The sequence below is a fragment of the Lepus europaeus genome, chromosome 1 (assembly GCF_033115175.1).
Source record: "Lepus europaeus isolate LE1 chromosome 1, mLepTim1.pri, whole genome shotgun sequence".
NCBI lineage: Eukaryota > Metazoa > Chordata > Mammalia > Lagomorpha > Leporidae > Lepus > Lepus europaeus.
In genome coordinates this window covers 66,393,683-66,514,466 of record NC_084827.1, presented here as the reverse complement: position 1 = coordinate 66,514,466, position 120,784 = coordinate 66,393,683, and the positions used below count along the sequence as shown (strand labels likewise).

General features: G+C 47.8%; 2 protein-coding genes across 4 annotated transcripts; one reads left to right on the top strand and one right to left on the bottom strand.

The window, feature by feature from the left end:
* Positions 1-7,780: 7,780 nt before the first annotated feature.
* On the bottom strand, positions 7,781-92,748 carry C1H2orf76 (chromosome 1 C2orf76 homolog). Of its 3 annotated transcripts, none has more exons than XR_009865217.1 (8): positions 92,693-92,748; positions 66,516-66,585; positions 63,086-63,230; positions 43,518-43,568; positions 37,898-37,935; positions 31,614-31,695; positions 23,771-23,902; positions 7,781-7,799 (listed from the first exon to the last, which is right to left on the bottom strand). XR_009865217.1 is itself a non-coding variant. In XM_062184745.1 (7 exons), exons 3-7 carry the CDS (start codon positions 63,216-63,218, stop codon positions 23,826-23,828), a joined length of 381 nt encoding a protein of 126 aa, XP_062040729.1. In that variant the 5' UTR covers positions 63,219-63,230; positions 66,516-66,585; positions 92,693-92,748; the 3' UTR covers positions 23,738-23,825. The 3 variants fall into 3 exon arrangements, 1 of the variants encoding a protein (XP_062040729.1); XR_009865201.1 differs by lacking the exon at positions 7,781-7,799 and adding an exon at positions 22,577-22,805; XM_062184745.1 differs by lacking the exon at positions 7,781-7,799 and having other exon boundaries at positions 23,738-23,902.
* Positions 92,749-92,832: 84 nt separating this feature from the next.
* DBI (diazepam binding inhibitor, acyl-CoA binding protein) lies at positions 92,833-97,716 on the top strand. The gene is made up of 4 exons (XM_062184876.1): positions 92,833-92,946; positions 93,887-94,004; positions 95,798-95,860; positions 97,422-97,716. The coding sequence occupies exons 1-4, from the start codon at positions 92,938-92,940 to the stop codon at positions 97,493-97,495; spliced, it is 264 nt and encodes an 87-aa protein (XP_062040860.1). The 5' UTR covers positions 92,833-92,937; the 3' UTR covers positions 97,496-97,716.
* Positions 97,717-120,784: the final 23,068 nt, after the last annotated feature.

The following is a 120,784-nucleotide window of genomic DNA, read 5'->3' as shown; positions in this document are numbered from 1 at the left end:
CTGGGAGACCAGCGTCACTCCCTTCTCAAGGGCAGTCAGGAGCCGGTCGCTTCCTGTTAGGACTCGCCTCTGAAAGTCCCTGCCCACCGCCTACACTGCCGCACTGGGGAGCAAGCTTCCGGCACGTGAGCCTTTGGGGGACAAACGCCATTGAAACTATAGCGGCTTGCTTTGCTTCTGCTTTGCCGTTGCCTACCCCCTGTGAACCAGTGCCCTGCTAACTTGCCCATAACTCTGCTTGCCCTGGCATGATGTCCAGGCCGCCCATGCTGTTACAACCTCTGTTCTTTTATTATTTTTAAAGATTTATTTATTTATTTGAAAGGCAGAGTTACAGAGAGAGAAGGGGAGACATAGAAAGGTCTTTCCTCCACTGGTTCACTCCCCAAATGGCCACAGTGGCTGTGACTAAGCCTGGCTGAAGCCAGGAGCCAGATGCTTCTTCTGGGTCTCCCATAAGGGTGCAGGGCCCCAAACTCTTGGGCCATCTTCCGCTGCTTCTCCCAGGCACATTAGCAGGGAGCTGGATCGGAAGAGGAGCAGCCAGGATGTTGGTGCTGCAGGCAGTGGCTTTACCCTCTGTTCCCCCTCTTTGTCCTTTTTAAAGGTAGGGGATGAGGCCAGTGCTGTGGCAGAGCGGGTAAAGCGGGTAGAGACTTCTGCAAAGAAATAACTATGGCCAGGAAATAGCTTCACTACGAAATCTTTCAAGGTAAAGAAAAGCTTGTGCTTACAGGTTGGCTTTGCTACCCTGTGTCCCCTGTACTTAGTGCTGGCGGAGTCAGGTTGGCAAGGAAGTCAGGAGACGAGGGGGAGATGCCCCCTGGGAAGGTGGATCATGCAAGAACCGAGCAGCACCCAGAACAGCTCGGAGCGGTGGAAGACAGGAAGCTACCGCTCAGCTCCTTGGTAAGTTGAGCCTTTCCCAAAGCAGTGATGCTGACCTGTGGGAACAGAAGGTTTTGTGCCCTGGGTCGCTTCTCTGCCCTCAATACACAGAGAACCCTGGCACCACTAGAATAGAAATGCTTAATACCATCAGACCTACACCGACTTCTTAACAAAGGTTTTTGCTCACTGAGATAAAATTTGGAGATAATACAGTCTATCCATGCATATAATTTTGTAGAATCAATTTAAGGCCTTAACTGAAACATAGAGTAGGAATAAAGATGAAGAAACTTATACTAAAATATGGCTAGGAATATAATAGTAATAATAAAGATAATATTAATAATCTTAAACAAATAAGGTTTTTTAAAAAGATTTAGTTATTTATTTATTTGGAAGGCAGAGTTACAGAGAGGCAGAGAGAGAGAGAAGTCTTCTATCCGCTGGCTCACTCCCCAAATGACCACAATGGCCAGAGCTGCGCTGATCAGAAGCCAGGAGTCAGGAGTTTTTCCCAGGTCTCCCACGTGGGTGCAGGGGCCCAAGCACTTGGGCCATCTTCTTCTGCCTTCCTAGGCCATAGCAGAGAGCTGGATGGGAAGTAGATCATCCAGGACTCGAACTGGCACCTATATGGGATGCCTGCACTGCAGGCGGCGGCTTTACCCACTACGCCATAGCACCAGCCCCAGTAAGTTGGTTTTAAGATAAATACAATGACATTGAGCTAAACATTGTTAACTCTTTTGCTTTTAACTGGCATTTTTAAGATAAAGGCTAAGAGAGAGTATGTGTATGGTATGTGTGTATATGAATGTATGTGTGTGGATGTATATATGTGAGTGAATGTGTATGTGTGTGTATCTGTGCATGTGTGTATGTGTGTGTGTACACATGCTTAACTGTTGAGTGCTGTGGAGAAATCAAGTCGGGTGAAAACTAATAAATGGCAACTAGATTTGGAAGCACGGGCACTTCTGGTGAAATTTTCAGTGGAGCGCTGGGAGAAGAAACCGAGTTGGGAAGGAATTGGGGGCTGGAGTTCTGTGATTCTTTGGAGACTTTGGCTGTCACAAAAGGCCTGGTAGCTAGAGAGGCATGGGTGGTGGGGTTGAAGGAGGGTTGGTGGTTTTTCCCAAGCTCCTGGACTTTGAATGTTTCTGGAAAAGAACAAGTTAAAAGGAGTTGGGGAGAGAAAGAGAGAGAGAGACTCAAAATCCCAAGGCCATGGGAAAAGCCAAAGTGCAGTGAGGTGCCTTTAGAGAGGAGGAATAGCTTTGTCCTTTGCCCTTTGCCCTTGTCCTGTATTCTTGGAGGTCCCTCCTGACGGTGCCCGTGTCCTTTCTGGACGACCGGTCCATCTGTTAAGAGGGGAAGGGTGCAGAGGGGATTTAGCTCTGCGGGTTGGAGGGAGACGAAAAGGTGAAAACTAACTGTTGGAGCAAATGAGAAGGGAGCTGACCAGAGAAACACGATAGAGCTTTAAAAATTTGATGATATATGGGCGCCGGTTCTAGTCCCGGTTGCTCCACTTCCAGTCCAGCTCTCTGCTGTGGCCTGGGAGAGCAGTAGAGGATGGCCCAAGTGCTTGGGCCCCTACACCCGCGTGAGAGACCAGGAAGAGGCACCTGGCTCCTGGCTTCAGCTCGGCACAGTTCCAGCCATTGCGGCCATTTGGAGAGTGAACCAATGGAAGGAAGACCTCTCTCTGTCTCTTTGTCTCTCTCTCTCTCTCTCTCTCTCTCTTTCTCTCTGTCTCTCCCTCTCACTGTCTGTAGCTCTACCTCTCAAATAAAATAAATAAAATCTTTTTTAAAAAATTGATGACAGGCCGGCGCCGTGGCTCAACAGGCTAATCCTCTGCCTTGCGGCGCCGGCACACCGGGTTCTAGTCCCGGTCGGGGCGCTGGATTCTGTCCGGGTTGCCCCTCTTCCAGGCCAGCTCTCTGCTATGGCCAGGGAGTGCAGTGGAGGATGGCCCAAGTGCTTGGGCCCTGCACCCCATGGGAGACCAGGAGAAGCACCTGGCTCCTGCCTTACGATCAGCACGGTGTGCTGGCCGCAGCGCACCAGCCGCGGAGGCCATTGAAAGGTGACCCAATGGCAAAGGAAGATCTTTCTCTCTCTCTCTCTCACTGTCCACTCTGCCTGTCCAAAAAAAAAAATTTTGATAACTTTTTTTTTTTCTGTCGAAAGAGAAATGAACCTAATTGCATTTCCTGGGAAGCATACAGAGTAGACTTTTGTCCAGTTCAATTCTGTGCCACACCTGCCAATTTCTGAAACACTTCCAGATAGATCATATCACCTTAGTTCACACTGAGAAATGCTTTGGCTTCCTCTTTGTTCCCTCTGCTCAGAAATGAAGGCTCCCAGATGCAACCAGCAGCCAGCAAGCCCTTCTGGGCCAGTCCTCCCAGAAAGGCGAGAGTCAGCCCCTTTCCACCCAGTGCGGTTCCATCCATCGATCAGGCCAGACACCCAGCTTGCTTCTGGCATGCCCCCCACGCGCAGAGCCTACACTTGAAAATCCGATTTGAGCCAAAAGCTGAAAACTTTTCCCCAACCAGAGAATTCCTGAGGCTCTCACTCCCTGCAGCGCCCTCCTGCCGCAAAGCAGGCGGCTCCCAGACAAAAGGTTTCCTCTTTAGGTACTTTTGAACTCTCTAGGTGGTACGGGAAATCACCAGGACTGAGAATAAATGGGAACACACACCCAAACAAACACGCACAACAAAGCTCTCCTTGTCTCCTGGCAGAAGCAAACGCAAGTCCTGTCCAGAGCAAAGCTGCTTCTGCTCAGATCAACCAAACAGGAGCTCCGGATCCAAGATCTACAAACCATAGGTGAGGACCCACGAAGACAGAACCTCCAGGGCTTCAGACAACAGGTGTCCCGAGCACAGAATGCCCCTGTGTTAAATATCAAGAGAATGAGAAAGCAGTAAGACACTATGAAAGACACGCAGGGTGCAAAAGGAACCTTCAGAAAGGAAAAATCCTTGGCCACCTACTCTGGTGGGTTTAACAGCAGATTGGAGAAAATTAGTTAACTCTGAAGTGGAGCTAAAGAATTGATCCAGAAGGCAAACTGAGAAAGAAATAAACAGATAGAACACACCAAAGAGAGATTAAAAGAGTCAGCGACTAAAATGAAAAAGTCTAACGTACAAATAATTGGAGTTTCAGAAGGAAAGAATGGTGGATGGGCAAATTTGAAAGAGATAAAGACTAGGGATTTTTCCAAACTCTTGAAACCCTGGAATCCAATAAAGCAGAAAGCATTATGTATACAACCCAGCTAATTCAAAGGCAAAGCCACTTAGATACACTAGGAAGCTCTATCTAAAAAGCAGCCAGCACACATGCTCGCTCTCTCTCTCTCTCTCTCTCTCTCTCTCTCTCATACACACACACACACACACACCTACAACTGTGAAATCATACCAGACTTCTTTTTTTGGTTAAAGATTTATTTATTTATATGAAAGGCAGAGCTACACACACAGAGAGGAAGAGACAGAGCAAGAAATCATCCCATCCTCTGGTTCACTCCCCAAACAGCCACAACAGCCAGGGCTAGACCAGGCCTAAGCCAGGAACCAGGAGCTTCATCCAGGTCTCCCATGGGTGTACAGGGGCCTAAGCACTTGGGCCATCCTCCACTGCTTTCCCAGGCACTTTAACTGGGAGCTGGATGGGAAGTGGAGCAGCCGGGACTCAAACCAGTGTCCATATGGGTTGCTGGCATCACAGGCGGCACTTTAACCCACTGTGCCGCAATGCAGGTCGCCAGATTTCTTAACAATATCAGTAAAACAGTGGACTGGTATCTTGAAAGTACAGAGAGGCAATAATTGCCAACTTGGAATTTTAAATCCAGAAAAACTGATTTGCAAGAAGACAAAATGAGGATATTCCAGGAAAACACAAATCAAGCAAGTTTACCAAGAGTTGTCATGTAAAGAACTTATAAAAAAAAAAAAAAAATGTGGTCCCAGAGCGGCTTGCTCACTCTGCCTTCACAGTATATAAAACAAATTAATAAAATTTAAAAATTGTATGCATTGAAAATATAGCCTCAAAGTACATAAAGGAAAAAATGAAAAAAGTGGATAGACCCATAGAAAGTTACAGCAAATGAAAAAGGAGTATGTATGTGTGTATGTGAATACACACTTGTAGAACAAGGGAAGTTTCTAATCGTGACCTGCAGTTGGGTGGATTAATGGGCGGGTAAGTAAGGTCCACACAAGGTGAAAGACAAAACACTCGCTTTTTCCCAAGGCTGCCTTGAGCCGCCCTTGGTTTCATCCTGAGGAACAGGGTCTTCATCGAAGATATCGCAGACATGTTCCCGTTACCCCTGCGGTAAGCGATGAGACCCGTCGCTGGCTGATTGGACGATAGTTTTTATTCCTGCCTTCCTGATTGGCTGCTATCCTCTACCTAAGTGTAAACGCCCACAGCCCTCCCTTTCTGCCCAGCCAATGGGACCATTTCCATCCTCTACACTGGCCAATCAAAGGACAAGACACGCGGGCACCACTTTGCGTGATAAAGGGTCCTCGCTGCCCCTCGGAGCGCCTTTCCCCACCCCTGCGGAATGAGGCTCCTTGCCTTCGGTACAGCCTGTGCTTTGCTCCCTCCTTGTCTGCACGGAAATTCTTCTCCCCTCCCCTTCCTGCTGTAACAGTAACAAACAGGGAAGTTATATTCTTATCAAGAAAACAGACTACAAAGCAAATTTCAGAGTATCCTATAGCTGAATTCTCTCAACTCAATAAAAAAAAAAAAAGAAAAGAAATCAAGAACAAATGGCTAGATTTAAATGCCCATACATTTTGAAATTTAAAACACACATTTCTTTTTTTTTTTTTTTGTAGCTTTTATTTAATAAATACAAATTTCATAAGCACAGCTTTAGGAATAGAGCAATTCTCCCCCCCCCCGCCATAGTCACCCTCCCACCCCCACTCCCATCCCACCTCCTACTTCCTCTCCCATCCCATTCTTCATTAAGATTCATTTTTAATTATCTTTAATACAGAAGACCAACTCTATACTAAGTAAAGATTTCAACAGTTTGCACCCACACAGACACACAAAGTATAAAGTTCTGTTTGAAGACAAGTTTTACCGTTAATTCTCATAGTACAACTCATTAAGGGCAGAGGTCCTACATGGGGAGCAAGTGCGCAGTGACTCCTGTTGTTGATTTAACAATTTACACTCTTACTTATGATGTCAGTGATTGCCTGAGTCTCTTGTCATGAGCTGCCAAGGCTATGGAAGCCTCTTGAGTTCACAAACTCCGACCTTATTTAGACAAGGCCATAATCAAAGTGGGAGTTCTCTCCTCCCTTCAGAGAAAGGTACATCCTTCTTTGATGGCCCCTTCTTTCCACTGGGGTCTCACTCACAGAGATCCTTTATGTAGATCATTTTTGCCACAGTAAAACACACATTTTTTAAAGAAAAATATTTATTTATTTATTTGAAAGTCAGAGTTACACAGAGAGAGGAGAGGCGGTGGTGGGGGGTGTGTGTGTGGTATCTTCCATTGGATGGTTCATTTTTCAATTGGCCGCAATGGCCGGAGCTGCGCCCATCCGAAGCCAGGAGCCAGGAGCTTCTTCCAGGTCTCCCATGCGGGTGCAGGGGCCCAAGAACTTGGGCCAACTTCTACTGCTTTCCCAGGCCATAGCAGAGAGCTGGATGGGAAGTGGAGCAGCCGGATCTCCAACCGGCGTCCATAAGGGATGCCAGCTCTTCAGGGCAGGGCATTTACCCGCTGCACCACAGCTTCGGCTCCTAAAACACACATTTCTAAGTAAGTAATACTTACATTTCTAAGTAAGTAAATAATTCAATGAGAAAATTATAATGGAAATTTTTCAAGAATTTAAAATTGAGTGATATTAAATGTCTCTACATCCAGTACTTGGGGATGCCACCAAAGTATTTCATAGAAGGAAATTAAAAGCCTTTTATTACTAATTAATAGAAGGAATTAGTGCACAAAAGAATCCAACCCAGAGACAGCAAATGGAAAGATACTCTAAATGAGGTAGCTGAAATCAGTGACCTAGGAAAGAAACACACACTAAAGAGGACCAACAAAGCCAAAGACTCGTCTTGGGGATAAAAGAATTCACTGGATGAATCTTTGATATGGCAACCATGAAAAAAATAAAGAGAGAAAAGACTGAAATAAATCATGTGAGGTATAAAAAGGCATAAAATTGGCCAGCGTGCTCATCTGTCCATTTCATGAACCTTTCATTTTGTGTTATGCTATATGTATACAAAAGTTCATGAAGAAAATGGGATTGAAAGTTTCCGAGGGAGAAGGCGGACTGAGTGTGGTGTTAGGGTGTGAGCGGCCTTTTACAACATTGCAGAAAGAGCCAGCGCAACGCGGAATCAGAACCTGCCGTCTCGGGATAGCCAGGGACACCGACGTCACTCGGAGGAGGCAGGTCTTAAAATGAAGCTAGTTAAGGCGCCAACAGGAAACAGGACAGGCAGCTCCAAGCCCGTGGCTTCCAAACCCTACTGGTTCTGTGTCACACAGAAGAGTTAATTTGTCTAAGCAAAATGATACACATACTCATCCATATACACGCACATACATACAAGTACACACAAATACATACTCGCACTGACACACATACACACACATGCACACTCACACACACCCATAATACTCATAGATACATACACACACTCACACATGCGTACTCATACACAGATCACACATGCACACTCACACACATACACACCCCCAAGCCAGACACTTACCTGGCCACTCTGCCCACCACTCCAGGAACTTTTTGTAATGCCCCATCTCGAACATACGTGGAACACCAGTGTTACTTGCTCTAAGATCTTCAAGCAAATACAACCTCAAATAAACATGTTTAAATGATGTTATTAGATTCTAGCTGGGTATCTGCCTGCTAAAACACTTGGGGATGCATGTTCATGCTTTTTTTTAAAAGATGTATTTATTTAAAAGTCAGAGTTACATAGAGAGAGGGAGACACACACACACACACACAGAGAGAGAGAGAGACAGAGAGAGGTCTTCCATCTGATGGTTCACTCCCCATGTGGCCTCAATGGCTGGGGCTGGGCCAGGCCAAAGCCAGGAGCCAGGGGCTTGTTTCAGGTCTCCCATGTGGGCACAGGGGCCCACTGCTTTTCTCAAGCGCATTTGCAGGGAGCTGGATTGGAAGTGGAGCAGCCAGGACTCGCACTTGTGCCTATATGGGATGCTGGCATTGCAGGAGGTGGCTTTACCCACTACACCACAGAACCAGCCCCACGTGTGCACTTTAAAAACAGAGAATAGAGAGAAAGCAACTAGGAAGGACTTAAGGACATGCCAGGACCGGGCTGAGACCGCCTCTCCCCTCATGCAGAAGATCTGTATGAGAACTGAACCAGAGCCATTCCTCACTGTGCTACCCCCTGCAATCATCCCCAGATCCAGTAGGAGTAGCTTACTCATGCTCTGGAAAGTTCTGGAAAGGCCGTTAAGATGTGAGCAGTTGGGGAAGGGAGAGGGAGAGGTGTCCTGAGCAGCCCCTGTAAATGATGACAAGCATCCCGGGTAGAGAGTGAAATAGCTCACCCTGACAGGCTGGCTCCCATGCACAGAATCTTTCTCTTTGAGGGCAAGCTCTGCTCTCCGAGGCACCAGGGAGGGGCACTGCCACTCAGCGGGCCTCCTCTCTGTCCTTGGTCTGGGGTGACTCAGCGCTTCCCAGTAGGTGATCCTGGTGACAGCCTACAGCCACCTTGCTTTCTGTTTGCTTCACAGTCAGAGCTGGCTCTTCATTGTCATGCATTTATTCTCCAACCACCCCAGACCTGGCTGCAGGGCCCAGTAACAGATTCGGGATCTGAGGGCCTCTGAAGCTTCTGCCAGGGCATGGCCCAGGTCCCAGGCACCTGTGAAGTGTCAGTCTCGGCGGGGCCCTGACAGACGGGGTGAGCACCTGGGCGCACCCTCCCTCCCTACGAGGACTTTAGGGGAGGTGTTTAGAAAACAGAGCTCTATCCCCTGGAGGGAAGGGGCCGTGGGGCCACCATCACAGAGCTCTGCATCAATTCAGCACCAGAAAAAACAAAACTGGGAAGCAAAGATTAAAAAATAATCCAAATTTCATAGCAGTGAGGCATGGTGTGATGAGCTGGGGAACTGGGTTAGTGTTAAGCTCAGAATCACAAAGCATCCTCACCTCTCTCCTTTACAGCTTCAGGGCTAAAGCAGGCAACAGCACATTTGCCCCCAGGAAAATTCTTCTTCCCAAGGGCCCAAGCCCTTGGGCCATCTTCCTCTGCTTTCCCAGGCACATTAGCAGGGCACCAGATTGGACGCAGAGCAGCCAGGACTCGAACCGGTACTCCTATGGGATGCTGGCATTGCAGGCAGTGGCTTTACCTGCTGCACCACGGCACTGGCCCCAGGATAGAAAATATTCCTAAGAAGGTTTCCAGCAACCTGGGCCTCTGCCCTTAATGACTGCATCACTGGGTCTCTGTGCTCACGGAGCCCCTGGGAGGCCTCGGTGTGTCACAGGACTTGTATGATTCCAATAGACAGACATCGCCAACTTCCCTCCATCCCAAAACACTGGCCAGGTTTTCTCCTGCTGTTACTATAAGGAAATACCAGTGTAAATCTGCCTATGTTCATGTGGATACTATCTTTTTTTTTTTTTTTTTTTTTTTTTTTTGCAATCTAACAGCTAAAATATTTTTCACACTTAAAACTGAAATGCATGTGAATGCATAAGATTTTTTAAAATAAATGTGTCATAGATATTTGCCAACAAAATCTTCTGGTTGACAATTTTCTAAAGGATGCAACCCGTGGCTTCATTTGGATGAATTGCGATTTGAATATCTGTAAGTAGCATAATGAATGTAGACGCAACTCTGCAATATTGGCTGTACCGGGGCCCAGCGTTGTGCTATAGTGGGTAAAGCTAACACCTGCAGTGCCAGCATCCTATATGGGCTCTGGTTCCAGTCTTGGTTGTTCCATTTCTGATCCAGCTCCCTGGTGATGCACCTGGGAAAGCAATGGAAGATGGCCCCAGTTGTTGGGCCCCTGCACCCATGTGGGAGACCCGGATGAAGCTCCAGGCTTAGGTCCAGCCTGCTTGTCCATTTGGGGAGTGAACTAATGGATACAAGTGCTCCCTCTCTCTCTCTCTCTCTCGCTCTCGCTCTCGCTCTTTCTCTCCCTCCTTCTATCCCTCCCTCCCTCTCTTTGGCCCTCCCTCTTTCTGTAACTCTATCTCTCAAATAAATAAATAAATCTTTAAAAAAATTCCTTAAAAAAATCTACTGGCTGCCAGGGACCTTAGGTGAATTAGCCTGTCTGAGCTTTGGTTTTCTTACAGGCAAGAAGAGGGTGTAGATTCTGTGAAGGTGCTTCAAAAACATTTACAGGAGATTGGAATTAAAAAATAATTAGCATTTTACATGAACTTTTGGAAGATCCCTCGCCTGCACCTGGGGGCCCGGGTGGGGGGCAGGTCAAGGGCAGGTACACAAAGCCCACCCCAGTCCACCCTAAATGCCATGCCTCTCACCGTTTCCTGCTCAGGTCTCCTCAAACAGGGACGCGGATTTACTTACGTGTTCTTACTGCATTCTTAAAACAGGATGGTGTCGCTCAAATCATATATATATATATATATATATATATATATATATAATAGGAAATAAAATTATCTGCGGTGCATAAAGCCATTTGAGAAGAACGACACCGTAAGTACCCACTGACGTTTTATTGAACATGATGGAGTGCTACAGTCTCCGTGCAAAGTGCCCTTCGCTGCTTCCAGCTCCCTGCCTTAGTTTTACTGCAACAAATCACGTGGTAAAGAAAGACCTTCCTCAGGGTCACACGATTCAGAAGGCATCTTGGGGACGGGTGCCAGCCCCCTGGAGACTTGGGAGGCAAGTCCTAGAAACTGGGATCCGTCCTCTCTCTCTTTTTATGTCGGGCCCTCGGTAGCTGGGACCATGTTTTCTCCATCTTTCGCATCCCATCCCCCACTACCCAGCCAACCGGGATCAACAAGTCAGTTGCAAACAGGTAGTGCACGCCCAACATTGTGCCAAGAAGCAGGAACCACAGTCCTAGCTGGGAGGCACAGATCACTCCATCAGGCAACTCTGGCGGAGGCTGAGTTATCTGGGTGCTGCTGCTGGTATCGGGATTTCTTTATAAATATTTTTTATTTATTTGAGAGGTAGAGTTACAGACAGTGAGAGGGAGAGACAGAGAAAGGTCTTCCATCCATAGGTTCACTCCTAAGATGGCTACAACTGCTGGAGCTGGGCCAATCCAAAGCCAGGAGCCAGATGGGTGCAGGGGCCCAAGTCCTTGGACCATCTTCCACTGCTTTCCCAGGCCATTAGCAGAGAGCTGGATCAGAAGAGGAACAGCCAGGACTAGAACCGGCACCTATATGGGATGCTGGCACCACAGGTGGAGGATTAACCTACAGCACCAGCCCCATGGATTTCTTAATGTCATTTCCAGAAATCCCAGGAACTTTTAGAAGGGGAAGTGCTGCCACGGGGAAAGCCAATACATTCACTGATACATAAAGAAATAGATGTGTGCATTTATTAACTCCCACTGTGTGCCAGGCAGTGGAGACCAACAGCGAGTAAGAACTGACACCCCAACTCAAGCAGGGAGAGCCCCGTCAGTAGAGAAAAAGCAAGGCCACGGGGCCAATGCTGTGCAGCGCGTAAAGCCACCTCCTGCAACACCAGCATCCCCTATGGGCACCGGTTCGAGTCCCCACTGCTCCACTTCTAACCCAGCTCCCTGCTAATGCACTTGAGCAGCCAGCAGAAAATGGCCCAAGTGCTTGGGTGTCTGCCACCCACATGGGAGACCCAGAAGAAGCTCCTGGCTCCTGGCTCCTGGCTTTGGCCTGGCCCAGCCCTGCCCATTGCAGTCATTTGGAGAGTGAACCAGCAAATAGAAAAAAAAATATATATATATATATATATGTATGTACATATATATATATATATATATATATATATATATTTAACTCTCCCTTTCAAAGAAATAAATAAACCATAAACAAAACAAAAAAGGCAAGGCACAGCATGTTTTCAGAACTGGAACAGACTGCCCAGGACTTGGTGACGACACAAGGGGGTAGAGTCCAGTCTCCCAGCTGTGAGCTGGTGGGACGGGTCGGGCAGAAGAGACCTCGGAAAGAGGTGGTTTTGTGGAAATGGCTTCCCAGATGCACGCCAATCTGGTGGACCACTGCGGAGCATTCCAAAGACCAGAGGAGGAGAGACCGAGGGGTGTGGACAGATGGCCTGTCCAAGGGGAACAGGCAGAGGGGACAGCGGAGGGGGCTGTGAGAGACAGGAGGGGTGCTGACCGCAAGGTGGAGAAAACCCTGGAGATGATACTAGGGATGAAATCCGGGGCGCGCCAGCGACACCGGAGCACGCACTCTCTCCCGAAGGGAGCGGGCACCATCGGTTGCTTATAAGCAGGAGGGCCAGAGTCAGACTGCGCTTCTGAAAGTTCACCGTGGCAGCGAGTATGACGGATGGACTGGCTGCCCGGGGAGTCTGCAGGGAAGGACACGAGAGGAGAGAGGCATCGCCGTGGTCAGGATGAGAAATGAGGAGGCGCCAGCCGGGGCAGGGGCCAAGACAGGGAGGGGAGGGACAGTCGTGGTGGGCAGGTGGGAGCCAGGAGGCAGCTGGCCCCACTGCAGCTGCAGCTAGTGCCCTGGGTGAGCCTAAGGGACTCTCCCTCTAGCCCTGACGCCTCTCCCAATGGCTGGTCAGGAGCAGCCGAGTGACCTTGGGCAGCTCACCCCTCCCTCCCCACCTGTGGGATGGAGCTAATGTAGGACAACGCCTGCCGCAGGTGGCGCTGAGCATCTGTGGGTGAACGCAGCGGCACAGTGGGCCCCCTGTGTCCTCAGGTTCAGCCAACTTGAGAAGGGAAATATTCAGGCGTAAAAATGCATCAGGCCTGAGCATGAACAGACTGTCTGCTCCGCATTGTCCCCTCAACAATACAGTCTAACAACCACTTTCACAGCGCTTCCATGGCATTAGCCATGAGACACAGTCTAGAGGATGGCGAAGGCTGGGTGCAAATACTGTGCCATTTTATATAAGCGACTTCGGCATCTGTGGAGTTTGGTATCCTCGGGAGCCCTGGACCCAAGCCCTTGCACACGCAGAGGGACGAGTGTCCGTGTAGGTGTTTTGGGAAGGTCTGGCAGGCAGAGCGAGTGCTTGATAAAGGCTTGTCTGTGATTCATTCCTCGGTCGCTCTCCGGAGGCTTAGCCTGTCCTGCAGGGCTCGATCAAGCTTGCTGTAGGAAAGACACTGGGGATTTTGAAACACGGCTTTGGGGGCACAGCGGGTTAAAGCCCTGGCCTGCAGCGCCGGCATCCCATAAAGACGTTGATTTGAGTCCTAGCTGCTCCACTTCTGATCCAGCTCTCTGCCGTGGCCTGAGAAAGCAGCGAAGGATGGTCCAGGTCCTTGGGCCTCTGCACCTACGTGGGAGACCCAGAAGAGGCTCCTGGCTCCTGGCTTTGGATCAGCTCAGCTCCAACTGTTAAGGCCTTTTAGGAAGTGAACCAGTGGATGGAGGACCTCTCTCTCTCTCTCTGTCTCTACCTCTCTCTGTAACTCAAATAAATAAAATAAATCTTAAAAAACAATAAACATGCTTTCGTCACTTAGGGAAGGTGTATACAACAGGAGTGGGCAGCAGGCAGAAACCAGTGACTGGCACGCCCCCGTCCTGACGTCAGCTTGACAGCTTGACATCTTTTGTACATACAGCACCGCCCGGATCCACCCACCACGTCCCACCAGCCCTGACGCTAGGGCTTGTGCCCACAGCCACTCACTTCAGAAGGCTGTCAGAAACAGGAGCCAATAACGTGTTTTTTGTAAGAGGTCAGATATACGTTTAGAAAAAAATCTCAGTGTTTGTCCAGAAGGGAATAGCATGGGATAGCATGAAAGATCTGTGAGAGACAGACGCTTCTTTAGACATCCAGAGTCTTCTTTGATTACTGGAGTTTCTCACTGAATAAGGTATTTGTTTAAAAAAAGATTTATGTGTTTATTTATTTCAAAGGCTGATTGACAGAAAGAGAGAGAGAGAGGTCTTCCACCTGCAGGTTCACTCCCCAGGTGGCCCAATGGCTGGAGCTGGGCTGACCCAAAGCCAGGACAGACCCAGGAGCTCCATTCAGGTCTCCCATGCAGGTGCAGGGGCCCATGGACTTGAGCTGTCTTCTGCTGCTTTCCCTGGCGCATCAGCAGGGAGCTGAATCTGAAGCAGAGCAGCTGGGACTTGAATCGGCGCTGCGATGCTGGATGCTGGCGTCCCACGCAGCAGCCAACCCCGCTTCGCCACTGCGCCAGCCCCTCACTTAGCTTGCAGGCGACGCGGAGCTCTGTAGGCACTGAAGGCCGTGGCTCTCCTCACGAGCCTTTGTCGGAGGCAATGAACCTCCTGTCTCTCTCCTGGAGGAGGAGGTTAGATTTGGACAAAATTCCATGGGTTTTTGTCTTTCATAAAATTGTACTGTTCTTAGTTAAATTCCAACTTCCTGTTATCATTGGGTGGCTCCCTAGTTACTTAAGTTGGGAGTGTTTCTGAGGCCGTGGACATAATTACTCTCAAACTTGGGTGCCCAGACACTATCCAAAGAGCTCAAGGCATTGCCTGATCCTGCATGAGGACTTCCAGCCCTCGGAAGGGTCAGGGACATCCTGGCCGGCCGAGTCTCCCCTGGCCTCCACAGCACTGGGCCCTGGCTGAAGTCTCGCCTTTGCACCTGCCAAGTGCGTCCACCGAGCTGGACAGAATCCCTCTGGAACCGGCCTGGGAAGGAATTGGCTCCAGCATCACCCCCACCCCCACCCCGGGTCAAACAGAGGAGACTGCAGGTAATGCAATGTACTCAGAGGCGTTTAACAAAGGCTCTGCTAAAGCCTGCTGGAATCAATTTTCTACTTTTAAAAGTAATCCTCCACCAACAAGCAGGGGTGTTTTCCAAAGTGTTAACACGCCGTTGGTATTCTTTTAGAAATCAGTGAAAAAAAAGAACCAGGGGCCAGCGCATTGGCACAGCAGGCTAAGCCGACACTTGTGATGCTGGCATCCCATATTGGAGCGTGGGTTCGAGTCCCAGCTCCTCCGCTTCCCATCCAGCTCCCTGCTAATGTGCCTGGGAAGGCAATGCAAGGTGGACCAAGTGCTTTGGCCCCTGCCACCCAAGTGGGAGCCTGGGATGGAGCTCCTGGATCCTGGCTTCAGCCTGGCCCAGCCCTGGCCATTGCAGCCACTTGGGGGAGTGAACCAGAGGATGGAAGATCTCTCTGCATGTATGTGTCTCTCTATATATAACTTTGCCTTTCAAATAAGTAAATAAATTAATAAATAAGTTGTTTCTCAAAACAAGAAAGAAGTAAAATGAAGGAGATATAACTGAATCAAGGTTAAGTGTTGGCTTTGAAATCATTAGTCACTTTTTTTTTATTTTTATTTTTTATTTTTATTTTTTTGACAGGCAGAGTGGGCAGTGAGAGAGAGAGAGAGAAAGGTCTTCCTTTGCCGTTGGTTCACCCTCCAATTGGTTCACCCTCCAATGGCCGCCGCGGGTGGCGCGCTGCAGCCGGCGCACCGCGCTGATCCGATGGCAGGAGCCAGGTGCTTCTCCTGGTCTCCCATGGGGTGCAGGGCCCAAGCACTTGGGCCATCCTCCACTGCACTCCCTGGCCACAGCAGAGAGCTGGCCTGGAAGAGGGGCAACCGGGACAGAATCTGGTGCCCCGACCGGGACTAGAACCCGGTGTGCCGGCGCCGCAAGGCAGAGGATTAGCCTAGTGAGCCGCGGCGCCGGCCCACTTTTTTTTTTTAAATAAGATCTATTTTATCTTTGGAATTCAGAGTTACAGATAGATAGAGAGAGAGAGAGAGAGAGAGAGGTCTTCCATCGGTGGTTCACTCCCCAAATGGCAGCAACAGTCTGCAAGCTGGGCCAATCCAAAGCCAAGAGCCAGGAGCTTCTTCTGGGTCTCCCACGTGGATGCAGGTGTCCAAGCAGTTGGGCCATCCTCTGCTGTTTTCCCAGACCCTCAGCAGGAAGCTGGATCAGAAGTGGAGCAGCTGGAACTCCAACTGGCATCCATATGGGATGCTGGCTTCACAGGTGGCAACTTTACCTGCAACGCCACAGTGCCAGCCCCTAGGCATTGATTTTTAAAATAAATCAAAGTTTTAGGAAGTAGCAATCCCAGACTGCTTTTGAGCAGTAGTGCAAGAAAAAGCCTTTGACTCTCAGAAAAGGACCCCGGGGCTGACTTACAGATGGAGGAACCCACCCCCCAGGCACAGTCACAGACAGGGAGTCAAACCCGTCCTCCTCACCATCCTCCAGGCTATGCAGGCTCTGCTGCCACCTGGTGGCTGAACGTAGGCAGGCGCAGGTGAGAGCAGAGCCCACTTCCTGGAAGGCTGGGACATTTATAGGCTGGGGCACTGGTGCATTGCGCAGGCATGTAGAACTTTCCAGCTGCAACACCAGCCTTTGCAAGGCTTTCCTTCTCAAAGATTTTATGAGAGACTCCCAAAATGTGTGTAAAATGGAATTTAAAAAAGTAGGTTTCTTTGGGTGTATAAAATTGTGAAATCTATAGGCACAGGAGGGAGCCTTGGAAATATCCAGGGCAGACAAATACTACGCAAAAGCTGCGGTGCATCTCTCGCGCTTTCAGCTCCCAGGTAGACTTCTGTTTCAGTTCCCTTTCTCAGTCGGCGTTCTGAAGTCCCCTGGGGTTCCATTCGTCCTGCGCCACCCCTCCCTGTGCACAGAGGGGCGGCTTTCTGCTGGTGTCATGGATGAGCCCTTTGTCCTAACTGGGACAGACGCCAGCCGGGGGAATGGACGCATGTACGTACACGGTACCTTAGACAGGCAGGCAACACGTTCAGGAGGAGCTGCCTCCCAGGACCAGGAGTCCCAGGAAGAGAACCGGGAGAGGAAGGGCCCTTGGGAAACAAAGAGGAGCTCTGGCAGGTGTCCTGAGAACTCTGCCAGGAGGGTTCCACCCGCTCAGCACTCCATGGGGAATTCAACCTCATGTCCACGTCCATAGCTTCTAGCAGATGGGGTTGCTGTTCTTAGTGAAACAGCAAAGTGATAGAAAACTCTTCCCCCAAATAGAATGTAGAGTACTTTGTAAGTTTCATGGAAAATGAAGTTAAAAGGCTAGTTTATCTTGGTGCACAAAAATTTTGGAATTTTCCTATCAGAGGTCTTCCAAAAGTTTGTGGAAATGCAAATCATGGAAAAATTATGCGTGGATTTCAAAACTTTTGCGCCACAATAAACATCTTTTAATTCCATTTTCCACAAACTTTTTGATGTATCCTTTTTTTAAAAACATGCATCTATTTACTTGAGAGGCAGAGTCACAGAGAAAGAGACACAAAGAGAGAGATTTTTCCATTTAGTGGTTCACTCCCCAAATGGCTGCAATGGTAGGGCCTGGGCCATACTGAAGCCAGGAGCTGGAACTCCATCTGGGTTTTCCATGTGGGTGACAGAGGCCCAAGCACGTGGGCCATCTACCACTACCTTCCCAGGTACATTAGCAGGGAGCAAGATCAGAAGTGGAGCAGTGGGACTTGAACCAGCCATGAGAGAGGCTGCCAGCATTGCGGGTGGTCTCTTAACCAGCTGCATCACAACGCTGGCCCTAACCTCTACTTTTTATGCTAGGCACTGAGCTGGTTCATTTTACTGAAGCCTCAGAGCACGTCTGTGGGGTCAGTGTTATTCCCATTTCACAGAGCGAGACGCTGAGACCCATGGAAGGCTGAGCAGCTTGCCCAAGGTCAGCCCTCTGGGCCAGTGACTGTGCGTTCTTCCAACTCCGCGCCGTCTGCCTCTTCCCCCCTCATCACGCTTGGCTAGAGCAAACACAGAAAGGCAAATACTTCCAATTCAGGCAGAAGTGCACCATGTGCCTTTTCTAATTTGTGTAATTCTAAATGTCACCACAAGTTCAGTTCTAGGTCACTTTTAAAACGAGCAACTTTTGCTTTAAGGCAAGTAGGGAGAGAAAAGTGCGGCTGCAATTGGCACCGTTGTACAAGCCCCTGCTCGGTTCTCTGCTTAGCTTTCCAGGGACGGTTCAAACAGAAATGAGTGACAAAATGGGACGCGTCTCTTGGCTGCTGTGAGTCGCCACCATGGCAGCTTTTCCCAGTAGGCAGGAAGGCCCTGGCTGGAGACGCGAGACTGCCTCCGGGCGTACACGGGAACTGCGCTGCAGAGGACTGGCGGCCGCCGAGGCGGCAGGTGCACCGCAACAGCACGCACACCAAGGCAAACCGACCGACTCCACACAGCTTTCTTCGGCTTTATCTTTCCCCTCCTGAGATACCTAGGAGAGTTTTGTTCTCAGACAGCTTGTTCCACAGTGAAATATTTCCATAGTGTTAGGACATTTGAAAGTGTACCCTGATCTTTTTTGTTTGTTTGTTTGTTTATGTATTTGAAAGGCAGAGAGAGAGAGGGGGGTGGGGAGAAATCTTCCATACACTGATTCACTCCCCATACACTGGTTCACTCCCCAAATGGCTGCAATAGTCAGAGCTGGACCAGGCCAGGAGTCTGGATCTCCATCTGGGTCTCCCACGCGGGTGGCAGGAACCGAAGCATTTGAGCCATTTTCTGCTGCATTCCGGGCAGGTGAGGGAGCTGGGTGAGAAGCAGGTATCCAGAACTCAGTCAAGACTCTGATCTAGGCACATCCCAAGAAGTGCCCTAACCATTGCACCAAGCACCCCAACACGGCCTTTGATCGCATTTCTTCAACTCCATTTGGAACATACATGTACTGGGGTCTGCTGACCAATTATGCCAGGGCCCAGTCTCCATCAGTTTACAAAAATGGCTGGCGCTAAGTTCACCATCCAGCCTACGTGGATCCCCTCAGCTGTGAGATGAGCGTCAAGAATCTGTAAGGTTTGTAAGGTTGGCGCTGGGTGCTAAACAGAATCGGACACTGAAGGCACAGGAGAGGTCAGGTGTCTGTCTCCCCACCCTTCTCAGCCCCGCCACCTGACTCGGTCCTGTCTGTTGGGGGTCAGAGCCTCCAGGGGACTCTGGTCACTGCTTCGGTCGACCAGGCTGGGCTGATCACGAGACTATGGGGTGGCGGCACCCTCCCTGTGCACTGCACTTTGTGGGAGCGAGGTGAGCATTCCCTGAAGAGTCCAGCCTTTCCTTAGTCCCCAAGAGTCACGTGGCACCCCTGGGGCCTGAGCTGGATTTCTCCTGCCTGGGATCTCGCCTCATGGGAGTGATGCGATGTGGGAAAGTCGCCCAGCGAGGCCAACAGCGTGGGCGAGAGAAGGGCAGCGGCTGTCGGCAAACCCGCACTGTGCATGACACACATCAACTCATTACACAGCCCACGAGCCTTTCTGACTGATGACCAAGACGTGAGTCTCCAGAGCCCATCATCCAAACCCTGATGCTCATAACCGAACCCAGAATGCTTTCTGGGGCTGGGGGAACGGGGCTCAGGGCTGAATCACTGAACAGCCTCTTGTGACAGAGAGAAATGACGTGCTGGGCCTGTGTCGCCCCCCACTGCTCCCCAATGTGCAGGGGAGTAGCCGTGGGGTACTGTGACATACGGGGGCTCTCCAGGCCTGCCGAGACCTGATGCTGGAGTTCAGAGTACTAACCTTGAACCCATGAAGCAAAGATGCCACTTCGTTCAATTACTGTTGCTAATCTGATGGCTCATGAGACTTTCTGAGAGTAAAATGAATTGAAACTGCCTGTAACCAAGACTCAAAGCCCTTCTCCAATACACTTGCAGCACACACATATGCACACGTGTACACACGGGCACAGCCCGATGAGAAAAAAGAGGACATGTGGTTCCTCCTGCACTGCCACATGTGGACTTCCATGCTCACCGGAGAAGTGCTCCAACCATGTCAGACACCCCCTACATCTGCACACACATATACGTGTGCATGAGCGCACACACACACATACACACACACACGTGTGGCATTAGCAGAAATGGGAAGCCCTGCTTTTCCCTCCTGCTCCCGTCCCTAGCAATCAAAGTGTCTCTTGGAGGGGCCCAGGCCAGGCCACTTCTCCAGGGTCGCAGAAACGCAGGAACAACATCACCTCTCCTGCATGTCTGCATGACCCCCGTGAGCAGCTGACGCGTGTGGATGGGGCACTGCCTCCTGGCCTGCGGCTGACCACCTGTCTGCTACGTTTCCCCACGTGCCAGGTGCACCTTGCTTTCCAAGGGCCACAGAAATGGGCTTTGAAGTCCGAGGAAAGCTGCTCTTGACCACCACATTGCAGGCCCTGGGCGAGCGGCTTCTGGTCTCTGAGGGCACGCTGTCACAGACGGGGAGGCCTGGGATCCCCAGAGCTCCCGCCCAGGCCCACTGTGAGGATTAAGTGACATCATACACAGAACACAGAGAGGTCTGCAGAGTTCATGGGAAATACATTCTGTGAAAAAACTGTACTTGGGTTTCGAAATTTTTTTAAAAGATTGATTTATTTGAAAGGCAGTGAGTTACAGAGAGGCAGAGAGAGAGAGTGAGTGAGTCTTCCATTCACTGGTTCACTCCCCAAATGGCCACAATGGCCAGGGCTGGACCAGGCCAAAGCCAGGAGCCAAGAGCTTCTTCGGATTTCCCACATGGGTGCAGGGGCCCAAGCCCTTGGGCCTTCTTCTGCTGCTTTCCCAGGCCATTAGCAGAGAGCTGGTTTGGAAGTGGAGCAGCTGGGACTCAAACTGGTACCCATATGCGATGCTGGCACAGAGGCCTAACCTGCTGAGCCACAGTGCCAGCCCCCATGAACGTTTTGAAGCACCCTTGTAGAGGGCCTGACACACAGTGGTAACTGCAAATAAGTGAGGCCTCTCGTCCATATTTCAGAGACTGATACTGCTTTAAAATGCACACCTATGTGCTTAAGTAATGATGTATGTGCAGAAAAACATTTGAAAGTGTGCACCCCAAGCGATGTGAAGGCATGACCTTTCGCAGGAGTTTTACTTCTTTTAATCTCAGAGTTGCTTGTTTTTCACAATATTTTATGGGGGTAAAACACATAAAAAGAAACACTAAACAGTATACACGGAAAAACTAACCCTGGGGCCGGCGTTAAGGTACAGAGGGCACAGCCGCTGCCTGACTGCACCAATGTTCCTTTCCGGAGCTCCAGCTCAAGTCCCAGCTGCACACCTTCTGACCCAGCTCTCTGCTGATGTGTCTGGGAAGGCAGCGGAAGATGGCCCGGGTACCTGGACCCCTCTACCCATGTGGGAGACCCAGATGGAGCTCCTGGCTCTGGCCTGGCTCAGCCCTGGCTATTGCAGGCATTTGGGGAGTGAACCAGTGGATGGAAGACCTCTCTTTTTCTGTCACTCTGCCTTTTCAATAAAAGGAGGGAGGGAGGGAGGGAGGAAGGAAGGAAAGGAGGGAGGGAGGGAGGGAGGGAGGGAATGAGAGAGAGGGGGGGGGGGAGAGGGAGAGGGAGGAAAGGAGAGAAAGGAAGGAAAAAGGAAAGGAAAGAAAAATTAACCCTGATGGAAACAAGCCAAAATGTTTGGGGCAATTGCCCAATGGAGTTTTTCCTGTTTTTTTTGTTGTTGTTGTTGTTTTTTTTTTTTAAATTGCTTTGCTTGTATTAATTTCGTTTCTTGGAATTCTTAGCACAAACACAGTCTCCTTGTAAAGTTCACACACTACAGACCCGGGTTCTTCCCACTTCACCTCCCACAGGTCATCTGTGTCACCGCTCTGGAGTCTGCCCCTCTGTGTCATGGATGTGCATGTGGCTGCTATATACATTCACACACATAAGGTCTTACTCCATTCTAGCTGCTGCCGCAGGATCCACAGACCGAGTGGCTTACTAACAACAGGCACCTGCTTCTCGTCACCACTGAGCTGACAGTATGAGACCAAGGCACCGGCAGACTCCGAGATGACTGCCGAGCTGGGTCCTCGCAGCCGCCATCCTCCCTCCCAGAGGGACCTTGCGTGGGGTCTCTCTGGGATTTGTTTAATCAGGGTACTGATCCCACCCATGGGGGCTCTGCTGCCGTGTCCTGCCTGCCTCCCACCAGCACCCCGAGGGTGAGGATTTGGGCACGGGAATTTGCGGTGTGCATAAACATTCACACTACAGCAACATGACACAGACATGACCCTCGCGTCCGGAATTACTGAGAGAGATGTATATGAAATCATTTGTGCTTTTTAAACAGATGCCAACACATTTTGATTCCCTTGATAATTCCATCTACCAAAATGTCTCAAAGCCCATTCCATGTCAGCAAACAATAAGGTGTCCCTCAGAGTTCTAGGTTAAGGAGGAATCCAGAAATGAAGGGACTTCAAAAATTCCATGAGAAATGGAATTAAAACACAGGTTCCGGCCATTGCGGTCATTTGGGGAGTGAACCAGCAGATGGAAGACCTCTCTTTCTCTCTCTCTCTCTCTCTGCCTCTCTGTAACTTTGCCTTTCAAATAAATAAATAAATCTTGTAAAAAAAATAAACACAGAATCAACAATGTTTAAAAAACTTTAGTTTATCGTGGTGCAAAAAACATTAAAGCCCATGCATATAAGGAGTTAAAAAAAAAAACTCGTCAAAAATGTATAGCATGAAAAAAATTATCCGTGAACTTTTTGCCCCGAAGTAAATCTATCTTCTCAGTCTATTTTTCCACAAACTGCATCTCTTTCTCTTCTGCGTTCACTAGGTCATCTGTGTATTCAGCACTTAGCTTAATGACTGAAACAACGAATAAAATCAATAGAATTCCTGACTTTGAGGCGACTCTATTAAATGTTGCAACAAAGCAAAACATCTTTTGCTCAGGGTGATCAGACTTTCCAGCTTGATTTAAAAAAAAAAAATGGATCTCTTAAGTCAGACTCCACCACGACGAAGCTGCTTTGCCCTCCTGGCAGCTGGCAGGGATGGGGGGAGCAGTTTTGGAGCCACCCAACACCTCCAGTTCTGATGGACGCTGGTGTCAGCATCAGCCCCGCTATGTAAAGACCCTCTCAGCCCAGATGTACACCTGCTTTCCACGAACAACTTTCTTCTCTATGTACAAACATCCTGCTACCTTGCCTCCAAAACAATGAGTCTGGTTTTATTAGTTTGCTCCTGAAGTCGGGAACACAGCTTGGGGGGTAGTGGGAGAGAGGGAGAGAGGGACGGGGGAAAGGAGAGGAGAGAGTTGGGGGGGGGGGCACCGGCAAGCCTATTTGTATAGGCTGAGATGCCAGAAAAAGAAACCCTCTTCTATCAGAAAACCTCCCTAAGTGTCACGTCCAGTGGTGCGTACTGCATGTTCCCTGAGCTAAAAGATGGCCCCACAGCTGTCCAAGATGTAAAGAAAGTCATAACTGTCCCAATCAGAAGCTATAGGAAAAATACAGAATGAACAGTCTGACCTTAGGCTTACATTCTTTTTAAAGAGCCCAACAGGCAAGTCATCAAGACAATTCCTAATTATAGAAAACTGCATTTTCAAAATCAATATTCCATGATGGCTTTTGAATAACAATTTCTTCCACTTTGAGGAAATCAGATTGGTTTTTTCTCATAATATGTTGTTGTTTTACAAGAGGAAATAAAGGTGGAGGGGGGAGGAAAGATGAGATCTGCAGAGAGAAATCATCAGATTTTAGCTCAAATGGCAGAGCCTAAGATTAATGTTTTAAGATTTGTCAATTTCCAAAACTCACTGGTGAAATAAGGAGCTTAATACACGTTTGCAAAAAAGGAGGCCCGGAGATGTCTTCACCAGGCTGAAACGGGATTAGCTTTGTACTTCTCATAATCTTCTCCACAGAAGAATGCGACTTCAGTCTCACTGGCTGAAAAAGAAAAAGCGAAAATGGGAAAAGGGTTTTTATGTAAAATTAAATTTTAAACAAGTCTGGAGATCCGCAAACACGCTGGCTCCATGTTTGAGAAGAGTTCCAGATGCCTACAGTGGAAAACATGAATTCTTTCTTTTATCAGATCAGCAGGAAGTAAGGGGGCAGTCTTAAGAATCTCAAACTCAAGCGCTGTGGCGCAGTAGGCTAAGCCTCCATCTGCAGCACCAGCATCCCATCTGGGCACTGGTTCATGTCCTGGCTGCTCCTCTTCCCATCCAGCTCTCTGCTATGGCCTGGGAAAGCAGTGGAAGATGGCCCAAGCACTTGGGCCCCTGCACCCACGTGGGAGACACGGAAGAAGCTCCTGGCTCCTGGCTTTGGATCGGCCCAGCTCCAGCCATTGTGGCCATTTGGGGAGTGAATCAGTGGATGGAAGACCTCTCTCTCTCTCTGTTTCTCCCTTTCTTCTCTCTCTCTCTCTGTGTGTAATTCTGCCTCTCAAATAAATAGAATCTTAAAAAAAATTTTCAAACTTGAAAGTTCATGGAAAATGGAATTAAAAGAATGTGACTTGTCCTGGAATGGTCTGAAGCCCCCTAGTAGAACAGTCTGGGTCAGAAGGATTTCCCAGGGACAAACTCCCTTCTCACACAGCAAAGTGGTCTTCAGATGGAAGTGATTTCTTGAAAGAAACATTTTCAATAAAAGAGCATTTCCCTGGCTTTTGCTTAGCAAAACAACAACAAAATTAACCAAATCTTGTAACATTATTTGAAATTTTCTTCTTGTAAATTATTTGTCAGTTAAGTGGAACACCTGTAAGACGCACACACAACAACGGCTGCCATTTTTGTATATAGCCGTCTGCATTAGGAGACAGAACTAAGCACCCAGAAGGGAGGAGCGGTGCTACCATGTGCGCTACGTCGGGTTTTGCTTCACTGAGAGTCATTTTCCGGGATTATTTTCAAAAGTTACAGTAACTGTACATCTTAAAATTTATAATCAGCTCCAAACAGTGTGTCACAATGAGCAGCTAGACAACCACGTGTGAGGTCAGTCATTTTGCAAGACGGATGTGATCCAAAAGGCTGAAGTGTCTGCTTGCTGATAAAGAATGTTTTCACAGAAAAAAAAAAAAAAAAACCTCAGACTCAACTCATTTAAAAGGCAAGAGGACGCGCCACCACCCCCAAATTAAATTCAAGAGTGAACAGAGAACCTGGTTTTCAGGAAATCATCAAATTGCCCCTTTATTGTCCAGAAAAATAACAAATCTTGATTTTGTTTTTCTTTTGAAATCTGTTATTCAGTTACTAAAGGAGGTGGCTGCTCCCCTCACCCTGAGAAATTAGCCTGTAGGTATAATAATTTAATACTTAGAGGATCAGTGGAATATTTTACAGATCACTTTACATTCTCCCTCGTGACCCATCAAAATATGTGTCTGAAGAAGTTAATTTTTTGCTCTGCTGATGACTAATTCATGAGGCTTCGGCAATATGCAAAGTGAAAGATACAAATTGGCTTCCACCTCAGCACCTTCAAATACCTCTAATTATCCACAGGGGACGCGGCCCGGCGAGGGGACCCGCAAAGGTTCAGAGCAGTCACAATTCTTTCAACCTAGCAGGTCAAGGACTCCGTCTTCTAAAACAGTAAGTCAGCGCCATTATTAATTCAGGCTGGGGACGGATCTGATGGAGAGCCTTCCAATTATTAAACATGCAGTTCTTTAAGGTGTTGTGCCAACAAGTTCCACACTGGTTTCTTAAATTAAACCAGAAGTTAATACAGTCTGCTTGGCTTTTACAGAAAGAGCAAAGGGGCCTGCAGAGTCTCGGCGAGAAAACAGACAAGATTATTTGTAATGCATACTGAGTGCCCGATTAACATAGACTCTAGGAGCGGACCAGTGGAACTCTTCAAGCCCAGTAAGTAGGATAAGGGAAAGGGGGCCCAGGCTTACCAGAGGTTTGCTCCTTTGCCACTATCATCTCACCATTAGAACTCAGCACAGAGGAGCGAAATTAAGGAGATTAGCAGGATATTTCATTAGAAGTGGTTTTTGCTGTTTTGGGGGAATATGAAATGTAGTATCACTCCGGCATAAGCCACCCGTGCTCATTACAGAAAATAAACAAACGCTGAGAGAAGAAAATACAATTAACCGGCGTCTCAGAGCCTCATCCCAACTCCACTACATCGGTGAGATTAAATTTAATCACAGTCGATGAAAATCGGATTGCTAACTCTCATCAGCACAAGCCTGGGGGCACCGGGGGGAGGGGCTGTGCACACTGCACTGGGCAAGCAGTTACTGTATCGCTCTCTGCTCCGCGAAAACAGCATCTCAAAGAACAGCCAGGAGGCATCCCGCTTGGAATCAGTAACACGAGAAGGAGAAGGAAGGGGCTTTGGCAAATTCCACATTCAAAGATAAGATCCTTGGCCACGTAGCCTTTCTACAAAACCTCCCGCGGTTTTCCTTTGGAGAAGGGAAGCCCACCCAGGGACAGACCTCGATAATCAAACTTCTCATGGCCAAGGAGCAAAAGGCACCCACTTGTTCATCGGTGCGGAGCCAGGCTCCGGCGGCCAGGTGCTATTTACACACTGCCCATCACACACCGTGGCTGCCCACGCAGCACAGCGCGGGGCCGCGCCAGGCGCGATTAGGCTGTTCGCTTACTGCACTTGACATTTGCGCGCTTCCCTTTGGAGAAACTGAGCAGCTTCCCGGGCCGGGGAGGCGCAGGCTCAGGATGTGGCGATGGCAAGCAAGCACTGACAAGGCAGCTTTGTTTTGACGCCGACATCCTCTTGGGTCTCGTTTACTTACAGAGCCGTCCGTTCTATGTATCAAGTATTTATGCCGTCTCTCATAATACAGGCTCAGAATGAGATCATCTAGGGCCCAGATATTATCGTTAGACGATAGCAATTTTTTTTTTTTTTGCAGGAAAACTAGACTGACAAATGGGTTAAACACGAATATTTCTGGTTGGTGAAAATAGTTCTCACCCTAAACAAATTGAAAATCATGCAAATTAAAAGTTGCTATGGACATCCAAAAGTGAAACATACAATGGATTTCAAACTTTGGTGCTGCCGGCCAAGAGAGGTAGAATCTCATGTTTGTAAAAACCTGTAAGACTGTCGAAAACATCTGAGAGAAGGATTTCGTGGACTTTCATGTTGCAAATTGATTTGCTGATTTTTAAAGATTTTATTTTTAGTTGACACATAACTGTCCAAATTTATGGCGCACAAGGTGATATTTCAATACATGAATACAATGCACAATTATCACATGGGGTAATCGGCATATCCATCACCTCAAGTATTTATCATTGCTGTATATTGAGAACATTCAAAATCCTCTCTACAAGCTTTTATTGATTTGCCAATTTGAGTGAAAACAAATTGCAAATGATTTTCCAGACCTCTACATAATCATTCTTTCCACTATTAGTCCTTAAATGCCTGCTTTCCAAATTCTATTTAAAATGGTTCCTTTAAAAATGGCTCAGGAAGAACCCCGAGGAAGTCTACAGTGTGCTGGTCCCCTAGGGCACCTGATTTTAAATTAAATGTGCTGCAGGCGGCCGTGCAGTCAGGTGCAGAGTGCCTTGGCATGGGAATCGGAAATGAATGTGCAATCTAAAATCCAATAAATGCATTGCCACTTCATCCCTTCGTCTTCCTATCAAATGGAATCAAGTTAAGAACCCTCCAAATACATTTGTGGATCATTTTAATATTGATGCTCAAGATAAATGAAATGAACATGAGCCAGGACATCCGAACTTTGGATATAAAACTGTGCAATGCTACCAAACGGGATGGACACGCACACACCTTTAACCAGAAAATAATTATGACGCCTTTAAATAAAACATGAGAAATCAATTTTAAGTGTGAAATCCCAAGAAATAAATAAAGGCAACATGTTTAAATCCCTCAGCTGACCCATCTGAATAAACTCATCCGTCCATGAGGGCTTGTGTGCATTTCCTCAGCTCCCAGCATCCTGCTGGTGGGAATCAAGCCAGGACAAGGCGCAGGCCCTGAGGACAGGGACACAGCACAGAGGCTGTGGCACAGGTCATCCACCATCAGGGGACACGGCAGTGACAGGTGCAGACTGCTGACAAACAACAGACACCAAGGGCCCGGAAGGGATTTATGTGACAACCACAGACCAACAGCACAAAATCGCACCCTTTCCCCTGCTCCGGGAATACATCCTGTCCTTCCAAGTTTCACAAAATCCCAATCTATGCATCTTTCAGAGCTGTGCTCACGACTGTGCTGTGCTTCCAAGAGTTCAACACGGGAGGCCCGCCCGCAGTCCAGGAAGAGCACCCCACCATGGAGCTAGCTTCCCAGGGCACGAAGCTTCGCCCATCTGCTTTGGATCAGCTGGCAGGGTCTGAGGAACACAAATCCTAAGAAAAGGTGACCTCTGATAGACTAGGCACGTGCCTGTGACTTCCACAATGATGGGGGGAGGGCAGAAAGGGAAGGAGCATCTTTAGGGGTGCACCCTGACACCCTGTTCTGGAATTACTGCGTTTCCCGGCACACCACCCCCACTGCTGGGTACCAGACTGTGTCTGTGTTATAATGGTACTGTGAAGAGCAGCCGCAGTACGCGCGAAGGAAGAACACATGTGCCCTCCAGATCTTACTACCCAACAGCAGCATGGGAATGGAACACAAATAACACAAGACCCCTGGGAGGAAGCGGGAGCCCAAAGAACCCTACACTATTGGCTGTGCCGATGAGACAGGCAGAAGGCGCGAGGCGCTCGATGGGGTTCTGGCTGGGGGCAGATGACAGAAGCAACACACAAACTGAAAACAAACCCCACGGGAGCTGGGGGATTATTACAGGGCCCGGCTACAGGGGCACGCAGCCTTGCCCACTGTACCTTGTTTGCAAACAGATCCCGTCAAACGCAGCCAGCTGCAAGAGACTTCCTCTGCCACTATTTCTTTCTGAGGATGGAAGATGCATCAGATAATAGCAGAGGGATGTAGGACAAGGAAAAGATAAAATATCACTTAAAAAAAAAAAAAAAGACCCCCACCTTACATGCAAATCTAGTACTTCAGAAAATTAGTTCATAAAACTACAATAGTTAAGAACAAGGCTTTGGGGCTGGCGCTGTGGCATAGCGGGTTAACCTGCTGCCTACAGTGCCGGCATCCCATATGGGTGCTGGTTCAAGACCCGGCTGCTCCACTTCCAATCCAGCTCTCTGCTATGGCCTGGGAAAGCCGGAGAAGATGGCCCAAGTCCTTGGGCTCCAGCACCCACGTGGGAGACCTGGAAGAAGCCCCTGGCTCCTGGCTTCAGATCAGTGCTTCTCCAGCTGTTGTGGCCAATTGGGGAGTGAACCATTGGATGGAAGACTTTTCTCTGCCTCTCCTCTCTCTGTGTAACTCTGAATTTCAAATTAATTAATTAATTAAAAAAACAAGGTTTTTTTAAAATAAAAAAAAATCTTTGGATTATAAATGATTCTAGGTAAAATCCTCTTTTTTTCTTTCCAAAAAGCAAATATATATATATATATATATATATATATATATATTTTTTTTTTTTTTAACTTTGTGTAGTTAGTACTAAGTGCACAAGCACACACTTCCATGGTTCCCCTGAGGTCGGGTGTGGAATATACAAGAAGAACCTGGAGGGCGCATAGAAGGCCAGAGTTGGAAGTGGGGGCATTTCTCCAGGAGACCCTCCAGGAGAATCTTCAAATCGGCTCTTTCCCCTCAGCTCCACCTCTCGCCCCGACAGCCCGTCCCTTCTTTCACCACGCCTGCGGAGGGAAAGTCAGCATGATGAATGTGTTGCGTTATTCCCATGGCAACTGGCCGTGACAGCAGAGTGAGAGAGCTCTACCCGCAAGATCAAGTGGTAAAAGGGAGAGAGCAAGGCCTTCCCTCTTTACATCTCCTAAAAACCTACCCAGACCCCACGCTGGGCGAGAGCACATTCCCTAGAAAAACCACACACTTCAAGTGCCACTTCTGCGCTGGACTCCGCCGAGAATGTTCTGTGGCTCTCATCTGCTTCCCAAGGAACAACCTGGGCTTGTGCTGCCCTCAAGTGTTCTGATGCTGATCAAAGTCCTGGGGCCTTCAAACAAGGATGACAAAAGGAGGGATTTGATTTTCCCCTCTATAGACCTTCTGTTATCTAAGTCAGCCTGAAATGAATGACAAGGAGACCAACAGGTCAAGGTTTAAAAAATTCAGAACGTTTTCCTAGGGGCAGGCATTTGGCACAGTAGTAAAGATACCGCTTGGGATGCCCACATACCATATCAGAGAGCCTGGGTTCAGCTCCATGCCCAATTCCAATAACAATAATCTTAGGTATTCATAATATGGAAAGACACTAAGTCTAGCATCAGTGTATACTCATACACAGGAAACAAGTCGTAAGATCTCATGTTATTTGAAATCCTATTTCAATGGGAAGATCCATGCCAATAATTCATGTTAGTCACATGAGTCATTTGAAGGCAAATTCCTGACATGTGTGAATAAAGAACTCAATGGGGGCTGGCGTTGTGGTGCAGCAGCTTAAGCCACAGCCTTGCAATGTCGGCATCCCATATCAGAGAGCCAGTTTGAGTCTTGGCTGCTCTGTTTCCAATCCAGCTCCCTGCTAACACACCTGGGAAAGCAGTGGAAAATGGCCCAAGCACTTGGGTCCCTGCTACCCACTTGGGAGCCCTGGATGGAACTCTTGCTTCCTGGCTTTGGCCTGCTCCAGATCTGGCTGTTGTGTCCATTTGGGGAATGAACCCGTAGATGGAGCATCTGTGTGTGTGTGTGTGTGTGTATCCCACTCCTACTATTACTCTTTCAAATAAATAAGTAATAATAAAAAAATTTTTTTTTAAGGAACTCAACAGAACATCTGCCAGAAAACATTAAGGCTCTCCAATGTGGCCCGCACTTTTTAAGAGTCCCTCAACTGGTGCACATGAATACTTTGCTGGGTGTGAGATCTGTGAATCTCCATTCTGGTCACAGGCACAGGGCTTCAGCTGCTCAGCCCTCTCCGCTCATGCCCACCTCTGTTGCTGGATCAGCTTTAGGTGTGCCTGCCTGTAAGTAGAATAACAGTGACATCTAATGGTCACAAGATATGTCACACAGCATTTCTTTAAAACACATGTTCGGGGCTGAAAGGCATTTGTCACCTACACACACCAGGCCCTGCGTTTAAATTCCCTGCCACGGTTGGCCCTGAGTGACCCGGATCACCGTCAGGAACCACACCACGTGTTCTACAAACAACACTCGTTTCATTACTCCACGTGGGTTCTACTATATCCATTTCTCACAAACCATCGGCTCAAGTGACGCTGGTGAGCCGAAGCGGACACAGCACTAACCACCTGCCAATCACTGAAAATGACCCCAGCAGAACTCTGAGCCAGCCTTCTGGAGTGTGTGACTTGCATTCTGCACATGTGCAGAACAGGTGTCTGCTGCCCTGGGTCAAGTGACCACAATCGGCAGCACTGTCCTCCTGCTCTGAAAGGTGAGGGGGCAGTCAAAAGTGCCCCGCACGGACAGCACTGACGGCGGGGAGTTGTCCGGGTATCGCCAGCCAGGCCTCGCGGCACGGGCTGGGAGGGCAACAGCCCCTCCCGCAGCAGGGCCCCTGGCTCACCGATGCCAGCTGCTTTCAGAGTGCTGCCTTCTTCCAGCAGGAGTCTGTCATCGTCTTCCAAGCTCAGCACGAGATCGTTTGTCTGAAAAGCAAGAAGAGCCATGTCTGTCAGCACATCTGTGGGTTTCAAACGAGAGTATATATAAAAAGATTGTTGGGAAATGGAATGAAAAATAAACCGGGTGCAAAAAGTTTTCAAAGTCCATGTGTAACGTTTTCATAACAGGTATTTCCTGCAAACATTTTGGAGACCCTCTCCTATGTGTGGATTTCCCTATTTTTGGCACCAAAATAAACTAATAAACTAGTACCATTTTCTGTGCATGTTTTGAAGTGTTCTCAGATTTGGGAAGACTCTGCAAAGGCGTAGAGCTGTTACTTTGAGTCACGGCAATAAACAAAGTCACACTGTAGTTTCATTAAGGAGCAGACACACAGTGCACACCTACTAAGTGGACACCCAAGTGAGAGTGGGCTCGGGAGTTAAGACTGGGACTCAAATTCAGGCTCCCTCAGGACCCAGCTGTGCGTTCTCAACAAGCAACAGCACCCCAGTAGACCTACTTTCCTCATTTCTAGAAAAGCATGGTGACGATGACATGAGACACAGTGTTGGTCACACAGTATGTCTCTCTGGTTAGTGGTCACTGAGCCATCATCCTCACCATAATCCAGGAGGACTCAGAAAGGACCAGGCACAGGCACAGGGTCCGTGGCTACCCAGCAATGGAGCTGAGGTTCAAGTGCTGCTGTTTGACTTCTCAGAGAACCAAGTTTCCCTCAAAGGGTCAAATGTCCACGTCTCTAAAATTGTACCCAAGCTAATAAGCACTTGGTCCACTGTCATACTACCTGGTTAGTTGTCTATGTGATTGGGCGTGGGGTGGCTGAGTTTTTTCTCCAGTGACACCTACAAATGCAATTAGACATCCTAAGTACAGGAGAACATTTGGAACTGCTCTCTGCCCTGTAATAGCACACAGCGGTCACCACCAGGGCATACAGTATCACCTGTCAACCAGAACGCAGCTGTTTAGCGACATATTCTATTTCTAGAACGTGGCTCAAACAATCAACAGAGAGGGCTCCTGGCAGCCAGACAGAAGTGCCGGAAGCTGGCAGCCATGCTCCAGGGCCCACAGAACGCATTCACCAGGGAACATGTGGACCTGAGCACCATGGCACACAGATGGAACAAAAAAAGTCTTTATTAAAAATCATAATGAATCATGATAATAATTCTCTAAGCACACAGGAGGGCACTCCAACAAGTTCATGAAGAAATGAAATTGAAAGATGGGTCTGTTTTGGTGGAAAGCCTTTTTAAAATTGTGCACACAAGGGGATTTCAAAAAGTCCTGCAAAAAGGAAAATGTCTATTATGAAAACATTAAGCATGGATTTCTTTTTCACTGAAACACACCTTTTTTTTTTAAAGATTTATTTATTTATTTGAAAGTCAAAGTTACACATCGAGAGAAGGAGAGGCAGAGAAAGAGAGAGAGGTCTTCCATGAGCTGGTTCACTCCCCAAATGACCGCAACAGCCAGAGCTGTGTTGATCTGAAGCCAGGAGCTGGAAACTTCCTTCAGGTCTCCCATGTGGGTGCAGGGGCCCAAAGACTGGGGTCATCTTGTACTTTCCCAGGCCATAGCAGAGAGCTGGATCGGAAGTGGAGCAGCTGGGACTCAAACCAGTGCCGATATGGGATGCCAGCACTGCAGGTGACGGCTCTACCAGCTACACCACAGCGCTGGCCCCAACACATCTATTTTAAATTCCACTGTTTGCAGACTTTCTGTAGTTCCCAGGCATGGCTAGACGAGGAAAACCCCATTCCTGTGCAGCCTCCCGGAGACTGTGTGTGTGTAACACAGGCAGGGATATGACTGCAAATTTTTTCACACAAATAGTAGCAGGTCATATGCTCCGTCCTTGTCTTACTTTGCTCTCTTAAAACTATAGCTGGGGGCTGGCACTGTGGTGTAGTGGGTAAAGCTACCACCTGCAGTGCCAGCATCCCATATGGGCACTTGTTCCAGTCCTGGCTGCTCCACTTCCCATCCAGCTCTCTACTAATGTGCCTGGGAAAGCAATGGAAGATGTCCCAAGTCCTTGGACCCCTGCATCCGTGTAGGAGACCCAGGAAGAAGCTCCTGGCTCCAGCTTTGGATTGGCCCAGCTTCAGCCATTGCAGCCAATTGGGGAGTGAACCAGTGGATGGAAGACTTCTCTCTCTGTCTCTCCCTCTCTCTGTGCCTCTGCCTCTCTGTAACTATGCCTTTCAAATAGATACATAAATCTTTAAAAATAATTATAGCTGAAAATCACTGTACATCAATAAGAGCTGTCCCGTGGTTTATCGAGCCTGGAGCGCATTTCACGGAGGAGATACGCACGCACTCAGCCCTTCCTGATGGACACTCAGGTTGCTTCCAGGCTCTGACCACTGTAAATAATGCTGCAGTAAACATCCCTGTGCAGTCATCCCATTGCACATGTACCGGCTATAACCGCAAGGTGAATTTCTACAAGCAGAATTCTACAAGTAGTATGCAACTTCTAACTTTGGCGGATGTTGCCAAATCACTCTCCAGCGAAGCAGCACCAATTCACTACCATGCTGCCAGTCACTGGAATGCCTGTGCCTGCTTCCCATACCCGTGCCAGAGGGGCGAGCTACCAAAGCCTTCCAATCTCTGCCAGTGTGGCCGAGGCAGAGTACAGGTCGTGTTGACGTGCATGTATTTTCTTATGACTACAGCTGTGAAGGTTTTCTGGCTTTCAATGGAGTTGTAGGATAATGGTATCTACTGGAGTTACAGATTATATTTACGTACTAAAGAAATTAAGCCTGTTCTGTAAGTCCAAGAAATATCCCCATTTTTCATTTGTTCCTTGATTTCTCTTATGGTGGTTTTGTTTTTTGCTTTTAAATAGATGATGCTAAGTGAATTTCTGTTGAGTAAATAGGTTAATAAATTAGGCAAAAACACATCAATATTTGGAGGTTTCTTAGTTTGCTATCACACTTAGAAAGATATTCTCCACTCTAGATTGTTTTGTAATTCTGTGTTTTCTTCAAATATTTTTATGAGTTTTAAGTTTTTGAGGGAGGATTTCCCACCTACAATCTGTATGAATAGGGTAACGAACTCCTCCCCCTGTGCCTATGCCCTGATTTGAACAAGTTATCAACTCTTGCCCAAATCTGTTTCATCTCTATCTTCACCTCTGGGTTTGATTTTTACATTTAACCACTAATGCAATGGGGATTTATTATGGCATAATTGAAAAGGCATGGACCCGTCTTAACCATTCTCTAGAAATCTACCCAGTTGTTTCAACACCATCTCAACACCACTTGTTGAATTTTCACCTTTTCTCTAGAGACTTGAAATTCTCTATTTTCTACACACGAGATGCCTGGACCGTTACAGCCATGAGTCTGTCTCTGGACTTGTCATTCTGCGCCACTGAACCACCAGCCCAGGCGACACTGTCACTCTGTTTAACTGCTGTAATTTGATGATGCAGTGAGACACATATTAAGGCTAATCACCCTCATTTTACTTCAAAGAATTCTCCTATTTTTGGTTATTTTTTACACCTTAAATTTATTTTTTAAAACTTAATTTATTTGAAAGGCAGAGTTACAGCTAGAGAGGAAGAGACAGAGAGATCTTCCAACTACTGGTTCATTCCCCAAATGGCCACAAGGGTCAGGACTGGACCAGGCCGAAGCCAGGAGCCTGGACTCCATCTGGGTCTCCCACGTGAGTGAGCAGGGGCCCAAGCACTTGGACCATCTTCCACTGCCTTCCCAGGCACATTATCAGGGAGTTGGATAGGAAGTAAAGCAGCCAAGACTTGAGTTGGTGCTCATATAAGATGCTGGCATCATAAGCGATGGTTTAACCCACTGCACCACAACACCATCCCCACATCTTAATTTTATAATCTACTTCTTTGGTCTACATATACATGAAGGCACTTTAAAAAGTTTCGGGTGGGCAATGAGGTGCAACAGGTTAAGTTGCCACTTGGGATGCCTACATCCCATATCAGAGTGCCTGGTTCAAGTCCTGGATACCCTGCTTCCCATCCAGTTTCTTGCTAATGCACCCAGGAAGGCAGCAGCAGATGGCCAAGGACTTGGGTCCCCATTGTCCACAGAGGGAACCAGGATGGAGTTCCAGGTTGTTGACTTTGACCTGATCTAGCCTTGGCTGTTGCAGGCACTTGGGGGAGTGAGCCAGCAGATGGAAGATCTTTCCTTCTCTCTATGCAAGGTAGGAAAGAAGAGAACAAGGGAGGGAGATAATAAAAAAGAATGCAACGTTGAATGGCCAAAAACAAACACACTTTGTTTTAGAAGCTTTTGAAAGAGCTTATTGTCTTATTTTAACTTCATTATATATTTAGTATACTGTATATATATATATATATTTATATATATAGTACACTGTAAAATATCACAGTTCCTATTCTCTACAGTTTAGGAACTACAGTAAAAACATTCATTGCTCAAAGAAGAGAAAAATGGATGAATTCTGTGACCACACGCAGGAGCGGCACATTCTTGTACCCACAGAAAGGACAGACTCCACAACACAGCCCCAGACATGTGTGAGCTCGACGTTGTGAGCATTTGTCAAGGTTGCATCTACCAAAAGACGCAAAGTCACTAATCCACAGGCCACAGCCAGCCTCTCACGGGCTCTTTGTAATCTGTGGCATACAGGCATTTGAAAGCTGATCAAGCTTGTGGAGGGCACCTAGGACTCGAGAACAGAATGAAACAAAAAGAATTCATAAGTGAATACTTCATTCAAAGCGTGTTATGGAAAGACGCCTCTAAGCCGGGCACTGTGACGGGCATCCGGGACAGGAGGACGCACATGCTGTCCTTGAGTGGTTTATGTGACAGAGCAGGCTTGCTGCACTGAGTCTACAGCCACATGAGCCAAGGCCACTGAGAGCCACGAGAAGCGATCAGCCTTCCTGACAAGAAGCACACCTTTGAGTGTGGCTTCATAGAAACATTTCTCCAACAAAGCAAGAAACAGAACGGCGAACACAGGGTACACATGAAAATAAACAGCTCTGTTTGGGGACGGCACTGAGGATGACAGGCCCTGCCCTCTGTGGAACTGGGAGGTTTGCTCCCCAGAGCCACCACCCTGGCCTTCCCTTCCACACGCAGAGTCCGTTCAGAACTCACAGACCCTCAGTACCTGCTGTTGGTTTTTCCATTACTGCAGAATTAAGACAATCAAAGAGACTCAGCTGCCATTAATAAGTGGTTTCCTTTACATGAAACCTGAATTTACTAAGTTGTACACTTGTTTTATGGTAAATATTTGCTTGATAAACAACATATGGTATGCTTTTCTTTTTAAAAATTAACACTTTTTAGGGGCTGCTGTTATGGCACAGTAGGTTAAGTCACTACCTGCAACACCAGCATCCCATATGAGTTCAAGTTTCAGCTACTCCACTTACAATCCGGCTCCCTGCTAATGCACCTGGGAAAGGAGTGGAGGATGGCCCAAGTACTTGGCCCTGCCACGCATTTGGGAGACGTGGATGGAGTTTCCAGCTCCTGGCTTTGGCCTGGCCCAGCCCTGGCAGTCAGGGCCATTTAGGGAGTGAAACAGCTGATGAAAGATCTCTCTCTCTTTCTCTGACTAGCTCTCTCTCTCGCTCTGTAAGTCTGCTTTTCAGGTAAATAAAATAAGTCTTTAAAAAATAAATTAAGACTTTTTAAAAGCAGGGATATGACTTAGCTTAAAAGTAAGGCAGAATGGGGCTGGCGCTGTGGCACAGCGGGTTAAAGCCCCAGCCTGCAGCGCTGGCATCCCACGTGGGCGCCAGTTCAAGTCCTGGATGCTCCTCTTCCAATCCAGCTCTCTGCTATGGCCTGGGAGAGCAGAAGAAGATGACCCAATTCCTTGGGCCCCTGCACCTGCATGGGAGACCTGGAAGAAGCTCCTGGCTTCTGGCTTCAGATCATATCAGCTCAGCTTTGGCCATTTTGGTCATTTGGGGAATGAACCAGCAGAATGGAAGAGCTCTCGCTCTTGCTCTCACTCTCACGCTACTTCTTTCTGTAACTCCTCTGTCTTTCAAAATAAAGAAAATAATTCTTTTTTTAAAAAAATAAGGCAGTAAAAGGGTGCCTACAAAATAGAAAACACTATCATAATGGAAACTATTTTAGACATACATATGTTCATTCACTAATTCACCAATTCGATCTACAATGGACATCGGGAACTTACCTTTGACTTATGTGCTTGATGAATAATCTTTAGTTTATCTGGAAGAAAAAAGCAGAGTGTCTTTACACAGATAATTCTTAAAATTTCATTTCCAATTATTAAAGTGAGACAGAGGGCAGCTGTGAAATTGAGAAATTTCAGTCTCTGCCTTAGGACCAGAGTGACTTAGAAATCTGGTATGCGGTAAAAGAAAAATCACTTCTGCAAGTCGCTAAAATTGAAGGTGAAAGGACAAAGGTGGTTAAAGCCTTGGGTTCTTGGTACAACTGTCTGTGCCTCAACCCGAAGTCAACACAGCGTACCTCCCCTCAGCCTAGAAGACAAGCAAGTCACAGCCCTCTCTCTTCACTAAAGGAGGAATAAATAATGTAAAAAAAAGGTCTTAAATTAAGGCAGACGCTAGCAAAAATAGTTTAAAAACATCTAAGCTAATCTCTCAGAATAGATATGGTGACAGAAGGGCAAATAATCATAATGAAAAAGGTGTTACCTCTCTCAAATCCAAACATCATCTTGGATCACTGGTAATCCTAGCAAGGCAGCTAAAGCCTTGAGAATACTAACATATCTGCCTCCTGGTTTTCAAATATTGCACCGGCTCACAGCCACTAATCTCCTTTACTCAAACCAACTCCACTCCCTAATCTGTTTATCTTGGAGTCAGGCACACTGTGCTTCTCCAACAGGTAATTTTGCTGCACTTTTGTAAAATTCTAATTCTGCAATAACCAGCCCTTAATTACATAAGAGATGAAGCCATTCAACAGGTTTAAATTCAGCAAGGTTCCAGTTCTTAATTAGATTTTATTGAACCATTCAATTAGTGTGTTATGATTACAGTGTATTATATCTGAATAAATGCTCAACCGTAAGCTAAAATTCATTTCCAGCAATCACACTATAACAACGAATTCCAACATTAATATGGTATGAAAACAGACCTTACAGGCTCTTTTCTTTTTCTCTCTCTCTTTTTTTTTTTTTTTTTTTACTGCACAGTAGGGAGACTTCATGCCTCATGAGGATATAAAATAACATTCTGTATAAAGAATTGGAAGCAATGAGCTGGTATACCCCAAACACAAAGAAAAGATAAGGAAAAGCTGAATTAGACCCCCTAAAAATATACAAGTGTTACATGTTTACCCATTAAAAATTTTAAAATTACAATTCCTAAAAGCAAAAAAATAAATAAATAAATAAAATAAAAGGCAGTAACAGATCTATACTGCATGTTTTCACAATATAAATGGGGTACCAGTCCAGTTAAGAGCTAGTATTCCAAGGGCCAGTGCTGTGGTGTAGCAGGTAAAGCTGCCGCCTGAAACGTCGGCATCCCATAAGGGTATTGGTTCATGTTCTGGCTGCTCCACTTCCAATCCAGCTCTCTGTTATGGCCTGGGCAAAGAGAAGATGACCCAAGTCCTTGGGCTCCTGCACCCGCATGGGAGACACGGAAGAAGCTCCTGGCTCCTGCCTTCAGATAGGCACAGCTCCAGCTGTTGCAACCATTTGGGGTGTAAACCAGTGGATGGAAGACTTCTATTTCTCTCTCTCTCTTTCTCTTTCTCTCTCTGCCTCTGCCTCTGCCTCTGCCTCTCTGTAATTCTGCCTTTCAAATATAAATAACACAATCCTAAAAAAAAAATTAGTATTCTGAATTATCCATCCTTTTAAATTGTCAGCTTTCAAAAACCTATTTCAATTTTTAATAAAAGGTCAACACAACTGTAACACTATAACCCTTAATTCTTAAAAAATAAAACAAACCTAAGCAAAATACACAAACTGGACTGCAAATATGATGCAACTGCTCAAAATAAACTTACAGTGTACATAAGAAAACAAATGTGACTCTTGGGTTATCTGTTAAATGGAGTTATCTACTGTACTCTTACCTTCACTAAAAAAATAGGCATCAGCTTATTATCTGAGACAACTTACAGAAGCCAACAGGCCATTTTTTTAATAAAAGGAGGCTAGTCTGTTATAATCCACCTGCAAAACTGCAGTTTGACCTTATTAAATATTAATCATGTTCTATATGTTTTGATAATAAGCCTTTAAATTAGAAATAGCTGTGCTTTAACAGGCTTGGCGAATTCACAAATAACAAGGTTACATTTTTAGCAGAAAAAAAATGGCTTGAATAAAAATTTCCACTGGGTTTTTTTTTTTTCCTTGACTATAATTGGTGAGACCTGAGAAGAGAGAAGAGAGGAGAAATGACAAGCCCAGCAAAAGATACTGTTAATGTCCCTGTCTCCCTCACTTGGTTTTACTTCTTCAAAAAAGAAAATCCTGGTTATTAACAAAGACATCAGTGGACAATGTTTCCTTCACGCAAATTCCCCATGGGAAGCAACCTTATAAAAATAAAAACAATATATTTGGCAACATTTAATGAGCTGGCGCATGCATTGTTTAATCTGATTCCACACGCTTTAGGAAACACCCAGGAATTAGCAGCCCCACACTGTACAGCCATCAGCATCTGTGTGCATTTGCAATAAGGATTTAAAGAAAAGTAGCACACGTGGCAAATCAGTAATAGATATGGATCCCAATTATACCAGAGGAAGGGGCTCTGAGAACTCCCAGGCTCTGGGTGGCCAAGAGAACCAAGCCCTTGCCCCAGGGCAGTAACTATGGAAACTGAAATTTGACCCTGTACCCTTCCCACTCCCTGACACCCTGACTATGGAGCAATACTGGGTGACAAGGGCAGGTGAAAAAGGCAACACTTTGGCTTTTCTCACTGGACACAAAGCAGCAAAGAGGCCAAGAGCCAAACTCAGACAAAGAGCTACTTGAAGTCCAGTGGCTGGATAACATCTTCATAGACAAATGTACTCACTTTTTCTGCCAATTCATCTGAATAGCACAGAAACACTAGGACAGAAGGATGTTACTAAGATGGAATCAACTAAAAGGTACATTATCAGGGGTGGCATTGTGGTGTAACTGGTAAACCTGCCGCCTGTAGCACCAGCATCCCATATGGGTGCCAGCTGCCCCACTTCCCAGCCAGCTCCCTGCTAATGCACCTGGGAAAGCAGCAGAAAATGGCCCAGGTCCCTGGGCTCCTGCACCCACATGGAAGACCCGAAAGAGGTTCCTGGCTCCTGGTTTCAGCCTGGCCTAGCCTTGTGGCCATTGGGGGAATGAACCAGTGGATGAAAGAGAGATCTTTCTCTTTTTCTCTCTCTGTAACTCTGCCTTTCAAATAAATAAAATAAATCTTTAAGAAAGCAAATAAACAATAAAGGGTATACTATCTACCATGATGATGCTTCACAACACAAACACTCTCTTGTGCCTTCATTAGCTAAAGTTCAGTTCATCTTTATATATATATTTAGGCAGAGTTAGAGAGAGAGAGAGAGAGAGAGAGAGAGAGAGAGAGAGAGAAAGATCTTCCTTTTTCTGTTGGTTCACCCCCCAAATGGCTGCTACGGCCGGCGCACTGCACCGATCCGAAGCCAGGAGCCAGGTGCTTCCTCCTGGTCTCCCATGCGGGTGCAGGGCCCAAGGACTTGGGCCATCCTCCACTGCCTTCCCGGGCCACAGCAGAGAGCTGGACTGGAAGAGGAGCAACCGAGACAGAATCTGAAGCCCCAACTGGGACTAGAACCTAGGGTGCCAATGCCACAGGAGGAGGATTAGCCAAGAGAGCCGCAGTGCCAGCCTTAAAGTTCATCTTTCAAAAACACTTACATGGAACACGAAGTGGCTTACAGACACACATGCACACACCATGCCAAAGGGAAACCATGGGGGCGGTGCTGGGGTTCACTGGCTAACCCTCTGCCTGTGGTGCCAGCATCTCATAGCGGCACCAGTTCGTGTCCCGGCTGTTCCTCTTCCCATCTAGCTCTCTGCATAGGGCCCAGGAGGGCAGTGGAGAATGGCCCAAGTGCTTGGGCCCCTGCACCTGCATGGGAGATCCGGAGGAAGCTCCTGGGTCCTGGCTTCGGATCTACCCAACTCCAGCTATTGCTGTCATTTGGGAAGTGAACCAGCAAATGGAAGACCTTTATCCCTGTCTCTCCCTCTCTCTGTCTGTAGCTCCACCTCTCAAGTAAACAAATAAAAACCTTAAGAAAAAAAAAAAAAGGAAACCACATGGAACTACTCTAATCTGAAATGGAATGGAATGTGTAGTTTGATTCAGGTTTAAAGCTGTATTTCAGGGCATTCTACTTTAAAAGTCATCATAACCACAACTGAGAAGTTTCGTATTTGCCTTAACTGGGCATTGCTTAGTCCTTTCTCTTACTCAGTATTGTGTAGGTAAATTCTTTAAGTCCAGTAAACCAAAGTGCTTTACACTCAGCGCCTTCAACTTCTGCTTGCCTACCTCTCATGACCTCACAATTAGTCTCTGGTCATTTTTTTAAGATTTACTTATTTCATTTGAAAAGCAAAGTTACAGAGAGAGAGAAGGAGACAGATAGAGATGGATCTTCCAACCACTAGTTCATTCAACAACTGGCCGCAATGTTGGGGCAGGGCTGGGCTGGGCCGAAGCCAGGAGCCAGGAGCTTCATCTGGGCCTCCCACTGGGTGGCTTTCCCAGGCCATTAGCAGGGAGCTAGATGGGAAGTGGAGCAGCAGGGATTCAAACCAGCACTCATAGGGGATGCCAGCATCTTAGGTAGAGGCTTAACCTGCTATGCCACAATGACAGTCCCAGTCTCTGGTTATTAAAATGCATATATTTGGGGCCGGCACTGTGGTGCACTAGCTTAATCCTCTGCCTGCGGTGCCAGCATCCCATATGGGCACCGGTTCTAGTCCCGGTTGCTCCTCTTCCATGGGAGTGCAGGACCCAGGAGGAAGCATCTGGCTCCTGGCTTCGGATTGGCATAACTCCGGCCGTGGCAGTCATTTGGGGAGTAAACCTACGGAAAGAAGACCTTTCTCTCTGTCTCTCTCACTGTCTAACTCTGCCTGTCAAATAAATAAAATCTTTTTTTTTAATGTATATACTTGTTCAAGATTGTGTCTTCAAAGGGTTTTAAGTCATAAGATGCTCTCTATCAAATGAAAACAGAAAGAATAGTTACTCCAAAAAGTGATCCAATATGAAAAAAAAAAAATCTTACACTTTAAATTAACTGCACTGATTAACAGAAATATTTATTAGGTGCATTGTAACTTTAAGTGAAGTCTGGTGAGTGTCACTGCCCTGAGGGTTAGAAACCATACTGTCTTTATCCCAGGAAATGGCACCTAGCTTCTGGCCTTATTACTGCATTTTTAAATCACTGGTCACAACATGCAAAACTGCTATTGAACATGCTCAAGTCATTGGCATTTCAATTATTAAGCCTATTCTTTTAAGTCTTCATCTTTAACCACTTTTCCTTCTCTGATTACCTGGCAAATAAACCCATTTTAGACCGTTTTGCCAAACATACCACTTCTCACCAATATGTTGCTATTAGAGTTGTCTTTGACAACAGAAAATGTCTAATTCCTACATAAAGTTCCAAGTCAGTTTTTAGGTGTAGCTAGTCAGTTCATTTTTAAAAGCCAAATTAGAAGTCATAGCAACAAAAAAATAATGCGAAATTATATTAATATACATTTTAAAAGAAAACAAAAGACTGGTTACCATATTTATAATTTCTGAATGGTGGTGGCAGGCTGGTCCTTAAAGGGACATCTAAAAAAGAAAGACTATGGTTACTATAAGATATTTTAATAGATATTCATAGGCTATACATAATCTTTTAGCTTTGTTTTTCTAAATATGCAGATTATGCTGCTTTGACAATACTGATTGAAAACAAAATGAAGTTACCCCACCATGAAAATCTAAGGGTCACCTAAAACAACAGACCGTCAGTAACGTGTTGAGTTGTCAGTAACTGAAGGAAGAATTCAGTAACACTACCAAAGAACTGGTATTGTACTAAATACAGCAGGATCTCTGTACATGTGAAATATATTTTACACATGTGTGAGATAGTACTTGTTTTCTATATAGCGGATGTTCAGTTTATGAGAACATCTTGAGGATCTTTGGCTATTAATGAGAACCAATGGTCTAGAAAAAAACCTTACTACTATTATCAGAATTCAGATAACCTACAAAATAACTCCTCTGACTCAACAACAAAGACAAGGCAAATATTCTATTTAAAATATATTTCAAGTACTAATATTAATTTTTGTTTTGCTGTTACAAATGGGGTCTTCTCTTCCATTATATATTTTTTATTTTTTTTTTTTTTTTGGTTTATTTTTTTTTTTAACTTTTATTTAATGAATATAAATTTCCAGTGTACAGCTTATGGATTACAGTGGCTTTCCCCTCCCATAACTTCCCTCCCACCCGCAACCCTCCCCTCTCCCGCTCCCTCTCCCCTTCCATTTGCATCAAGATTCATTTTCAATTCTCTTTATATACAGAAGATCAATTTAGTATAAAGGTTTCAACAGTTTGCACCCACATAGACACACAAAGTGAAACATACTGTTTGAGTACTAGTTATAGCATTAAATCACAATGTACAGCATATTAAGGACAGAGATCCCACATGAGGAGCAAGTGCACAGTGGCTCCTGTTGTTGACCTAACAAATTGACACTCTAGTTTATGGTGCCAGTAACCACCCTAGGCTGTCGTCATGAGTTGCCAAGGCTATGGAAGCCTTCCAAGTTTGCCGACTCTGATCATATTTAGACAAGGTCATAAAAGACAGAGTGAGAATAGTAACCAATGATCCTAAGAGTGGCATTAACCAGGTTTGAACAATTATACAGCATTAAGTGGGGAAGAGGACCATCAGTACACACATGTTGGGAGTAGAGCCATTGGTGGTAGAGTAGAGGTTATGATTACAAAGGAATGAGGCCCAAGTACGCTAGACAGGGTCTAGAACAAAGGACAGAGTCATTCTTAGAGGAGCTAAGAAAGGTGCTGTCTAAGCTACAATTAAGTTTTCTGATTGAGAGGCAAATAGAACCTGATAGAAGGGGCTTGATAATAATCTGGTGGGCTTTAGGCCTTGTAAGTTAAGAGGCCCAGACCTATCTATCTCTTCACATGGGATATATCCTAAGGGAGGTGTGAACCTCCTAGGGGAAGGCACTCTGTTGACTTTCATTACTTGGTTGGCCTGGGAGGAGAGCTGGCCAGGTAAAGGCAGGTGGCAACTCTAACAAGAAATTTACAGTTCTGCCTGCAATGTTGCTGACCCTACTTGACCTCACCCTCAGCTGCAGTGGTCCCTTTGGAAGTTGGGCTGAGTGAAGGGCTTTTCAGCTTAGAGCCAATAAGATCTGTGGCTCTGACCTGGGCATCCTTCGACTCCAGGGCAGGTCCATTTCCAGTGATCCAACTCTTGGCAGAGCTGCCAGGGCTCTTCACAAGCTGACTTCTGCTGAAGCCCAGGCTTACCTCATTGAAAGCCACTGCAGTGGACTGGCCTGTTGGGTCTCCTTGAGGGCAGATCACTGTATAGATCAGCCATTAATAGGCCTGCCACCCATTGCTTCTGATGCCTAGCTTTCTTTTCCTCCTGGTTTGTGTTAAAGCAGACCAGAGGATGCAAGTCAAGGGAGTGCCCGTGTCCCATCTCTAATCTTCGGTGGCCTGAACTACAAGTCTATAGTCACAGGCATGTTCTGTAGTAGTTTTTCTAAGGTAGACAATGCCCATGAGGAAAATTATATTCTCACTTTAAAACTTTCTTTCCCTTTGGTCTGAAAGGGAGGTTTTTTCTACTTACTGTATACTTCGCTGATGGCGAAGTGAATCTAGCTATGAGATTATTATTTAAGTTCTTATTTTGGCTATGCTATTACAGAAAAATGTTAGCCATCTCTTTTATAAGGTCTAAAGATTAAATTGTGCGTCCTACAGATTCCTTCATAATAGATTTAGTTTCCTATCTTGAAGAGAATAGAGAAATGAAAGAACAAGTTGGGCTTAGAATAGAGAAATGAGGGAGCAAGTCCTAGATCGCTTGCTGACAATAGCAATATCACATGAATACTTAGCAAACAGTTTCAACCATTAGATAACAACTTAAGAAAACATTTACCAGAAGGTCCAATGCCTTCTATAAATTTTAAGAATCATGTATTTGAAAATACCTCTTAAATATCTAACATGGTGTAGTTTGTTTAACCAGCAAACTTAAGCACAACCATATAAAATGTTTTTAGTTTCTTTCTACCTACAAGTTTAAAACATATGATACATAGATTCAGGTCACTCAAATTAAAATGTATCTTTGATTGATTTTAGCAGCTTAAATTTATGGACAATCTTATCTATAAGCCATTTAAAATAAGACTCTTAATAAAATTTCCCCATGTGGACATACAATATGTACACACATTTAACATAGCATAATAGACCAATATAGCGTTTTTAATAATAGCTTTTAAAATCTTTAACTCTTTTTGTAGATTGCCAATTGATTTGAATTGCTTTTTTAGTAACCTCAGTTAACCATACTTTCTCTCAGTTGGTACTGTTAATACATTATTGGCTTCATCTGTTTACAGAGCCATCCCAAAGTACTGAATACAATGGAAGTGGCTGGAAAAAGTCCATAGGAACCCATAGGAGGACAGCTACACACAGAACCAACAACGCTTTAGTTTTATGAGCAGCAAATCATATATAACTGTGGATGACAAAAGACTTTAAGTCGCCATGTTTAAAATTATAAACTCATAGACCAAATTTGATCTTGTTACAAGGTGATTATTCAAATCTTTGAAGATAAGCACATATTTACATAACCCATAGCTCTTAATAAAAATTCAGCTGTTTTTGAACAATTAGAATTTAACAGACATCAAGAGAACACAATAGATTACTTTAACACATTGCTTTAACAGAGCATTAGAGTTTAATTCTATGTCAAAGATAAATTGAGCTTCCTGTGATCTTTTGCTGTGAGGTTTCCTTCCTTTACCTTCTTTCATATTGGTGACCATGTTTCTGTGTTTCTGTGTGTAACACATCTTTAAGCATCTTTTGCAGGGCAGGATGAGTGGCAACAAATTCTTTCAGTTTCTGTTTGCTATGAAAAGTCTTAATTTCACCTTCATTCACAAATGAGAGCTTTGCAGGATATAGTATTCTGGGCTGGCAGTTTTTCTCTCTTAGTACCTGGGCTATGTCTCGCCATTCCCTTCTAGCTTGTAGGGTTTCTGATGAGAAGTCTGCTGTGAGTCTAATTGGAGATCCTCTAAGAGTAATCTGACGTTTCTCTCTTGCACATTTTAGGATCTTTTCTTTGTGTTTCACTGTGGTGAGTTTGATTACAACATGTCGTGGTGAGGATCTCTTTTGGTCATGTTTATTAGGGGTTCTATAAGCTTCCTGTACTAAGATGCCTCTGTCCTTCTCCAAACCTGGGAAATTTTCTGCTAGTATCTCACTGAAAATGCCTTCTAATCCTTTCTCCCTCTCCATGCCTTCAGGAACTCCTAGAACTCGAATGTTGGGTTTTTTAATAGTATCCTGTAGATTCTCGACAATATTTTTTAGATTTCTGATTTCTTCTTCTTTTCTTTGGTTTGCCTGTTTCCTTTCCTGTTCTCTGTCTTCTAAGTCCGATATTCTCTCTTCTGCTTCGCCCATTCTGTTTTTAAGGCTCTCTAATGTGTTTGTCATTTGATCTATTGAATTCTTCATTTCATTATGATTTCTCGTCACTATCAGAGTTTCTTGTTCCACTAGTTGTTTCATTTCATTTTGATTCCTCCTTAATATTTCATTTTCATGAGAGAGATTTTCTATCTTGTCCATGAAGGATTTCTGTGGTTCAAGAATTTGTTTTTGAGAAGTTCTTAATGTTCTTAGCAATTTTTTGAGATCCGCTTCTTGCATTTCTTCGATCTCATCATCTTCATAATCTTGAATTGGGGTGTCTTTTTCATTTGGGGGCGTCATAGTGTCTTCCTTGTTCTTGTTAGCTTGGTTTTTGCGTTTGTTGTTTGGCATGTTGGAGATATTTGGTTTCTTCACTGTGGTGTTTTTTCTTGTTACACTATGGCTCCTTATTAAGTGGACTGTCTGCTTTCGGTGGAGCCTTAGAGGCTTGAGATGAGTGTGGACTGAGAGCTGTGTTTGGTTCCTCAGGGCTGAGGGTGTGTCAAAGATGACACTCCCAGGTTAGGCGTGGTAAATCTCTCTTTTTTTGATTCAAAAGGGAAGTAATTCCGCACAGCTGAACGTAATTGGAGGTAGTAATTAGCAGGCAAATGATATACCCACAGGAGCCAGAGATTGGAAGCTCTTTCCCAAGGACCACACAGGGAATCTCTGCTGCCCTCAGTGTGGGCTCCAATTCTCCTGCAGTCTCCCACTGGGTTGCCAAGTTAGATGCTAATCTCTAGTTATTTCACCCCTCCCCCCAGAGTCAGGTTTTTCTGCTAGGCTCAGGGCCGGTGCAGACCTGAGGTCGCCCTGCTTATGACGTATGTCCAAAATGGCGCCTGCTCTTTGTCTTGCTCGCCTTTGAGAGGTGAGCGGAGAGAGAGAGACTCGTGTCCGTATCGGTCACTTTTTTTTTTCCTCTCTCTCTTCTAGTTAGCCTGGTGAACTTTTCCCCACGGAGTTTCAAGCCTCGTTCCCTCTAGCCTCCTCTTTCCGCTTGCCCGCTGGTGTCTCGGGCTATGGAGGTTCGGCTCACCTCGCGTTCCAGCGCTGGTGCGTTGAGTCTGCCGCTGCTGTCCCGAACTTGGGCTCCCACGCTCTCCACGCAGGTCCACTGTGAATCACTAGTTCCGGAAGAGTTTCCTCTGCTGTTTCTTCCCCTACTCTTCCTTGACCCTGCAGTATCTCCACTTATATTAACGTGTGTCTTGACGAACTATCAATGTGCTTCCTTCCTATTCCGCCATCTTGCCGCTCTCCCCATTATATATTTTTTAAAAAGATGTATTTTTGTGGGGCTGACACTGTGGTGTAGTGGGTAAAGCCTCCACCTGCAGTGCCAGCATTCCATATAGGCACTGGTTTGTTTCCCAAATCCAGTCTTTTCTATGGCCTGGGAAAGCAGTAGAAGATGGCTCAAATCCTTGGGCCCCTGCACCCACGTGGGAGACCCAGAAGCTCCTGGCTCCTGGCTTCAGATTGGCACAGCTCCGGCCACTGCGACCAATTGGAGAGTGAACCAGTGGACGGAAGACTCTGTCTCTCTCTGCCTCTCCTCTCTCTGTGTAACTCTGACTTTCAAATAAATAAATAAATAAATAAATCTTTTAAAAAAAAAGATATATTTATGTATTTAACTGAAAGGCAGTGGAGAGAGAGAGAGAGAGAGAGAGAGAGAGAATGAGAGAGATCGTCTATCTGCTGGTTGATTCTCCCAAAGAGTCATAACAGCCAAGTCTGGGCCAGGCCAAAGCCAGGAGTCAGGAACTCCACCCTGGGCTCCTGTATGGGTGGCAGGGGCCCAAGCACTTGGACCACACCATGCATTGCTTTCCCAGGCATGTTAGCAGGGAGCTGGATAGAAACAGAGCAGCCAGGACTCAAACCGGCGCCCATGTGGAATGTAAGCATCACAAGCAGTGGCTTAACCCACTGTGCCATACACAGGTCCCCACAAGTATTTAATTAATTAATTAATAACATTTGATAGCATAAGCCCTACAGTGGGCAACTTGACTATATATCAAAATTACATAAGCATATACCTCTTGATTGAGCCATTTCACCTTGGGAATTCATCAAAGAGAAGTATGGAGCACGCACACATGTGTTTGAAACGACACACACACAAGGGTACTAACAGCAGCACTGTACACAGAAGTGAACGCTCAGACAAACCCCAGTGGCCTACACTGAAGTGCTTGTTGAGTAACTTATAATATGCCCAAACAATGAAATGAATATTTCAAGTGGTAAAAAAAGGGGGGGAAGCTCTCCACTTAATAGATGATCTTCCAGTATGTCAAGGGGAAGGAGTGTCAGAAGGACGCAATTGTTCAGAAGCGCTCCTTTGAGTAACAAGGGTGTGATAAGAACATGAGTACGTGTTTGCAATTGCTTGTACCTGCGTGAGGAGGTGGGCACGGGCACCGGTTAGAAAGAAAAAAAGAGGCTTTCCAATGTTATTGTATATTTTGATCTTAAACCCACATTAATGTGTTAGCTATTAAAAAAACTAAACAAATAAATTTACACATCTGAATTAATTTATTTAGTTACTATAGAGACAGAGAAGAGAGAAAGATGGGGGCAGATGGGGGAAAGAGAGAGAGACTGATTCCTATCTGATGGTTCACTCCCCAGATATTTATAGTGGTCAAGGTTCAAGCTTTAAGCTTGGAACCCGATCCAGGTCTCCCATACAAGTGCTAGGAACCCAGTTACTTTAGCCATTACCTCTGCCTCCCAAGGTCTGCAATGGACAGAGCAGGGAACAGAATCCAGGTACTCCGATGCAGGATATGGGCAACCTAACCAGCAACTTGCCTGCTAGGCCAAAGACCGACCCCGGGAAATGTGCTTTTTACGTACATTTACCTTGAAGAGGTCAAACGTCCACCAAAAACGAAAACATAATTTATCCACTTACATTACAAGCATGTGAGTGCCTACTAGCAGGTATTCCAAGCACAGGCAAACACCCAGTCACTAAGAGAAGTACACTCATCACAGCGCATACTCTGGTGGTGATTTCCGAAACAGAGGTTGTTTGCAGCCAGTGCTGGGGTCTGACGAGGGTGGACCATTCCCTGGGTGCCCTTTTGGACTCATCCAGCTCAGCACAAGCTGTCATACTTGCTGCAGGCAGGCCCCAGGCACACATAATGCACTCCTCTCCCCATCAAAACCCCAGTGATATTCTTCACAGAAATGGGAAACAATCCCCGAATAGCAAAAGCCTTCTTGAGCAAAAAGAACAAAGCTATAAGCATCGTAATACTGCAAAAATATACTATAAAGCTACAGAAATCAAAACTGCATGGTATGGGCAAACCAAAAGAGACACGTAGCCCAATGGAACAATCTGGAAAACCCAGAAATGGAATCACATATGTACAGCCAATGTACCTTCAGTAAAAGTGTCAAGAACACACATCAGGAAAAAGACGATCTCCTTAATAACCAGTGTCAGGGAAAATGGAGATCTATATGAAAAAAAATATTAAAACATAAAACAAAGACCACTTACAGTGATTCTTTCTTTATATATAATATATATATGTGTGTATATATATATATATATGTATATATTTGAAAGGCAGAGTTAGAGGCAGAGGCAGAGGCAGAGGCAGAGGCAGAGAGAGAGAGAGAGAGAGAGAGAGAGAGGTCTTCCATCTGCTGGTTCCTTCTCAGATGGCCACAATGGTTGGAGCTACACTGATCCAAAGCCAGGAACCAGGAGCTTCCTCTGGGTCTCCCATGTGGGTACAGGGGCCCAAGGACTTGGTGGCCATCCTCTGCTACTTTACCAGGCCAGAGAAAAGAGCTGGGTCAGAAGTGGAGCAGCAGGGACCCGAACCAGAGCCCATATGGGATGCCGGCACTGCAGACCAGGCTTTAACCTGCTATGCCACAGCACCAGCCCTATGGTGATTCTTAATCAAACAAATTGACATGTGGCCAGAGAGGTAACACCAGGTGAGAGAAGCAGGCCAACCAGAGGGAGCTGTGGGGTCCAAGCGTATGCCCCCCACAAGAGGGGCTCCAGCACTCAGTTCTGATGGAGCACAGGGCTCTAAGGAATGCCAGCCTGGAATGGGCATACCTAAAGATAGAAATGGAAATGCCAAAAGCAGGGGGGGTCTAGGTGGAATTTTCTGATGTGGACCAAAAGAAACTCCGGAGGCGGGGCTGGCCGGCCAGACACCACCCTGAACCCTCCGCCTTAGGCGTCCAGGACTCACACACTTCTCCACTTCCTGCTCATCTCTAACTCACTAAGGAACTAGGGGTCAAGGAAGCACTCATCAAACCACAGACAGGAGCATTAACCCACTTACTGCACTGCCACTTACATCTCCTAGACTAGCACAAGGACATTCCCTCAATAGAGGCGGTGGGGGAGAACAAAGAGATGGGTCCAGGAAGCCGTTATCATCTAGAGGTGCTTGCAGTGAGAGAAATCAAGCCAGTGTTTGGCTCCACCTAGACTGCGGAGACAGAGGGCAATGCCCTAGAGAGAGCACCTTTCCTCTCTCTCGCTTTAGATCTCAGCCAGGCTGTCCCGCTCACGGAGAGGCCTCTGCTGATAAGCCGGCCTAAAGGAGGGGTCTTCTCTGATACGGTTTCCTTCCTAACATTTTTTCCCCACAACTTCAGTTTTTCTGTTTACTTATTTTTGTCTCTTCCCCACTAACTCATAAACTTCTTGAGACTAATATACTATGAGCCATCTCCTCAAAACCCAGGACAAGGTCTAATACATAGCAGGTTAACGAATTCTAGTTCCGTGAGGGCAGGGAACACAGCTCATTTTCTTCAACATGTGGCCGGTGCATAAGATAGTCACCGGTGGGCGGGCCTTGGTAAATACCTTGGGCTTCGGGATGGTGCTCTGAAACACTGAACCAGCTCTTTTAGGAAATGAGGCCCAGCTTCAGACCCTTTCACTTCCTGATCGTGTTAAAGATCTTGACTGGATGTCCCATTTTCCTAGCCACATCTCAGAAGCAAAGCAAAATCCATTTTGGAAAAACCTCAAATTATTTTCACGATTTTTTAATGCAAAATGCCTAGTATGCAATCAAAAATAGCCAAACATCTGTGATGACGTGACAGTAAAAACTAAAAGGCATAAGAGACCGTACAAGCAAGTCCACAGAAGATCCAGAAAATGGAGTTGTCAAATCTGGATTAAAAAATAACTTTGCAAAAAATATTTAAGGGGAAGAAAAATGTCAAGATTGATAATTTTGGCAGAGAATTGGAAACTAAGGACTGAATGACAATTATAAAACTAAAAAAAATAAGATAGTCACTGGGTATAGCATGCACTTAAAAAGATTCACGAATGAACGAATGAAGCTGAAGCTCTTCCACAGCAGTGGAGAACAGTGAGGAACATAACTGGTCTGTCCACTGCAGGTGTCGAGAGCTGGAACTGGAATCCAACCCTCCTGACAGCCACTCTTCTGCACTGAGAAGGCTGGGAACCAAGCCAGTTATCTTCTGCAGGTGCAGACAGACAGACAGAGGAGTCATTAAACACATTACAGTGTGGTAAGAGCTTTAGCAGAAATACACTCCAAAATGCCTGATCCAGCTCTCTGCTAAGGGTCTGGGTGAAGTTGTCCAGAGGGGCTGGGGGCCTGTGGGCCCCTCCGATGTAGGTAGAATGTGTTTCACAAGCAGGCTGCAGGCTGCCAGCTGTGGCTGGAAAGCCTGTCTCCAGACTGACTGGCATCTCCCCCACTCATAGCTTCTTGTGCTTCATGTGCGACCTTGCGTCTTTAAATCACACCTTCAGGGTGGGGGCAGTCTCACTCGGAGCTGGCAGGGGAAGGGGCTGAGCCCCTGGGGAGAGTCAGACTGGTTCCAGGAGATCCAGGCTATCTTGTGTGACCTTATGGCTTTAAATCACACATCCAGGGTTGTTGCAATCTTTCACCCAGAGCTAGCAGAGGAGGGAGCTGAGTCCCTAAGGAGACGGACTGTCTCCAGGAGACCCAAGCCAATCAGCAAATGTATGTGAAATCCCCTGTCCAATGCGCACCCCCAGTAGGATATCCCAACAAACAGATAGCAATGCCTTAAAAACTCGGGACACTTTCTCAAAGCCAGTGTCCCGCTCAGGCACTCCTGGGCTCCTCTCAGTATTTGAGGGCAAGCTTTGCCTCACTGTCCCCTTCCTCTTCCTGGCTCCCCATGTGGTCGTGCCTCCGTGCCTCTGCACCTGCCACGTGCAGCCCCTGTCCCCCACGAGATGCTGGACTGCGGGGCTGGCGGATTCTGTGAGCTGAAAGGAAGCTTTTCTTCCCTAATGAAGCTTCTCGAATATTTTAGTTAAAATAATGAAAAATAGACTAATACATTTGTACAAATATGTTCTATTACTAAATAAAGACTTTTTAAAAAATATTATTCTAGAAAAATGTTCCTTAGTAGATATACAAGGGGCTTTTGAAAAGTTTATGCAAAATGTACAGAATTTGGGAAAAAAAGAAAACAGGTACCAGTGCTGTGGCTTTGCAGCCAACTGGGAAATGAACCAGCAGATGGAAGACCTCTCTGTCTACATCTGCCTCTCTGTAACTGCCTTTCAAATACAAAAGCAAATCTTAAGAAAAAAAAAAAAAGAGAGAGAGACCAGAAGCCATGCTTATCACTAAAAAAAAAAAGAAAAAACTAGGCATAGATTTTAAAATTTTTGCAACAAAAAAAACTACATTTTAGTTCAGGTTTCCATGAACTTTTTGAAGTCCACTTGTATATTTTTTCTTTCTTTTTATTTTTTTAAAGATTTTATTTATTTACTTGAAAGGCAGAGTTGCAGAGAGAGGGAGAGACAAAGAGAAAGGTCTTCCATCTGCTGGTTCACTCCCCAAATGGCCTCAATGGCTGCAGCTGAGCCAATCCGAAGCCAGAAGCCAAGAGCTTCCTCTGGGTCTCCCAAGCAGGTGCGAGGGCCCAAGCATTTGAGCCATCTTCAAATGCTTTCCCAGGCCACAGCACAGCTGGATAGGAAGAGGAGCAGCCAGGACTTGAACCAGTGCCTATATGGGATGCCAGCGCAGGTGGAGGTTTAGCCTTCTACACCACAGCACCACCCCTACTTGTATATCTTTATAAATATTTTTCTCAAGTATGTGTTTTGTCTTTTCATGTTCTCTCTTTTTTTTTAAGATTTATTATTTATTTGAAACTCGGAGTGACACAGAGAGAGGAGAGGGAGGGAGAGATGGAGGGAGGGAGGGAGAGAGAGAGGTCTTCCATCTGCTGGTATAGTCCCCAGATGGCCGGAACAGCCGGAGCTGCACCAACCTGAAGCCAGGAGCCAGGAACCCCTTCCTGGTCTCCTATGCGGGTGCAGGGGCCTAAGGACTTGGGCCATCCTCCAATGCCCCCTCAGGCCACACCAGAGAGCCAGATCAGAAATGGGGCAGCCGGGACTCGAACCAGGGCATATATGGGATACTTGCACTGCAGGCAGCGGCCTCACCCGCCACGCCACAGTGCCAGCCCCAATGTTCTTCTCTTTTTCTTAAGATTTATTTTTATTTATTTGAAAGGCAGAGTTACAGAGAGAGAGAGAGAAGAGAGAGAGAGAGAGAGGTCTTCCATCTGCTGGCACGCCTCAAATGGCTGCAACAGTTGAGGTGAGGGCAGGCTGAATTGAGGAACCTAGAATTCCATCCAGATCTCCCATGTGGGTGGTGGAGGCTCAAGCACTTGGGCCATCTTCTGCTGCTTTCCCAGGCACCTTAGCAGGGAGCTGGATAAGAAGTAGAGCAGCTGGGACTTGAGTGCAGGTGGCAGCTTAACCTATTGGACCACAAAGCCTGCCCCTTTTCATTTTCTTTACTATGTGTTTTTTTGGTTTTTGTTTTTTTGTTTTTTGTTTTTTTGTTGTTTTTGGGTTTTTTTTGTTTTTTTTTTTTTTGTTTTTTTACAGGCAGAGTGGATAGTGAGAGAGAGAGACAGAGAGAAAGGTCTTCCTTTTTGCCGTTGGTTCACCCTCCAATGGCCGCTCCGGCCAGCTCATCACGCTAATCTGAAGCCAGGAGCCAGGTGCTTCTCCCGGTCTCCCATGCCGGTGCAGGGCCCAAGCACTTAGGCCATCCTCCACTGCCTTCCCGGGCCATAGCAGAGAGCTGGCCTGGAAGAGGAGCAACCGGGACAGAATCCGGCACCCCAACCGGAACTAGAACCCGGTGTGCCAGCGCCGCAAGGCGGAGGATTAGCCTGTTAAGCCACGGCGCCGGCCACTATGTGTTTTGAAAGCACTTAGTTTCTTAATTTTTAATTCTTAATTTCTTAATTTTGCTGAATTCTGATTTTTTCTTTTATAGTTTGAGCTTACTATACTATATTTAAGAAATTTTCACTAAAATCAAAGTAAAATTTTTTTCTTACATTTTCTTCAAGATGTTTTATAGCTTCAGCTTTCATTTACACCTTAGCCAATTTTGAGTTATTTCTGTATATAGCAGGAGGTAAGAGTTGGGCTCCATTTATTTGCATATGCCTATCCAATTGTCCCAGTACCTTTTTGGAAAGATGACCCCTTTCCCTAAATGCCTTGGGCAAAAATCATTGAACACATGTGTGTCTATTTCTGGACCTTGTTTTCCAATGATACATATGTCCACCTTGACTCTCCTGGTTTTACAATGTGGCCATGAAATCAAGTAGTGCCATTGCTTCAACTATTTTCTTTCTTTCTGCAAGTCATTTTGACCATTCTAAATCTTTTATCTTCACTTATAAATTTTAGAATAAAAATTACCACATTACCTGAAAGGGGAAAAAAGCCTGCTGAGCTGCTGATGGGAATTGGAATGTATATCATTTTGAGGAGACACAGCATCTCAACAGTATTGAGTTTTCTGGCCTATGAACAAAACAACAGTATGTCTCCTCCACTTATTTAAGTGCTGTAAAATCTCTCTCAGTGCTGTCCAGGGTCTTCACTGTAAATGTCTCACATCTCTCTCAAATAGATCCTGAAGTATCCCGTGGGTTTTGATAGTTGGAAATTTTGTTTTCAGTTTCTGACCATACAAGTATATTGCCAGTAATCAGAAATGCAATTGATTTTCGTAAATTCTGTAAGACACTAGCTTAGATTTTTCCTTTAAAATAGCAATACAGTGTGAGACTAAAGAAGGGGGAGACTGTGCACACCAAAGGAGATTAGAGGTCTCAGGGAAAGACACAGAGGACTGTGCACGTGTGTTTCTTAGTTCTATGCGTAGTTCTATGCGAAAGAAGCCAGTCGGAAAAGACCGTGTGCTCTATGTTTCCACTTATGCAGCGTGCTGGAAAAGGTAAAACTACAGAGATAGGGGGAAAAATCAGTGGCTGCCAAGGGTGCAGGGAAGGGAGGAGGAGGACAAAGAGGTGCAGCCCAGATATCCTGGGTGACACCACAGGGTGGCCATGGAGCATGGTACAGTTGTCCAAAACCCAGAGAGCTTTACAGCACAAAGAACAAACGCGAATGTGTGCGAAGTAAAAACCAAAAAAAGGAAGTCAGGGGTCTCAGATAAGAGTGCAGGTATGACAAGAGAATCCAGCTGAGATACAGATGCATGAAATGACCTACTCCAAGAGGATGGAAGGTGCTGATCTAAAAACACTGGGAATGCACAGGTTCTGTAAGACCAAGGAGCAAACAACTGCACACAGGCACTGTAGTCTAGTCAACACCAAGTTGCTTCCCAAGGGGATACACTCCTCTAGGCACACACCGGAATTAAACAAGTAAAGAGACGGCAGGTGGAGAGTCATGTGTCTCCCTGTTGGTGTGGGAACTAATAATGAACAAGAAAATCTTGGGGCAGACTGATGGCCTAGTGGTTAGGACACCAGTTGCGATACCTATGTCTGGTAGTGTAGTACCAGGGTTCAAGTCCCACCTCTTTTCCTGATTCCAACTTCTGGTAACACACCCTCAGAGGCAGCAGGTGATGGCTCAAGGAGTTGGGTCCCTGCCACCCACCAGGGAGGCCTGGATTGGGCTCTTACTCCCAGCTTCAGCCTGGCCCAGAGACATTTGGGAGTGAACCAGCAGAGGGGATCTCTCTCTTAACTCTCAAACAAATAGACACAAATTTCATTTAATAAAACAGAAAAAAGAAAATCCTTCTAACCATACAGCATTCCCCAACATAAAAGACTGCTTTACAAAGTAACATGTCACCAGGAGTGGCAGGTTCTGAAGAAGGAACTCTGACCTGGGAGGCTGGGCAAAGATCTCCTCAGAGATTTCCTTCTGAGGACGGGGTAATTTCACATCCAGGAGTCTTACCAAGTACTGAAATGCTCCCAAATCAGTGAGTCAGTAAAACATATAGATAACTGATTTGTGGACTACTCTGGATCTACAAAATCAGTTGTCTATTGAAGGTAATTTATTATGGGACCTCTGTGATCACAGTATCTGGTTACCATCAACTGCCCAGATTTTAACAACTGTTTTGCTATATTATGAGTATTTGTTATACTTACCTATAAATACATCCCATGTAGTTACATTTTTTTAATGTACACATTTGGACACATTACATTTATGACTTCATGTTTTAATGGCTGAATGCCCTCGTACAATGATTCTCAGTGAAGAGTGAATCAAATTGCACCAAAGTTTCTTGGCAGAGGGAAAAGTCAGACAACTGTGGCAGGTGACAATGGATGGCAAGAAAGCGATGACGATCAGAACAGTTCGAAAGGGAATAAGGCCTCTAAAATAACCCCAAGAGATCTTTCGTCACAATGACCATTCCTGTCTGGACAAAACGCACTCTGCCACAATGTCATGCCAACCTTCCAGCTCTCGGTGTTCAAAACACTGGAGCAGAATGAAGCCAAAGGCTCTTTTGATGCGGAGTGAATCTGCTCATTGCAGAGATCCTACGTAAGCAAGCCAGCCAGTGAAGAGAATAAACGGGCAATTTAGTGCAGCGTATGTTTCAGTCAGACTGCCTGGCCTGATCTGCAGTCTTGCCTTGTATTAGCCACGGGACAGTGTCTTCCATCTTTCTGTCCCTTCGTTTCTTCCCCTGTAAAATGGGGACAGGAACAGTTGCTAATTTGGAAGGGTGCGGTGAGGATGAAATGAGATCAGCTGGACATCTAAACACACTCCCTCTAGCATTGTTATTACTCTCTCAGAAACCCCTCACTATCAAACGAGCCTGTCCCTGCTATGGACACGGGTCCTAAAAGGCAAGCATGCGGCCCACTGATCTTTCCGAGTGCCATAGGACCACAAATCAGATGACAAAGAGAGGTTTGGACACACAGCCCACAACTCAAAAGAAATCTGTTCCCCAAGAGTTACCCTTTGAGTGGGTGGAACACATGGCCCCACAGGCACAAATGGAGCAAGCCTGGGGATGCCATTACTAATGTGGGCGAGGGATGTGTTCAGGCCTGAGGCTGGAGCCACTGCTGTGCTGCAGCGGGCAGCCTGTGGAACCTGGCAAGAGAAGAACACGGTGACCCTGGAAAGACCTCGCCCGCTGGCCTGCAGCAGCTGAGGTTACATGCTACTCTCAAGGCTTCCAGAAGACAGTCAGAGCCCTGGCTGGACGGACACAGAGAAGTGCTGTCACCCATCACACACAGAAAGAAAGATAAAAACATGTGGACACTGCTTTCTATTTTGCAGCCTGAATATGCTTCGAGTAAGCAAGAACATTCTCTAACTGATATTGTGGGGACCAGAAAATGTCACCCTAAAATATGCCTCTTTGGCATAAGGACTGTTTGGGGGCAGAAGGGAATTAAGACGCACATGCAGGGGAATTCTCTGCCCTCCTCCCTCTATTTGCTGAAAAGTAGGCTGCAGGTTCCACAGACAAAAGCTGTCCTACCTCCCTTCTCTTCCAGGGAGAACAGAGAGCAACTGCTGAAGATAATCGCAGACCCCTGGGCCCGAAATTCGCTTTACTCATGAGCACTTATCAGTCCTCTGCTTTCTCTCAGGTTGTTGCCACAAGACACTCAAAGTCCTTTTTCTTTATCTTTTTCTCTGAAAAGTCATTATTGTTTGTTGGAGATGCTTTATGAGCAGGAATTCAAAGCCACCTCTCAGAGAGCTACTCATTCTCTGGGTGTCCCCCTTGTATATATGAAATATGCATGCTAATGAACCTGTTTATTTTTCTCTTGATATGTATTAAATATGCATGGTGACAAGCTTGTTCCTTTCTCCTGCTAAATCTTTTGGTATAGGATCCTTTCCAAATAAGAATTTATAAAGGTTGAGAAAAAATAATTTTTCTTCTCCAACAAGATTATCTCAGTACTTTCAATTTGCCCCCAGTAAAGAAGAATACAGCCATAAAACTTCACACTCCGGGCTAGCATTGTAGTGCACTGGGTTAGGCTGCTGCCAACAAAGCCAGCACCCCATATTGGAGCACTGGTTTGAGTCCTGGCTGCTCCACTTCCAATCCAACTCCCTGCTAATGGGCCTGATAAAGCAGCAGAAGATGGTCCAAGCATGTGGGTCCCTGCCACCCGTGTGGGAGACCTGGATCGAGTTCCTGGCTCCTGGCTTCAGCCTGACCCAGCTTTGGCTGTTGTGGCCATTTGGGGAGTGAAGGAAAAGATGGAAGATCTTTCTCTCTCTCTCTTCCCCTCTCTCTGTCACTCCACAGAGTTTGAAACAGAGGAAGGGCCCTCTCACTCCACCTTTCCTACATCCTGGACACCCCCCGTCCTTGCTGTAAAAGCCCTGTGGCTTAGCGGGTGAAGCTGCTGCCTGCAGCGCCAGCATCCCATATGGGCACTGGTTCAAGACCCAGCTGCTCCACCTCTGATCCCGCTCTCTGCTGTGGCCCAGGAAAGCAGTAGAAGATGGTCCAAGTCCTTGGGCTCCTGCACCCACGTGGGAGACCTGGAAGAAGCTCCTGGCTCCTGGCTTTGGATCACCTCAGCTCCGGCCATTGCGGCCAATTTGAGAGTGGACCAATGGATGGAAGACCTCCCCCCCCCCCCCCCCCGCCGCCTCTCCTTCTCTCTGTGTAACTCTGACTTTCAAGTAAATAAATAAATAAATCTTTAAAAAAAATAAATCCCTGGAAAGTGCTTCTCTGGGGAGCTCCACTTCCCACTGTCTCCTTTACTTGTCACACACACAAAGCCTTCCTCTGTGCAACTCCACTTGACACTGATTATTAAGCAACACCCTCAAAGGACGGAGCCCTCACATCTGCTGACGCTACATCCTCCCGATGAAACCCTATGAACAGTCACCACCAGGTACAGTGACTGGCCCCGGTCTTCTCCATGGCAGAGTATGTACTGTGTACTCAAACAAGGCGGGAGGGCAAACCACCCAAGACTACAAACACAAGAGAGATGAGTTGAGAAAACTGACCATGTCCATCAGGAAGTCAATGCTGAGGATTCACTATGTTCTACAAAGTTAGCTACCCACACCTGCACTGCACACACAAGCAAACCAACTCCTGGTTTCCAAACACCATTCTCTAGTCATGTATCAGCAGCTCCCCAGAGAGCTGGCTGGTCCAAGGCTGGGCCAAGTGAAGACCAGAAGTCTAGAACATCTTGTACCAAAGAGTAAGGAGGCACTCAAAAATGGATGTGGACATGTTGAAAGGACACAGGAGTTAGGCTGAAGGGGATCCCAAGATGGAGATATTGGGGCAGCAAAATAAATAAAGTAATAAAGAATGATAAAGTCGGAATTCAGGAGACCACAGAGATACAAACAAGGAATCACATTAATGGGAAGGGGCTGGTAGAAAGCTCTTCCTTACTATAGAAAGGCAACTAAAATATGTGGAAGGAGTGGCAGAAATAGAAAAACCACGTGCCAATCTGCATAATAACTGATTCAGGCATAAACTATCAAAGAAAGCTGTGATAGTAGATGGAAATTTGAGAACGGGATAATCGTGCATTCTCAGACAATACCCCTAACAAGGTACTTTTGAATTATAATGAAGTTTATGATGAGGAAAGCTGGCAGACACCTGAATCAATGGGACTCGTCCTGCTGGGAGGCACCGGGTTGACGTCAGCATCCCTTCTACAAGTTTCCCGCCAAAAGGCACAGCTGAAATCTAACCCAAGAGAAAACATCAGACCAGACCAGTTGAGGAGGATTCTGAAAACATAACTACCTGTTCTATGCAAAATTATCAATATGGGGCCAGCACTGTACACGGTGCGTTAAATTACTGCTTGTGACGCCAGCATTCCGTATCGGAGTGTCACCTGCAGTCCCACGACCCTGCTTCCAATCCAGCTTCCTCCTAATGCACCTGGGAAGGCAGCAGAGAACAGCTCAAGTACTTGGGTCCCTGCCACCCACGTGTAGGACCCAGATAGAGTCCCAGGCTCCTGGCTTTGGCCTGGTCCAGATCTGGCAGTTGTTGACATTTGGGAAGGGAACAGTGGATGGAAGGTTCTCATAGTGTCTCTTTCTCTTTCAAATAAATATATATTTTAGAAGTCATCAACGTGATGAAATAAACAGAAGACTCCAAAATCTTTCAGATTAAAGGAACTGAATGCAACATATGACGTACTTTTCTTTTGTTATGAAAGACCTTATTGGGACAATTAAAACCTCAGTGAGGTCTCTAAATCAAACAACAGCATTGTTTCAATGCCAAGTTTTTGATTTTGATCTTTGTACAGCGGTTACAAAAGAGAATGAGAATTCCATGTGTTTAGGAAATACACACTGAAATGTGCGGATTCAGTCACATATTTCTAAATGGTTCGGAAAGAAAAAACTAAGGGACTAAGGTGGGTAAGGAGAGAGAGAGGAGCAGGAAAGAGAAGGGGAGAGAGACAGAGGGGAAGAGAAACTTCAGATTGTGTTAGCTTTTGGGGAACTGTGTGAAGAGCATCAGGGACACGGTCCTGTCCTTGCAACTGCCTGTCGTCAGTCTAAAATTATGTCCAAGCCAAGCCAAATATATATATATATATATATATATATATATATATATATATATATATACATATATATATATATATATATACACACACACACACAAACAAAATTGTCAGATATGTAGGATGCATTTGCCCAAACCCCTGAAGGAGTACATGGTGATCTGTGCATTGCACCCCACAAAAATGACACTCCAATTAAAATAAGAAAAGCTTACCCTAGATGTTTTATCAAATGTGAATGAGCGAAACACGTCAGTTATTAAAATCAGAGGTGGGAACAGGCATTTGACATAGCATTTAAGGCTCACATTGGGATGCTCACATCCCACATTGGAGTGCCTGGGGTCAAGTCCCAGCTCTGCTCTCGATTCCAGCTTCCAGACAACGCAGACCCTGGGAGGAAGCTCACGTAATTGGGTCCCCACCATGCATTGGGAGGAGTTTGACTGAGTCCCCAGCTCCTGGTTTTGGTGTGCAGGCATTTAAGGAGTAAAGCATCACACAGGAATACTCACCCTCTCTTGCTCTGTCTCTCAAATATTTTTTAAAATTGGTCATGATTAGTGTCACAGTCAACTACTTTTAATACTAATAAACCCAAATGTAATATTGCCTACCTTGTTTTAGGAATACTATAAATTCCTTTACGGTTTGGTCCAAGTTAATCCCATGATACACTATGGGTTTGAAGTTGCGGTGTTCAAATGAACGAATGAGGCGAACTGTGATGGTCACTTCTTCAGGAGCCATATGAAGAAATTCCTGTGGCCAGAGACACAAGAATGGTCTAAACAAGATCAACTCACAATTATCTACAGGATCCCAGCCCACATTCCACCCCAGCTCTCTGCACCCAGCCCATCCCTCCATGCTGTGCGGTCACTGACAGAGTTCCCCAATGGAAGCTGGAGTCCAGGGCACCCAGAAGAGGCCCAATATTAAGTCCACCTATGCAGGGATCCTGGACAGCTCTGTCAGTCACAGAGGCTTGAGGGGTAGGAGATTGACAGGGCACAGAAGATAAACAGCAATGCCATGAGGGCACGTGTGTGTGTGTGTGTGTGTATGGCCAAATGCAGGGTACGTGGCAGACACATGACACCTTTGGATGTTCTGTGCCAGTGGATCCTGAGACAGAAATACATTAATATTAGAGTCAACAGTCCATGGAGGGCATTTCAATCTCAGAAATACTTTTGGCTTTCAGGACTGATTATGTAACTATAGGCCATGTTCCTACTCCTTTTTCACAATCTTGAAGTTGAGTATGCACAGTCCATCCTCAAAGCTATGTACTAGTCCTAGGTGCCAGGTGTTAACATTATCTCATTTAATTTTTTCACCAAAGCATTTTTTTAAAGCTTTACTTATTTATTTATTTTATTTGAAAGTCAGAGTTACACAGAGAGAGGAGAAGCAGAGAGAGAGAGAGAGAGAGAGAGGTCCTCCATCTGATGGTTCACTCCCCAATTGGCTGCAATGGCTGGAGCTGTGCCAATCTGAAGCCAGGAGCCAGGAGCTTCTTTCCAGGTCTGCCACGCAAGTACAGGGGCCCAAGGACTTGGGCCATCTTCTACTGATTTCCTAGGCCATAGCAGAGAGCTGGATGGGAAGTGGAGCAGCCGAGTCTTGAACCAGCACCCATATGGGATGCCAGCACTGCAGGCCAGGGTGTTAACCTGCTGCGCCACAGTGCCGGCCCTACCAAAGCATTTTTTTGAAAATGAGGAGACAGATTCAAAAAGACTGCATAAATGACCCAAGGTCATATAGTTGGTAAGTAATGGAGCCAGGAATCGAGCATAAACTTAATTCAACATCCACACTTTCTATTGTGCTTTAAAAAAAATCAAAGTTATTATCTCCAGAACAATCTGCAAAGTTTCTAGTGTTTTAAGGATATCAGCTTGACAAACTTCTCTTTAGTAGTAGCTACTCCATGCTATTTTCAACTTTGCATGTAACTTTTAACCAGGATGTACAGTAACAGTCACTCTTCGTTATCCTTGGGGGAATGATGGTAGAATTTCCCATAGATACCAAAATCCATGATGCTCAAGTCCCTTTATAAAATGTCACAGTATTTATATGGAACCTATCTAATCCTCCCATAGGCTGAATTGCTTCCTTTGATACAGCACATCAAAATTTCCTTTTATTGCAATACAAACATTTGAAAGCCAGAATATCTAATTATCTGCCCTGATTACTATGCTGTAGCCAAAATACCCAATGCTTTCTTTACATTCCTTTCCCACAGAGTACTCTGCATGTAAGTTCTTGGTGCTGGGTCTCATCTCATTGACTTCAGTCTTCTAAAACACTTGGGAATACTTGAAATGTATTGGTGCTGCTTCTCTGGGTCAAATCAAAAAGAACTAAAGGCCGGCGCCGTGGCTTAATAGGCTAATCCTCCGCCTGCGGCGCCGGCACACCAGGTTCTAATCCCAGTTGGGGCGCCAGATTCTGTCCCGGTTGCCTCTCTTCCAGGCCAGCTCTCTGCTGTGGTCCGGGAGTGCAGTGGAGGATGGCCCAAGTCCTTGGGCCCTGCACCCCATGGGAGACCAGGAGAAGCACCTGGCTCCTGGCTTCGGATCAGCGTGGTGTGCTGGCTGCGGCGCACCAGCCACGGAGGCCATTGGAGGGTGAACCAATGGCAAAGGAAGACCTTTCTCTCTGTCTCTCTCTCTCTCTCACTGTCCACTCTGCCTGTCCAAAAAAAAACCTAAAGTATACTGGAAGTCATTCAAATACACTCCAACTATGGAGTCCATATAAATTACTGCTATCAAGGAAGGAAGAGAAACATACCACAACTCATATCCTAGGCTTTCAAAAGTATGGGTATACAAGTCTATTTCAGCATAGAATCGGTTTTTCTATCTACTACATGAAATTACTAGCAAGAACAGTATAAGAACAAGGCTTATGCCTAAATTGACTTAGTCATAATCCATTCCTGTCGTAGCACTCTCTGAAGGGTTCTATCCATGATACAGGCAGCGGCATCTGAATGCCTCACTTCCTGATTCACTCTGAACTCCCTTAGGAACAGTGCTCCTGTGATCTTTTTTAAGCTGAGAATATCTGTTCATTAAGAGGTACCCCAGGTGTACCAGTCTTTCTCTCCATTCAGATAACAATGTTCTTACTTCTGCCTCCTTTGGGGCACCTGGAACATCATCTTCTCACCTCTGTCAGGCCGTAGAGGGGGGTCTCCTGGTACAGGGGAAGGGAATGTGGTGGTAGGGTTGAGAGTCAGGTTACTAAGGTCCTTTGTCAACATTTCTGGACAGACGGTGTGACAGGCTGAATCCTGAGAATTTTTTTCAGTGGATATCCAAAAAGACGCCGAGGTCAAGGTTGGGTTAAGCTTTTGAGGTGGGTCCACAGCAGTCTAGTTACAGCTCTTAGGTGCTTGGATCTCAGAGAAAGGAGTACTGGACTCTCTTGTCACTCTAAGGGAGCCTGAAAAAAACCTAACAGCCAGGAAGACCCTGAAAACCCAGCCTCAGAACAGAGGTGAAATGAGCCAGTCTAAAGATAAGGTCTGGTTTCCTTTTACACTCCTCCCCTAGGCTTTAAATCACCTCTAGATCACTTACATCTAACATAGCGTGAATGCTCTGTAAGTAGTTGTTAAAGTGTATCGTTTAGGGAATAATGACAGGGGGAAAAGTCTGCACACGCTCAGTACAGATGCAGATTATATTTTAATATTTTCAATCCCTGTTTGGTTGAAGCCATGGATGCAGAACCCACATATGTGGAACTCATAGATACAGAGGACTGACCATAATAAGGAAAAACCATCTGTAATGCTAACAAATGTAAGAAGAGATAATTGCCCTCACTAGTAATCACAGAAATTCAATATAACAATGGGATCTATTCCTCATCACACTGACAAATGGAAGTCTAACAATATCTGATGTCGACAAAGGTGCAGAAAAATGAGAACCCAACCAGTGAAGGTGGGTGTCCAAATGGGCACCCTACTTTCAGAGATAATCTGGCGATATTTGGCAAAGCTGAAGACACACATACCTTTCAATCCAGTAGTTACGTTCATCAGGAGGCACCCCTGGGGATCTCTCACATCTATGTTCAAGGACAACTGAAAAAGAACATTCACATCAACAGGTTTTACTAGTCACAAAAACTGGAAACAACTAACTGCTCACCAACAAGAAAAGGGGACATAAATGATGGCATCTTAACTCCTAGGCCAAACACCTGCCCCTTCAACTTGCTTTTCCCACTTGGCATTCTTTTTCTGAGGTTCATCCGTGGTGATGCCGCATAGGGCACTGACACTCCAAACCACGGTGTCTAAGTTCAACCCCAGCTCCGACTCGATTTCAGCTTCCTGCTAATGCAGACCTTGGGTGGCAATGGCAATGACTCCACTGGCTGGGTTCCTGCCAGCCAAGGGGGAGACCCAGATTGAGAGCCCAGCCATTGCAGGCCTTCGGGGAATGAACTAGAAAATGTGAGCTAATGCACACACTCTCTATGCCTCTCTCTGCTTCTCAGATCCTTAAAAAATTTTTAAAAAGCAAGTTGTAGTACAGAGTATACTATCATTTATACAAAATTCAGGAACACAGACTTTATTATGTTTGAAATGAGATGATTAATTGCTCTCTGAGGCAGAGGTATAATTATGCAGTTGGGAAGGGGCACCCAGAGGCTCAATAATGCTGGTAACATTTCATGTTCTAAGCAAGATGTTAAGTGCATGGATAGTCTGAGGATGTTACTCTCTATGCCTTCAGTATGTCTTACATGCTTAATAACGTACACAAGCCACATTAATTTGGCCTGGAAAGTTGCATCATCAAGGAATTCTTATACAACTATTTTACTAGGTTTGAGAGAATATACAACCTATTATCTATAAAAAGCAAAGGGCCCAGCTGCATTAATGCTATTGTAATTAAAACTAGCATACTGTTTATGATTAAGTGTGTGCTTTTAAAGGACCCAAAGACAGATTATCCCCTTAAAACAAGGTGAGGATTCTCCTTATAATCTTGTTTAGTGTTTAAGGAGCTTAACAAATCTTCTGATAATCCAGTATTGGTTATTACATTATTTCTTATTAAGTCTGGTCTAAAATGCTCCCCAGAAAATCTGATCCTAGACTCCACAAAATAGCGGTTGAGCAAGCACCTACAAAATAAAAATTGAAAACATACTGAAATGCTTAATAAAGGATAACTCTTGAGAGACAGATATTTTAGAAGCCTTCTGCATTTTAGAAAGAGTATTGGCAGGTTTGTTAAAGCTGTGGCCGCTTCTCCCACTTCTCAGACTTAACACAAAGACACTTAGTGGCAGCATCTGAAACCTCACACCCACCTACCACCCACCTTCACCCACCTACACCCACACACACCTTAGAGCCCATAGCTCAGACCAAGGCTGCAAAGAGCAGAGAGCTAAACAGACTTAATTTAAATAAATCTCCAGTCTGCCTCTTATCTGCAACTGGCTGATATGTAAAATGAGAATTCCTTGGAGAGTTGTTCAGCACGGGGTGGAGGTTTAGTGTAGGGGTTAAAAGGCCACCTGGGAGTCCCACATCCCACAGCAGAGTGCCAGGGTTCAGGTCCAGCTCTGGGATGTTGGGCATTGCCTAAAATTTCCATTACAATATGGCGCCTGGTGGATGTTCAAGGGGCGTGTCTACGGCAGCTGCGGTTAAGATCAGACCACTGGCAGGGATAGGTCCGCTTTAGTTCCAGACACGTGGACAGTGCATGATCCCTATACTTTGCTTAAGATGCCCCTGTGCGTGCTCCACCCACGCCTGCATGACCTTTTCGATGATTGGCTCCCCTACCGCGCATGTCTTTTGTAAGCTTTATAAGCCTGCATACTTCTTCAATAAAGCAGTCCCTGCTTCGACAGAACTCACGGGTGCTTGTGGTGTGTTCATGACCCGTTGACCTTAGCTCTCCCGTTCGCCTTGTTGGGGAGTGCTTGTGCTGCCCCTGCTGGTCAGGGGCTAGCATCGGGCTTGAGACCCTGACACTGGGAGGCAGCAAGTGATGCCCAAATCCTTGGGTCCCTGACACTCATGTCGGAGACACTGATTAAACACCAGGCTCCTATCTCTGACCTGGTCCAGTTTTGGCTGTAAGGGCATTTGAGGAGTAAATAGCAGAGGAAAGCTCGCTCTCTCTCTCTCTCCAGAATAAATAACTTCTTATAAAATGTTGTTCAGTGAATTTATGAAATTACCATTTGTTAAACACTTAGGACATAGCACATAGAAGGGGCTCAATAAATAGTAGCTGCTTTAACCATTATTAATAACCATTGCCCTTCTACATGGAGAAAAATAGGTCTGAGCATAAACAAAGGTCAAATAAGCAGCAGACAAAAATCATAATCCCCAGGAGCAATGGTCCAACCTAAAAGGCCAAGCAGGCTGGCACAAGCATGCTTTATAAAACTCTTTTATAATTGTAGGTCTGAGGGTTTTTTTTCCACTTAATAAAATATTGCCTAAATGCTGTACTTAAACAGTTGACGTTTTCAATTTAAAACTCCCAATCTGTGTTAACATCTAATTTTGGTCAACAACGTATGGTCATCTTCAGGAACTGGTTGTAATTTATAGCCAGTGACTACACATCAGCTCCTATCAGATGGAACCATCACCCGATTTTCCTGAAGCGCAGTGGGTAATGCAGGTCATTAGCTTAGGGAACTGACTCTCTCTGAAAGCCTCTCGTACAGATTACAAAATCTGACATTTGCCCAGAAGGTTTGACCTACTTAAAAAAAAAAAGAATCTGATCAAATTTAAAGGCATTCCTCAAAGGAAGGAACTGAGAAACCAACAAGAATCAACTTAGGGATAAATTAATTGAAAATATCCCAGAATATAAAAGATTGAAATAAATGGAAATAAATGAAATGGGGGCCGGCGCTGTGGCACAACAGGTAAAGCTGTCACCTGCAGTGCCGGCATCCCATATGGGCACCAGTTCGAGTCCTGGCTGCTCCACTTCCGATCCAGCTCTCTGCTATGGCCTGGGAAAGCAGTAGAAGATTGCCCATGTCCTTGGGCCCCTGTACCCACATGGGAGACCTAGAAGAAGCTCCAGGCTCCTGGCTTTGGATCGGCACAGCTCCAGCCATTGCAGCCAATTGGGGAGTAAACCAGTGGATGAAAGACCCCTTTCTCTCTCTCTCTCTCTCTCTCTCTCTGCCTCTCCTTCTCTGTGTAACTCTGACTTCCAGATAAATAAATCTTTAAAAGAGAGAGAGAGAGAGAGAGATAAATGAAATGAAAGATCCTGTTCTTGAGTGTGAAGACTCAAAGTTATTAACCCATAAACAATAAAAGACTCAAAGTTGATTAATCCATAAACAATAAAATCCCAAGCAAAACACAGAAGAGTTGTTTGAGGAACTTGACACAAATGTTTCTAAAATCTATCTGGAAGAATTTGTAAGCTGTCAGAAAGAAGAAAAAAAGAAGAGGCTGGCAACACTAATTATTAAAATATGTTGCAAAGCAAGTCATAGGTACATATGATTTTCAAAACTTTATGAAATGTAGTAACAAAAATGCTCATGGAAAATCAAGTTATAGTAACAGAAACTGTCCTGCTGACACAGAAATAGACAGACAAATCCATGGAGCATAACAAAATACTCAGATTCAAGATTACCAAAGCACTCATAAAGGCGGCATTTCGAATAATGGGGGAAGATAGTTAATTAAAAGGCATTGGGAAAACTGATCAGCACTTGGGGTCAAGGCGTGCTGGATTCTTAATTAATTAATTATTATTGTTAATTAATTATTTAATTAATTAATAATTAATTAATTATTATTATTATTCTTAATTAATTAAAGGCAGGCGTTTGGCCTAAAGGCTAAGGTGCCCACATCCTAAGTCAGAGTGCCTGGGTTCAATACCTGGCTCTACTTCCTGACTCCAGCCGCCTGCTAATGCAGACCCTGGAGAGCACTGGTGATGGCCCACGTAATTGGGTTCCTGCCATCCACATGACAGACCTGGACTGAGTCCCTGGTTCCTAGCTTCAGCTTGGCCCACTCCTGGTCACTGTGGGCATTTGGGGAGCGAACAAAAGGACAGGAGCTTGCTTTCTCTCTCTCTCTTCCCCTGCTCCTACCATTTCTATGCATCTCTTCTTCTCTACCTCATTCTCAAATAAATCATTAATACAACTAATTAGGTTCTGTAAAAATTGGCTTACCAAGGCAAAGATGGAAATGAGAACAACACTCAAATATTTATCCTTCCTCTCTTGTTCAGACGACCCATGTGGGGCTCAGCTTTGGGTGTTGAATGTCCCCCTAAAGAATCACATGTGAAAGACTTAGTCTGTTGGGGGCTGGTGCTGTGGCATAGAGGGTAAAGTCGCCTCCTGCAGTGCCAGCACCCGATATAGATGCCAGTTAAGAGTCCCGGCTGCTCTGCTTCCAATCCAGCTCTCTGTTATGGCCTGGGAAAGCAGTACAAGATGGCCCAAGTCCTTGGGCCCCCGCACCCATGTGGGAGACCTGGAGGAAGCTCCTGGCTCCTGGCTTTGGATCGGTCCAGCTCTGGCCGTTGCAGTCATTTGGGGAGTTAGCCAGCAGATGGAAGATCTCTCTCTCTACCTCTATCTCTGGCTCTCTGTAACTCTGCCTTTCAAGTAAATAAATAAATATTAAAAAAAAAAAAAAGAAAGGCTTGGTCCCCAAAATTCTATGTTAATGGCATTAAGAGGATGGAAACTTACTTCATGTATGGTGTCTGTTGGTGGGATCTCTGGGAAGTGATTCGTTTAGATTGGCTCATTAGGGGGTAGTCAGGATTAACTCCTGATAGTTGTATTGGACACCACCTGGAATTAGACATACATGTGATACTCTGTGCCACCTCAGGACTCTGCCAGAGGACAAGCCAACGGACCTGAACAACGGACAGTGAACTTCCAGAACCACGAGCCAAGATAAAGCATGTCCCTTTTTTTTTTTTTTTAAGAATTATTTTATTTATTTGAAAGAGTTAGAGAGAGAGGCAGAGGCAGAGAGAGAGGTCTTCCATCTGCTGGTTCACTCCCCAAATGTCTGCAGCAGCCGGCACCGAACTGATCTGAAGTCAGGAGTCAGGAGCTTCTTCTGGGTCTCCCACACGGGTGCAGGGGCCCAAGGACTTGGGCCATCTTCTATTGCTTTCCCAGGCCACAGCAGAGAGCTGGATTAGAAGTGGAGCAGCCGGGATTTGAACTGGTGCCTATATGGGATGTTGGCACCGCAGGCGGAGGATTAACCTACTGCGCAACAGCACCGACCCCAAAGCATGTTCTTTTTAAGTAGCTTCTCTCAAGTATTTTTAAAAGACTGGTTTTATTTATTTACTCATGTCGTCATTAACTCAGTCATTCATCTATCTGTCAGTCTGTCTGTCTGTCTATCTATCTATCTATCTCTGACGTGGGTGACAGGGGTCCAGGTACTTGAGCAATTAGCCACTGCCTTCCCAGGAGGATTAGCAGAAAGCTAAATGGGAAGCTGAGCAGCTGAGACCTGAACTGGCACTCCAATATCAAATGCCAGTGTCACAAGCAGTGGCTTAACCCACTGCACCACCACACCAGCCCCTGTATCAGAGTATTTTGTTTTAGTACCAAAAAGCTGACTACTACAGACTGCATTGTAGGATTATTAAACCAGCAGGAAGAAAAGTTCTTTATAGAAGAGCTCAGCTAAAAAGTACTGACAGAATGACTGGATTTAAAAACTGGCATTGTCAGTCTCTGTCTCGCTGCCTCTCAGATTAAACCAATAATTGTCATTTGCATAGCTATCAGAATGGCTAGAATAAAGCATAATGAAAACCCTAACTGTTGGGGAGAATGCAGAGAAATTAGATCACTCATTCATTGCTGGTGGGAATATAAAATGGTACAGCCACTCTGGAAATGAAAATGATAAACATGTTTACCACACAGCCCAGAAACTGCATTCTTGGACATTTATGCCAGAAAAACAATAACTTATGTTTGCTCACAGCATAGCCATTGCACAATGAGAAGCAACACAAATGTCCGCCCAAACATGAATGGTCAAACAAACTGTGGTATATTCATACCATTAGATACTATTCAGTAACAAAGAGGAATGAACTGCTGATGCTCAAACACTCAGGATGGATCTCAAGGGAATTAAGCTGAATGGAAAAAGCCAATCTCAAAAGATTGTATACTGTATAATTCCATTGATAAGTCATTCTTGTAATGACAAAATTATAAAAATGGGGGCTTCATTGGGTGCGGTTGGTTGGGACTTGGAAACATTACCATATGTTTGGGGCCCGCCTTGTGCTGCTATTGGTTAAGCTGCCATTTGCAACATCAGCATCCCATATTGGAGCTCTGGTTCAAGTCCCAGCTATTCTGCTTCTGATGGAGCTTTTTCTCTCTCTCTTTTTTTTAATATTTATTTTATTTATTTGTAAGACAGAGTTACAGAGAGAAGCAGAGCCAGAGAGAGAGAGAGATGTTTCCATTCGCTGGTTCACTCCCCAAATGACAGCAACAGCCGGAGCTGAGCTGATCCAAAGCCAGGAGCTTCTTCCAGGTCTCCCATGTGGATGCAGGGGCCCAAGAACTTGGACCATCTTCTACTACCTTCCCAGGCCATAGCGGAGAGCTGGATTGGAAGTGAAGCAGCTGGGACTGGAACCGGCAGCCATATGAGATACTGGCACTGCAGGCCAGGGCTTTAACCTGCTATGCCACAGTGCCGGCCCTTGGAGCTTTTTCTCTCGATGTGCCTCGGGAGGCAGAGGAAGATGGACCAAGTTCTTGGGCTCCTGCCACCCATGTGAGAGCCCCAGATAGAATTCCCAGCTTCTGGCCTCAGCCTGGCACAGTCCTGGCTGTTGCAGCCATTAGGGGAGTGAACCAGTAGGTGGAGGATCTCTTCCTCTGTCTCTCCATCACTCTGCCTCTCAAATAAATAAATGTTTTTAAAAAGCATTATCCCAAAACATATAAACAGAACTAACATTGATTCCAGAAACCTCTGCTATTATGCAAATCAGGATGCATATGAGGTCTAAATGCTCATAGTTATACCTGTTAAGCCTTTTTACATGTGAGACCTTCCTTCATTCTTGTGTTACTTACTTACTGAAGAAATCCCATCTTTTCTGCAGTTTTCCATCATTTGAACTTGGCTGAAGGTCTCCTCGTGCTGTCCTTTCACATGCTCCTCCACACCCCATTCAGTGCCACTAAACCAGGGGTTCCATGTGGTTGTTTCATTGGTTAAGATTGAGTAGTGTGCGGGGGAGTAGTGTGGCGTAACGGGTAAAGCCACTGCCTGCAGTGCCGGCATCCTATATGGGCACCGGTTTGAGCCCCAGTTGCTCAACTTCCTATCCAACTCTCTGCTGATGGCCTGGGAAAGCAGTGGAAGATGGCTCAAGTTCTTGGACCCCCACACCTGCGTGGGAGACCCAGAAGAAGCTCCTGGCTCCTGACTTCGGATCGGCGCAGCTCCAGCCATTGCAGTCATCTAGGGAGTGAACCAGCAGATGGAAGATCTCTCTCTCTTTCTCTCTCTCTCTCTCTCTCTCTGTGTGTGTGTGTGTGTGTGTGTGTAGCTCTTTCAAATAAACAAACAAACAAAGATTGAGTAGTGTGTTCAGGTGTTGCCAGTCCGTGATGTGTCCATTCCAAAGCTCCCCATCCATCAATCTCCTACCTGACGGCTTTAACACTCTTCTAAGGGTCATTGCCTACTTTTGTTAATCATCAGAATTTTCAGAACGATGATTTTTAGAAACGTTTCATTCTGAGATAACTGCAGACTTGTGTGCAGTTATGTGAAATTCTAGAGAGAGAGAGAGCTCTTATGCCTTTCAGCCATTTTCCCCCAATGGCAATATCCTGAGTATAATCCACTATCACAACCAGGGAATTAACATTGATACAATCCATTAACTTTAATCAGATTTCACTGGTTTTACATTTGTGTGTGTATCAATTTTTTAAAATTTGTTCATTTTTATTTTTATATGAAAAACAGGGAGACAGAGAGAGAGAGAGATGGAGAGAGAGCCTCCATCTGTTGGGTCACACCCCAAATGCCTGCAAAAGCCAGAGCTCCCCCAGCCTGAAGTCAGGAGCCCAGAATTCCATCCAGGTCTCCCACAGCCACCCCCTGCTGCCTCCAAGAGTATGTGTTAGCAGGACACTGGGTCAGAAGTAGAATAGCCAGGACTTGAACCAGGCGTTCCTCTATGGGAAGCAAGCGGGTCAAGTAGTTACTTAGCTGCTACAACAAATACCCACGCCTGTGTGTGTGTGTGTCTGTGTGCCTGTGTGTGCATTCATTTAGTTCTATGCAATTCTATCATGTGCAGATAAATATGGGTAACTCCTTAGTTGAGAATCAGAACATTTCTATCACAAGGATCGCTCGTGCTACACTTTTATAGCCATGGCTGCCTCCTTTCTTCCCCTTCTCTAACTCTTGGCAAGTTCTCCATTTCTATACTTTTTAAAAAAAAAAAGAAATCTGTTTATTTTACAATGAGGCGGGGGAGGGAGAAAATGAATCTTCCATCCATCTTCACTCCCCAAATGGCCATAACGGCCGGATCTGAGCCAGGCCAAGAACTCCATCCTGGTCTCCCAGTTCTTGGGCTATCACCTGCTGCCTCCTCAGATACATTCACAGGAAGCTGGATCAGAAGCAGAGGTGGAACCTGATCCTAAGCACTCCAACATGGGATACAGACATCCCAAGTGGAGGCTTAACCCACTGCACCCCAACAGTCACCCCCTAAGTCCTTATCTTAAAAGCCTAAGGAACATGAATACATGAAAAAAAATTATAAGATGATGGGTTTTTGCTTTCAACTACCCTGGAAGAGGAAAAACAATTATGTAGGAAAGTACAGATGAAAAAAAGAATTGTAGAATACTACTATTAACTGTTCAACTGGGTGTATGTGAAACCTCATTATTCTGTTTTCATACATCTCAAAATTTTTCATCATGAACACATTTTATAATAATAAGTGCACGAAGAATATATTAAAGGAAGATCTTCTTTAAGTATTTCATTTTAAAAGAAACTAATTATTTATTATTTGAAAGGCAGAATGAGCGAGAGACACACACACAGAGAAAGAGATCTTTCATCTGCTGATTCACTCCCCAAATGGCCACAAAAGCCAGGGCTGGGGCAGGCTGAAGCCAGGAGCCTGGAACTCCATCCAGGTCTTCCATATGGATGGTAGAGGCCCAAGCACTAAAACCATCCACCACTGCTGCCCAGGCGCATTAGTAGGGAGCTGGAATGGAAGCAGCGTAGTGCTTCAGCACAGGATATAAGTGCTGGGCATTCCAAGAGGCGGCTTAACCTGCTGCACCACAACACCCACGCCTCATTGAAGTGCTGCTTAATTAATAAAGTTAGAATCCATCTAAATGTCTATCAATGAAGAACTGGCTATGTAAATTATATTACAACATAAAATAAATTATCCCACAGCCACAAAAGCGCGATGTGGATCTACGGATGCCAAATTTGAAAGATGGCCATGACGTACTAGTGGATGGAGAAACAAGGAGAAAGCCACAGGTGCGCTTTTGTAATGCAGGCATTTCATTGAGAACATACGCACAGGGAGACATCGCAGTGTTCATCACAATGGCACGCACGGGGCTGTCACGGAGTGATGGGAATCCAAGAGGCTGTCACTTGTCTTACACTTTTTAACACTCTTGGAAGCACTAACGTTGACCATGTGTTTTTGGGTTAAGCTATTTCTTAGCATACTTATATCTGCACTTTTCTGATGTAAATGTCTTACACATCAACAAAACTCAGCTATTCCCATTTAAGAAAGAGAGAATTGAAACAGCAAACAAGAGAGAACTTACTGAACACTGGGACGGAAAGGGGAGTAAGCCTACTAGTTACAGGGCTGGTGAGGACTGAGGGTACCAATACATCCATAAAGCAGTCAGCAGTTGCAGGCATCGGAAGCAGGCCACAGCGCAGAAGGAGTGTGAACTTGCCTAAGTGGCACAAGAGGCCTTCCCCAATCCACGCCTCGCTGCTTCTCAGGGGTGTTTATCACCACCACAATCCGCCTGTCACAAACCCCTCCCAGCCCTGCAGTGCCAGCTCCTGGCTCCCACACCTTTCCCTCCCCAGCTTCCCTGCAAAGCCCTTCAGCAGCCACTGTGCCTTCCCACAGAGGCTTCCATCTGCAGGACTCCTCCCAGGGCACCTCTCCAGTCCGGTCCCCCATGGCCAAGCCTTAGGCCCCTCTGTCTGCCCCAACACACACTCAAGGAAGTGGCTCCCCGAGGGGCAGAACGCTTTAGGCCTTTTTTCATACTCCAGCACCTCACCCAACACAAGGCTCATCAGAGGCCCCCTAAACATCTCTAGAACCCATGAGCAGCTGAAGGAGAACCCAAATTCTTCCTTTTCCTAAGGATACACTGTCAGCAATCCCACATCAACACAGGGGCCAAGACCATGTCTGAGACCCAGGAAAAGACCGTATAGCTTCAGAGTACAAAAATGCTTTAAAAAATCACAATTAACACACAGCTGAATACCTATTCAACAGAACGTTTCAACTGCAGCGCCATTCTATCTGCAATTCTATATGAGTGAGAGTTAGCATGGGAGACAGGCATAGGTTCCTGAGTTCCAGCTGACACAGGGTGGGGCTTTGGGAAGGAAGAATGCCTTGGGTGTAGGAAGGTCTCCAAACCTCCCTGCCTAAAAAACCCCTTCTTCCTGGAACCTGACCCAGCTGGTTTGGGACAAGGAAAAAAAACAGTATCAACACAAAATAGAACTTTTACAAAGAAACAAATATAGATCCACACAGGAACTCTCAATCCCTGGCTAGGCAGTGCAGGGGCCTGATCCTACAGATCAGGGCACTTTGTTTGGAGAGGGAAGCAGGCATGAGAATGTCCAGTCCTGCCGCTGAGAAGGACCTCCAGCCTCAGTCTCCCAAGCCTGCGGTGGAAATCCAGCAGCCAGAGGACGCCCTAAGCCGCCCCCGCTGCTCCCCAAGCTGGCTCCTGTCCCGGCGCAGGGATCCAAGCTGCCGATGGATGTAAGCCAGCCAGGGCGGGGGCGGCACAGCACAGGAAATCCCAGAGCCCAGCCTGACTGTGAGCAAACGACCTTCCCAAATACTTGCCTGCTATCTTCACACTGATCTCTGTCGGCTCAGAAAGGACCTGTCACTACAGTCGATTCTGGTTACTCAGGTAGTTGCTGTCTAACAAGCTGGCTGATCACTGAACAAGGCCGATCTAGAGTCACTGCCCCTGGGTTAAAGATGGGGTTAGGCTAGGCTCTCCTGTGAGCTGCTCAGGTCATGGCATTTTCATGCAACTGTCAATACATAACCTCTTTTATGCATCTTTCTGTCTAAGGACACCTGATTTAATATATACTGGTGATTCGCAGTCACTGACCTCACCGCTGGATTAAGTACTATCACTCAAGCCTGAACAAAGCTGATCAGAGACACGCATTTTCCCAGGCAGGCACACCGCAGCCTCTCCATGCACAGAAACCAGGCAGCACTTCAGCACTACACTTGGGGGACGCTTTCTAATTTGCTTTTATCTATCTGAAGACTTATTTATTTGAAAGGTGGAGTTATAAAGAAATGGGGGAGAAGAAGGGGGAGGGAGGGAGGGAGGGAGGGAGAGAGAGAGAGAGAGAGAGAGAGAGAGAGTGTTATCTTGCAACTGCTGACTGACTTCCCAAACAGCTGCCATGGTTGGGTGGGGATGGTCCGGGCTGGTCCAGGCCAAAGCCAGGAGCTTGGAACTCCGTACCAGTCTTCTTTTAAAACAATTAAGTCCATAAAAAGAAGATATAAAACACAGTTTATTGTTATTTTATGTGAAGAAACTAAATCAGCACAGATGACCAGGGATAAAAATTTTAAAAAGCAGAGTTCAGATAAGAGGGAAATCACACGATAAACAATGACTTTGGAGTTAATAATCCTGAAATACTACTAAATATCTTCAAATATGTGATTTTACACACACACACACACACACAAACTGTTGTTTAAGGCTGGGAACTACAAGAAAAACCTATGTTGTTTTTACTATCTTCTTCAAAAATATTCAGCAGTTAGCACACTGCTAGTAGGTAGAATATAAACATCTACCTTTTATCTATTATTTCGAAATTCAGAGTTACAGAGAGCGAGCAAGAAATCTTCCATCTGCTGGTTCACTCCCCAAATGACCACAACTGCCATGGCTGGTCCAAGCCAAAACCAGGAGCCAGGAACTTCACCAGGTCTCCCACGTGGGTGCAGGGGGCCAAGCACTTGGGCCATCTTCTGCTGCTTTCCTGGGTGCATTAGCAGCGAGATGGACAGGAAATGGAATAGCTGTGATTCAAACTAGCACCCCATGTGGGATGCCAGTACTGCAAATGGTGGCTTAACCCACTCTGCCACACCATCGGACCCAAACATCTACCTTTTAAAGAGTACTTAACCTCAGCAAATTAATAACTTTACATAAAACGTTAGCTTCTAGTTCATAAGAATGAAAAACTTTTAATCATATCCCATTTTTTTTTTTTTTTTCGGCAGGCAGAGTGGACAGTGACAGAGAGAGACAGAGAGAAAGGTCTTCCTTTGCCGTTGGTTCACCCTCCAATGGCCTCCGCGGCAGGCGCGCTGCGGCCGGCGCTCCACGCTGAGCCGAAGGCAGGAGCCAGGTGCTTCTCCTGGTCTCCCATGCGGGTGCAGGGCCCAAGCACTTGGGCCATCCTCCACTGCACTCCCGGGCCATAGCAGAGAGCTGGCCTGGAAGAGGGGCAACCGGGACAGAATCTGGTGCCCTGACCAGGACTAGAACCCGGTGTGCCGGCACCGCAAGGTGGAGGATTAGCCTGTTGAGCCGCGGCGCTGGCCTAATCCTATCCCATTTAAGACTGACAAAAAGATGTTAATTCCATTTTAATGCATTCCAGTTTACTTCAAAAGTGCAACTTTTTAAAATTTCTGGATGAAGAATGAAATTTTATTCTAAAAATGTAGCTCAATAATAATGAAATATCAAAAACCACTCATTATAATAAAATGAGGGGGGGGAAGTGGCAAAAATCCACTTTAAATTTCTTAAAAAGTATATTCTTGAAATAAGAAACTAGAGCCGGCATTGTGGCACAGCAGGTTAAGGCGCTGCCTGTAGTACTGGCATCCCAGATGAGTGCCGGTTCAAGCCCTGGCTCCTTCACTTCCAATCCAGCTCCCTGCTAATGGTCTGAGAAAGCAACAGAAGATGGCCCAAGTGCTTGGGCTCCTCCCACTGACATGGGAGCCTCGGATGGAGTTCCAGGCTCTGGGCCCAGCCCTGCTGTTGCAGCTATTTGGAAAGTGAACCACTGGATAGAAGAACACTCTTTCTCTCTCTTACTCCCTCTCTTCCTGTAACTCTACCTTTCACATAAATACATAAATCTTTTAAAAAATAAGAAGAAACTAAGCATACAATTATAGACCACACATATGAGGATTAAATAAATATCTGAAACATCCTGGGCTTTTCATTTGATTGCATAATGCAAATAACAGTGTCAAGATTTTAGAAAAATCAGTTTAATCATGTTTCACTGACATTAAACTGTTAAGATGTCTTTCAACATTTTTTTTTCAATATTTATTTTCACTTTATTTTAAAGGCAGAGAGTTCTTCTAAGTGCTGGATCACTCCCCAAATGTCTGCAACAGCCAGGTCTGAGCCAGGCCAAAGCCAGGAGCCTGGAACTCAATCTGGGTGTCCCACATGGGTGGTAGGAACCTAAATCCTTGAGCCGTCACCTGCTGCTTCCCACGATGCGGATCAGCAGGAAGCTGGGTCAGAAGCAGAGAAACCAGAACTCACAGCAGGTTCTGCAATATGGGATGCTGGCACCCAAAGCGGCAACCTAACAAATGCTGACCCCAACATTTTAACTTATGGATGATTACAAAGTATGTCAACTATTTTTCATGTAGCTTAATAAAATAAAGCATTCCATCTCTACAGGTTTAGGTAATGCAACAGGTACAAACTCACTATTTGCTACAGCTGATGGCTGTGGGCTGGGTCTGCATTGCTGTGTGAAGACACCAGCAGCTGGCCTTTTCTGAGGAAGAGCCTGGAGCAATTCTAAATGCATCAACCCTTGATTGTTGTTCACACCTAGCTTACGATACCCACTGACAATCAACACCCGAAATTCCCTTGACATGCTGCTCTGGGGTAAATGCGCAGAAACACAGCTTGTCTTCTCTGCTTATGGTATGTAAGACTCTCAGGAAGCCATTCAGGACAGCTGGATTTTCCAAAGGGTCAGAGACTTAACTTAACCCTTTGAAATGAATATTGCATACACTTTCCTTCTGAAAGAAGGCACACTGAATATAAATCCCATTTTTCTTGATTCAAAATATCCGTGAGAACACAGATGTTTGTCTTTTGTGTTGGGAGAGAGCTCACACTCCACACGCTCTAAGAGAGTCTGGACCACCTTCCCAAGGATGTGTACTTACCCACTAGCCTGGGAGGCATGTTGGATGGCAGATTGTTTCTACTGTCCAGTAAGAGGAAGATAATGATCTCACGCCAGGGTTAGGTTGGCCATGTTTCCTTGCAATCTTTTATAAAGAATTGGGTTCTATAGCTGTTCTATAGATCAATCCCCTGCCTATGCCGCAGCCTCCCAGGTCACTCTACACCGCCCTGTGGAACTAATGGAGTCAGAAGAATGGACACAGACGTGAAACTCATCTGTTGGCTGTGCTAGGCCACAGTCCTTGGTCTCTGACCCAGCAGTCTCACGTCTTCTGCCAACACCAAGATTTAGATTACCTAAACATGGGGTACTATGACTGTAACACAAACCCCTGCATTGTCCCTGTGGGATCATCAACAGATGTCAACAACGAGATCACAGAGATGTTAGAATAACGGGACAAACATTTTAAAGTTAATGAGCAACTACAAATATGCCTGAAACAAATGAAAAATTAAAAGATATCATCAAATAAATGAAAGATGAAAATTTTTAAATTAAAAAAATAACCAAAATGAAAAGCTCAATGGATGGGATCAACAGTAGATGGAGGGGAACAGAAGAAAGAACAAGTTGCCTGGAGGATAAAACAACAGAAGTTACCCAATTTGAACACAGACTTTCAATTTCTAAAAAATAAAACTGTGGGGCGGTAACACTCTTCGTCATCAGAGATCTAAAAAAGTGGGGTAAAAAATGTTGGGGCTCCAAAAATAATGGCTGAAAACTTCCCAAATTTGGTAAAAGATAGAAACCTGCATACTTAACAACAACCCCAAACTGGAAAATCCCCCCAAAAAAATTCCAAACCAAAACACATCAGACGCAAACTTCAACACTAAAGACAAAGACACACTTTGAAAGCAGCTGGGGGATGCAGCGGGGAGACAGCGGGGAGACACACATTACTTATAGGGAAAAGCAATTCAAACACCGGTGAGTTCTTCTTCCTCAGTTATGAAAGCCCAGACGAAGTGGTAAAACATTTTCTACGGCTAAAAGAGAAAAACTGCCAGTTCAGAATTCTAGGCTTAGTGACAATTTCTCAGAAATGAAAAGAGAACTCAGAAGAAGAAAAAAAGAGAATCCCACAAGATGTATCATCCTATCTCCCCTGCATGGATGGATATAGGAAGTTTAAACAGAAAAAAAAAGTGGTAAAGATAAGATACTTCAGAACAACAGGCTGGAGGAACACTAAGCAAAAATATAGGTTGGTACAACAGATATTCTTTCTCCTCTTGAGTTTTCTAAATTGTAACAAAAGTAGCCACAATTATATGTATATAAAGAAAGAAAAATTATGACACTGGTAAGATTCTTAATGTATATAAAGGAAATATTTATAGCTATTAACGAAAGGTAAGGCTTCTATACTTCATGCAAGCTGTAAAATGGTAAGATGATGACACTAGTAGACTGGACAGATATCTCAAGAGAACCATATCTCAACAGAACCACTAGAAAAAGCTAGAAAAAGAAATACACACAGGGGCCAGCGCTGTGACATAGAAGCTTAAGCCTCTGCCTGCAGTGCCGGCATCCCATATCGTCTCCAGTTCAAGTCCCAGCTGCTCCACTACTGATCCAGCTTCCTGCTGATGTCCCTGAGAAAGCAGCCGAGGATGGCTCGAGTGCTTAGGCCCCGGTACCTACAAGGGAGACCCTGGAGAAGCTTCTGGCTCCTGGCTTTGGTCTGGCTCAGCCCTGGCCATTGTGGCTATTTGGGGAACAAATCAGCAGATAGAATCTCTCTCTCTTTTTCTCTCTGTATTTCTGTCTTTCAAATAAATAATCTCAAAAAAATACACACAAAAATACTATAAACCAAAAATAAATTCTAAAATATGTTCACAGACCACCAAAACAGAAATGGCAGCAGGGAGAACACAGAGAAGGAACAAAAATTTAAATGGCAGGCTCAAGCCTTAAAATAACAATAATTATATTAAATCTAAATGATTTAACACAATTAAGAGACAGAAGGATTGGCAGACTGGATTTAAAAACACGACCCAACTATATATGAGCACTCCCAAAAATTAAAAGATAAGTTTATTTTGGTGCAAAAATATTTTTTGAAAATCATGCATAGTTCTTCCACAATATACACTTTTCATGATTTAATCTTTTATGCCAAAATAAACTTTTCTTTCAATTTCATTTCCCACAAACTTTTTAAAGTAGGGTCACATTCATATGCTATATACTAGAAACTCACTTCAAAGAACAATATAGGCAAGTTGAAAGTAAAAGTGATTAAGGCTTCCTGGTCCAGCTGAAAGGCCTGCGAGAGCATTTCAGGCATGGAAAGCCAAGACTGTGACAAAAAAATATCCTACACAGAGGACCTCTGTGAGACCTCAGAGGAATGAACGGGTCACGAAAAGAGGATACAAACACTGATGGAGTCTATGGTCACAAAAGGCTTCCATAGCCTTGGCAGCCCATGGCTAGAGCCTCGGATGATCACTGACGTCATAAAAAAAGAGTGTTAATTGTTAAAGGAACAACAGTAATCACTGTGCACTTGCTCCCCATGTAGAACCTCTGTCCCTAATGAACTGTAATATGAGAATCGACTGCAAATTTTCTCACCAAACTGTACTCTATATGTTGTGTGTGTGCGTGGGTGCAAATTGTTGAAGTCTATGCTTAGCACAGAGTTGTTCCTCTGTATATAAAGTCATACTAAAAATAAACCGTAATTAAGAAGGAGATGGGAGAGGGAGAGGGAGGTTGTATGGGAGCTGGGGGGGGGGGGTAAATGGAGGAAAAAAACCACTATATTCCAAAATTTGTATTTATGAAAAAATACATTACATTCATTAAATAAAAACAAAAAAAAAAAAGATTACATAGAAGAGAGGGACTTGTGAAGAAGATGGAGCTGGTGCTGTGGTGCAGGGGGTTAGGATGCCACCTGCAACCCCAGCATCCCATATGGGTACCAGTTCAAGTCCTAGCTGCTCCACTTCAGATCCAGCTCCCTGCTAATGCACCTGGGAAAGCAACAGAGGGTGATCCAAGTGCTTGGGCCCCTGCACCTACATGGGAGACCCGGAAGAAGCTCTTGGCTCCTGGCTTTGGCCTGGCCCAGCCCTGGCTGTTGTAGCCATTTGGGGAGTAAACCAGTAAATAGAAGATCTTTCTCTCTGTCTCTTCCTCTCTCTCTGTAACTCTGCCTTTCAAATAAACAAAATAAATCTTATTTTTTAAATGAAAAAAAAAAAAAAGAATCTAAAAGTGATACAGGATAGCTAGATTAGGGTCATGAGCTAGAAGCCACACCTCCCCCATCCCATGTAATCCCAACCACTCTCCTGTCAAGCAGATGACCCCTTCCCAAGGATGTACCTCCCATTACCGGGACCTGAGGGCAATATTATATAACCACTCCCCTTTCCTAAGTTCTTTTTTTTTTAAAGATTTATTTATTTATTTGAAAGTCAGAATTACACAGAGAGAGAAGGAGAGGCAGAGAGAGAGAGGTCTTTCATCCGCTGGTTCACTCCCCAATTGGCCGCAACAGCTGGTGCTGAGCTGATCTAAAGCTGGGAGCCAGGAGCTTCCTCTGGGTCTCCCGGGAGGGTGCAGGGGCCCAAAGACTTGGGCCATCTTGTACTGCTTTCCCAGGCCATAGCAGAGAGCGGGATCAGAAGTGGAGCAGCCCGGACTCGAACCAGCACCCATATGGGATGCTAGCACTGCTGGCGGTGACTTTACCCACTATGCCACAACGCTGACCCCTCTAAGTTCTTAAAAAGGCTGGCTAAAGGGGAGGGCTGGCTTGCTCACTCACTCACTCCCTCCCTCTTCTCTCTCTCTCCCCACGTGGACCTACGGCGAGCAGGGTAGGAAAATCTCTTTTTCTTTCCTGGCCTACTCTCCCTGAACAATGCCCACGTGTGGGTGTGTGATTTCCTCACTTTGTAAATAAACTTTACCACTTTGCATCGTGTGTTTAATGCCTGTACTTAGAATGCTTCTCTAAGGAAGAGACAAGAGCCTGGAATTGGGATTTAGGCCCAACCTAGCTCACAACAAGAGGACTGGGAAAAGATGTATTTCAAAAGAAAGCAAGAGAATCAGAAACAGGTATCCAAACAAACAGATTATACATGGGTGCACAGCAGCAGTACTATTCACAGTGACCAAAAGGAGGAAAGAACGGAAACATCCCTAGGTTGAGATAGCAACAAGATGCAGTTCGTCCCTACACTGGAACAGCAGGTCAGCACCAGAAACGGTATGCAACACTGACATGTGCTACCGCATGAACAACCCTCAAAGGCGTTCTGCTAAGCGGAAGAAGTCACACACGAAAGGTCACACATTATATGATTCTACTTATATGAAGCTTCTGGAATAGGTGAACCCATAGAGACAGAAAGAAATGGGTGGTTGCCAGGGCTGAAGGGAGGGGCAATGGGGACTAACCGCCCAATGAACACAGGGTTTCCTTTTGGAGGATAAAAATGTGTAGAATGAGACACAAGTGATGGCTGCAAACACTGTGAATGTACTAAATGCCACAAAATCAGCCACAGGCTTAGAAATGGTTAATGGCTAATTTCGTGATACATGTATTTTACCTCATTAAAAAGCAAAAAAGGAATGCAAGAGTAGTTATATGAGTTTCAGATAGACCAAGGAAATGACCAAAGTCAGGGAGACGTTCTATATTGATAAGAGTTCATGTACAAGACATAGCAATCGTAACGTGGACACATGCAACAGAAATAGACAAATGCACAAATGCAGCTGGAGAGTTCAACAACTGACAGAGGAACCAGGGAGAACAGCAGTAAGGCTACGAAAGAACTAACCACCACCATTCCTCCTGGAAGCTGTAATGGACATTCATAGAACACCCCACTAACAGCAGCAGAATGCACATTCTTTCTAGTGCCCCCAAGATCTACACCAAGGCCACATCCTGGGCCATAGGAAAAACACGACAAATTTAAAGAAGTGATACCATCCAGTGTGGTTCTTGGGCCACAGTGGAATCAAATTAAAAACCAAAACCAGAAAGAGATCAGGAACATCTCCAAACACTTGGAAACTAAGCAACAGTCAGCTAAACAGGCCCTGGGCCAACAGGAAGCTTCAAAGGGAATTTAAAAACACACTTAACTGAATGAAAATGAAAATACAGCTTAACAAAACTTGTGTGACATAGTTAAAGCAGTGCCAAGAAGGAATTAACAGCATTAAATGTATATATGAAATGAGAACAGGTCTCAAGTCAATCATCTAAGCTCCTACCTCAAGAGAAAAAAAGTTCAGGGGCTGGCACTGTGGCATACTGGGTAGAGCTACCGCCTGCAGTGCCGGCATCCCATATGGGCGCCGGTTGGAGTCCCGGCTACACCACTTCCAATCCAGCTCTCTGCTATGGCCTGGGAAAGCAGCAGAAGATGACCCAAGTCCTTGGGCCCCTGCACCTGCATGAGAGACCCAGAAGCTCCTGGCTCCTGGCTTCGGATTGGGGAGTGAACCAGCAGATGGAAGGCCTCTCTCTCTCTTGTTCTCTCTCTTTCTCTCTCTCTCTGCCTCTTTGTGTAACTCTGACTTTCAAATAAATTAACAAATCTTTTTGAAAAAAAAAAAAAAGTTCAATACTGGAAATTCAGCCAGTAAAAAGCACCATTTTAACAGGCTAAAGAAGAAAAATAAAAATCACTTTCTTAATCAACTGATGCAAAAAAAGAATCTGACAAATTTCTAAGAAAAATTAACATCCACTCAAGATAAGAACTCTAAGAAAAAAAGGAAGAGGGTAACTTCCTCAACTTGACATAGCGCATATACCAAAAAACAAACAAAAAGTCCTATATGAGTGCAGGTTAGAGTCCTGGCTGCTACACTCCAGATCCAGCTCCCTGCTAATGTGCCTGGGAAAGCAGTGGAAGACGGCCCAAGCACACATGCAGGAGACCCGGAAGAAGCTCCTTGCTCCGGGCTTCTGCCTGGCCCAGCCCTGGCTAAGTTGCCATCTGGGCAGTGAGCCAGCCATGGAAGATTTCTCTATCTCTCTGAAATGCTTTCAAATAAAATCAATAAGTCTTTTAAAACACGATTTTAAAAATTACGTACTGCATTATTTCATTTATGTAACATACAAACAAGCAGAAATAAGAGAAGAAATTCCTGTTGCCAGGGCTCAGAGGGATGGGCAGGAGCAAAGTGGTTGTGGCTGTTACAGGGCAGTTATATGTCCTTGATGGAAATGTTGTCTCGACCGACTTAATTGTATCAGTATTAGAGGGCTGACTGTGTTACATATTAAGTATGGTTTTATAGCTTGTTACTATTGGGAGAAGTTGAATAATGGGTAGAAGGTATCTTAATATTTTACAACTGCATATGAATCTACAATTATCTCAAAATAAAAACTAGGGATTTTGTAGATGCCATTGCACTCCAACAGAATTATCAGCCAAAGCACCTACCACCAGATTTTAGTCTTTCCAATTTTCTTGTTGACAGGCAACAGAAGAGTCCACTGAGAAAACCTAACTTTAGCAACCTCCTTCCAAAGCATTTAACAAGGCCTAGTCATGTGCAACCTGAAGCCAGGGAAATACACAAAGATGCAGAAGACAATGCCGATTTAGAAAATAATGGATACTTCCAGTGAGGTTGAGACAGATCTAAACCACTGGCCTGAAGATCTCTTCATCAGATGCCTCGTTATTCCTACCTCTAAACAGCACAGGCAGCACCGGAGCAGTCATGACCAACCCAGGGACAAGCAGTCTTACATTCTTCCTTTCCTTCCTCGCAGTCAGCCTAGGGCACTTCCCTACCACGATCCCCCAGCCCAAGCCATCTGGGTCTCAAGGCGCCCTGCCTGCCACCCTAGCTGGGCACAACCAGGAGGGTGGGAAAAAGAAAATGATACAGGTGCCTGCCACACACAACCTCACCTTCTCTCTTGCCCACTTTGCTGACAATGACCAAAGGAGACGGGCTAGCCAAGTCCTCCAGCTGCCAGGCCTCCTCCCCAACAGCTAAGAGGAAAGTCTCTTGCCCCCTGCCTCCCCCACCATCCCCTTCCTGTCCCAGATTTCCCAAGTGTCCCCTCCCAGCTTTGCAGGAGCCCTGCCATGGAGCCATGTTCCGAGAAAACGTTAACACATGGCAGGTAGATAATTCATCATTTGTGAAGACTGTAACCCTTGCCTTCTAGTAAAGCTCTCCTGGAACTGTTGTTTATTTTCTAATGATTGGGTTACCTGCAGAAATTAGAGGTTTCATTTATACTGAGAAACCAAATATTAAACTCTTTTTCACGCCCACTGGCAAGAAGTGGCTTTTACCTGTTTGTATCTTATATCTTGCCAATTTGGCTTTCAGCTGGGAGCCAGCAAGTGAGGCCCTGTGGGTGGGCAAAAGCCGTGTCCCAGGGATGTGAGAGCAAGCTGAAACATGGACCTACTGATTGGCAAGGCTGGTCTCACTGCCAAGTTGGCTGGTTAAGGTTCTCTAACTACTCGTGAGGGCTCTGTTTCCAAAGCTGAAAGTAGCCTTTGCACCCGAGTCCACCTGCTCAAACCCCACAGTTTTGTTCTCTCAATCTTAGCTCATTTCCAAGCTCACAGCCAATCAGAAGGAACAAATCTTGGTGGAGAGAAAAAGCACTTTACTCATTCAACAACCATTTGTTAAGTGCCTAAGTACTGGGCACTCTGAGATAAAGCAGTGACCAATACACAGTGACCACTAGTTTCCCTGGCTTACGTAGGGGAGTGAACTCAAAACAGCATAGTGAATTTAAATAATTCTAAATAAAATAATTACAAGGTGTGAGAGTTGCTAACTAGGATATACACAGAGCTAAGGACCTTGTACTTTCTCAGGATTATGAAGACTAAGTATCCTTTCCAATACTATAGCAATGTGGGCTAAAAAACCCATACAAGTTATTGGGCAAAAGCATATTTATTTTTAAACATGAAACACAGGGGTCAGCACCAAGGTTTAGTGGGAAAGCTGCTGCATCCCATCTGGGCCTTGGTTGAGTCCTGGCTGCTCCACTTCTGATCCAGCTCCCTGTTGGTGGTCTGGGAAAGCAGCAGCTGAAGGTCCAAGTGCTTGGGCCCTGCACCCATGTGGGAGACCCAGATGAAGCTCCTGGCTTCAAATCGGCCCTGCTCCAGCCATTGCAGCCATTTGGGGAGTGAACCAGTGGATGGAAGACCTTTCTCTCTGTCTCTCCCTCTCACTGTCTAACTCTATCTCTCAAATAAATAAATAAAATCTTTAACAAAAAAAAAAAAAGAAAACCTATCATACTCTGTCTCTATCTGTAACTCTGCCCTTCAAATGAATACATAAATCAAAAAAAAAAAAAAAAAGAAGAAGAAGAAGAAGAAGAGAAGAAGAGGAAACCACAGCTACCAGCTTGCTGTCATTTCTTTATGTTGAACGCAGAGCACCATCCCAACTCCCTGGGGCTGACACGCCAAGCAGAGGGCTTTAAGGCAGCCATGTCCATAGACGGAGACACCAAAAACACTAAGTAGTGAGGCAAGGAGACAAAAAGTAGGCCAAAGAGCACGCCTTGGGCTATTTTGAAATCTGGCCCTGGGCAGGCCCTGTAACAAGGAAACATTCTCTTCTCCCTTCCCAAGATCACTCAGTGAACAGGCTGCTGGTCCAGGACTAAGGGCCCATGTCCCAGATCAGCGCGCGTAGGTGTACCCAGCTCCTGACTCCAGCTACCTCCTCCCGTATATATACCCCAGGAAGCAGCGATGATGACTCAAGTACCTGGGTCCCTGTAATTCACCTGGAAGACCTGAATTGCAGTCCTTGCTCCTGGCAAAGGCTGCTGGGGGCATCTGGGGAATGAACCAGCAGACAGGAGCTCTTTCTCTCTCAAATAAAAACATTAAGCTTTTTGATGATAATAATAATAATAATAAAAAGTCACTTAGCACCCAGCTCCCCAGTACCCACAGCTCTCAGGAGAAACAAAGTTCACCAACTTTAAGTAACATTTGGCAACTCCTCTGGGCACAAGGCCACTGTGTGGGAAAAAAATATTTTAGGAACATGGAGTGTAACCTAACAAGCACTCACTGAGCCAACTCTACTGAAGCTGAAGACTGCGGAGTTAATGTCAAACACTAGCCTGGCTTTCTACAATATTTAACTCTGGTCAAAACTCAATCACAGGGCTGGCATTGTGGTGCAGCAGGTAAAGCCGCTGCCTGCAGTGCCAGTATCCCAAATGGGCGCTAGTTCGAGACCTGGCTGCTCTACTTCCGATCCAGCTCTATGCTATGGCCTAGGAAAGCAGTAGAAGATGGCCCAAACCCTTGGGCCCCTGCACCTGCAAGAGAAGACCCGGAGGAAGCTCCTGGCTCCTGGCTTTGGATCGGTGCAGCTCCGGCCATTGAGGCCAATTGGGGAAGTGACCCAGCAGTTGGAAGACTTCTCTCTCTCTCTCTCTCTCTCTCTCTCTCTCTCTCTGCTTTGCCTTCTCTCTCTGTGTAACTAACTTTCAAAGTAAATAAATAAACCTGTAAAAAAAACTCAATCACATTAAATGAACTTTGAGAAATGATAAGGAAAATTTCATTGTGAAAGATCCTTCATCTTTTCAAATTTGCAATAGGAATAGCAAAAATGAATCCAGGCTTCTGTCTAGGCCCCCAAGGAGGGAGGGGAAATGCTCTGAACTATCATTCTAGATTTTTTTTTAAGACTTATTTATTTACTTGAGAGGCATAGTTATAGAGAGAGAGGGCGAGACAGAAAGAGAGGTCTTCCATCTGCTGGTTCACTCCCCAAATGACTGCAACAGCTGGAGCTGGGCTGATCTGGGCTCAGGAGCTTCTTCTGGGTCCCCTATATAGGTACAGGGGCCCAAGCATTTGCTCCATCTTCTGCTGCTTTCCCAGGCCATAGCAGAGAGCTAGATCAGGAGTACCTGGGACATGAACTGGCGCCCATACAGGATGCCAGCACTGCAGGCAGAGGCTTTACCTACAATGCCACAGCCCAACCCCTCATCCTAGATTCTTACACTTCAAACACAATTTCCCCAAATTTAACTCCCAAGATTTTTTCATTTTGTTTTCTTAGACAAAGTTATTCATAGACTGAAGAGTCTAGATGTGTTTCCTATTGCCACTTCTCAGGACTCCATACAGCCTGACCTACACTTCCAGGAAGTTATGCCTGGCCCTCCCTCCTGTATACCTACAGCTGTAGAGGGGTGGGGTGGGGATTTACAGCCCACCCCTCTTTCCAGAAATTAGGAACTCGAGAGGACTGAGCCAGGAATGTTTCCATCACCTCCCTCCATTCACCAGCTCCTTTGCAACCACTGTTTTGGCCTCTTAAGCATCACGCTCCACCTGGGCAGCTGCTCCCATCTGTTCCCATGGAGATCAGCCTCTCTAAGCACCTCCCAAAGACTTTCCCCCCAGTCTCCCCAACTCACTCAGGATCAAGGCCAAAGTCGCTGGCATAGCCAAGCTCTGCAGCACCTCGCCAGCCCCCCACTTCCTTAATGCCCCCAGCCACATCTCTTTCTGTACTTTGCCTCATTCCCCGCTCCCCTCTTTACACCTCTCTGGAATGTACCTCCCCCTTCTTGAGGGGCTCTCTCACATGCCACCCTTCCTCAGTACCCAGCCCACATTTAAAACTATAAATGTCCAAATCTCTATGGCCCTAAAAACTCTGTATTAAACGTCCTTATGGGGACTGCGGTGTGGCACAGAGGGTTATGTCAAAGCCTGCAATGCCAGCATCCCATAGGAGCTCCAGTCAGAGTCTCAGCTGCTCCACTTTCAACCCAGCTCCCTGCTAATGCGCCTGGGAAAACAGAGGAAGACAGCCCAACTCCTTGGGCCCCTGCACTCACAGGGGAGATCCCTAAGGAGTTCCTGGCTCCTGCCGTTGGCTTGGCCTGGTCTAGGATATTGGGGCCATTTGGGGAATGAACTACTGGACAGAATATCTTTCTTGGTAAATGCCTTTCAAGTAAAGGTAACTGCTTTTCAAGTAAAAATGTTTAAGTATCATGTTAACTATTATCCCCAGTGTAACTTCCATGATTGCAAGGATTCGTTTATTTTATCCACTGCTGTCTTCCAAGGTCTAATACACTGGCGACTGAAGAAAGCATCAGTCATGTAACTGGTGTTTGACGGACACCTGCTACGACCCTTTCTCAGTTCTGTAGGGCACCGCCCTGGCCCTTAATGAACCGGATGGAGAAAGGCCCCACGCACACGAACGTGCAATAGAGGGCTGAAACCCAGAGCCACAGGAGGGTCACAGAAACGAGCCGTTAGTTCAGAGTGAGAGACCTCCGCTCGGCCTTTCTGGGGGGCCAGTCCCGCTTCCCACCACCCCGCAGCCCCCGGACAGCAGAGGGTCCCCCTCGCCATACCCGGGCAGACAGGTTACTTGTCCCGAGGTGCACCTTCCGGCATCTTCACGCCGGGCACTAGCTTTAAGAAAACAAACCCAAAGCCCTCTGCTCTCGGCCCCCGCCCCCTCCCCATCGGCCGGGGACTAACCCCAGGTCCCCGACCCCTCCCTGCCAAGCGCGCCCTACTTCCGCGATCCCCACCTGCTCCCGGCGTCCCCTTCGGCTCTTGCCCGCGCGTGCGCGAGCAGGCCCACGTGGGCTCGGGCGGGGCTGGACACGCCCCTAGAGTAAAGCGAGCTTCTGATTGGCTGCTCGGCGCTCGCCCGAGCCGGGCCGGGACGCCTAGGGCTGCACTTGCAAAGGCGCTTGCCAGTCCGCTCCTACGCTCTTGCTTCTTGTCTCTCGTCCTCTCCGTGGCTCCCGGGGATTTTTGCATCGCGGCCAGTATGTCTCAGGTACGACGCGTGCCCAGGAAGCCTGCAAAGATGCAGCGGGACCGGACGCCGGGGTGGGGTCTCCACGAGCTGAATCCCGCAGGGTCGCCCCCTTTAATGCTCGCGGTTCCTCCTGGCCCCATGCCCAGCCTGGATGCCTTGGGCCGAGCCTTGTGAGCGGAACTTTCCGTGTTGGGACCTCTGGAGCTGCTGCCCGCCCCGCAGCGCCTGGAAGGTCGCGCGTGAGGTGGACTTCGCGGTGATTGGAGGCAAACGTCCCAGATGAAAAGACTGGGGGCGATGTGCGAGGAGGAGGGAGGGAGGCCCCCATCCGAAAGGAATGGCCGGACTCGGGGCGTCGCGGCGGGGCGAGGACCTAGAGGTCCGGGAGGCCAGCCGCCAGGGGGGGATTCGCGGCCGGGGGAGAAGGACCTGAGCCCTCCCCCTTCGCTGCAGTGTAGACCTTGTCCAAGATCTAGTTCTACGGGGCGACCTTCGGCTCCTCCTACCTGCCTTTCCCTGGGCTTGGCCCGGGGACAGAGGTCGCCCGCGGCCCCAGCGGTTCCTGCTGCTGACCCCGCTGCACGCGGGCCCTGTCCCCTCCTCCCCTGTCCTGAGCACGCCCTGCCACCCCCGTGCACCAGCCAGGGCTCCGCAGGGCTGAGCCATTCCCCGATGTGGGCCTGGCAGCTTTCCCACCGAGTGCACCTCGCTCCCGGGCAGTCCCTGCTGCCTCCCGCACCTGAGCGCTCAGGACCCAAGACCGCCCAGGGTTGGGCAAGATCTTTTCTAGCTGCCCTGTAGCGGGGAGCTGCCCTTCTCCGACCAGCGTTGCAGGAGGAAGTGCCTGCCTGTCTGCCCTCTCCATCCCCACCCCCTGGGGGCCGGGTTCAAGTGAGGCAAGGCTCCCACCTCTCCCCCTGAAACAGACCCTCATCACTTTCCGTAACCGCCCACTCAGGCTGAGTTTGAGAAAGCTGCCGAGGAAGTTAAGAACCTCAAGACCAAGCCAGCTGACGCAGAGATGCTGTTTATCTACAGCCATTACAAACAGGCAACCGTGGGTGACGTCAACACAGGTATGCTGAGCCCAGGTTAGGCGCCACTACTCTTCAAGGCAGGCCGTGGCCAGTGGCCTTGGCAGCTTGAGTGGCAGTCTGTGGGAGCGCCCCTATAGGTTCTCAGTGGCTCAGGGAGCAGATTTCAAATCCTGGTTTTGAAAGGGCTTCACCAGTGATCACCAGCGGCTCCCATCTGCCAGGCAGGAAGCCAAGGTCCCAGCTCGGAAGAGACTTGCTCTAGGCGCTCACTCACAGTACCTGTGTTGAGCCGTGCTGCCACCGCCCTAGATGTGCCAGGACCAAAGTGGGAGCACTTGGCCATCTGATGGCAGGGGCAGAGAAGCACCTGGCTTTGTGCATCAGGTGAGAAACGCTTTTGCTGCCAGCAGCCTGATGACTGTTCCCTCTCCATAAATCCTGGACTGTGTTTTGAGGCTGTGCTTTGGGCAACCATGTTTTGTAATACTCTTGTCTCTCCTGCCTTGGGCAGTGTTGCTTCTGCCCCCAAGTCCCCAAGAGGAGGGTGTGTACCGAGTCAGTAGAGCAACGCAGGTCCGTGCAGAGACTCAGACTTGGTGCCCATGGTGGCACGGAAAGAGACCTCCCTGCTCCTGGGCCGGAGAAAGGCAAACTTAGCCCCTGTGCTGCAGTGGCTGGGGCGGAGGGTGGAGCAGGTGGGCTGGCCGCTTGGCTGGAAGCAGGAGGCAGCGCCCAGAGCTAAGGATGACAGGCAATGCAAAGCGAAGCCCTGGTTGCACAGCAAGGTCTGTGGCCGAGCAGTTTTTCAGTGGCTTTGTGGGCTGTGGGGAAGGAGAGGTGAAGTGGGGGTGGCCAGAGGGGCTGAGTTGCTTTTCTGGCCTCTGCTCTGGCTGAGCCACTTGCTTTCACAGGAGTGTGGGTAGCCTGGCTCAGGAATCAGTCACTTCTCGGTCAGGGAGATGTCCGTTCACCCTAGGGCTGAACTCTTCAGTACAGGAGCTACGAGCCATGTGCAGCTTTGCAAATTTTAACAGAAGATAAGTCCATTAAATAGCATGAAGAGGTCAGGCTTCGGCCGCGTCCATGTATGGCACGTTTCAGGGGCTTGGTAGCCACGTGTATTGGTTGGCTTCCAAATCGGATGTCGCCAATGTGCGGTTCCATTGAGGCAGAAATAGCTGTGGGATGCCACTGTGGGGTTCTCCTGAGGATTCCGCAGGCTTCTCCAGGCGTCCCTGGAGTGCATCTTGCAAAGTGCTCGGGCCACTCGAGGTCCCTCAGGTGCAGTGCTCCAGGCTGTGGACGCTGCCGTCGCTGCCACTGGCAGTGAACTTGGCCAGCACAGAGGTAGTGAGTCTGTCGCCCAACTGCAGATGATAACAGGTTGGTAAGCATAAACACCATGGTATAACCTAAAGAAACCTCGCCCTCAGTAATAGCTCCCACAGATCAGCAAGAAATAGACTAACAGTTGGGCAGAAAAATGGAGCAAGGATTTGAAGAGACAGCTTGCAGGCAAGGACGCCTAGAAGATGGTTACAGCAGTGCATCAGGGAAAGGAATCTTATAGCTGAGGAATCTTGCAGCGGAGAGCATGCGTGGGAGAAAGCCTGGGATGTTGCAGTTTTCCTCCTATTCTCGCTGGTCTTATGTTTGGATTTCGGGACACCTGGGTTTCGTCAGGCAGGCCCCACCATGCCAGGCACCTTTTAACTCCAGAACAGATCCTAGAAGCAGGAGGTCTGATAAAAGATGGCTTTCGCGGCCAGAAAGTTGATAACAAGTTCTCTGTTGGAACTGGAAACAGATCTAAACGTCTTCTCTCATTTAAGAGCGGCCTGGGCTGTTGGACCTCAAAGGCAAGGCCAAGTGGGATGCCTGGAACGAGCTGAAAGGTAACTGTCCTGAGCAGCCCCCCTCTCTGTGAAGCTGGGCAGTGGACGACTGTGCTTTATGAAGCACAAGAGACGCAGTCCTGAGGCCCACCCGGAAACCAGCCAGGCCTGCGCCACAGCGGGGGGCATCCTGGCCCACCTACTTTTTCTCTAAATACCTTTTAGACCTTTTCTATAAAGCACCGTCTCGGAGCACAGGTGTCAGCTGGAGGGGATGGAGGGTGCACCTGTTGTGGGCCCTGTGTGTGATCAGAATCAGCGATGGGTTCCTCCCACACCACTTCCCTCCCCCAAAAGGCCAGGCAGTGCCCCCCTCCCACCCAAGCCCCCCCCCCCCCCCAGATCCCTTGCAGCCAGAGGGCGCATATAAGAAGGGAATGAGCTAATGCAGGGGCAAGCTGCTGGCAGGCTGTGTGAATGGAGCTATTCTGTGCCGAGCAATGGCAGCCAAGAGGTCTCCAAGCTCCTACTTAGTCACGTGCCACCTCTGCCAGCAAGACCCAAAAGCTGGCAGCAAAGCTCCTGGCGGCCTCTGTGTCCTCGCTAGCCGGCCGCTGAATAAGCCCTCTGTCCTCCTGCAAAATGAGAAACCCTTGAATTCAGGAAGGGCCACGAAACAATGAATCCACTCCTAGGATATGCAAGTAACCGCAGAGGGAATGCCCGCTCGCCCACCCGCCCGTCCATTCTTGTCGGGCAGTTCTCAAACCCCAGGTACTTGCTGGTGCTCCCAGCACACCCCTGTCCCCCCTGGCATCCAGGAAACTGGGTGAGCCCATCTCTGAAGAGCGCATTCAGTGTCCTTTGTGCTACAGCAGGAAGACAAAGACCTGCCTCATTCCTGTCCAAGTAGCAGTTGCTTTCGCTTGCTGTCCTCGAAACTTTTCTCATCACTGCAGTCAGGGGAGAAGAGGCTGGCCAGCTTGGCTTCTTCACGGCCGGCTTTGCTTAACAAGCTTCGGGAGATACCAACCAGGTGCAGAAATAAGAGTGAACGGGAACCAGCGAAGTCGCTGCGGTGATGGCCCCCTGCTTGTCTGCAGGCCCAGCCTCTCTCCTAGGGGCTCACCCTGGCCCCTGCCCCATGGCTGGGGAACATGGATAGCCAGCAGGCCAGGCATAGACCTCAGGCCAGCCTCACGCCGCCACCACCATGAGCTCAGGGCTCACTAGGCCACACCCCTTTAAGGCTAATCTTGGCAGGTGTCTCCATGCAAAATACCCATGACAAGTGACTTAGGAGGCAAAGGTAGGTGGATTTTGCCCACGGTTTTGGGTCCACAGTCCAGATGGCAGAGGGAAGGGGGTCACGAGGCAGTCGGGGAGCAGCATAGAGGGGCCAGGCTCTGGCTTCCATCACAGCCCCCTTGCAAGTACTCGAGGTCACACAAGAATGACCAAGGTCTTGCCCAATGACCTGAGGACCTCCCAACAGGCCGCCCTGGCGATCCAGGACTCTGGGGGACACTGAGCATCCCCTCGTACCGCCCCCCAGAGCTGTCTAGGGTCCTCGAGCCTGCTTGATGCCTCCTTGCCTAATACTCTTGTCGGTTCCTCGCAGGGACTTCCAAGGAGAGCGCCATGAGAGCGTACGTGGACAAAGTGGAGGAGCTCAAGCAGAAGTACGGAATCTAAGGGCCCGGATGAGGCTCCCGGCCGCACACTTAACTAAACCAATAGGCCTTGTTTTTCTAATACTGCAGATGATGGGTGTGCCAGCATGGAAATAGCCAGCGAACCCCGCATCCCAGGGCTCCTCAGATGGGGCTCTAGCAGAGTGAGGGCTGAATGGCTCATTGACCTGCCCTGAGTAGTTTTTTATCTGAGATCCATTAAAAGTTCATTTGTTACTCTAAGTCTTCAGTAGTCTGGGCTCTTGAAATAATTCACCCCTCTGATCTCCGATGCTCCCTTCCTCTTTGGAAAGATTTTCCCAAGAGTGTTAAGGCTCGCCCTACCCTAGACCCTCCAAAGTGTGGGGCAGGTGGGCAGCGCCACTCCGCCCCCAAGCTTGGTATGAGCTCCCTCTGGGTGTGGAGGAGAAGGATTATGGGAGTGGCCTTTCTTCCCCATAGTAGCCACACTGAGGAGGGACAGGTAAATGCTGGGCAGGGACTCCCAGCCTCCATGTAGGACACTGATAATCTTGGACTCCATGGGTTTTATGAGGTCCAGCCAGCCCCGTGATTCCTGAGTGTGTGAGCAAGGGTAGAAGAAGCTGCCAGTGGCAGTGAAGTGTGCCTCTGCCCTGACCCAAGGCGTTCCCGAGGGCCCCACGGGAGCTTGGCCAGAGGCAGCCACTGAGGTCAACATACAGGGAGAAGGGGGAGGTTGCAGAGCAGGGAGGCGGGGGCTTGACGCCGAGGGCGTGGGTTGTTGGGTGGCTGCTGCAGTCCTGCTGGGGGTGATAGTGTCCCCTTTTGCAGGTGGGGGAGCTGAGGCAGGCAGGGATTCCAGAGAAGCTCTCGGAGACCAGGCAGCCTCGTCTCCTTCCTTCTCTAGGGCCTGTGCCCTGGTCTTAGCCATTCAGCCTTGTCCCCAGAACAGCAGGGCCTGAGAAGAACTGGCCAGGAGATACACTAGAACCAGCTCTCAGATGCTTGTCGCCCTGGTTCAGATGCCCTTGCCTCCCCCCGGGGCAGCCAGGAGGACAGACAGTTGCTTGGTTAAGTCTGAGGTGTGGGGACCTCGACCCGTGGGGAATAGGTGGGCATGAGGATCACAGGTGTGGCTAGATCGACAGCCTTTGAGAGCAGTGATGCCTTGGGTTCTGGCCCAGCAGCTCTGGTGTGTAGGGTGCTTCAAAAAGTTCTTGGAAAATAGAATTAAAATACACGCTTATTTGGGTGCACCCAAGTTAGGAGATGCGGGTATGGGTTTTATTTCTTTTCTTTTCTTTTTTTTTTTTTTTTTTTTTGACAGGCAGAGTTAGACCGTGAGAGAGAGAGACAGAGAGAAAGGTCTTCCTTTTCCGTTGGTTCACCCCACAATGGCCGCTGTGGCCGGCGCACCGCACTCATCTGAAGCCAGGAGCCAGGTGCTTCTCCTGGTCTTCCATGCGGGTGCAGGGCCCAAGCACTTGGGCCATCCCCCACTGCACTCCCAGGCCACAGCAGAGAGCTGGACTGGAAGAGGAGCAACCGGGACAGAATCCAGCGCCCCGACTGGGACTAGAACCCAGGGTGCCAGCGCCGCAGGTAGAGGATTAGCCTATTGAGCCACGGCGCCAGCCATGGGTTTTCATAATACATATTTCCTGTAACTTTTTTAAAGACTTACTCCACGTAGATTTCAAGATGTGGGCACCCAAATAAATATGTCTTTTAATTCTACTTTCCACTCATTTTTCAGAGCAGCCTCATACACAAGGAGGTTGCTCCAGCAAAGCTAGGGTTTGCGATCTAAAACCCAGACAGATGCATGGCCCAGGAGAGGTGACTTCCAGAGTGACAGTTGTCATTTATGTGGGAGTTCGTTTTCCTAGGTGCTGACGTGGTTGAGGGAAGATGAAACAGAGCCTAGGAAGGCTGCCAAAACCACCACACCCAGGTACCTGCACAGCACCCCAGGGAGGCACTAGGGAGCCATAGCCTCTCACCTGTCCCTGTCCCTTTATCGTCTCCCTTGCTCAGGAGTGAAGGAGAAACAACCCAAGTTGTCTAAGATGTTCTATCCAATCACACCTGGCTACAGAGTGGGTCCTAGCTCACCTGCTGGGAAGCCAGTGGTGAGCCTTGGATGAGATTGGCAGAAGCCTTGGGAAGCTCCTGGCGTGGAGCCGGCACCCAGTGTGTCCGGTTTATCAGGAGTGTTGTCCCACCAGCCCTCAAGCCATTTTGTCCCTGCAGCATCTGTAAGTCAAGGACTTACCCTGTGAGCCAATTATCACCCAGTGTGGTAGCACTGGGGAGGGAGTGGATGACAGAAGCATCCACCCAGTGTTCTGTGCTGCTTACGAGAGGCTGCCAGCCTGGCGGGCTGGTGCCTGGGCAGCTCCCTGTGTCTCCACAATACCTGAACTCAGAGAAGAAGCCCCAGTGACAACGGGTCAATGTGGCCCTCTGCAGGTGCACTGTGCTCGGGGCGGGGGGGGGGGGGGTTACGATAAGTGACATTTCTCCACTGCGTGGGAGGGTGAAGGCTGGGATCCCGAGGCAGTGAGGGCACTGCTGCCATGGCCTCCAGTTAGAAGCCATCACTGGAGCTGGTGTTGTGGCATAGCGGGTGAAGCCGACACCTGCGACACCAGCATCCCATATGGACATCAGTTCAAGCCCTGGCTGCTGCACTTCTGATGCAGCTCCCTGCTAATATGTCTGGGAAAGCGGAGAGAGATGGCCAGTGTGCTTGGACCCCAGCCACCCATGGAGGAGACCTGGATGAAACTCCTGGTTTCAGTCTGGCCCAGCCCTGGCTGTTGTGACCATTTGGGGAGTGAACCATCAGGTGGAAGGTCTCGCTCTTTCTCCCTCTTTCTGAAATTCTGCCTTTCAAATAAATAAATAATCTTTAAAAACTTTTTAAAATAAAGAATCCATCACTTACTGAACACCTGCTAGGGCCAGGCTCTGACTTAGGTTTTTTGCTTCAGTTATTTAAAAACAAAAGAACAAGAGAAATTGATTATTTATTTGAAAGGAAGAATTAGAGAGAGAGATCTTCCATCTGCTGATTCACTTCCCAAATGACTACAATGGCTCAGGAGGCTGGAACTCCATCTGGGTCTCCCTGGTGGGTGGCAGGGACCCAGGCACTTGGGCCACTTTTCACTGCTCTCCCAGGCATGTTAGCACAGAGCTGGATCAGAGGGTGCTCATATGGGATGCTGGTGTCACAGGCAGTGGCTCAACCCCCTGTGCCTCGCTGCCAGCCGCATTCATTTCTTGCCTTTGTCCCCTGTGCCTTTAAGATGGGGCTTGCACCGCATCACTGGGTAATGGAGACCTCTGCAACCAATATTCCAGTGAGGAAATGAACAGAGGTGATATAAGCGGATGTGAACCCAGGGCTCTGTGGCCCGGGAAGGCAGCCCTTGTCTCCCTGTCCCCTTCCTGGTGTCACCTGGCTGCCACTCAGCTGTGCATCCACACTGATATAACACGCATGATAGCATCTTGCTGAGCCAGCACGGCGTTAGCTGCTGGCGTGAGTGAAATCCCAACTCAGCTGTGCGAATGTTCCTGAGCGCTGACTCGGAAAAGCAGGTCCCACCTCCAAAGCTGGAGTGGCACCCAGGTGAGCTGGAATGTTTTTAAGCCCCTGGGGAGGTTCTGGGGGGCTCGGTCAGGCTTGGGAGACTCCTCCCCCTCTCTAAGCAGTAGCACCAGTCTCACAGAGTCCTGGGTACAGGGTGTCCTGCCTAGGAGGCCACAGCAGCTCAGGGGCGTGGTCTATCAACAGCCCAGGGCTGTATCCCAAGGAGTTATCTGGGAACATGAGGTTAATGGTAGGGGCCGCCAGCCAGCCCAGCGCCTCCGGGTGCTGCCCACAGCCACTCCGCCATGCGTGTCGCCTCCAATCCAGTTTGGGTGACAGACTTACTTGAGAATCCCACTTCCATCTTTGGGGGCTGGCCCATGTTTCTTCTTGGAGACTCAGTTTCTCCCTCTTGGAAAATGGGCAGATTCTGCCCCTCGCAGGGCTGATAGCAATGGGTCGAGCACTTAGCACAAGGCCCACCCAGCCAGTCTGCAATTGGCCGGAGGGCTTCCTGGCACGGATCTCTCAAGTCCCGGCCCAGAGCTATGCAGGCACCTTGTCACCCCTGGCAGTGCTCCCCCAGCTCGGAGGTTCAACGTGCAAGCAAATGGGCTTGGACAGAGAGTGTCCTCTACTTACAAAAGGACTTGTCAGGTCCAGGACTCCAAGAGACAGTGCTCTCCATTGGAAGCAGGCATCTTGAGGCTACATGGAAAGGCCGCCACTGCCGAGGTTAAATAGACATGGGGCCAGTTCTGTCGCCTCTGTACGCCTCAGTTTCTCCATCAGTAAAATGGGGCTAAGCACAAGGTCTTGTGACCCCTGAAAGCCAGAAGCCGGAAAAGGAAAGACCTCAGGGCTGGTTGGCTTGGCTCAGGTCCCAGGGTCAGGCTGGGAAGTCGTGAGGGGGTGGTTTAAGTAGCCAGATGATGAAAGGTTCTTGGAATTAAATTACAGGTATTTCGAGTTGAGAATGAGCCAAGAGAACTCGCCGACGGGGACGGCTTTTTACAGAGTTGTGCCTTTGAGATCCGGGTCGGGGCAAGATGATGCCTGTGCCCTGGGGTGATACCCACTCTGGGTTCTTCGACCACCACACACACACACACACACACACACATGCAATGCAAATCAACAAGAGGCCAATGTGCAACCCAGGTAAGGTTTATTGGAGACTTCTGTCTGAGCACCAACATGGCAACACCAAGCAAAGACATTCCACCAGTGAGGGGAGCTGGGCAGGGGTTCTTATCAGGTGGGGAGGCGTGGCAACGCCCCCTCAGCACACAGCACTTCAGTTTGCACCCGGCACAGTTGGGTCTTCTGGTTTGCACGCAGACATTCAAAGCAGCCATGTTGCTCACTACTGCCACCCCAGGAAGGCCCCACCGCAGTTGCCTTGGGCCACCGTGGGCTTGCCTGCAGGCTGGGCAAGTCCCTAACCGGGCAGCAGGGGGTCTTCGGCAGTCTGCACCATCCTTGTTCTTGGTTCAGAGCTGGAGACGGTTACGTAAGTCAGGACACAGGCACTTGTCGGGCTGGGAGGGGTTTAAATTAGCTGCTTTCTCAGGCCATTAGCAGGGAGCTAGATGAAAAGTGGAGCAGCAGGGACTTGAACCTGCGCCCAAATGGGATGCCAGTGTCACAGGCAGCTGCTTAACCCACTATGCCACAACGCCGGCCCCAAGCACTTTCACTTTCAGGGCTTCTCTGAGTTACCCGCGTCCCTGCTCTTGTGTTTGGAGCCATTATAAAGTAAAAGAAGGCTCGTGGGGACCCAAGCACAGTGATAGCCCGATAGTCCATTTGATCACAGAGACTGTCTCTAAGCCACGGTTGGGCAGCGTATGGAGTGTGGACGCACTGGACAGAGGGATGCTTCCCACCCCACGCGGGACAGCACAAGATTTTATCATGCTACTCCACAAGGCCTGCAATGTAACACTTCTGAGCTGTTATTTCTGGAACTTTCCGTGGAACGTTTTCACACCATGATTGACGGCGGGAGACTGAAATCACAGAATGCAAAACCACGGATGAGGGCGCCCTACCGTAGGAGCCCTGCAGATGTGAGTGAGGTAAGGGTCGCAAGCCAAGTTCATCCTGGATTGAGCAGGGGCCCCTGAGCCAATGAATAGCGTGTGAGACTCAGGTACACAGAGAGAAAGGCCACTTAAACCTGGGGCAGAGAGCGGAGTGATGCATCGACAAGCCAAGGAGCATCGTAAAGATTGATGGATTTATTTGAAAGTCAGGGCTACAGAGGGAGAGAGAGAGAGAGCCTCCATCTGTTGTTTTACTCTCAGGCTGAAGCCAGGAGCCAGGAGCTTTATCTGGGTTTCCCACGTGGGTGCAGGGGCCCAAGCACTGGGGCCATCTATTTTTATAGATATTATTATATGTATAATAATGTGTCAATTAAAAATCTCTTACCAGGCGCTGGCACTGTGGCATAGTAGGCTAAGCCTCTGCCTGCAGCGCCACCGTCTCATATGGGCACTGATTATGTCTGGCTGTGCCTCTTCAGATCTTGGGAAAGCAGTAGAAGATGGCCTAAGTGCTTGGGCCTGCATGGGAGACCTGGAAGAAGCTCTTGGCTTCTGGCTTCAGATCAGCTCAGCTCTGGCTGTTGCGGCCATTTGAGGAGTGAACCAGTGGATGGAAGATCTCTCTCTCTCTCTCTCTCTCTCCCTCTACCTCTGTCTGTAACTCTTCCTCTCAAATAAAATAAAATCTTTTTTTTAATTCTTTTTTTTTCCCTGCAAAGAAACCTTTTATTTAATGAGTACAAATTTCATAAGTACAACTTTAGGAATATAGTGATTCTTCCCACCATACCTGCCCTCCCACCCCCACTCCCACCCCACTTCCTCCTCCCTCTCCCATTCCCAGTCCTGTTCTCCATTAAGGTTCAACTAACTTTTAACACAGAAGACCAACTCTAGACTAAGTAAAGATTTCAACAATTTTCATACACACACACAAAACTGAGAACAAGTTTTACAGTTATCTCTCAAATAAAATCTTTAAAAAAAAAAAAAAAAACCTTTTACCAGCAATGTATAAAAATGCCTGCCATGGCCAGCGCCACGGCTCACTAGGCTAATCCTCCACGTGTGACGCCGGCACCCGGGGTTCTAGTCCCATTTAGGGCGCCGGTTCTGTCCTGGTTGCTCCTCTTCCAGTCCAGTTCTCTGCTGTGGCCCGGGAGTGCAGTGGAGGATGGCCCAGGTCCTTGGGCCCTGAACCCACATGGGAGACCAGGAGAAGCACCTGGCTCCTGGCTTCAGATCAGCGCAGTGCGGAAAGAAGACCTTTCTCTCTGTCTCTCTCACTGTGCACTCTGCCTGTCAAAAAAAAAAAAAAGAAAGAAAGAAAGAAAGAAAAGAAGCCTGCCATCCCTTCCTGGCTAGCACTGAGCCTGATGAGTTTTAAAATTGTTTTACTTTTGTAATTTAGCAAATGAAAGAGGGGATCTTGCAGGCTGCCTTGAAGGTGAAGGCATTTTGCTGGTGATCTTCTCCACGGCTCTCCCAGCCCCTCTCCCTGTCCGCCGGCCGCTCTCCCACACTCTGCTCGTTCGCCCTGCTTCCTGTGGGGCTGTGGAGCCTTTCCTCTCTCTCCTCCCCAGCTCAGGGTACAGCAGGTCCCGTGTTTGCCTTGAACCAACGTAGTGGGAGTTCAGTCCCCTCCAGGAGCCCGCGGGAGCAGGCAGAGGCGCTAAGGGGGAGAGCCAGCTTAATTTCTGCCTCATAGGGCAAGCAGGTGGCGACACCAGGAGGAGAGATCCTCCATCTGCTGGTTCACTCCCCTAATGCCCACAGTAGCTCAGGCTAGTTCAGGCCAAAGCCCAGAATCCTGGAGCTGCCTCCTGGATCTCCCACGTAGGTGGCAGAGGCCCAGCCCTTGTGTCATCCTCTGCTTCCTGCCAGACGCATTAGCAGGGAGCTGGATGGGAGAAACCATGACTCCAGCAGGCACTCCGCCACGGGATGAGGTTGACCCAAGCAGTGGCTGAACCCGATGGGCCACAACACCTGTCCCCAAGCCATTATTGTAGTCACACTGCACGGCAGAGGACTTCCTGTTTACTTCTTTCTCTCTGTATTATTATGCAACATTTCCAACCTAAGGAAAAGTGGAGAGAATTTCACTGCGTGCATTGCACCTCAGCATTTAACTCGGGTTGCTTTTTCTTTTTTTAAACCATTCATTTTATTAATTTGAAAGGCAGAGACACAGACAGAGACCCTCTGCCTGCTGGATCACTCCCCAAATGCCCACAACTGGCCAGGCAGGGCCAGGTTGAAGCTGGAAGCCAGAAACCCAAGTCAGAGTTACACAGAGAGAGGAGAGGCAGAAAGAGAGAGAGAGAAAGGGAGTTCTTTCATACACTGGTTCACTCCCCAATTGGATGCAACGGCCGGAGCTGCGCTGATCCAAAGCCAGGAGCCAGGAGCCAGGAGCTTCTTCCAGGTCTCCCACGCAGGTGTAGGGACCCAAGGACTTGGGCCATCTTCTACTGCTTTCCCAGGCCACAGCTGGATGGAAAGTAGAACAGTCTTTTTTTTTTTTTTTCTTTTTGACAGGCAGAGTGGATAGTGAGAGAGACAGAGAGAAAGGTCTTCCTTTTTGCCGTTGGTTCACCCTCCAATGGCCGCTGCGTCCGGCGCATCTCGCTGATCTGAAGCCAGGAGCCAGGTGCTTCTCCTGGTCTCCCATGCGGGTGCAGGGCCCAAGCACGTGGGCCATCCTCCACTGCCTTCCTGGGCCATAGCAGAGAGCTGGCCTGGAAGAGGGGCAACTGGGATAGAATCTGACGCCCCAACTGGTACTAGAACCTGGTGTGCTGGCGCCGCAAGGCAGAGGATTAGCCTGTTAAGCCATGGCACCGGCCCAGCCGGGTCTTGAACCAGCACCCATAAGGGACGCCGGCGCTTCAGGCCAGGGCGTTAACCCACTGTGCTACAGCACCAGCCCTAGTAAATTACTTTTGATGCATTTCAAAGTGAGCTGCAGGTAACAGCAGGGACCCAACTACTTGAGCCATCACTGCTGCCCCAGGGTCTGCATTAGCGAGGAGAAAGTTGGGAGCCAGAACCAGGTATCAACCCCCGGCACTCCAATAGTGGACGCGGGGGTCTTAACTAGTGTCCTAATTGCTAGGCCAAACGCCCGCCCCTGAATGCCCCTTTGCTGCATTTCAAAGCAAGCTGCAGTTGTCAGTATGCTTCCACACTAATACTTAAGCATTCACGTTGCCAGCCAGCATTCAATGGTTGTCTACAGTGCTATTATTTCTTTGGGATGAAATAAATATACAACAAAATGCACAAGTCTTAAAAGAACCCTTTCATGAGTTTCAACAAATGCATATGCTTGTAACAACCCAGATGCCTATCAGAACAGAGAACATGACTGGCATTCTAGAAAGTTCCCCCATGGTCTCTCCCACCTGGTGTCTGTCATCATGCTGGGGGGGGGGGGGGACGGATTGCTCTGATTTTTTTTCAGCTTCTCCTGTTCAACAACTTTCTGCAACTACCCATTCGTGTTCCTTTATGCAAGGCTTCTTCCACCTCATCCAGGGACAGAGGAAAGCAGTCTGCCCTGGGTTTTACACCCCAGGAATCCGGGGGTCGCTGGGCTCAGGAGTTGTAGGGCATCCTGTTCTGAGACAGAGGAGCTCAGAGCCCGGGCTCCTGCTGGGAGTCCCCCCACAGCTCAATATGTTGCCTCTCTGGGTGCCTCGTGCAGGAGAACCATAAGCCAGAGGAATGGCAGCTTTGTCAGCCAGACGGCCGCATGACCAGGACTGGGCCAGGCTGAAGCCAGGAGCTTCTTCCAGGTCTCCCACGTAGGTACAGGGGCCCAAGCACTTGGGCCATCTTCCACTGCTTTCCCAGGCAACCAGCAAGGAGCTGGATCAGAAGAGAAGCAGCCGGGACTTGAACCGGTGTCCATACGGGATGCCAGCATTGCAGGTGGTGGCTTTACCCGCTACACCACAGCTCCAGCCCATCTTTTTATTAATTCTTTTAATAAATTAATTCTTTTTAACCAACACCTAAAAACTGTGCACCTCTCTGGGTACTACACACATGCGTAAGCAGAATGTCTACCCAGGGAAGACATTGATGTGCATGAAGCTCCAGAGAAGACAGGCCAAACCTGGATAGTCAGAAACCAGAGAGGCCTTAATTTTGTTGTCCTGGGGCAGGACGGAGGTGGGGGAATTAATGGGCAGGAACCCAGAGGAACTCTTGCGTGACCTAATCGTTCTCTGCCTTGGTCGAATGGGCTCACACGGATCTAGCAACTTGCCAAGATTCATCCACAGGTACTTTTTTTTTTTAAAGATTTTTTTTTATTAACTTGAAAGTCAGAGTTACAGAGAGGCAGAGGCAGAGGCAGAGAGAGAGAGAGAGAGAGAGGTCTTCCATCTGCTGGTTCACTCCCCAGATGGCCACAACAGCCAGGGCTGGGCCAATCCGAAGCCAGGAGCCAGGAGCTTCCACAGGCTCTCCCATGCAGGTGCAGGGGCCCTAGGACTTGGGCTATCTTTTGCTTTCCCAGGCCATAGCAGAGAGCTGGATCAGAAGTGGAGCAGCTGGGACTCGAACCAGCATGTGTATGGGATGCTGGTGCTGCAGGTGGCAGCTTTACCTGTTACATTACAGTGCCGCTTCCCACAGGTGCATTTAAAGTGCATGCATAGCATTGTCTTAAACAATCCCTCAGTGAAGTCAGATTTTTTTTAAGTAGAAATCACACGGGGTCGGTGCTGTGGCATAATAGGTAAAGCCTCCATCTGTGGCACCAGCATCCCACATGGGCACTGGTTCTAGTCCCAGCTGCTCCACTTCCTTTTTTTTTTTTTAAGTGTTTCTCATTAATTTTATTTTTTAGAAAACTTTTATTTAATAAATATAAATTTTGAAAGTACAACTTTTGGATTATAGTGGTTTTTCCCCCCATAACCACCCTCCCACCGGCAAACCATCCCATCTCCTACTCCCTCTGTCATCCCACTCTTCATTAAGATTCATTTTTAATTATCTTTATATACAGAAGATCAACTTAGTATATACTAAGTAAAGATTTCAACAGTTTGCACCCACACAGACACACAAAGTATAAAGCACTGTTTGAAAACTAGTTTTACCATTAATTCTCATAGTACAACATATTAAGGACAGAGATCCTACATGGGGAATAAGTGCACAGTGACTCCTGTAGTTGATTTAACAATTGACACTCTTATTTATGACGTCAGTAATCACCCAAGGCTCTTGTCATGAGCTGCCAAGACTATGGAAGCCTCTTGAGTTCACAAACTCCAATCTTATTTAGACAAGGCCATAATCAAAGTGGGAGTTCTCTCCTCCCTTCAGAGAAAGGTACCTCCTTCTTTGATGGCCCCTTCTTTCTGCTGGGATCTCACTCACAGAGATATTTCTCTTTTTTTTCTATTTTTATTTATTTTTTTATTTGACAGGTAGAGTTATAGACAGTGAAAAAGAGAAACAGAAAGAAAGGTCTTCCTTCCTTCACTCCCCAAATGCCCGCTATGGCCGGCTCTGCGCCGATCCAAAGCCAGGAGCCAGGTGCTTCTTCCTGGTCTCCCATGCGGGTGCAGGGCCCAAGCACTTGGGCCACCCTCCACTGCACACCTGGGACACAGCAGAGAGCTGGACTGGAAGAGGAGCAACCCGGACTAGAACCCAGCGCCCATATGGGATGCCGGTGCCACAGGCGGAGGATTAACCAAGTGAGCCATCGTGCCGGCCCCAGAGATCTTTCATTTAGGTTATTTTTTGCCACAGTGTCTTGGTTTTCCATGCCTGAGAAACTCTCATGGGTTTTTAGCCAGATCTGAATGCCTTAAGGGCCAGCTGCCCCACTTCCGACCCAGCTCTCTGCTGTGGCCTGGGAAAGCAGTGGAAGATGGCCCAAGTGCTTGGGCCCCTGCACCTGCGTGGGAGACCTGAAAGAAGCTCCTGGCTCCAGACTTCTTACAGCTCAACACTGGCCATTGCAGCCATCTGGGGAGTGAACCAGTGAATGGGAGCCCTCTCTCTCTCTCTCTCTCTCTCTCTCTCTCTCTCTCTCTCTCTCTCTCTCCTCTAGCTCTCTCTGTAACTCTGCCTCTCAAATAAATAAATCTTTTTTTAATAAATAGTAGAAATGACAAGCAAGAAATGACTTTCAGAGACAAAACAGAAGTCGTGTAGCCTACTGAACACTCTGGACACACTTCCAAGGTAAGCGGGGCTGGCACAGAGTTTAGGGGACTTCAAAAAATTTATGGAAAACTGGAGCTAAAAGGTAATCTTATTATGGTGCAACAATTTTTGAAACCCACACATAGATTTTCTCATAATATTCATCTTCTAAACACTTTTTTAAAAAACCTTTATATGCAAGCATTTCACATTTTTGGCACCAATATAAACTTATCTTTTAATCCCAGCTTTTGAAATATCTTTACTTTTTGAAATATGTTCATTATTATAACTATACTAGAATCAAGTATTATACAAGAGAGATGTCGGGGCTGGTGTGGCTGGTCCCCATAGTGGAGCGCCAGTTCCAGTACCAGCTGCTCCCTTATCCAGTCCAGCTCCCTGCCAATGCGCCTGGGAAGGAAGTGGAAGATGTTCCAAGTTTTTTGGGCGCCTGCACCCATGTGGGAGACCCAGGTGGAGTCTTGGCTGTTGCAGCCATCTGGGGAGTGAACCAGCAGATGAAGAATCTCTCTCTTTCTCTCTCTCTCTCTCCCTATCTCTCCTCCTCCTCCTCCTCCTCCTCCTCCTCTCTCTCTCTCTCTCTCTCTCACTCTGCCTTTCAAATGAATAAATAAACCAATCTTTTTTCAAAAAAAAATACTTGAAATTATATCATTAAAAAAAAAAGAAGGGGGATACTTGGCAGCACACAATAATGCCATTAAGTAGCCAACAATGGAGACGACCGGACCATTCAGGGGCCAGCAGCCCAGAGAAGGCAGGAGCTGGGGCAGAAGTGCACTGTGTAGAATCTGTGCGGGAGACAGAGTGCCCTGGAGGTGAAGAGCCCTCAAGCCTATGGCTACGGAGGCGATCATGGCCGTGACGTTTCTGCCGTAGATGGCTGTGCTGTCACGTGTCCAGGAAGAGTGCAGGCAGACCCACCTTGGCTTGGGAAGGTGGCATAGGGCAGGAGACAGTGCAGAGAGAGCCAGCTCCCCGACTGTCAGCGGGATATGCAGAGCAGAGGGCCTGGTCTGGGAGAGGGAGCCTTAGGGCCAGTGATCAAGTTGTACAGGCCCCACCCCAGGGAGGCAGCCCTGGGGCAGAGCGCTTAGAATGGAGGGCTTACTGCAGCGCGGAAAGACCTGGGTTCAAATCCCACCTCAGCCACTTGCTGTTCATCCTCTCTGAGACTCCATCGGTCGCCTCCAAAGGGGGTGAACCTGAGGATGGAATGAAATCCGAAGTGTCCAGAGGTAGGAGCTTCCCAACACCCAGCACTCGCTCTACTAATTGGGGTGATTTTTGAGTGGAGGGAGTCGGCCGTGGTGTCCAGATTCCAGAAAACAAGGACAAGGAAGTCCCCTCCTACCATGGGAGTTCCTATGACAGCCTACACCTGGGTTTACCGATGGACTAACCAAGTGCGCCGAGTTGAAAGGATCTGCTGCTGAGTCGGCTCGCCCACCCACTGCTTGAAGGAATCTTTATAGGAAGCGTTGGCGCTCTCTCTGGTGGTCAAATGAAGAACTACAACTGGGCCAACCTTCCCTGTAGCGGCCCCACCAGCTTAACCACGCCCTATTGGCCAGCTGACCGTGAAGTTTTTTGTTTTTTGATTTTTAAGATTTATTTTGTTTATTTTAAAGACAGAGTTACAAAGTGAGGTAGAGATAGAGAGAGAGAGGTCTTTCATCCACTGGTTCACTCCCCAGATGACTACAATGGCCGGAGCTGCGCTGATCTGAAACCAGGAGCCAGGAGCTTCTTCTGGGTCTCCCACATGGGTGCAGGGGCCCAAGGACTTGGGCCATCTTCTACTGCTTTCCCAGGCCATAGCAGAGAGCTGGATCACAAGAGGAGCAACTGGGACTCGAACCAGTGCCCATATGGGATGCCAGCACTACAGGCAGCAGCTTTACCCATTACGTCACAGCGCCAGCACCCCAAGCCAATAGAATTCTGTTTCTCACTCATGGGAAGCCCAGGACAAAGTTCCTGTTACAACCACGGCTCCTTCCAGGCCCTGGCTCTGCCCTCCCCACAGCCTCCGAGCCCTCTGCATTCAACCTGAGGTCTGGGGAAAACCATGGAGAATGTCATGGGTCACGCCTTGGAAAAAAAAGATTTATCTACTTTGAAAATCAGAATGACAGTGAGAAAGGGAGAAAAGGAGGTCTTCCATCTACTGGTTCACTTCCCAAATGGCCAGGCTGACGCCAGGAAGGCACCTGGTAGCCCATCCAAGGCTCCCACATGGGTGGCAGGGGCCCAAGCACTTGGGCCTTCTTCTGCTGTTTTCCCAGTGCGTTAGCAGGGAGCTGGATCAGAACTGGAGCAGCCAGGGCTTGATATGGGATGTTGGCGCTGCAGGCAGCAACTGTCCCCACTGAGCCCCAAGCCGGCCACAGGCCAGGTCTTGATTGACATGCGTCACCTTGGCTGATGTCCCGCTGGCCAGCATTAGTCAAGTGGCATGTTCACTGCTAGGGAGGCTGGGTTAGGAGTCTGGCTCCCTAGCCAGCCTGTTGCTGCCACACCACTCAAAGGGGAATTCTCTCCCCTGGGGCGCAGGTTCAGGCGTTTAGATTCCGTCTGTCACCAGCATCAGCGCACTACTTCAATATCGGAGGAGCTTTTGTGACTAGGGGAACGCATTGCTCAGCACATCCGTCATCCGCGAGCGCTGCCTCTCCCGAGCCCTTTGGAAAATGAGTCGTCTTACACGTTGGAGCCCTGATGACAGACTCAGTAAGATTCTATAAATGGCTTCAACTAAAAGTAGAGCTTGGTTGTGGCTGGTAATTTGGAACTTCGAATATTCTCATGCACGCGTCAGCCAAGGATGGCTCACAGCCACGCTCAGACGCCTCCGCCACAGAGTGGAACACGTGCAACAGGGACCATGCAGCCTGCAACCCCCAAAACCCTTGCCCCCTGGGCCAGGCTTTTGGCCCGGTCATCAAGACACCTGCCTCCATAATTGGAGTTCCTGGGTTTGATCCCCCATTCCAGCTTCTGCCGATGCAGACCCTGGAGGCAGCAGCGACAGCTCAAGCAGTTGGGTGCCTGCCACCCTACACAGGAGACCTGGATTGATGGCCCCAGCCATTGTGTGCATTTACAGGGTAAACCAGAAGGCGAGCATATTCTCCCTCTATATGCCTGTCAGATCATTTTTAAATTAAAGAACGACTGTAGGCCAGCGCCGCAGCTCAATAGGCTAATCCTCCGCCTGTGGCGCCGGCACATCGGGTTCTAGTCCCAGTCGGGGAGCCGGATTCTGTCCCGGTTGCCCCTCTTCCAGGCCAGCTCTCTGCTATGGCCTGGGAGTGCAGTGGAGGATGGCCCAAGTGCTTGGGCCCTGCACCTGCATGGGAGACCAGGAGAAGCTCCTGGATCCTGGCTTCGGATCAGATCAGTGTGGTGTGCCAGCTGCAGCAGCCACTGGAGGGTGAACCAAAGGGAAGACCTTTCTCTCTGTCTCTATCTCTCTCACTGTCCACTCTGCCTGTCCAAAAAAAAAAAAAAAAAACGATTGTATTAGAGAGAGAGATTTTCCAGCCACTGGTTCACTTCCCTAAGTGGCCACAATGGCTGGGTCTGGGCCAGCCAGGCTGAAGTCAGGAGGCTGGGACTCCATCCGGATCTCCAGTGTGAGTGGCAGGGGTTCAAGTACTTGTACCACTTTCCTCGGTGCATTAGCAGGGAGCTGGATCTGAAGTGGAGCAGCCGGGACTCAGTGGTGCTCCAGTAAGGGACCCCAGCATCATAAGCAGTAGCTTAACCACTGTACTGCAAGGCCAGCCCCTTAGAAAAGAAACACAAAAGGGCTGGCTCTCTGCTATGGCCTGGGAAAGCAGCAGAGGATGGCCTAAGTCCTTGGGCCCCTGCACCCATGTGGGAGACCTGGAAGAAGCCCCCGGCTCCTGGCTTCAGATCGGCCCAGCTCTGGCTGTTGTGGCCATCTTGGGAGTAAACCAGCAGATGGAACATTCTCTCTCTCTGCCTCTCCTCTCTCTCTCTGCCTCCGCTTCTCTGTAACTCTGCCTTTCAAATAAGTAAATAAATCTTTTTAAAACACACACACACACACATACGTATATATATACACACAACAAAACTAACTAGGGTCACCCATTTTCGCTTCTGGTCTCCCCCACCTTGCCTGTGGTTTCGCTCTCTGTTGTCTGTTGTCCATGGGCAAACATGGTCTGAAAAAGTCAAATGGGAAACTGCAGAAATGAACAATTCCTAAGTTACACTGCATGCCCTTCTGAGCAGGTGATGGAACCTCCTGTGGTCTGGCTCTGTCCCACCAGGGTGTGAGTCAGTGCTTGGTCCACCTCGGTTATCAGATTGGCTGCCCTGGTATGGATATCACAGAGCTTGTATTCAATGCCTTTTGGCAAAATAGACAGAGAAGCCACACTCACTTGCTAAAAAAAAAAAAAAAAATTGATAGGCACAGAGAGATAGAGGCAGAGAGAGGTCCTCTCTGCTGGGTCCCTCCCCAGGTGCCTCCAATGGCCCAGGGCTGGGCACTGGACCCGGGTCTTCCACTGGTGACAGGGACCCAGTCACTGGAGCCACCGCCTGCCACTTCCCAGGCTTCCCATTAGCAGGAAGCTTCTCCCACTGCCAAACACAGAGGATGCCGTACACAGCGACGTGGGTTAAGCCACTGCTTGGGATACCAGCATCCCGTATCAGAGTGCCAGTTGGAGTCCCGGCGGCTCCACTCCCAACCCAGCTCCCTGCTCAGGCACCTGGGAAAGCAGCAGAAGACAGCCCAAGTCCTTGGCCTCTGCCACACATATGGAGTTCTGGGCTCCTGACTTGTGCTGGCCCAGCCCTGGCTATTGTGGCCATTTGGGGAGTGAACCTGTGGAAGGAAGACCTCTCTCTCTCTCTCTCTCTCTCTCTCTCTCTCTCTCTGTCACTCTGCCTTTCGAATAAATAAATAAATCTTTAAAGTGACATGGCCTTAAGAAATAAGAGATCCATACATGTCAACACTCCCCTTGCCATCACTATTGATTTCGAATGCTACTTTTATGCAATGTATAAACTCCCCCCCAACCCCAGACATCATTATGCTCCCACATCTTTGTAGACACCACTTTTTCTGAGTAACTACAGCTACTCAGTGTCAACATTCACATTGTGATCAATGGCTGCCAGCTATTACAGATGGCCGAGGGGTTCCTTTGCTGAGCACTGTGTCTTTCAAAACTTCCCCTGCTTGGGGCCAGCAACAGAATAGTCTAGGCCCATCCTGATCTTTCTCTACTGTTAGGACAAAGACAGACAACAGCTAACTTCTACTAGATTCTTTAGGGGGTAGAATTATATTAGAGTGGGCTGGTATTGTGGCTCAGCAGGTTAAACCACCACCTGGAATACCAGGACCCCATAAAGGCACCGGTTCGAGTCTCAGGTGCTCCACTTCCAACTCAGTTCTCAGCTAATGCACCTGGGAAAGCAACAGAAAATAACCCAAGTGCTTGGGCCCCTGCCACCCATGTGGGAGACCTGGATGGAGTTTCAGGCTCCTGGCTTTAGCTAGGCCCAGCCCCAGGTGTTGTGGTCACTTGAGGAGCGAACCACTGGATGGAAGATCTCTGCCTCTCTCTCTCTCTCTCTCTCTCTCTTTCTCTCCCTCCATCCCTCCCTCCCTTTCTCCCTCCCTCCCTCCCTCTCTGTAACTCTGTCTTTCAAACAAAAACAAATAAAGCTTTTTTAAAGTCATGTTAGGGTTCCAAATCTGGGCACTTAGGGGTGGGCATTGGCCGAGCAGTGGTCCGTGTCGTACGTCAGAGTACCTGGGTGTGATCCCCACTCCAGTTCCCCACTCCAGCTTCCTGTTATGAAAGACCCTGGGAGGTAGCAGTGATGCCTCAAGTCATTGGATCCCTGCCACCCATGTGGGAGACCTGAGTAGAGTTCCAGGCTCCCAGGACAGCCCTGCCCAGCCCCAGTCATTTGGGGAGTGAACCAGCAGATAGGAATGCATTCTGGATGTCTTTCAAATAAATGCATTTTTTAAAAATACCTTGGCACTTAGAAGTAGGCAAAATATTTCTGCTGAGATATTTATGCAGTTACAAGTCAGAAGTGAAATGTCTTTTGAATGTGTTCATCTTTCAAATTGATTTTTTAAAATATTTATTTGAGAGTCAAAGTTAGAGAGAGAGAGAGAGAGAGAGAGGAAGAGAGGAGGGATCTTCAATTTTTGCTTTATTCCCCCAATGGCCACAATGGGCAGGGATGGGCCAGGCTCAAGCCAGAAGCCAGGAGCTTTATCCAGGTCACCCATGTGGGTGTAGGGGCCCTTGAGTCATCCTCCACTGCTTTCCCAGACACGCTAGCAGGGACCCGGATCAGAAGTGAAGCATCTGCAACTCGAACCAGAGCCCACCGGGGATGCAGGGTGTCACAGGTAACAGCTTTACCTGCTGCACCACAATACCTGCTCCTCACATTGATTTTTTTTAAAATATTCTACAAAGACAATAATTTTGAAAAGTTGACTTGATGGAAAAAGAAAGGGGTTGCTGACTTCCAAAAGCTTCCCAGTATTTATCAAAAGCGGAGAATAGAGGGGCCTGAGCACACACTCAGAAAAGCTATAGCATAAAAAGGATGTGATCCAGGGGGTGTTTTCCCCTGTGGGGCACAGGATGGTCCTCCACCAAGGTCTGGGGGCAGGGGAGCGGCAGGCGAGTGACAGAGGCCAGAGGCTGCACTCCCCAGTGGGAGCAATGCACTCAGGTGGTTTGGGGTGCATTAGCAGGTGGTCCATCCCCACCTCCAGGGCCCCCCTGGCGCTTGGGGAAGGCTTGTGCAGAATGCCAGTGCCCAGGGCCAAGCCTGGGGTGGCTCCCAGCTCCAGAGATGCCCCCGGCCTGAAGATGGCCCCGTGGCCGACTCCCTGTGTGCGGGAGGCCCTGACACCCAGCGCCTGGCAGTGTCTTCCACGTGGATGCCAGATCCCCTGGTCCCCGGCCCCCACCTTCTGCAGCCTTCCTCCCGTGGCTTACGGCTTCTCGGTTGCAAAATCAACCTCTCAACAGAAAGGAGCTCATGGAATTGAGCGGGTGGCACAGCCAGCCCACGGGGTCCCTGCACACCAGACCAGGAGACCAGGGATTCTGCCATAGATGGCATCTGGCTGGTCAGCCCTGGGTCAGGCCCTGAGCAACAAGTCACTGCAGCCCGCCTGGCCATCATCACAGTTCCAGAAAGAACGCCATCCCACCAATCCAGAGAGGGCCGTGAGCACTGTAGACCAAGTAGGGACCAGCACAGGAGCTAGGCGCGCCCCACCCTGAACCCCGACTTCAGCCTGTGAGAATCCTCATCCCAACCCCGTTAGGGGCCCCGGGAATGGCCGTCCCGGTGTGAGTGAGGGTCTTGTCCTAAGAACGGGAGAGCAAGGCAAAGAGGAGACAGAGTAGGAACTCACAGCCAGAGCAGGTGTATTCACAAACCTGGGAGGGGCTCTCTCCCGGGAACGCTCGGCAGAGACCCACCGCAAACACAGCCGAGAGAACACCCTCCCACATAACATAGTGGCTTCTATAGCCTCCAGATAGCGATGCGTCCACGGCGGGGGGGTGGGGGGGGGAGGGCGCCAGGGCGGGGCTGAGCCAGCTGAAGGAGAACGCAGGGAAGTAGCGGGCCTGCTTGCAGTCACGTAGGGGAGAGGCCCAAATGCATCGAAGGAAGGCTTCTGTCCTTGCTCCATCACTTGGCTGCCAGTGGACCCAGGTCTGAGAGCTTCTGTAAGGGCTCTGAGGAGGGGGCTGCAGGCCCGGATCTGAAGCCAGGGCAAGCCTCTAGGAAGGCGGCCCCAGCACGCGAGGGGACGCGGAAGCCAGCGCAGGGGCTGCGGTAAAAGGCGGCCGCGGACTGCAGGCCCACAGCCAGCACGCATCAGCAAGGGATCCAGTGGGGACCCCCGTGCAGGCAGAGTCCACCGCCTGCCCTGCCCCCTGGACAGCAGAGGCCCCTTCCGAAAGGAGTCCTGGTAGGAAGGCTTACCTCTGCTGGGACCGAGTCTGCAAAAGTCACTTTTATGTCACAGGAGACCACGATGCCACCTCCCCGCTCCCCCCACCCCGGCACCCACGCTACGGGGTGAGGCCGGGCCAGGGGCACGGTTAGCTGGGCCTGCCCTCCTGCCCCCAGGCCGTTTCTTGCTGGGGTTCTCCTTGCAGGACCGGCCCTTCCCTTAGGGTCCTAACCCCAAAGACCAGGGTCGGGGCGAAGCGGCGCGGTCGGCGCTGTACTGCGGGCTCTCGGCCTCCAGAGGGCGCGCCGGCCCCGCACTCCGCATCCGCCCCGCCTCCGACGCCGGCTCCTAGCCTTGGACCTCCATCGCTGAGGGACCCCAGGCCTCACCTGGGTGTTCAGGCAGACCGAGAAGGAACCCCAGCTGAGGAGTATTTGGCAGCCACGCAAAAGAAAGGTAATTCTAAGCGCTGGCACGGAGCAGGTGCCAGTCTGAATCCCACTTTTCAGTGAAGCCACTGAGACAGGGAGGGTGAAGAAGGTTGCAGAGGGTGCACAGCTGGGGAGGGGCAGAGCTGAGCTGTGAACCCCGGGGTCGGGTCTGGCCCCAAAGCCCTCCCTCGAGGCGTTTCACTTCCTCCTACCCATCCCAGGAGCAGGCAGGGTCTGGGACAGGCTGCCCTGGAGGTAACTCGGTGGCCTGACCCAGGTTGGGAGGAGACGAGGGGAGGGGCCCGGGCCTGGAGGAGACCTTGGGCCCAGACCCAGCATCTCTCTAATGAGAGAAGGGGTTTGAGCTGCCCCTGCCCAGTGATGGGTGCAGGGTCCGAAGGCAAACGGAGGCCAGGTTCCGCCTCTTCGAAGCAGCAGCTGAGAGTCCTCGCTTCCAGCACAAGGGTTTGCCGGGAGCCAGCCTCACTGCTGGCCCGTGCTAGGCTCTGGCATATACAAATAAACAAGCTGTGTTCCTGCTCTAAGGAGTCCTCAGCCCCTGGATGGGTGCCCAGCACCACCTCTGGGTCCTGCCAAAGGATCTACCCCTCATCTGCTCAGGACTCCAGGTCTGTCAGCTCACAGGAAACACGAGGAGACAGAGGAGGAACACGTGAAACCACTTCCACTGGGATGGGGTCTGGGAAATCCAGAAAGCACGAACCGTACAGGGCAAGCGACCCAGCTTTGTGAACCCAAATGACCCTGGGGGAAGTAAAAAGGGAAGGCAAGAGGGCAGGAGCTGTGGCACAGCGAGTTAAGCTGCACACTACAATGCCAGCATCCTGTGTGGGTGCCGGTTCGAGTCCTGGCTGCTCCACTTCCAATCCAGCTCCCCGCTAGTGCATCTGGGAAAGCAGCGAAAGATGGTCCAAGTCCTTGGGCCTCTGCACTCACATGGGAGACCCGGAAGAAGCTCCTGGCTCCTGGCTTCGGATCAGTGCAGCTCCTATTGCAGCCATTTGGGAGTGAACCAATGGATGGAAAACCTCTCTCTCTCTCTCTCTGTTACTCTGCCTCTCAAATAATTAAATAAAATCCTTAAAGCTTCAGAACACAAATAATATGAGTGGAAGATGAGACAATAGTGATGACTGCTAGTTTGATGCCTACTTTCTGCATGGGATTCACCCCATTGTCGTATTGTGGCACTGGATTTTTCCACCAATTCTTCCCTATTTGTCAGAAGGGAATGAAACCTATCAGCAATTCCCAGTCCTTGGCAAAGAGCGTCGCGGTTCTCGGAGAATTCTTTCCTGGACCTGTTTCACAATCCCTGGCGTGCTTTCCTTCCCCCTTGGTGTCACCCTGGCCCAGCCACGTGGCCCAGTTCCCCAAGACCGGGTGGTGCTTTTAACCTCAGGGATTATAGTTTTTCTAAGAGGGGCAGGTCCTTTTACTCTTTTATCAAATGACAAGCCAGGCGTGGCAAAGCAATTCTCAAATTCCTCTGCTTATTGCAATGCCCACAGAGGCAGAACAAGCGGAAGGAATCTAGGGAGAGCCAGGCAAGAACAGGCTGAAGGAAATGACTGAGGCACAGCGCGCTGGCCACGCACCAAACCGCCGGTGTCCGCGGGGGAACTGGTCAACCGGCCAGAGGACGCGCCCTTCCTGGTGACACTCAAACTGCTCCTGATGGCTGTCCAGTCGTCAGCAGTGAGGCAGTGGGCTTCACGCTCCCATGGCCAACGCCTTTTCGGAGGGAACTCTGGCAGAGGGTGGAGTCTTACATGGCAGCCTGCAGTCGCTGGCATTGATCGCCCTAGTAGGCGTGTTTGCGATGTCAGCTTTCCCAGGAAAAGTCCTAGACATGGACTGCCTCATTTGCATAACAGTGCACAGTTGTCCCCATGGTTATCAGTCAGCCCAGGTGACTATTGGCCTGTCATTTGGCTCAGTGACAGCTTATAAGAAACTGCATTAATCAATCTCAAAAGGCCGGGTGACAATAATCATAGCACAGCAAAGCACGCATCCCAGCGTGTGGACTGGCTGCTCGCCTGCTTGCCTTCAGGTGAACTGGTGTTTCCGCAGCTGGGGGAGAGACCCTTTGGCTTGGCTGATATCTGATCCTTAGCGCCAGAAAGGCCCCATGTCCAAGAGAACACACAAGCTTAAGTTCAAGTTCAGGTCTATATTGAGGATTCTGAAGCCACATCCAGGACTTGGCATGAAAGCTCTGATTTGTAAGTGATGCCTGCCCTGCAAGGGATTATGGAAGCTTGCACACAGGCCATATACCTACTTTATTTTATTTATTTATTTTTTTGACAGGCAGAGTGGATAGTGAGAGAGAGAGAGACAGAGAGAAAGGTCTTCCTTTTTGCCGTTGGTTCACCCTCCAATGGCCGCTGCGGCCGGCACATCTCGCTGATCCGAAGCCAGGAGCCAGGTGCTTCTCCTGGTCTCCCATGCAGGTGCAGGGCCCAAGCACTTGGGCCATCCTCCACTGCCTTCCTGGGCCACAGCAGAGAGCTGGCCTGGAAGAGGGGCAACTGGGATAGAGTCCGGCGCCCGAACCGGGACTAGAACCTGGTGTGCCGGCGCCGCAAGGTGGAGGATTAGCCTGTTAAGCCACGGCGCCGGCCATATACCTACTTTAATAGCAAGCAAATGTTGGTTCCCCTCCTAGACCCGCTGGGGACAGGGCCCAGTGATCTGGGTTTTCACAGCCCTCCCAGGGGTGCTGATGCACACTTGGGTCTGAGAAGCACTGATCTCTGTGTCCTATCTCTGGCCCCATTCTGCAGTGGGCACCCAGCAGGAAGAAACTACGAGCTTGGAGCCGGGACAGCACGGTCGTGGGCGCAAAGACGGCAGGTGCGATAAAGCAGTGCAGTCCTAAGCACCAGAGGCCGCCCTGATGACCCGATGACACTGCCTGCAGCGCTGTGCAGGGCCAAAGGTTCCTGGTTTATGACCTCCCAGCTGCATTCCATGTGGCCCAGGAGCCTCAAGGGGATTGGTGCGTTGGAAACACCTG

Coding starts and splice junctions, on each gene's coding strand:
- C1H2orf76 (XM_062184745.1), bottom strand. CDS start 63,218: ATGGCTCCTGAAGAAGTGACCATCACAGTTCGCCTCATTCGTTCATTT. Junction 43,569..63,085: donor TATAGTATTCCTAAAACAAG/GTAGGCAATATT, acceptor TTTCTTTTTTAG/ATGTCCCTTTAAGGACCAGC. Junction 23,903..31,613: donor TCTGAAAGCAGCTGGCATCG/GTGAGCCAGGGG, acceptor TTTCTTTTTCAG/CCAGTGAGACTGAAGTCGCA.
- DBI (XM_062184876.1), top strand. Junction 94,005..95,797: donor CGTGGGTGACGTCAACACAG/GTATGCTGAGCC, acceptor CTCTCATTTAAG/AGCGGCCTGGGCTGTTGGAC. Junction 95,861..97,421: donor TGCCTGGAACGAGCTGAAAG/GTAACTGTCCTG, acceptor GGTTCCTCGCAG/GGACTTCCAAGGAGAGCGCC.